The sequence below is a fragment of the Larus michahellis genome, chromosome 7 (assembly GCF_964199755.1).
Source record: "Larus michahellis chromosome 7, bLarMic1.1, whole genome shotgun sequence".
Classification (NCBI taxonomy): domain Eukaryota; kingdom Metazoa; phylum Chordata; class Aves; order Charadriiformes; family Laridae; genus Larus; species Larus michahellis.
The window spans coordinates 3,449,324-3,584,540 of record NC_133902.1 but is presented as its reverse complement, the minus strand read 5'-3'; the positions used below and the strand labels follow the sequence as shown (position 1 = coordinate 3,584,540).

Genomic DNA, 135,217 nt, shown 5'->3' with positions numbered 1-135,217 from the left:
AGGCAGGTGGAAGAGCAGTCAATTTCTCGACCCTTCTCTCCCCCGTGTCAAATTAGCGAAGGAGAAGCAGGGCGCTGTCAAAGAGGTGCTGTTTTCTAGCAAGGAGCGACTAAGATGATATTAGTGTTGTGCAAGGAAAATTTATGGGTTTGTTTTCTTCCAGCGGCTACGTTAGCAAATGTTATCTGCTGTCGTTTCTGGGATGCTCCAGGCAGCAAAGGGTGAAGGCTTGAAACGGTCCGGGGCTGTCCGGCTTTTCCCACCTCACCTGGGGCTCAGTCCCCAGCACCTGATGGACCTTGTGCTGCCAGAGCTTTGTCCCATTTCACGTCTTCCTGGGAAGAAGGACGAGGTCGACGCGTCATTTAGTGGTCTGGTAGGAGAAAGGTGCACCTCATTTTGTCAGTGCATGTAATCTAGTGTCTCAGTTTTATGCTGAAAATCAATTTTAGCCCAAATGTTACGAACCGATCCTAATACCGCTTAAAATTGTAAAAATTTAACAGGTGGAATTTGATTTAGGCCATGCAAGGAGGACATATGAAAAAAACCAGCACGCGTTTTGTGCTCCTGTATGCTAATTCAGGAGGAGGGAGAATAACTTCTCCCCGTTTTGCCACCTGGCACACGAGCCCACAAGACGGTGCAGTCACAGAATCACAGTTCAACTTCAGAGCGTTTATTATAAAGAGATCGTGCAACCTTGGAAGATGCTTGTTTGGGGAAATATGATGGTTTTCCTGCTGGTTCCTCCCCGGTTGTCTAATAAGATTTGCAACTTTCATTAACATGCAGAGAATCCCCTGCGCAGTGACAATATCACCCTTTAATTGGCTGTTAATAAGGTTTCTTAGTGTAGGACCAGCAAAGGCTGAGCCTCCCTTTTCTTTGACGCTGTGCAGTTAATGGTCCCAGCCCCAAAGCGTTTCTGGTCTAAGCAGGCAGCGGTGACCCGAGAGCGCATGAATAAACAGTGCCATGGGGAGCCAAAGGAGTTAAAATGTGGTTTTCTTGAGTAAAAATAAAAATATAAAATTACCTTTCGCTCAAATGCCTGCAGCCTCGGGACCCGGCCGCTGCCCGAAGCCCTGGGGTGGTGGCTCCTGGGGGGCGGGTGTTGAGCTCCAGCTCAGCTGAAGTCAATGAACACCTCGCAGCCCAGCACCTGCCTGGGGAACTGCCAAACCTGGGCAAGATGCGAATGAGAAAATCATTCGTACGATGGAGACTGACTTTGCAATCCCTGCTGTTTTAATCAACTTGAAATGTTAGAAAGTTTCATCTCCAATAATTAAGACCTTTCCTGTACATGTGGGTTTGTTTTGTTTTGTTTTGTTAGACTCCTGTTAGTTTTTTGCAAGTCAATACTTAGATTTTTTTTTTTTTTTTTTCCCATAACGGGGTTTTTATTTGTCATGGTTTGGGGTAAAATAATTGCACAGCACAGTTGCAACACGCACTCTCTAAACAAATGAAATAATGATCCACATTTCTAAAGCTGCCTGTGGCTTTCTGGTGGGCTGTCCCTGTTTTCTTTATCATTTTAATTGATTTTCTAGATTTTTTTTTTTTTAATTACCTCTTTGCTCGTGCTTTTCCAGATCCCATAGGAGGATAGTTTATTCAGGTTTGGTTGTGTTTGTGGGGTTTTTTTGTCTTCTGTACACATGCTGACGGCATTTGGTGAGTTGTGTTGGCTGTGAGTTTGTGTTGGGCGTCGTCGTTAACTGAGCGGTGGAATAGGCTTGAGGTTTGATAGCACATTCAGAGACAAAATTCCCAGCTAAGTCTAAGCTTATCACCCAGATAATAAATTTTCCCCAACAGCTTGGACTTTATTAATAAATACCTGGGTCAAGATACCAGTGGTATCAAATATTCCTATGGTCGTTCGGTTACCAGAGCCCTTACCTGACAGCAAATGCAGTGCGAGCTTTCAGGTCATCTAGGAATACGTCTGGTTAATGTGGCCCACGATAACAGCAGATGAAATGCCTGGTACGATGCGTTACATCGCTGGTGCCTCCATCAGATAATCTCGAAATGAAGCTGTATTACCTCCTCCTTACAGACGGAGAAACGGGAGGTCAGAGCCTCGCTGGGGTGAGCGAGTCAAGGGAAGGACAGTTTGGTCAGCTGTTGGATAAAACAATTTTATTTAACTGTGCCAAATCAGATATTTATTACCTTCGACCGTAGCAGTAAATAATAAAGTCTTTGTGGCGAGCGCTCCTCGGGATGCGAAACACACCGGCATCCCTGCCGTGAGGATGATGAGAATTGTTTCCGAGCACGGTGCCAACTGGGAGCTTTGAAACGCGCGCTGATTTCAGAAGGTAATGGGAAGACGCTGTACCAAGGTACGTGCGCTTTGGATTTGATTTAATATGTATCCAGCCCATCTCCCTGAGCCGGCCCCTGCGCTCCTTTATGGGGGGAGGAAGGTGCGGGAGGTGATAGAAAGCTTTTGTGTCAGCGCCAGGCCGTTTGGTAGCCCAAAACGGGCGACCACATCAAGGAGAAAGTATTTCAAAGCTACCGCTTTTTAAGCTTCAAAAAGGTCTTTGGAGATGACGGCAGCACTGTGTCGCTTGGCAGCGTATCAGAGGCCAAAGCCGAGGGGGGAAAAAAGGGTTTTGGGGAAGAGAGCAGGACCGGGGTAACAGCAGTGACGCCAAAATTGTTTGAAGAACTGATGTGATGCCCAGAGCACGTCGTGTGGGTGAAGGGACGGCCCTGGTCTGATGGCTCCCCTGCTCTGGGTGGCCGTTGGTGTAAAGTTCAGCCCATTTTTTGGGGTCGGTTTCTCTAGTGGTTGTGTGAAAACTCATTAGCTTGTGTCTTTGGAGAGAGTTTCTGGTACGGCGGGAGGTGGAGAAGGCAGCTCTCCCTCCAGGGGAAAGTCCTCTCATCCAGTGAGCAGCAGGTTAAGGTGCTGGGGTTTGCTGACGGGATGCTGCAAAAGACATGTAAAGGACCATGGAGGAAATTGTAGAAGTTAGAGGAAAGAGATAAAAAGAAAGTAGAAAGTGTCAGTAAAATAACACTGTACTTGGGGAAACTTTTTCCTTCCTTAGCATCTCTGCGGAGCACGTTCGGGAGCCCAGGCACTGTGGAAGCGGATTTTCGGTCGGTTCAGAGAGGACGTTTGTGCAGAACTGCAACTACAAAATCAGATTTAAACTGGCGGATGCAGCAGAGGCTTTTTCACCAGAGCCCGTAGGCTCATCCTTCACAGGCAGGCCTTATTCCTGATCCGAGGCATTAGAATGACATCCAGGCACTCTGGCAACTTCCCTCACCCCCCAACAGCCCCGAAAACCTCATCACCTGTTAAAGAGCGAGGTCTGCAGGTCCCCGCAAGAAGGGGCGGCCTGCTCTGTGTTGACCGACGTTAGAGCTTGAATAATCTCAATTAAAAGCCTGGAGGCTGCTCGCAGGGTGGCGCAGGGCTTGGCTTGAACGAGGTCGGGACGTTTGCTGACCTTATTGATTAAACACCTGGTGCTCGTTGGGGGCCCCAGGTGAAGCTGTTCACCTCCATTTCATTTTAAACATCCAACTCTATTTAACATTCCCCCCACCTGATAGCTCAGGCACGGGGCAAGGACTGTTGGGGCTTTTTTTGTTGTGTTTTTTGGTTGGTTTTTGTTTTTGTTTTTTTTTAAACTTCCTTTCTTCCCTCAGCAGAACCCAGTACTTCATAAAAATAATACTACGCTGATCTAATTCCTCGTGCTGTGCTCGCAGGGTGGTGGGGAGTCGAGCTCCAAGGATTGAAACAGCAAAGTTCTGGGCAGTGCTGGGTGGTTTTGGAGGAAAAGCCGCATTTTCTGATGGACGATTAAGCAAGAAGCCTTGGAAGTTAAAGCAGGTAGGAAAAACTATGATTTCCCAGAGAAGCTGGTGTCTAATCACACCCTTCAGGTTTTCCTAGAAATTAAAGAGAGATAAGGAAATAACTAGTGGTCCTGGGAAAATGCTGGTCCTGGTGCACAGAGGGATTTCGAGAGGAGGCTGTTGCCGTCTGTCACTCTGGAAGAAGTTTTGGTGGGCTGGGAGGGAAAGGGAAAAGAAACAGAGGATTTAGGGGAACACAGATTAAAATAACAAGATAATAGAGAGCTCTAGGCACTTAAATACATCAGAGTGGTATAGCACAGGCGATGTTTTGTTGTGAGAACATGGCATTGCTTCAGAAATGCCCTGGTCCGGAGCTTATTTCCTATCAAGTATTACCAAATCGCTTGACTTCTGCTTGGCCGTTACCGTCAGAGAATGCTGGTTTGACCCCTTTCATGTGAGCTGCGCCGAATTTGCCTGGGACCAGCTTTTAGGTGAGGCTCGCTTTGGCGCACGTGGAGCTGGAGCAGCCTTTGCCCGTCAGATGGGTAATTTTGCCGACCCGCAAACCTGAGCTGCTGAGATCAGTCCCCGAGATGTAGTTTATACGAAAAGCGCCACCTAAATTAAAGCTGCGGTTCGACTGCGCGCGTGTGCTGTGTTGCGTAGGTGTGGGGGGGGGAAAACAGCTGTTACCTTCTGCCGCTTCCTAATTAGCGTTATCGCTTAAAGAAGCAATATGCACTCAGGTTAATGAGCTAGAACGAGGACAGTTTCAGCAGCGAGAGATGTGGGGAAGACCAAGTTTAACCACCTCTGAGAGGGTAAGCTGCATTTTCTCCCGGCGACGCTGGGGACTCGCTTCGTTTAGCGCATCGCAATCATCCTCCCGTGCCGCCGACGTGCCCAACGGGCCTGACCTACCGCTGGTGGGAACCAAGCTTTGGACCTACGCTCCAGAAAGGAGCAGCAGTGAAATGCAGCTGGTATCTCCCAAGTATTGCAGTGCTTTAAGCCGTTCTGCCGCTTTGTGGGGTTTGGGTTTTTTTTTTTTTTTTGGGTGGCTGAACAATGGAGTGATTTTTACAGTAACTTTTGGCAGTTGTTGGGAAAACGCATATCATCCAGTTGGCTCTAAGCACGCTGGCAAAGCCGCTCTTCTTCAGCTGCGTGGAAGGCAGAAGTAGGTGCTTTGTTCGTTGGAGAATCTCCCCCTTCTAATTTGCCTGATTATCTTCTCCTTTCCATCTCGTGCACAGAACCCGAGCGTAGCTGGCAGGCTTTCCTGGCGCGCAGAGGCACGCGAAGGGCACAAAGAAAGGCCAAGTTTTGCATTTTAGCCTGCGGTGCCTGTGGTGGAGGGGAGCTCTGAGCTCGCAAGAGAGCGCAGCTTCCCCCCAGAGCGGCTGGAAAAATACTTAGCCTTTAAATTCATAATTTAACAAGCAGGTGTGTACAGCGAAGGAGAGGAAATAAAACCAAAAAGTAAAGGTGAAGTTCTCCTGTTGGAAGGGCAAGCGGTCTGAAGCAGATGCCTTTTATTTCGAGTGTCTGACAATCCGTGGACCTCCGAGATTTTCTGCCCGTGTCTCTACGTGCAGGACTCGGCAGGCGTTTGGTGAGGGCCAGGTTCGCGGGTGCCAGAGCGTGATGCGCACGGTGCTGGGAGAGCGATCCTTCACTGCCTCGTACTTCGTTTCTACGAGACGAGCTGCAATTGCGGGTCTTACCCCGAGGCAGTAGCCAAGAGGCAGCTGCAGAAGAGGAAAGGGGAGGCTCATTCCCCTGGTGATGCTGCTGGATTTCCCATATTTGTTACAGCCAGCGTCCCTTCCTTTATCTTGTACTTCTCCATATATATATATATGTGAGTCTCTGTATATCTACTCCAGGAGCTCACACCTGTGGGAGAGGGATGCCTCTAATAAGCGCTTTGAGGTCTAACCGTCTAGCTGTGACTTTCACGCTGTGTTTCAGCATGGTGGTCGCCGGCGGTCCTGCTGCTGGCGGGGGCCTTTTGGCTGCTGCTTGCGATGCAAAATCCTAATCCCAGGGCCCCCTCCCCGAAGGCTCGCGCGCACCCCAGGGGAGCTCCGCTTTTTCCCAGGAAAGGGCCCGGCAGGTCACGCAGGGAGTCGCAGGGAGAGCCAGAAATAGAGGAGCCTCACCTAGGACAAAACAGTGATAAATGCACGGGCCAAATCTTCAGTGAGTTATATATTGATTTTATTTATTTTTATTTTTTTCTCCCCTTCTTGGCACAGCACAAGGCAGTGGCCCTTTGCTTCTCTTTTGTAAACCTCGAATGCTATTTGTGCTTCTGCTAACAAGTCGAGGAGGGGTGTGCAGCGTGCATCAGGGTTACCGCCGAGCCGCGCTGGCAGCTGATTGCTCCGCCAAACCCGCCAGATGCAGCTACGCCAACCCTTCTTGAAGGATGCTCCACGGGTTTATTTTTCTCCTCGGGTTGAGTTAATAAAATAGCAAAGAAGAATGAAAGGCGGCACGGAAGCCACAGAATCAATAAGCTATTAGGAGGCAGAAAACTCAGGGAGCAAAGTTAGAAATCTGCACAAATAATTAAAGGTGGTGGCGAACAGGTTGCGTCTTCTCTGGCTCTATTAAATCAGGTATTTGGTTTTATGTAGAACCGTAAACTAAGCCAAAAGTAAAAGCAGCTGTCTTCTCTGCCTATCTACTGAGGAGAAGATAGGAAATGCAAGCCCAAAACTGCCAGAAGGGACTATAAACAAAGCATCTCCAGCCCCCCATCGATCATGAGTAATTGAGCCGTGGGTTTATGCGGTTTAGATGCAAAAAGCTGGCCCTGTTCCTAAATACCCGCCTGGCAGTGCCAGCCTGGGATCCAGGGCTCCTTCAGTCCTTTCCAGTTCGCAAAGCTCTTGCAGTTCGTCCTTGTGAACAGATTCTGCCGTTGACGTTTGTTAATGGCAATGCACAAGCAAAGCAGATCAAATACTTACTTTCCTGGCCAGTTTAGTGATTATGGCTGCTCGCAGAAATAAGCTAACATGCAAGTTTTGTCCTCAACAAGCCTTCAGCTCAATAGAAACCACATCTTTGGGATGCGCAGCTCTGTTTTGCCGTTATTTTACGATGTTGCTTGGAGACGTTGGTTATCGCAGCCTCTGAAAAAGGAGGCCGGTAAGTTTGGTTATAAGCTGGACCATCTCGGCAGGTAGCAGAAGAGCAGCAGCTGCTACCGCCTGGCCAGTTGCTACGGCCTTTCTCTGCAATAAAGCTTCCTGCGAGCGATCTGTTGTAAATTAACTGGTCGTCCATCACGCAGCAGCTTTCCACTGGGCAGGCAATTAATGGCGCAATCAATGCAATCCACTCCGTTTAGCTGTGACCTCTGAAGGCTGATCTGCCAACTTAATGCTCGGAGGCCGAGAGCCGCGAAACGAGCCCTGGCGGGCTTTCCCTCCCCGCTCTTACTGGCGCGGGGCACGCGGATTGCACGGCAAAATCTGCGAGATGCTTCCAAAGCCAACATTAATCCTGAGAATTTAGGAAAACCGGTCTTCAAGTCCATTTTATTTAAAGAAGTAAGTTGGGAGTCGCTTTTGCTGGCCGTTGGCTTTGAGTGGGGCGGTGAAAGGATGCTGCGCCGGGCAGGGGCCGTGATGTTCCTACAGCATCTGCTGCGAGAGAGCCCTGGCCAAGACCCGTAGCCTTGCCATAAGCATCAGAGCAATAGGACGCATCAGATTTTTTTTTTTTTTTTTTAATTATTATCGTGGTTGTAGTAAAAGGGAAATGTCACAACTGGGTGGAATATTTGCTCACTGAAATGCAGGAGGTAACTGAGGGGCTGGAAGGGGAAGGTGGCCTGATCTTTGCATCCCTGCTCATGGGAGCCCGGCCCTCCCCGGTGCTCAGGACTGGCCATCTGGCACTTTGTCCCTGGGGGCCCTGAACTATTTTGCCATTGTCCTTATCACTCCACCAAGGAAAATGACTCCAAGCAGCATCGCACGCACCTGAACTGCAATGCAATTCTGGTTCAGAGCTCCTTGATCAGCAAGAGCTAAAGCCCCTCTGGTTTCTAACTGTGCTGGCTCAGTGTTTTGTATGTAAAACGGGTAGTCCTTGAGGGATAATAGTTACTTTTCCGGATACCGCTATATACGTTTTCCCCTATCAGCTGAGCTCCAGCAGGCTGTTCCCTATCTCCAGGGCCAGTGTTAAACGCAGCAGCGTGAGCTGCCAATAAATAATGCAAAAGATTCCCCTAGACAGGACTTTTTCTTCTATTAGTAAGGGGAAAAAATACCAGGCTTCAGGTGGCATGGGAGCAGCTGGGAGTTTTAGCCTAAGCTCCTCCTGTTTTTTATTCCCAGATATGGCGGGTGAGGTTTGCCCAGGTCTCAGCCTTCTCCCTTTTCGTGTCCTTTGTTGTAACCCCCCCCCCTCCAAAGTCACCTTCTCCCTGGGAGAACCGCAGCCTGCAAACATCTCCCTTTGCTCCTGCTGGTTCCTTCTCTATTTAACCAGGTGCGGCTGAAGCACCCTCGCAAGAGTTGATTTTCCTCGCAATAACCAGCGTATTCCCGTAGGTTTTGTTATGTCCTGCCTCACGGCCTTCAAAAGCACTCCCCAGCTGTCGAGCTATATTTTAGGTGGAAAAGGCCTGGTTTTGTGTGTGGCCTGACTCATGGTTTTGGAAGGAGAGGCCTTGGGGTGTGTGGAGGGCTGGTGGCTCTTCTCTGGACCCGCCTGCTCAGCAAAACGGCAGCTCAGCATTCCTAAATTTCGGATATTGGGGTCTCCATTGAGATTTTGACATAGCTCTGCTCCGGCAGCTCGGCGCGCTCCTGCCTTCCGGGGCTGGGTGGCATCCGCACCCAGGAGCAGCGGCGTCCGCTCGGGAGGCCATCGCTGGGCACCGACCGTGACAAGCGTCGAAATCCTCCTCGCTCCCTGCGAAGTGCTCTTCCCGCTCCCCAGGCGCCGCGGTTTTTCCAATAAGTACTTGTAAGGACAGTAGAAGTCAGCCGTCCGGCCGCTCTCTGGGTTCTCAACCAGGGCAGCTGTTCCTTGTTTGAGAAACATGTTTTTTCGCCTTGAAAACCCACCTTCTTTTGCGGCGGGGGCAATTTATTTTTCGTTCGCCCGTTCCCCATGAACAGCTGTTTCCTACAAACCCGCTGCAAAATACAGATGTAAGAAAAAAAAAAAAACCAAAAAACCCCAAACCCCAGCCTATCCCTACCCCCCGTCTGGTTTAATTGCCGTTTCAGTTCTCCCCCGCAGTGCCGTGCGCTCCCGGGAAATCCTCCGCGCGCTGCAGCCCTGCCCCTGTGTATTTCTTTCTTAAAGCTTAGAAGGAAATGAAAATAAATACAACGCGAGCTGGGTTTCGCGAAGGCAGAGAGGAGGCCGCATCTGGGAAAGCCCCGTCCTTTAGCAACTGCCGGTAAAACCATTTGCCCGGACGCCCTCCTGCGTACCCGGTATTCAGTTTTTTCCTCTGAATAAAGAAAAGATGAGGAAGGGAGGAAAAAAAAAAAAAAAAAAAAAAGATGGTTTGTGCTAGAGGTGGGTGTGATGGGTGTATGTGAGAGCAAAGGCGGCGCTGGGCTGTGCGCGGCAGGGAGAGGGGCTGCGATCCCCCCCTGCCGGGGCTTGGTGCTGGTGGGGAAGGGGTGGCGCCTGCCTGGATTCGGAGGAGCTTTTTTGGTATGAGCGGAGCGGGGGTCGCGGTGGGGTGAAAGAAGCGGGCAGCCTGGCAGCCAGCCCCGCGCTACTCTTTCCCCATCGCTTCTGGCCAGGAGCCGTCCTGCCCCCGCGCAGCCAGCAGCTGCGGGCGTTCACGCGTATGACCAAGTCGGTGGCGTTTGTTGCTCCGCACGGCCGTGCCCAGGCTATTGCACGGGGCTCACAGCGGAGAGCGCGGCTGTAACCGGTGCAGAGAGATGGTATGTGCCCCTCTTTTTGCCTTCATGGACAAGCCGTCCCTGACCACGCGCGTGTAAACGCACCGTAGGACCCAAACCTATTGTATTTCTTATTTTTTGGCTAGCTTTGCGTGGCAACTAGCAGCCATGATGCGCTGTCTGCAAGCCCCTATCTTGAAAGCGTTCGACCAGCTGGTCGTGGGGTGCTGCAAGGGAAGGGAACGATCCCCATGGAGCCTTTAGCTCCACTTCATCATCATCTTAGGTGATCTCTATTGCCCCAAGGCGATGGAAGGAAAGGCTGAATCTCCAAAGCCCGGCAGGTTCTGGCACTGCTGCGTCGTCAGCTCTTTTGCTTACAGCCGTTGAGCACTTGAGAACATCTCTTGAAGATGGGGCCCGCTGACATGAAGCAGTGAGACGCGCATGGCTGGAGGCTGTTGAAGGACTGTGAGTGATGGATCTGGTTTCCCGCTCGTCCTTCAGAATTTAATGCTACAGACGTTTAATACAGCTGGAAAGAGCGTCTCCCCTCGCTGTGCGCAGTCTGCTGGCGGAATACAGCCCCCGGGGCAGATAAAAACCCAACTGCCCCTGGAGCGAAGGACGAGCAGGATCACTGCGTGGTGTTTCCAGGACGACATCTGCGTACCAAAGAGGTCAGGAAGAAATGATGTCTGTTGCTCCTGTAGGTACGGTGCATTGGCGAGGTGAGGTTAGTTGGTTTCTCCTGTCCTCGTGAGCATCAACAAATGAATACCGCTAATAAGGTCCATCAGTTTCCTTGGCAATAGCAGGTACCGGTGATGCGCTCCCAGTTAATGGAACAGGGGAGTCTTTGTGTTTCTGAGGACACGAGTGGTCCCTGCACGAGCTCAGGAGCTTCCTCTCCTCCCCTGCTGCTGAAGCGAGATGTGCGAACCACAGAAAAGCGCCGAAATGTTTGTGCTCGAGTGCAGAGCCAGTCGCGGTGCGATAGCCCAGCGGGGTTTCATCGCCTGGGGCAACCTCCTCCCCCAGCCAGTTGCCTCCCTGGTGTCCCGTTAGTCCCTGGAGCGACTTTTTTGCCTCTCTTCCACAGCAGTTTTGGGTAGGGATTTGGGCGGGTTTGGGTAGGCGTTCCCAATCTTCTGCTCCTCTCCAAAGGCCTGGTGAGCAGCAAGCACTGCGTTTGGCCACAGTGGTTTTGAGCTTCTCGACGTCCCCAGACAGCGCTTTCTGTGGCTTCCTCGCTCTCCGGCGCAGTCCCATGCTCGGGGGTGACCACCACCAGCCCCTCTTGCCTGCTCAAGTCTTCCAGCAGCCCCAACCCCCTCCAGGGAACCCCCCCTCCTCCTCATATTACATGAATAATCACCTTCAAAACCCAAACCGGGCTCATGCAGGCTCTTCTGAGATAATCCAGCTGGAACGAGCCCTCCGGAGCGCGTGGCATCAGCCCTTTGGTGCCCCTCTCATTCCTCGCCTCCTGTTTCGATTCCCCTCCGTGTGGGCTCTTCAATCTGTGCAGAGTGATTTCCAATTACATTTTTGTTGCTGAAGGCATAAATCTTCTCCCACAGACTCCTTTCTTTCCTGCACAGGCAGATCTGTGCATCACTGGGGGAGATAACTAACCGAACCAGGCTTGGATGTTGGATGGATTTTTTTTGTTTTGTTTTTTTTTAACATTCTGGTGGCCATTTCCTCCCCTCTTTGACAACAAATGACCTCCATCGACTTTAATATCCTAACAGCAGTGATTTTTCAGTACTTGAATCCTCCTTCTAGGGCCATTTAAAAGCTTCTGACCAGAACGAGCAGCCCCGGGTAGGGCGAGGAACATCGATTATACACGCAGTGAGCTCCAAGCTTGTTTTGCTGCTGATGGGCTGAGAGGGGAAGCAATCTCATCCTGCTTTCTTGGAAAAAAAAACCAAAAAAAAAACACCCAAACAACAAACCACTTTTTCCTGAGCCCACAGAATCATCGTCATCCTGAAGTGGAATAAATGGCTAATTGACCCAATTCACACTGCGAGGAAGAGACTGATGAGCTAAAGCCCTCTGGTTTTTACAGCTGAGTAACGGTCTCTTCTAGAGCTGGTTTTTATTTTTTTTCTTTTCTTATGGAAGTCGGTAATTTGGCGCGAGCTTCAGCCTGCACAAGTATATTGATAAAAGGTCCTTTCTAGTTATTTCCCGTTCTCAGAAGGGCTAAATCTGCACTGGGTGTGGAGACACCGTCTGTGCCGGAGGAGCAGAGCTGGCTCAAGCAGTGCGACGCCTGCACGGGGCGAAGGGCTGAGGGACGTGGGGTCTGTCTCTGCAGGCTCCTTCTTTGCAGCGTGGTCCTGGATGATCCCATGAATCATGGCCAGCAGGTCGAGGGGGAGGTGATTCTCCCCCTCTGCTCCGCTCCGGTGAGACCCCACCTGGAGCTCCGTGTCCAGCTCTGGAGCCCTCAGCACAAGCAGGGCATGGACCTGTTGGAGCGAGGCCAGAGGAGGCCACGAAGATGATCCAAGGGCTGGAGCCCCTCTGCTGTGAGGACAGGCTGAGAGAGCTGGGGGGGTTCAGCCTGGAGAAGGCTCCGGGGAGACCTTAGAGGCCCTTCCAGTCCTGCAGGAAAGCTGGGGAGGGACTCTTTATTAGGGAGTGTAGCAATAGGACATGGGATAACAGTTTCAAACTGAAGGAGGGTAGGTTTAGATTGGATATCAGGAAGAAATTCTTTGCTGCGAGGGTGGTGAGCCCCTGGCCCAGGTTGCCCAGAGAAGCTGTGGCTGCCCCATCCCTGGAGGGGTTCAAGGCCAGGTTGGACGGGGCTTGGAGCAGCCTGGGCTGGTGGGAGGTGTCCCTGCCCAGGGCAGGGGGTGGCACTGGGTGGCCTTCAAGGTCCCTTCCAACCCAAACCATTCTACGGTTCATATGATTCTATGAAGGATCATGATGGAAGGAACCTTCAATGAAGGTTCATATGATTCTATGAAGGACCAACCACAGTATTTCACAGCAGAGGGGGACGGCTGGGACGAAGTGCTCCTGATTTACAGCAAATCTGTGTCAGCGTTGGGCGCAGAGCCTTACGTTTAACCCTCTGCAGCAGAAAGCTGAGCTGGTGGCTGCTGGTAGCCCCTTGCAGAAAGCGCCTGATAAGTGCAAAATATTTCCCGGTTGATTGATGTGTTTCACAGCTGGTAGAAGCTCAGCTGGAGGGGAAACGTGGCAGGAGCAGCCTCCAGGGTGGTTTGTGTTGGTGAGGGGATTGAGCGTGGAAAGCATCAATAAATGACGCGGCGCTCTAAATGCAAAGTGCCTCTGGTTTATGAATTTGCACGGCTAAACTGGGGAGGTCCAGACGGATGCTGAGGCCCAGGATGGCTGGTTCCTGTGCAAACGCTTAGCAGAAAATAAAAAGCTTGCGGCAAGGAGCTTGCGATTTAAATAATTTAAACAGACAGAGGGGCCTGAGCTGTGCGTGAGAAGGAGGGGAGCCCAGTGCTGAGTACTGAGGTACTGAGCAAACCGGTGCCTGACCTCTTACAGAAGAAATCACTGGAGTTTGCTTTTTTGCAAGGAGAAATCTTGTTCTTGATTAAATTCCTGTACGCTGAGTTAACAAACGGCCATGAGGGGTGTACTCCTGGCACAGCAGCGCAATACGTGCACGTGGCGGAGGAAGGAGCGATGGTGGGTTCGCCGCCCCCATCTCAGTGCCTGCCCTGGGTTTAGGCACAGGCTGTACGTGCTGCGTATCCGCCTTTCCATGCGAACAAACCCTACGTGCCATAGGCTCCGAAGAGGCAAGGAGACCCCAGCCCGTGGCTCCTGGGGAGGGGGAGAAGCGCAGCCTCCTCCAGGGATGGGCTGATGGTTAGGGATGCAGCTGGGACCTGGCTAACCTGGTGCAGCGCATCTTGCTTAATTTATACCTTTACTAAAGGTACCTTATTAAAGCCGTAGCAGTGGTGGAACCAGTCCCCAGGTGCTGCGGGAGAGGTCTCCCGTGAGTTAGGACAAACCGGCTCCCACCAGCGTGACGTGTGAGCCCCTGCCATGGTTTGGGTGCTGGAACAAACATCATATAAAGAGTCCTTGCCGCAAATAAAAAGCCATTTCCTTCCGTGCGCTAAGACTGTAACACTGGAGTCCTCATTATTCCTTTCTCCCACGTTAGTTTTGCACGCTGGCCGCATTTAAAATTTAGCAGATGCTTTTATGATGCTTCTGTGTCCACCTTGTGCCCACCCTGCAGAATCCAGCCCATAAACTGGATTATTTTTTTTTTTTTATTTTTCCAGCCAGCTACAGCCACCTTTTTTTTTTTTTTTTTTCAAGCACCCCGGAGACCCCAGAACTACAGTGCTTTAGCACTGGTTTTTGCTGGGGTGCTCTGTGCTGCCAGCTGGGCGTTTCGACCTGTACAGAGGAAAAATTCAATGCCGGGTCGTTATTAAACATTGTCCTTTATTTTGATTACGGATAGCTCCTTTATTTCGGACAGAACAGTTTATTCGCTGCAAAGTTGTTTGGTTTTTTTCATGCCTGTTGGAAAGAGTTAGCATTAAAATTCAAAAAAAAAAAAAAAGAAAAAAGGAAAAAGGCTTGGATACATGCAAATCATACTGAACATTGCCAAATGTATTAAAACGAGTAGCAGAGTTTCTTCTAAGTTATCTACTTGCGTACGGAGGAGAAACAACAACCCACGGCGTGAAGCCCCTCTGGAAAAAGCTTCCCGGTGCGGTGATGTTAAATGAACAGAGCCAAAGAGACGACCAAAAAAGCCCGGCGGCGTTTGCGCCCAGAAGCAGCAAAACCGGAGTAAAGCTGCGAGCTGGGAAAACCGTGCTGTAAAGCCGGTCGGGGATGGGGCTTTGAACAGGTAGAAAGGGGCTCCCCCTTAGCAAAGGGAGTCGTGTTTGGTCCTTTGAATGTAAGGGAGAGGAGGTTTTTCACACTTTCTTGTTCTCCCCCCCCTCCCACATTTAGGATCAAAGGAAATTCTGGTTCAAAAGGGCCCATTCCAGCGCTGCTGCTCTGGGGTGAGCCATTTTCCATCAAAAAGAAGATAAAATCAAAACCATGTCTCTTAGGAAAAAAAAAAAACCAAAAAACAAACAAACAAACCAACAAAATGACATTTTTAGAAACAAAGCACTTCTGGTCCAGGGGGCAACGGACGCAGCCAAGAGACCCAACAGCCTTTCGGAGGCTTTAAGTCTCCAGCCGGCCGTGTCCACCCAGCCCTCGGTGGCGGTGACACAGGGATGAACCCCAGCGTTATTTTTTTCTTTTATAAATCTTCACTACTGTGGTCTCTTTTATCAGCAACAGGAACGAACCTGAGCTGAGCCCCGGCGCCGGATTTTGCGGGTTGCGCCCCAAAACGGATCAAATACTCTCAGCGCTGCTGGTGCAAGCTCCAGGTAGCGCGGTTTAAAGCGCCGGGGTTATGACAGCGGCAGGGCGGGTGGGAAACGGGATTTTACATCTGAATAAATACTGGGCAGGCACAAGTGCCAGCCCCGTTCCCGTAAGGCTGGAGGGCGAGAGCAGCACCCAGGCACGCAGCGGGCTGGGATTTAGCTCCGCGCCAGGAAAGCAAAGCTCTCCCTCGCGGCTGGCTCACAATATTAAGAGAAAACACCCCTGGTTAGCGCGTGGTGAGACTTTCGTTGTCTCTCAGCAGACACGCTATTCATCAGCCGCTCCTGAAGCCAGGGTTGGAAAGGATTTAAGGTTTATCTGGCCGGCAGCCCTCTTTGGGGTGACCGCTGTCTGTCCATCGCGCCTGGGAGAGCAGCTGGGGTCAGGCTGGATCCAGCGCTAAGGAAAGGGAGCCCTTCCCCGCAAAGCCTGGGCACCTTCCTTCTCCCCTTTTGTGCTCTTCTAAGGGCCCCATGTTACACCACCTTGGAGATGCTTTTTTGAGAGGTTAAAAAAGCATAGCACACCACTAACGTTTAAAAATACCCGGCCAGCTTTTATAAAATACACGTATTCAACACAATCACCTTTACGTGTTCTTTGAAAAGAAGCAAGTTGACATTCATCGCAGGGGAGGAAGGCAGCAGTCCAGACCCCCGAAGCATCCCACCGTGTGGACTGACCCTCCAGCACCTCCAACACTGAGGTCTCAATTTTAAGTCATCCTTGCTCAACGTGCCCACCCAAGATCCACGGAGCCGGACATCATGTCTGCGGTGCCGCAGCACCTTGCTCCGAGTTGGGGAGCTCCCCGGCCTCGACTGTTCTGTCCGTCTGCTGCAAGCCCATGTTGTCCGTCTTGCCTGGTCCAGCTCGCAGGTCCTCCTGGCTCTCGGCCAGGCCATCTTGGCTCTCCAAATCGCTTACCTGACCCTCGCCGAACTCCAGAATGGTTGGCAAGTTGCCTTGCTTTGGGCATCGTCTCTTCAGGCTGACCAAGAAGGGTTGTGGCAAGGAGAAGATGTCCACGTTGTTGCCAAGGTCGATCCAGGTGACGCTGGGGAACTTCTTGGGGTCCTTCAGGGTTTCGGTGAGGTCCCGTAGGATGGCTTTGGTGAGCCGGTTGCCGTTGAGGGAGAGGGTGGTGAGGTGGGGCAGCACGCAGAGCACCGGCAGCAGCTGCAGCAGCATGTCGTCCGTCAGCTCCGTGAAGCACAGCTCCACCGTGTCGATGTGCTCCGAGCTGTGCTGGAGGTAGGACGTGACACGGTCCAAGTCTTTCAGCGTCAGTGGGATGCCCGACAAGTCCACTGTGTTGTCCTGAGGCTTCCCCATCAGGACAGCTTTCAAGCTGCAGGGGGAGAAAAGGAGAGGGACGTTAATGTGGGGGGACGTCTCTGCTTGGTGGCTTCACTTTGGGCTCCCCAGCTGTTCTTGGAGGGGGAAAGGACATGAGTTATTTAGGTAGGATGTTCGACTGGGGCTAACCATCTCTTCTGTAGAGGCCAGGAGTGTGTCTGTGCAGCTGGGGGAGGGGGGGGGGAACGGGACGACAGAGAGACATTCAAGGCTGTTTATTGATAGAAGATGGCCAGAAACAAGGAGGCCATATTCAAAAAAACATAATTCAGAAGGAGCACAGACTTCTTTTATACAGCCACTGCAAAACCCTGGCATAAAGAGGCTATCCTGCTGCTTTTAAGGGTGGAAAAAAAGGGTGAGGAAGCCCTTCATTAGCTGGACAGGAATTGCTGGTGTAACTTCTCCCACTGCTGCTTATGAAGCTCTGTTTGAGCAGGAGGGCACGTGTTTGTCCTCTCGGCTGTACAGGTGGGACACCGAGACCCCAAACCAGAATGACTTTAGTCCAAGCCAGCAAATGTAGGATTAGACACCTGCAGGGCCGGGTAGTTTGATCTAGTATTTCCAGTGTTAGACCTATTATGTCTCTTCATTCCAGCTGCCGAGGAGATGAGGACTATGGAGAAATCCTCAGATAAATAAATTAATTCTCACAATGGCCCTACAGAGACTCATTAGCATGAGCGAGACTGGCGTTTCGCGGGTCAATTTATCTTCTAAAGCGAATCAAAGAACACATCTACAATGAGGACCTGTCGGCAGACTAGCACTGCTGAGGACTTTTTGCTAATGAATTATTCTGAGTTAATTAGGAGGTGGAAGGAGCCTCGTGCATGCTAATCGCTCATGTCAACTTGGTGAGCACACGTGTCTCACCTGCTGTGGTGGCACCGGCGTTAGCCTCACGCCCAACCAGCCAGCTGCAGAAATGCTTTTGCCTTCCACGACAGCCTGAGCCGGGGGAGGGTCCTGCCCAGCACCTGTCGGTTTTTCTAGCTAAAAAACCCAAACCAGCACTAACACTGCTCTTCTCAGCCGCTGAGCAATGCCCGCCGCCGATCAATGCCCACCACCTCTGCGGCACGGATGCTCAAGTGCGTCTGCTCCGCGGCCATCGCACCTTGTTTGAAATTCATCTTGCACAGCACAGGCAGATGTTTTTACGGCTGGTCCCGGCGCGTGTGCCCCAAGCTGTGAGCTGTTTGTGACCTGGGGGTGGGAGCAGGCAGCTGGGACACGTTGGGCTTTTCCCCTGAGGAGTTATAGAAGTAACTCAACTAGAGAGTTGTAAATTGCACTGAGCTTTGAGCTTTAATTCATAAATAATGCACGGGCAACCTTGCAAGGTGTTGTGAGCTCCCCACTGGACTTTGGGGCAGGAGGCCGCCGTGCTTGGTGGGGCAATGCAGCTGATGCAGTCAGCAAGGCCGCTAGCTTAACGGGACTTCTCTTGGTTTTAGCAGCAGATACAGGACAAGCTGTGGCAGGGCCGCTCTGATGTCCAGCCTGCCATCACACACACCCACCGGTTGACAAAGCAACTGCATTCGCACTTGGGGTTGACCTGTTGGCCAGATAATGTGACGCGGTGGAGGACTTGGGGCCAAGACGCTGCTCTGCTGCCTCCTCTGGGCATGTTTTTTCCAAGCTGCCCAGAGACTATTATTTCAAGCAAGGGGAAAAAAGAGAGCTTTTTTTTCCCCCCAGGTTGTGTCCCAGTTAACAAGAGAGTCTCCAAATGCAGAGCTACTCTTCTGTTCTCTTGAACGGCACAAAAGCCAGGTACTGGGTGCCCATGGCCAAAGGTTGGCTACGGAGACCTGGCTATGACCCAGCCAAGCTGGGGTGAGAGCAGGCAAACTCCTGGTGTACTGGTTTTAGACCAGAAACATCTCACAAAACCTGACCAGGTTGCGATGGGGGGGCTGGGAGGGGTGAAAGAGCTCTTTTAGAGCTCCCTTGGTGATGCTACATTACACTCCGTGGCCTGTTTAGCAGTACTTTGTTCTTGCTCCTCCTTTGAAGATCTTATTACAGGGAAGAAATGGACGCAGATAAGCGCTGGGATTAAAGTCAACTTCCATCTAGAGGCTTGGCTAAACACTAGGAAAACAAACTCTCTTCCCAGTTTCAATCTGCACTTAAGCCGTGGCTTTCTGATACGGCGCCGTGGCAGAAAGGGAGGTAATTCTGCAGATCCTCCTCGGCTTGAGCAGGTACCGAAATCACAGCTGGATGCAACAACTGTGCGAATGGCCTTGATCATCAGCTGGCTCTCGGATTGCAGTTGTTTCACAGGAACTATTTGTTTTCAGGGAACACGCCATAGGAAAGAACTAAATTTGTTTTGTTTTTTTTTCTTTGTGGTTGCCTGAGCCCTTGACGGGCTCACGTGGCCCAGCGCAACCCTCCTGCTCTAATAGAAAAGCACCCGCCTGGTGCGCTGCGAGCAAAATGACCGAATTTCGCCTAAACGAGGTTGTGCAATGTTCAGGTGTCCTTAAGGAAACCAATTCCCCCCTCTCTTCATGCCCCAGAAAGTGCTCAGCTGCTCTGTGTGTGTTATTCCGGGATTTGATGTTGGAAGAGAGGAGCTTGTCCCGGCTGCGGTGGCTGCTGCCAGGGGGGACATTGCCGTGGGCTGGAGCAGACTCGAGTCAGGCGGGAGGGGAGAGACCAGGAAGGGCGTTGCAGGATCTGGGGTAGGCAGCGAGTCTTCCCAAAAAAAAAACCAAAAACAAACCTGCTTGAATGGCACGAGACCATTTGGCAGCTGCGCGAATTAATTTCTCGTCCTTAAAAAACGTGGGTTTGTGCAGCAGCTCATCACTGCACAGCAAACCCGGGGGACCTCCATCGGAAGCCATGGGAGATGGGGAGACCGGCAAACACCTGGGATGTCTTGCAGAACTATCACCTGTTTCTTAACCTGACACGTAGCCCTACCTAGGCGGCTGTGCCAGCTCACGAGAAACGTCTCGTCCAGTGGTCGGGGGAAGAAAAAAAATCCATAATGCAGTCTCAAGAATAGAAATCAGCAGAAAAGGGACATATCCAGCATGGTTAGGTAAGATTCCGAGGAGGGGCAAGATCTACAGGAGCGAAACCAAACCAGCCGGAGGCAAAGCCACCTCCTTCTTCATACGGCACCAGGAGCAGGAAAACCAGAGCGCAGCGGCAGCACGCGGGGCTTTTATGGGTGTATTATCAATTTAATATGTGGTTTCGCTTCTCCAGCTCGGAAGAAATCCAAGAGGGTCGTTCCTCCGGCTTTTCAGGAACAGTTTTCGCTGATCCAAACTGAAGCCCCAGCGCAGAGCTCTGCCCTGCAGGGTCCTACGCCGCCGAGTGGGATTTTTTTTTTTCGGCGGTTAAACCCCAGCATCCCCACGCGGGCACAGGCAATCCAGTGGGAACCGTGAGCACGGCTGCGTGCTCCAAGTCTCTGCACTTGCTTCGAGCATCCTAGCAAGAGAGGTGGGGTCTGAAGGGAAGAAACCAAACCAGCCCGATGGATGAGCCGCCCGTCACTAAGGGGTTTTACTATGGGCTGAGGCTTTAGCGAGTAACAGGAGCCCAAGCCTATAATCATCCATGGCAGGCTCTGAACCCGTGATTTAGGCCGTTTCAAGGGCACACAAATTTGATGGGAAACCTTTTTTTTTTTTTTTTTTGGCTCATTAAGTGACTTATTGCACACATCAGCCGACGGGCGGGTTGGGGCGGGAGGACAGGCTAACGAGACCTGCTGCGACCGTTTATTATTTTTATGCACGTTTCAGTTGCTGGTTTGCCCTGGCAAAGATTATTCACGCAGGCTGCTTAGCCGGATAATTTCTATAATTTTAATCTTTCTTTTAATTTTGGTGCAATTAGCACTTTCCCATCTGGGCTCCTCTCAGCCGCAAGACGTGGTGAAGCCGGGATGCGTCTGCTACACCCCCTCTAATGTCACCTTAACGCTACATGTGTTACCAAACCTGCGCTGCAGAGCGGAGAGGAGCGTGATGGAGAATGCTACCGGTTATTGAATTTCTTCCCGGCTGGGAGCTGGGCCGTGCAAAGGGGCTGGGGGAAGAGTCAGAGCTTGGGCTTGGTCCCTCATCCCCTTCCCCTGCCATGGGCAGCAAGCTTGGGCTGCAAGAGGGCTCACTCTGGTAGCCCCAGGCTGCTCGGTCTAAGCCACGGCAATTAATAACTTGGTCTTTGTTTTTCAGACAGGTGCAGCCGCAGGCGACGAGCGACCCTGCCTCAAACCAGCCAGAGAGAAGTTATATGTCAATGAATTGATGCAAATCCCCTGCGGTAAGATGCTGAGCTGCTCTTCCCCAGGGATGTGGGTTTTTAAATCAAAATGGCCAGGGTGAATCTAAGCGTCGTTGAGCCCTCGCTTTAACAGTGTGAGGTTAGTCTTACAGCTAATTTAACGTAAGAAACTAGCTCAAAATTTCCAGAAGCAATCAGCTTTGGAAGCTCTGGTAGAAATAACTGACCTAGGTGGGGGGGCTCAGTCCTTGAGCACACCTCGGTAGCCGGAGCACAAGAGGGCTCTTAAAAAAGTTACAAAACTGCTGATGTTTTTTTTTCTTTGTTTAATATGATGGGGTTTTTTTGTTATTGTTGGTTTTGGTGGTTGTGTTGTTTTGTTTTTTTTTCTCGTACAGCAAGACGGATCATACGATGTAAAAACTATTATTAAATGATCGGCGCCGAGCTCCAGTGGGTCGGTGACTAATATCCTGGTGTTTAACACATCTGGACTCTCCCTAAACTCTCCTGTGCCTCGGGGACCCGTCTCACTGCTGCGGGGGCGCTTCTGGTAGCGACAGCTGGTGGTTTGCTGGGTTAGCTGGAACCTCACACCCCACAACCCCCCCGCAGTAATTTAGCAAGATCTATACTTATCCCTTCCCAAAGTCTCATTTAACCTGTACGTGGGCGGAAAGACAGCTGTTAACGTGACGCGGCTCTCTCTACCGGTGATTTTTTTTGGCAACGCTGGGCAAGAAACTGATGAAATAGTACGTTTATTCTTATAAAAAAAAAAAAAGGATGTTCTTATGTTGGCAGCTTCTTCTCTCCCATGTGTACCGCCGCATCATTTTTTGGAAGCAGCCCCGGCGAGCGAGGTGTAGCGAGGCTGGGCCAGGGCGATGCTTTGGGAACAAGCTCTTCCCACCTCAACTGAAAAAAAACAACCCCCCAAACCTAAATTACTCCTGGTTTGCTGTCTGGGAGCCCAAAGCTGGTTACTCACTGTCAAATAAAGCAGGTAGTATCCCTGCAAATAAGCGATAACCATCTAAAAGCATGACTAAAATAAGCATTCAGGGAGTGAGCTTTGTTTTATCCAGCACGGACACCCCCTGCATGGAGCGATGCTGCCCGCCTGCCTTCATGGAACGTCTCCTGGGACTTCTAGTGTGGCTTTAATTTAGCAAAACCAAGATAACAATGGGAGAATGGGGATAACTTCAGGGCAGCTCTTTTTGTTGTTGTTTTGAGCTGCTTTCAATATTGCTTCACGTTTGGTTTTTTTTTTTCCCTTGGAGCACCCATACGGTTTGTGCCAGCAAGCAAAAGAGAATTTCTCCCTAGGGCTCTATCCTTTTTCCCCTTGCCCCGGGATTTAGCTGATACCTACTGAAACGGATTGATTATCTTGTACAAATAGCCTTTTCACCCTGACGAGCTGCGGTCCGTATCAAAGGCAGAGGAAATCTCCCGAATCCCTGGGGCAGAGCATCCCCCGGTTCTGCTCTTCTGCAGCAGCCTACGCACAATCTGTCCCTCGGGAAACAAACCACCCACCCCAAACAGGGTTTAATAAAAATAGTTCTGTGGATATTCTCGACCATCTCGTGGAAATAAGGGGGGAATATTACGTTAACAAACAGCCGTAACAAACTTTTATCCCTGCCATGAAGTTTGCCACAGAAGGGCCCCAAATCTCTGCGGGAAGAGCTTACCATTGACCAAATCCCTGCGAGCTTCAGTGGAGGATCAGTTACGCCCACTTGGTTTCGTCCTCACATTTTATGAGGATATTCCATAGGGGAAGACACAGATTTTTTTTCTCCCAGCTGGAAAAAGTCTACGGGGTTTTGACCACTGTCATGATAGGATCGGGTGTACAGCCGTGCACTAAATCGTGCTTTGGCAGGACGCTGATTTATATACGCTCACGCTGAACTGAAAGCTGTTTTGCATCTAGCATTGAATCAGATCAGAAAAATGTTCCCGTGAACAAGAATATTGATGTTTAGATCAAAGAGAATTAAAAGAAAGGGATTTCCTCTTGGTTTAAACTCACGACATTTCTCTAAAGCGCCGCACAAACCGGGCCACGAGACAGTGATGTGCCATGCAATAAAGTATAAAACTGGGCTATTGAGCCACTTCCTTGGAGGACAAAGGGGTGGATCAAGAAAAACGGAGAAGGGACAGCCCCACGGAGCGACGAACTACAGTACGACATTTGCATATTGCTGCTCAGAAAACTATTTATGAAAATACCAGCAAAAAGAAAATTATTGAACATAACGAGTCATCAGAAAAAAAAAATAGTAAAGCCTTGAGACAAAAGACCCGGCCTGAACTACCGGCGGTATCAAAGGCAAGTATTAAATAGCTTTTTCCAAGTCCCTACTCCTGCTTCAAGTGATGACAGTCAGACGCTGGGATAGATAGTTTGGAAATGGAGGGAAGGAATACAGAGAAATGCGGGTACTCTGTTGGTAATAACGCTGACAAAAGCTTAAGTTGTGCAGCTCCCCCAGGCTCAAAGGAGGAACAGCACTAAGAAAAGATAATTGTTTAGCTTAAAGGAGGAATGTGACCGAGGTATATATAATTATATAGTATATCTAATGCAATATATATTATATATTATTATATATTACATATCGCATATAATATATATATTATATATTATATATTACACATTGCATATAATATATATTATATATTAAATGCATATATAACAATAAGGATGAGAAAAACAGGGAAGATGAGAACAGACTGCTCTTTCTTTGTCTCTCTCAGTGCGTGAGCCGAGGGCCGCCCGCGGACGCCGACAGACTCAACTCCCCGCGCGTAAAAGGGAGGAGGGCGTACACAGAGCCCAAATCAACCTCCGAGCTCCGGCCACGGGATGTCACCCGGATCAAGGGCTTTGCGGGAGGTCCGGAGCGGACAACGGCGCTGCTGTGGCTGATAACATCAAAAGCCATGTTAGGATTTAATATATAAATAAATAGGCTGTGGGTTTGGTTGGGTTTTTTTCCCCCTGGAGCGCAATGGTAGAAATTCCGTGATTCACCCAAACAGGCCCCTTTCGCTTCATGGCCAGGGCTGGTGGTTTGCCCCCCCGTGAGCAGCCTGTTGTCCCCCCCCCGAGAGGCACTGGCTGGTCCAAAGGCTGTGCCAGGAGGTTGTGGGGGGGGATTTAAAAATACACACGCAAGTGCCTCTGTGTGTGTGTGTGTGTTTTGCAGCTGCTCTTTATTTAAACTGGGGAGAGGCATTACAGTCCCAGAGCAAAAATGCTTCTACTTACGCCAGCGGCAAGGAAAGGAAACTCTATTTCCCAAGTTAAGTTAAAAAAAAAAAAATATATCTTTTTAACAGGTTTGTGATGCTGCCTGGTTGAATACTTTCCCTTTTTTTTTTTTTTCCTTTCTTTTGTTTCAAAAAAGCAACCAACCCAACGCATCAGACCATGAAAGATGAAATCCCCAAATAATGTAGACAGAGCCCAGCTCAGAACTGGAGTTGCCAAATTCTCCAGAATTCGGAGACACGCAATGCCTGTTTGGCCCACCACAGCCCATGTTCACCTTTCGCTTCGTTCGGCAGCTTCCTTCGTCAGCCCCCCGGCGCGTGTGTGTGCTGTGATTAGTCATTAGCTGGTTTAGCTCGTTGTTTATGGCCACAGAAAGGTTTAGCGGATTATTAACAGCGTAGTTTGAAGTCTGTTTTTCCCTGCCTTTACAAACGAATAGCTTGGAAAGATTTCACGCCTCTTCTTAAGAGAGATTCAGGGTAAAGAGGGTTTTTAAATATATAAATACAAAAATATGTGACTTTAAAGCCCCTTTAGAGCTTACCAATAAACACGTAAGAAACTCCTAAGTCTTTACTGCTAAGAGGGAAAGCACCAGTGTGGATTAGTTATTTTGGTCTCTTCTTGTTCCAAAAGCCTTCCCAGTTTTGCTAAGCTTTGCAGTTTTCACATCATAAAGTCCAGCCATCCCCATCGTGAACTCCCTTCCCCTGCTATCGAGACCCCAGCCCGCTCCTCCCGCGAGTGCCATCTGACTTAGGGGGGGGGGTAGGAAGGGCCTGGAGCTCATCATCGGGGGGCTTCTGCTCCTAATTTTGGCCCTGATGCGTGACATCAAAACTTTATTATGGCCATTTGAGCAACCTGGTCTAGTAGGAGGTGTCCCTGCCCATGGCAAGGCGGGGTAGAACCAGACATCTTTAAGGTCCCTTCCAAACCAAATCATTCCGTGATTCTACGATTTATAAAATAGTTGTGGCTGCCGGGAATGCTCTGTGGGAACCACATCACCTGACATCCCTGGGCAGGATCTCCTATCGCCGTTGCAAGACCAAACACTGGGCTATTTCTCACATCCAGCACAGCATTTTTTTAAGCGTCTTGTGAAGACCATACCTGGAGGGAAATGCTAAATTTTTCCTCTACGTTTTCCTCTTGCAGCAGGATCCCCAGCGCTGCACGCTGCTGGTCGCTGCCGGCGTGACGCTTGCAGCAGTATCTCCTCCGCGTGCCCGAGTGCACGGGCTGCTCCAGGAATAGCTCTTTGTTTACACGTCTTTCCTTTCCAAATCCCACTGAATTTTCTTTGGCTCCTCACCAAGCTACGCAGGCCTGTTCCTCCCCTGTTCCAGGCACAGAGCTTGGGAAGTGCATGGGATAGCTGATGGGAAGAGCAATTTCTGTGCACCCAAGAGCATCCCCCGCACCAGGAGACCCGACCCGGGTCTCGCAGCTTTGGCCACGGTGTGATACTGGAAGGACTGTTGGCATCAGCAAGATCTTGATCAATAAACCCTTCCCATCATGGCGAGATAAAGTCAAGCACCTTTGATTTATATTTCTTCACTAAATCACTCCATACCTGAGTAACGTCTCCACAGACACCTATTGAATTCTAAAAGCTTTTGACACAAATGACAAGAAAAAGTCAGTTTTATCCCTGGATGAGTGCCGAGACCCTTTCCACCAGCCTCAACTCCTTCATTCCAACCCGTCTGATGAAAAGCCATCCACTAGAGAGCAGCGTCACCCAGCCCTTGGTGCCTAAAAGCCAGCACATCACCCCAAACCCAGGTCAGGAGGGACACAGCCCTGGTGTGGTGAAGGGATGAGATGTCACCGTGCCATCGGATGTCCTACTCACAGCACAGCCCTCGGCTCCTCTGCTGGGTATGTCACACAGACTGAGTTATCTGAGAGCTGGTGGTGGCTTTGGGGAGATGTGCTCAGACTTTGAAGATCCATGTCCGGCTCTAAGCACACCTAAGCATCCTAATATTGAAATAATTCAAATATTCAAAATAATGCACATGTGAAGGAAGGAATCCACTATTTTGGGTACAGCATCTCTTTGGGGAGAAACAAAGTGCAGAAGAAGAGAACGGAGAACAGAAGAAACAGAGAAGAGTCTCTGGGTGGGGCTGGGTGGATTAATTTACTTTTAACATCTCCCAAAATACCCCTAATTCCACCCTAGAGCATTTTTCTCAGGAAAGGAAATAAAGGACATAAATTTTCTTTGCATTAAGCATTTTGGCAATGCGATGTCCTTTTAATTAGTCCCTTTCTAAGGCTGATGTGCCTCCAGCTCGCGCTGGCGCAGAGGAGACGGGAAACCACGGCGGGAGGAGGGTCGGGCAGCTCGGGTGAAAACTGCAGGCAGGGACTGGCTTCTGCCCGCTCTTTCATGGGCACAGGCGCTGCGGGAAGCGTGAAGGCTGCATTGGTTTTGGAAGCTGAGAAGAAAAATACCAGCATACGAAAAGGAACCAGGCACATTTAAATTCCTTTCAATAACTTGCTCAAAGGGGAAAAGAAATCTGCAGTGTTTTTTGGTTTCCAGTCCAAACCACATGAATTTGACCCGCTAACACTGGCCAAGGGGAAGGCACAGATCCATCACCCAGGAACTCAAGGGAAGTCCATCTGGGTCCAACTGCGGGTGCTCGCGCCCAGGCTGCTGGAGAAGCAGCTGCCCTTGGTGGATATTTGGTGATGGGGCCCTACGACGGCAACCCCTAGAGAAGGTCCAGCGGCAAGGTTAAACCAAACAAAAACTTTGGGATGGACCAAAAGTGCACCTACTCCTTCCCATGGCCGAGCTCCCTCAGGCAACCGCTCTTCCCTTGCAGCTTCCCACAGTCTACAGCTGCGCGATTCCTGCTGTGTCATAATTTCACGGCGTCTCTGTGGTATTCAGTAAAAGGACCCAATTAAAGCTTTACAAGCGACAAGCTTCTTGGAAAATGAAGTACTGTTATCTGAAGAAGCAACTTGACAAGTATCTCCAGTAGGGATAATTAAGCAGAAGAGCCGCTTTCATTTGCATGCCGCACAGCCAGCTCCTCGTCATGGTCCAGAGCCACGGATTCAAATACGCAGTGAAGCGACGGCCTTCTGCGCTGTATGAGAACCGCCGTTTATGTGTGGCAAGAGCAGGGATTTTTTCTTCCCCCAACTCGTTTTTAATTTCCTGCTAAACAAAATGCTAAAAATAAGCATTTGGGATCCATCAAAATGCTTTGCTATAATTATAACTCTATTTAACTTATTGCAAAAAAAAAAAAAAAAAAAAAAAAGTAAATATCCTGCTGTTGGAGTACTCTATTTTTCTATCCCCGTCCTCCCCAGAATGAAATGTATTTATATACTCCTTCCTACGATACATTTTGCTCTCAAAAAACCGACATTTTCTTATAGTGAAAACGTGCTGGAATATTTCCAACAAACTCTACTCCAGCGTAATAAGAAACTGCAGCTGACGCCCCATTAATAACATGCATTTGCAGAAAAGGCAATTTGCACAAGTGCCAACAGAAAAACAATCAAGAATTTAAAAGAAAACAACATGTTGGGCTCGTTGCTTCCGTAAATGACCTCCTGGAAGAGAATGGGACCGGAATAAGAAACTGCAAGTTTGCATGAAGAGAAACAACAGTTTGCAATAAAATAAACAACGTTTTCTTTAAATTCTAACACGGGGGGGAAAAAAGGCCAAAAAGACTCTTGGAAAGGGATTTTTATGATTGAGTATATTAAAAATACCCAAGTAACTATTGGATTTACTTGAACAACTCCCCACTAGAGAGAAAGGAGGCTGATGTGCTCTGGTTTGACTGGGAGAAGGACCTTTGAACTGCGTTGCAGTCCTCAGCCTCCAAGGGAAAGAGGCCATAGGAAGAGAAATCACTAGCAAACTGCTCATAAAAACAGACTCTTTGCTGCCAATATGTTTAAAACAGTTCCAAACGAGTGAGTTGAAAGGAAGAGGAGGAAAAAGGAAAGGGCCGGGGAGGTTGAGAGATGGGAGGCAAGAGGAAGGGGCTGTGAGGGACAGGAGACCCGTGGGGATGGAGGGAGCATGGGAAGGGGCTCCAGCTGGGAGCTGGCTGGTTGAAATCCTTCATTTGGTTGCTTGAAATCCTTCATTTCAGCCTCTGCCTTTGGTTTCGTTACCACTTTGTCTTGTCCTTGCAATGGATGACCCCGCAGACAGACTGGATGTGACCCCCAAGGTGGGGCGCGACAGCGTGGCTGCTGCCTCTCTGTCCCCCTCGTCACAAATTTTAGAGAAAAAGAAATTTGTTTTTAGACATTTTGCCTATTCACAGATGGAAGGGGCTGTTGTTAATTATCTCCATCCCTTTCCCTTCATCAGGAGGCAACTGGGGCCCGGGGAGCTTTGGCGTGGGGGAAACCACACACCGTTGGGCAGGGTGGATTGAGAAGCATCAGCTCCAGTTTACTTCTGCCCACCAAAATCCTGCTGCAGCCCTCCAACCTGCCCCTGGTGCTGCCAAACAGCAAAAAAAAAAAAAAAAAAAAAGCCCAGGAAAAGTTTGCAGAGAATGGGACGTATCAAACCAAACAGGCTTTCACTGACGGCTCGAGGTTCACACTTTGTAGAGGCTGTTTGTGTTTCCTGTTCCTTGAAATAAGTTAAATTCCATTAATACAAAGCAGAAGATAACAGGATTTTTGTCTGGGGGAGGGGGAGGGGAAAGAAGCTTCAACTCTCATCCTCCAGCCCAGTTTTCTCATCAGAAACCAACCCAAAGAAAAAAAAAAAAAAACAAAAAAAAAACCAAACAAAACAACTCTCCCAACTGCTCTTCCTGCAATTAGGGAGTGATCAGCTGCCAAAGTGTGTGCCTGGGGCTTCGCTTTCCCTAAACTGTTTATTTTATGGGAGCACAGATCACATTTGGAAGAGTTTAGGCAGGCGGAGGTCCCCCGTTGCCTGTGCTGCTCTGGTGAGAGCCGGAGCACGAGACGCGGCCGCCAGCCCGGCTCCCGGCGTCCCCGCTTGTCCCTCGCGCTGTTTGGGAAGAGGTTTTCTCCAGTGCCAGGAGCTGATATCACCCCCCTCCGTTCCGCCCCCCCCTCCAAATCCTTGGCACATCTTCCATTGCAAGCCAAGGCCCTGCCCTTCCCACCACCATCCCGACACCAAAGAATCATGACACGGGTCCTGACGCTCTCGTGGGTGGATGAAAGGGAAACCACCTGCTTCTGCTTCAGCCTGACAGCGGACACATTTCAGAAAGCTGGTTTTTGGGGGGACTTGTACCCTTCACCCAGGGCAGAGGGCGGACGAGCCTGCAGATGTCCCATAGCTATGGGGCTGGTGTCCTCCGAGCCAAGGCGAAGGCCTTTCACCCGTTGTTTGGCCTTGCTCTCAGCTTTTAATTGTAATTTGCACATCTATTGGTCCAAAAAAGTCCTGTTCTGTGTGGCTTTCAATAAACAGACATTATATTGGCCAAGAAAGCCCTGGTGCTGTCACCGCCCTGCTTCCTTGCAGGGGCGTACGATGCTCAGCGAGGGACGAGACCCTGGGCATTAGTGGGTGTTGAGCTAACGAGACTTGACCGGTGTGTGACTGCTTCCCCGAGCCCCCCCTGCCCCGGGAGACGCAATCTGCTTCTCATTAACCTGCCCAGAAAATAACGGGTCCTACCCAGCACAGCAGAGCAGAGCAGCCATTGTAACCTCAGCTTTCACCCGCCGAGCAATAACAGGATCCAACCTGATCCACTACTAATTCCCCTGCTCGTGTCTTCAAAAGAAAACGGGATGGGGCTTTTTTTTGTAGCTTTTTCACATTCTGTTCCAATGAGGAGGTTTGACAGTACTCCTGTCCTCCTCTCTTTATAAGTACAGCAGAAACTTGCTCACTGGAGCGGGGGTGTGTGAACCTGCTTTATTTGCATCCCACAGGTTCCTTTTCCTGCTGCTGGGCACGTTTTCTCGTGCAGCTTTGCCACCTGCTCGTAAAGTTATTCCATTTTAACAGACCCTTTTCATGAGCCCACGGTCAGCAGAAAGCAGCCGCTACCATTTCTGGGGCTGCAAAGCCAAACAAAGGACAAACGAGTGTCTTTAACCCCCCAAAGAACACCCACTCTTCCTTCATTGCTTTTGGCAGATTGTTTCCCCGCTAATGCTGGGGATTTCAGCATTCATCTTCCCTAAAAAGCTGAAAACCGAGCGAATATCGGCGGCGAAGCTGGGCCTAACAGAAAAGTCATTTCAGATGCTGCTCTTTACAGCCAGCCAGTAGCGCTGCCCAGTTCCCCCAGTCCCTACGGCACTGCAAATCCTTCCAGACAAGCAGGAAAATCAAAAAAACCTTCCCTGAATTGTCCCTGGCGGGCTGTGTAACCTACTCGCTTTTCCGATAAAAGACAGGCCCCGTTATCCGTTGTGTCAATAAAACTACAGGCCAATCACCCTCTCCCATTCAGCTTTCTGAACGCAAACAATTTGCCCTTTTTTCTGGTTTCTGTACCCATCAGTGATGAGGTTTTGTGCTGCCGTGCTCCGAGCTGGCTGTTGGAGGGGGATGAGCGATGCCGGAAAGATCAGCACAACAACAAATCTTCCCATGGTGAGGAATTTGTTCGTATTACTGGAACACACACATATATTTTTTTTTTCCAAGTCTCCAACTCATTATCTTCAGGACGATGAGCCACGTTTTAGCCCTCAGTGGCCAGCATGACCCGATAGCTGATTAAACCGGGGAATGCAGGAGAGGCCACGCTCCAGATGGGCACTTCTTTTAGCCAAGATGCTGCCAAGGAATACAGCGAGGTGAGAAGTGACCTTCACGAGAGAGTGCGCACACGAGGAGGGAGCACACGAGGACGGCTTCCTCCCCCAAAAACCCCCGGCTCCCAGTCCGGTGTTAACCCTAGACAAGGGGTGGGTGAAACACCTGGAAGAACATATTTGCCACCTTGGGCTACACGTTGCTAGACAAAAGAAATCAGTCTCGGGGCTGAATGCTCCGTTCCTCAGGGATTGGGATGTGTCAAAACACAGGCTGCCGTGTGTTGGCGAGATACGCCACAGCCAAAGCTGAGAACTGAACACGGGCAGGGTCTACACCCCTTTTCTTGGAGGTGCCAACCAGCTCCTTTTGAGATGCAAAAGATCATTCTGCACTTCCCTGAGCCCTGCTGGGACGCTCGGCCCATGGCCGAGGGGGGGCTTTTTTCTCTACCCCATCACCCATGAGCCAAGGGGAGTACATCACGTCTAGTCATAGAATAATTTGGGTGGGAAGGGACCTTTAAAGGCCATCTAGTCCAACTCCCCAGCAATAAGCAGGGACATCTTCAACTAGATTAGGTTGCTCAGAGCCCCATCCAACCTGACCTTGAGTGTTTCCAGAGACGGGGCACCTACCACCCCATCTACAGCCAGGAAAGCTCCAGCCGTGCCGGCCGCCGGTGCGCTCGCACTCCTCATCGCAGCCCTGCTGTGACCTGCACCCGGCTGCTCACATCTCCTCGTGTCCAGCTCACAGCCTTCCCCGGTCTGAGCCTCCCCGCCTGGGCTCTCCCACTCCTGCCAGCCCCACAGCAGTGCACCAGAAAGAAAGAAACAACCCAGATCCAGCCCAAATACACCTCGCTGCCCCTTCGAAATGCTCGATGCCCAGATGCCACCATTCCAAAACCTTCATGCTCAAAACCTGGGTCCAGCCCTTCGCCTCCCCACGGCAGCAAGGAGCAGCGGCGCTTCCAGGGCTCGTACCACCGTCCTCCTTCGAACCGCTATTTTAAAGCGTTATTTTCATTCAAAGAGAGCAGCAGCGGGCGCGAGAGGTGGAAACTCGCCCCGACAGCGAGTTCAGAGCCCCAAGTCAAAGCGATGGATGAGCCCACTAAACACCTTCATTTACCGCCGCTAACGATGCACCATGTGAAAGGGCTTGAAAAAAAAATTTTAAAGAGCCTCTATCAAAGCTTCATCATAAAGCTTGATTCTCCTAATTGGGAAATATAGCTGGGGGTGACAGCCACGCTGGGGCCAGCTGGTAATTAGATGGTTGTCGCTGCGCGGGGAAGCGATGTCTTTCTTGTGAGATGGCGGGGGACCAGCCCGGTGCGGGAGCAGCCGCCGGGCCCCGGGCGAGGGCGAGGGCGAGAATTGCCCCTCACCGGCTAAAAAGGAACTAAGGCAGCGGCTGTTTTGGACAAGACAAATAATCACAGGGTGTTTGGAGGTCTTCCAAGGTGGGGAGGAAGCACGCGTGCGCGGGGATTCGTTATTCCACCAGCTGATTCCCTCATTTAAGAACAATTTCTACTGGTTGATTCCCCGCGCCGCAGCCCAAGTTGTGTGGCTAGATTTAAATAACCACCGCCGTGTGTCAAAAGCAAAACTAATTTCCACTCCCCCCAGAAGCAGAGGAAGTGGAGGAGTAATCATTAAAAAAAAGAAATTAAGAAAGTCACACTTTTCGCCTTTTCTAATCAGGCACGGGACTAGAAAACGTATTCAGAGGACCACAAGCACCTAAGTGCGAGGAGGTGGGATGGATGTTCCCTCCAAGGGGAGGAAAAGAGGAAAACTACTGGGTTATTCCTTAATTCATTGCAGGAAGGGAGAGGAAGGAGGAGGAGGAGGGTGGCTAGAAAAGGAGGTCTGAAATCACAGGTAGTGCCTGTGACTACCTGAAGCTTTTAAGGCTGCAGCAGGAGTGTGACCAAGCTCAGGAAAGCACGGAGGCAGGAAGGGATGTCCCACTGCTCTAAGTCACCTCATCCCAGCCCCGCTGCCAGATTTTTTTTCTATTTTAGGATATTTTTTAGTACTTCTGGCTGTCAGTTCGTTTGCTCAAGAAGGGAACAGCAAAGGCAATTCAAGCAATTTGTTATATGAATATCCTTGATGGATATTCAGGGTCGATATCCATCAGTAGGGGGGAAAAAAATGGGACTCCACAGTTTGGTTTAATTGTTTTAAATTCCGGAGCAACCCAGGTGACTTGTGGAGGGCAAGGAAGAGGGTAAGGGCTCATTTTACAGAGTGAGTCAATGGAAAACCTTAGGCCCCTTCCAACGCGACAGCTTGCCCTGTAGCACTGACCCGGGTGGCATTTCAATCCGCGTGCATTATTTACAGGTTAGCTCCAAACAGCTTAAAAAGCAGGTCTTTGCTAACGCCAGCTCCTTCCGACGGAGCGAGGTGAGACGGGGCTGGCACCTGGGAAGGAACCGCAGCGTCCCCGTGATTTTGCAGCTCTAAGGGATGATCTCTCCGCCAGCAAAAACGACAGCCGTGAGATGCCATCCATCCCAGCTCGCCGGCAATGACCCTTCAGCTGCACAGAGGACAGGGACAGACCGACCAAACCGGGAGACGCTGATGCTGGATGATGTGGGTGAAGCCAGGGAGGCAGCTGCTAACACACCAAAAGGTTTGGTAGGTCGGACGTGTCACAGGAATAGAGACCAGAACCAACACAGGACAGAAAGCTGGATCGTAATTAGGAAGCCTTCTTTGCAACGTGTTTCATTTGAATGTGCTGAATAGCCGGAGGGATAATAACCACACGTTTGCGCTCTTTAACACTGTAAATGAGAGATCCTTAACGCTGCCCAGCAAAGCACCCAAACCCAGGAGACACCAACCCAAGGGCATCGAGCCCCACTGCGGGATGTGACTCTGGCCATCCCGAGTGATGCTTTACAGCTGGTGTGGGACATGTAAACCTGCATCCCAGCCAAAATCAGCGCTGCCTGATGGCTTCTTTCAAAACATCCCTGCCAGGAGTTGTTTCAGGCAGGAGAAAGAAGAGGTACTTGCTGTGCAAAGGGTCACTGCCTCCAGCAGCAAGCCCTCGGCGGTCAGGGCAAATTCCCTATTTCCAAGTCAAATTACACCAACCCCAGCCCCACGTGTCGGAGACAGATGCCAGAACCAGACGTTGCTGCTGAGCCACCTTCTCCCAAATAGCCAAACCTGACGGCTCCCCCCACCAGCGACCGGCAGCCCCAAACCTCCTGCTGACATTTCAGATTAGACGGACACTCATCCCACCTTGCGTGGCACAAAATCTCTCTTCCTTTGCAGCCTGCGTCTCTGGCTCTTGCGCTCCGAGCGCTGCATCATCGCGCTCGCCTACATCTTGTTTTCCCCAGGTTTGCTGAAAGCTTGCAAATTCACAGCCGGGCTCAGCCCCTACTAACTTGTTTGCACACCCATGTCACAAGGTCTTGAAAGAGCCCCAAGGCAGCCGCGGAACTTTCTGATAAAGTGAGGACACCGTGCTCCCTTCCCATGGCTATGAGCCCTCTGCAAGAAGAAGCACTCCCGGTGCCTCCTCAGCGGTTGCCAAAAAGGCTTTTCTGGATGCGCAGGGCTGGGATTTGGCCTGTTTAATCACTGAGTCATCTGCCCTAAATCTCATCGGTCCCACTATCATCAGAGCCAAAGCACCGAGCATCAGCTTTCCCCCACTCCCTTGCTTCAGCAGAGTGATGCTTGCTGTTAACACACCAGGGATTTTAGGGGAAACACAGCTGCCCACGGCCCTCTCAGCCCCACGCTGCTTCGGAAGCTGTGCCAGGTCGGCAGCAAAGCAACCCCGTACATCGAACCTCCTGGCTGCCCTCTTACCTCTCGGGGTTTATCAGCACCAGAGGCAGCGGCTGGAGCTCAAGGCTTTATGCTGCAAAGCGCCAACATGCTGTAAACACTCTCGGTAGAGGAGCTGGGATGCACCTTTCTTCCGACAACTCCATCAGAATCATAGAATTACCCAGGTTGGAAGGGACCTTTCAGATCATCTAGTCCAACCATCGACCTAACTCTGGCAGAAACCATCACTTATCTAAACTATATCTCTAAGCAGTGTGTCCACCCGTCTTTTAAATACCTCCAGGGATTTAGATGCCAATAGGATAGGATAGGATGGGACGGAATGGAATGGAGTAGGATAGAGTAGGATAGAATAAAATAGAATAGAATGGAACGGAATAGAATCTTTCAGTTGGAAGGGACCTACAAGGATCATCTAGTCCAACCATCAACCTAACTCTGAAAAAAACCATCACTAATCTAAACGATATCTCTAAGCAGTGTGTCCACCCGTCTTTTAAATACCTCCGGGGATTTAGATGCCGATGGGATGGGATGGGATGGGATGGGATGGGATGGGATGGGATGGGATGGGATGGGATGGGATGGGATGGGATAGAATGGAATGGGATGGAGTAGAATGGAATGGGATGGAGTAGAATGGAGTAGAGTAGAGTAGGATAGAATAGAATAGAGTAGAGTAGAGTAGAGGGGAACGGAACAGAACAGAACGGAATAGAACGGAATGGAACAGAACAGAATAGAACGGAACAGAATAGAATAGAATATTTCAGTTAGAAGGGACCTACAAGGATCATCTAGTCCGACTGCCTGACCACTTCAGGGCTGACCAAAAGTTAAATTAAGGGCATTGTCCACGTGCCTCTCAAACACTGCCAGGCTTACGGCATCGACCACCTCTCTGGGAAGCCTGTGCCAGGGTTTGAAGGCACTGCTCTGGTGTGCAAAGGGGCACAGCATCCCTCGCTCACGCACACAGCTCCGGGCGGCGGTGCCTTGTCCCAGCAAACCCCTCCTGGGCGGTCAGGTCTCAGCACGGTGCTCCCCGGAGCCGCGCCAGCCCATTTGTAACCCACTGGCCTGCAATAAACAGCCTGATGTATCATCTGATTTCAGCCAGATGATTTCAACTCGCTGAGCATCTGGGAAATTTACCCAGTACCTTCATCTTCGTTGCCAAACGGTGCCCCACGGCGAGCAGCCCTTGGCTGGGACAGCTTCAGGCAGTGCCCAGCAACGGTCCCACCTTCCAAATGCCACGGCAATATTCATCAAAAATAACTCATTGCTGTCCAAAACTGGACGATCTTCAGTAGAAATGAAGAACAAAACGGGCGATTTCACCACCTGCTTACCCTCTGTTTGGCAGGTTTTGGGGTGTGCAAAATACCCGCATTCCCCAGCAAACACGGGGAGCCGACCCGACAGCTCTCGCTCCGACAGGCGCCGCAGAAATCAAATTTCCCCTGAATATCAGCAACAAGCGAACAGGATGGCAGCTTCTTTAACTGCCGCAAACAGCACGTTGCAGAATTATTTCTTAATCACAGCCCAGCTAAATATTTGCTCCCCCGGATTTGCAGTGCTTCACCTTTCCCCCCACACCAGGCATTTAATTCGCTCGCTGTTCAGTCCTGTTTTCACGGCGCCAAAGGTCACCCCAGTGCCCCTGACTCTTAAATCAACAAACAAAACATCGCGGCACTTTCCTCTTGGCTTCCCCCGGGAAAGACAGGTCACCCTGTCATCTGGTGCAGACTGACGTGCGCTGGCATGTCAAGGGACCCTGGCAGGGGGACACCCCAGGCTCGGTCGGCACCGGAGAGCTTCTCCTCTCCGCAAGGCATCTCGATGGCTTTTTCTCCCAGGCTGGATCCCATCTCAGGTCAGTCTCCGCACAGATTCCCTCTGAGAACCACACTTTTAACTGTTGAGGGCTCTCCAAAGCACGGGATCAAGCCGAAATCGGTTTGCCCTGCTGGAGACGGAGGAAGCGGGCAGAAAAACCCCGTCGATGGAAGGGCGGGCTCGGGACCAAGCACTGGTTGTATCTAAGCTAAACACCGGCCTGTAAGCTAGGTGAAAAAGCAATTCCTTCCGTTTGTTCCCGGCCTGCTACTTGCTGATGCCGAAGCTTTGCTGTAACGATGGCACAATGGTTCGTCTGCTTGGCCGGGGGAAGCCGGGAGCCGGCTCAGAGCATCCTCGCTGCACCGTCAGGTTCATCCCTCCCTGCCTGACGCACAGACGCTGATTCAGGGATAAAGCACACACCAGGGACAACCTGGTATTTATACCCCACTAGCCTTAAAAGAGCATTATTTAAAGCAAAAGCTGCTTAGTGCTGTACATTATTGACTTTGAAATGACTTAGCTTTTTTTTTTTTATTCCTCTCTCACTCAGCAAACAGATATATCTTTCTCCAACCGGATGAAATCCTTCCCCTTTTTCCCACCGGGCTCAGCCTGCGCTGCTGACCTGCGGTGGACGATTGCCGGCCTGTTCGTCCCCTCCTCCCCTCCAACACCACACGCCGTTCCCACAACAAGAAGGACAAAACGTTTCACTAAGGTTTTCGCACGGTCGCACAACGCCGGACCCGCCAGATGGGATGTCTTCATGTTAAACAGCATTTTTTTTTTTTTTTTTTTGGAGAAAGCATTCATCAGATTTTCTACATAGCGGGGGGGGGCGGTGGTGGTGCTGCGATGCACGCCTGGCTGTAGATAGCTGCATCCCAGCGGGGTGTCCTCGAAGGGTGATTTCCCAGGGATAAGCCGGCTCCCGACAGCCAGGCTGGCGCCGGTGGGGACGGGGCAGCTGCCCAGCGCCGCTTGCCAGCGTCTTCCTCTTTTTTGGGAAGCGGCTTAGCCATATTTAACCCCAGGCTTGACCTGCCCACCCCACTCGCTCACACTTCGGGTGCCAGCGTGGAGCAAAACATTTTGCCCAGCCACCTTGGTGGATGCAAAGAACCAGCCCCAAAACCTTGCTCCGGAGCAGCTATCTTGGAAAATGGACCCTCCACAAACAAAGCAGCCCCGACCAGGCAGTTTTAAAGCCACATAGACCAGCAGAGAGCAAAAATATGGAAGGCGCTGTGCTTCCAGGCACGCGTGTGCCAAAGGGAATAAATTCAAGAGGCAGGAGCCCAGAAGCAGCATCAGGCGGAGCAGCACTGGGAACAGAACAACTGACAGCTCAAATCATGGTTGCTTCAATCCCAGCTGTAAAAGAGATATAAAGCCATCTCTTGAGGACCTTTAAAAAGTCCAAAGAGTCCCAGATTGGCAGATGTAGGAGATGCTCCATGGCCGCGAAGGAGACAGAAGTGAGAAGGAAAAAGGCAATGAAAAGTGCAAAAAGTGCCCTCCTGGGGTACGCGCTGTAAAATCACCCACACCCAAATATTTCTCCCAATTCCTTATTGTCTTCTGGTACCTCAAAAGGTTTCTACCCCCCCCCCCCTTTTTTGTTTTGCCAAGGTGTATGCCTTGAACCGCAGCAAACCTGCCCGGTCACTGTGCCGCGTGTGGCTAAGAGCCATATCAAACAGCCGGTCACAGCGCTGCTGGAAGACAGCCCCCCTCCCAAGTGTTGCAACAGCTTCCAAACATTTCTGCCAACCTATAGAAAACACCCTGGTTTTTATGTACGTTGGCCAAGTGCTGCGGGTGCCAGACCAAACCTAGGATGAGCATGTCCCGAAGGAGCCGCTGGAGGCCATGGCTTTGTGCCAGGCACCCTCAGCACCGCGCGACGCCGGGGGTGCCCAGGGGCGTACCGGGGATTTGCTCCGTCTGTCTGATAGAGGGGTTAACGCCACACCTCACCCCCCTGTGGCTCTCGTTGCCGCGGCAGTTCGTTAATAAGGCTGAGCAAAGTGCTTTCTCAATCGGAGATGGACACCTGAGCGGAAAGGCCAAGCGAAAAGACACCATGAGACAAGCAGGATGCCGAATGCCCCACGGGTGGGATGATGCTCGTGGCGGGGGGTACCACTGACCGCAGCCGCCCCGGGGCAGATCGGAGACAGCCTCGAGCTGCAAAATCACTCGGCACATCTCCGACAGCAGCCAAGGGAGAGGGTTGGGTTTTTTCGCCTTGCTCATCCTCCCCTTGTTTTCCGCACTCTCTCCCAAAATCTTAGCTCCCTTCTGACTTCTTCTGTGTCACTCCAGGTCTTCCCATCACATTAAGTCATCCTTCTGGTACCGGAGGATTACTTAATCCCCACGGTTAACCCTCGCCGTTCCCAGCGCTCACACAGGGACATCCCTTCCCATCGAGCAGATCTGCAGGACCTGCTGCCCGGGGACTCCCTCCTGCAGCACCAACAGCTGGCAGAGTGACGAGGGACGGGCAGGCATTAGACTCTTTCGGTGGTCATTTAATATTTCCAGAGGAAAGTCTGGTCTGCCTCAGCCAGGCTGGGATTTGAATGCTGAACCATAGCAATATGCAGAGATTAAATTCTAATTTCCAACCCTCTTGCTACAGACAAGCACAAAAGTAGGGTACGATAAGCTTGGAGATGGCCTCTCTTGTGCTCTTAGGGCAATTAAGAGAAAAAAAAACGTAGGAAATATCCGCAATATTTCTAATGCTGCAGGATAAACACAGGGAAATGCTCCCCTCCGCCCCAGTAGAGCTCTTATTAACAATTGCCACGCAGAGGCAGACAGCGGTTGGTATTTAGTGCCCACCCTGGGAAACGAATTGCTTTCCGCCTGCATCCAGACTGCAATCATCTCGGAGACAAACAGAGCTCTGTGCTACAGCCGCAGCCAACGCACGGACAGCCGGAGGTGGCTGGGAGCTCTGCAACAACACGCCTGGGCAAGGACAAGGACAAACATCATCCGCCTTCTGCTGCAGGGGGGTGACAGCCTGTCCCCCACCCCATCTTTTTTGAGCCATCACCAAACCGCAGCCATTGCGGCAGGCATTGAACTCCCGAGGTGGATGTCAGCACAAGGATTTATAGACTCAGTGACCACACAGGTGCCACCAGGCTGCAGACCTTGGTCACTGTGATCTGACCCAGCAAAGGTTCAGAAGATCCACCAGGGTCAGGAGCGCCCCTGTCCCTCACCCACCTCCTCCTGGGAGATGCAGGACCCTACCTGTAAGCCAGGCACCCCACTGACGAAGCCTGACGGCCTCAGTTCCCAGCCCCAGGCAGCCTGAAGAACCACCAAGACCCAGAATTTTGCTTTTCTCCATCCCAAACAACACGCACGAAGTCTCAGGCCACGCAGGGAGAAGCAGAGGTTTGGAAATCGCCTGCTTCCCACTGCAAAGGCCGAGCCATTTGCAACACGCCCCGAAATCACGGCACCAGGCGATACCCCAGGCTGGATTTTGTAGCATTTGCTCCATATGCCGGAAAACACTTTGCTGCTCTGTCCCTTTTGATCTCCGGGACAGCCAGGTAACACGGGGCAAAATCAAGTCCCATGGACACAGACAGATCGCCCACGCGCGGGTCCCAAAGGTCTCCGGCTCACGAATTCTCTGCTCTCCTGCAGCAGGCACCAGCACGGCAGCTGTGCACGCACACAGGCAGACAGAGATGGGATTTTAATGGAGAGGAGAGACTGCATAATTCTCCCTCCAGCCTCCTCCCACCCACAGCGGATTCGTGTTGGATGCTCTGAAGAGCCCGTTTGTTGCAGGAGCTACAACTTCTCCTATCGCTCGCCCACAAGCTCCCGGCAGCAGCGGAGGATTTTTCATCCACAAACATTCATTCTCTTTCTATTCTCAAAAGGAAAGGGACATTATTCATGCACCGGGTTTCCCCCCCCGCCATGAAAACTCCCCCCCGCCTTTTTTTTTTTTTTTTTTTGCTTCACAAGGGCTTTGTAGATAAATGCAAGCAGGAGCTGCAAGCAAGTACGAAAAATCAGCACCCAGCATTCCTCCAGGACAGAAGCGGTTTGTGCCCCGACGAAATTAGGAGTGGGATGTTAAAAGATCGTTCCTACCAACAAAATAAGGCCGCTTAGCCCCCGCGAGTTCATCGCTAAATCAAAACACGCTTTTGCTTGAACAGTTCTCTTCACCTGGCTGCCAAGCGAAATGGAGAACGTGGGTTAAAAACTGCCGCAGCTTCCAAAAGCTGCCCCAAACTATCCGTTTGCACTTTCAGCCGGGTATTTTCAAGGCGATTTCTAATGATTTAGCGAGGAACTTGTCACACTCTTCCACTCTGAAGAAAAGGGGGTTTAGCTTTCCCAGCAGACAGGGAGCAAGGCGGCCTCGTCCCAGGCACACAGCACCCTTCTGTGGGGAAAACGTACTGGGAGAAAACCAGTTCTCTGCATTTCCCCTTGTGAAGCCGGTTCCTGCCTCCGTAAAGCAGCAGACACGGCTCCATCCTCCTCTCCGGCACAGCTGCTCTGCCAATACCTATTTTCCCAGCCCAACGGATCCCGCGGATGCGCAAACCCGAGCTTAAACCCCAAACGTCCCCAACCCCAAATGCACCACGGACCTGAGTGTTGGGGACAAGGCAGGAGGTGGAGGAGGATGAACCAAGCAGGATTTTCGCCCTCAGCAGCAGTTATTTTACGCCACGCTGACGGAGCTGGCATACGACGGATATGGCACACCGGCCGCCGGACCAAACCCTGCGGATATGAGGGGCTAGAGGTACCAGGCCTTTAAACCAGCTCCAGGAGGGCTTACTTTCCACCCTGGGCTACCAAATGTCCTCCCTGACTCGTTGCTTTGTCAGCAGCTGCTGCAAAACAACGTCTTGCCGGGCTAAACTCGCCCTCGGTTCTTACCCAGGCGCTGCCGGAGGGGTGCAGGAAAGTGTTGCTGCACCTTCAGCCCTGCTTAGGCTGGGAAAAATCAAAGAAAACACGCGCAATATTCTGTCTTACTTTATCACGCATAGCCCTGTAATTTGCACATATTACAGGGAGAAGCACCTACCATGCAGGGGCTTTTACACCCCCCGGCGCGGTTCCCATTGAGGCAGGGCCACAGGCAGTAATTTCCCTGCCGAAATGTAGGGCAACAGAGAAAAAACACCCGTTTGCTGCTTTCACCCTGTTCATACCAACCCTCACAGAGAGACAGAAAGTGACAGCTACTGTCGGTCACTTTTACGATTAAATATATCCTCCATCTCAGAGAACTGCAACCCATTCGAGATACCTTTCCTAACCTGTCCCAAGAGGAAAATGATGGCTTTCGTGCTGCAAAAATGTTCAAGACGGAGAAGAATCAACGTTGCCCAAGTGGTGAGCCACAAGCCAAAACGCGTGAGGCTGCCAGGCCCCCTTCGCTGAGGAATCAGGAGCTCGCCCTTCGCCCTGGCAATGATGTACCAAGGTTATAGACGAGCGGGGCATCCTCCTGGGTGCTTGGTTCTTACCATGCCCTTAGGCAATACTTACTTTCCCAGCCCAACAGATCCTGTGGATGCCCTTAGGCATGTTAAGAAAACAACAACGCAGAAAATTAGGCTTAAAGTTTAAGAGAGTGAAGAAAAAAAGGTACCTAATATTGAGGTCCGAAATCCATATGCAAATCCCTGAGAAGAGACCTGACTTTTCATAGAATCATAGAATCGTAGGGTCGGAAGGGCCCTCTGGAAATCACCCAGTGCGACCCCCTGCCAGAGCAGGGTCACCCGGAGCAGGTGGCACAGGAACGCGTCCAGGCGGGGTTGGAATGTCTCCAGAGACGGAGACTCCCCCACCTCTCTGGGCAGCCTGTGCCAGGGCTCTGCCACCCTCAGGGTAAGGAAGTTCCTCCTCACGTTGAGATGGAACTTCCCATGGTCAAGTTTGTGCCCGTTACCCCTTGTCCTGTCCCCGGGCACCACTGAAAAGAGCCTGGCCCCGTCCTCCTGACACCCCCCCTTTCAGTATTTATAAGCATTGATAAGATCCCCCCTCAGCCGTCTTTTTTCCAGACTCAAGAGACCCAAATCCCTCAGTCTTTCTCCATCAGAGAGGTGTTCCAGTCCCCTCAGCACCTCGGTAGCCCTTTGCTGTCCCCTCTCCAGCAGTTCCCTGGCCTTCTTCAACCGGGGAGCCCAGAACTGGACCCAGCACTCCAGATGCGGCCTCCCCAGGGCAGAGCAGAGGGGGAGGATGACCTCCCTCCACCTGCTGGCCACACTCTTCTTGATGCCCCCCAGGATGCCATTGGCCTTTTTGGCCACAAGGGCACATTGCACACTTTTCCGAATGCAAAGACCTCAGTGGTTCCCGGTGTGCTCACGCCACCTTCTCCAAACCCTGCAGCTCCTTCTCTTCGCTGACCTTGTCCCTTTCTGCCGCAGTCATCTTAAGAACCCAGTGGCTATTGTGGTAAAACACAATAAATTAGCGTAAACAAGATTGTTCCTCGAGCGCCTTAGGAGCAATGTCATTTTTCTGCAGACTGACATGTTAGATTAATGCATAACGAAGCAGGAATGCGGTTTAGCACGGACTGCTGCTGCTTGTCGAGTGCAGATGAAAGAATACCCTGTTTAAACCGGAATTTAGATGAACAAGATCCAGTGCAACAAAGCAATAAAGGGGCTTTTGGACTGGAATGAAGGAGAGATGCAGCCCAGAAAGCCCGTAACCGAGGTGGCTGCTGCGAGTGGACGGGGGAAAGGCAGCGGGGAAAAGCACAGCAGCAGAGACGCAAGAAGCCACAAGAAGAGAAGCAAACGATGTGGCATCCCGTCGAATGATGGTGGCATTCCATTGAATAATGAGACATCCCATCGCAGGGAGGCAGCGACAGGTCCAACTCCGACACGCTTTGGAGCCCCAGGTTGGCAAAGGAAAGAGAGTTGGCTGGAGCTAAGTAAAGCCACCTGAAAAACCCGTGTGAATTGAGAAAAAAAAAAAAAAAATCAGATTCTTGCTCCTCACACGTCCCAGCGCTGGGAGGAGGGTTTGCATGAGCGAGTGCTGGGAGCTCTGAAACATAAAATGGGTTCAGAAAGTGAAGAAAGTGTCACATCGGCTCACCCTGGTGCGGAATCCCCCCATAAGCTCTGTGCCAGGCTCAGGGCAGGCATGGGCTTCCTTTTTGGGTGTTTCTCCGCTGCTGCAGAGCAACAACAGAGTGCAATGAAAGGGAGCGTTAAAAAAATCTACATATTTGGGTCCAGATCGACCCCTTTTAATTCCAGCGCTCAGGCTGAGCTGCTCCACCTGAAATTCTTCCATGCTTCACACTCATCAACAGGATCTGTGTGCAAAAAAGGGTTTTAACTGAGGTAAAACAGGGCTAGATCTGGAGTTACAATATGAATAATTGATATTCCTTCAGAGCTGCTCCCTGCTCATCCCGGCGGGGCAGGTACCACCGCTCCGTCCCCTCCCTGGTGCATCCCTGGCTCCTCTCCATCGCTCCTGTGCTCAGAGGCAACACAGAGCAGCAAGTAAAAGCTAACGCACTGGCCATGACTCTCTGGGGATTGGAAAGACACAGCAAAGCCATGGAGGCTGTTTCCCCCCCTGGGAAACACCTCCTCCCTCCCCACAAAGCACACAAGCCTGTTCTCCAAAGCAATTACGGACGCGCGGAGCTTTGATTAGCAGTTTTGCCTTCGTGATGCTGAAGGCAAGCGCTTGGCAGCAGGAGGAGCAGGGAGATTCCAGGATCTAATTCAACTCCTGCTAGTTAAACGCTGGCCTGTGATCGTGTCCCCAGGCAGAGCCAGAGCCGTACAAATTCCTTTAGCAGGCTGGTTTCATCCTCCTGCTATTGGCTGCCCTACCAGGCAAAAAAAAAAAAAAAAAATCAGGATTTTCATCCTGAACGTTTAATATAAATATATGTGATTGAGAGGGAGGCACGGAGAGGGAGACAGCGAGAGAGAGACAGACGGATTTATAATACGCCAAAAAAATAAGGTCGTTTGGCCCAGGTCTGGGCGCCGCGGTGCCAGGCAGAGCGGGGCGGCCAACGCTGGGAGCTTCTCCCTCAGTTTGGCTCTTTCCGTGCACACGCTGAACGTGGCCCCTGGGGTGAGATGGAAATGGGAAGCGCTAACCTCCCCCTCTGCCGGCACGGCAGGCTGCCTGGCCATCGCGTGGCCCACCAAAAAAATCAGCTCCAATCCTTTCTATCACCTGTCCCCATCCTCCTCCTCCTCCAGCTGCTCTGCTTCCCATTATCACCCGTAAGGAATACAGCAGTTGTGGAATACAGAAAAAGCAATTTTCCGTCATAATTATTCCACCACATTTCTGGGGAGACTAATCACAGTTATTTGGCTTTGCACCGCGCTGGGTCGAGCTGTGCTGGCCGGAGAGCTCGGCAGAGGTACCAGGGGGTCCCAGGAGGGGCCGAGCCACCCCGCTGCTCGTGGCTACGTCCCTCACTGCCCAATGGAAATGCCAACAGGCTTTTAGTGAAGAAAGGATGCCATCCCACTAAAAACTTGCCTGTGGGCATCTGAGGAGGTGGGAATACAATGACATCCACCACCCCTTCACGAGGCCTGAGCCCTGAGAAACATCCCACTAGTGTCTGAGACCCCCTTGATCCCACAACTGGGGAAAACCTTTTAATCAAAGAGAGGGATCAGCATCACACTAATGCATCCATCTCCTACAAATGCACTCCCCACCGCTCCCGATTGTAGGGATAATTAAACTCCAATTCCTTCCCAGGCCCTTCCAACCCGTCTAACCCAGCTGCAGGGGACAGGGGACTATGGAGCATCAGGAGACGGGCACAGACGTGAGCCCAGAGAAATGATGCCTCTTAACGAAGCCAGGGCTCAGATTACGATGTGTGTGTTTCTGCTTGTTACGAGTCAGCGCGCTAATGAGTGTGTCTCCGGCAGACAGGACCCAGGAGCACAATGCATCACAAAGATACAGATTTCTAATTAACAAAGTATTTTTGAGTAACTCCACAGCTCCAGACCGGGAGTTCTCCACAATAGGCTCCACCAATCCCTGCCGTTGTGCTGCAATCCCTAATTATCGCAGGGAACCAGGGAGGGAGCCAAAACACTCAATACAAGGTCAAGAATCACTGTGCAGGAGACAAGAGACCAGGTTTCCACAACCAAAGCACGTGGCTACATGCTTCCCACGGGTGGACCCTCCAGGGAGGCTGCAACACAGGACAGGGGATGACTCCAAATTGTCCCTTTCTGACCGCAAAGTTGTCTTGCAGGAGAGTGAGGAGACTTCTCCAACAAGAAAGAAAGAAAATGAAAAGACAGAGCAAGGAAAGAAAGAATCACAGAATGTGCTGGGTTGGAAGGGACTTTTAAAGGCCACCTAGTCCAACCCCCCTGCCATGAGCAGGGACATCTTCAACTAGATCAGGTTGCTCAGAGCCTCATCCAACCTGGCCTTGAATGTCTCCAGGGATGGGGCATCTCCCACCCCTCTGGGCAACCTGGGTCTGTGTCTCACCTCCCTCACTTTAAAGAATGCCTTCCTTATATCTAGTCTAAATCTTCCCTCTTTTAGTTTAAAGCCGTTACCCCTTGTCCTATCGTAACAGGCCCTGCTAAAATGTTTGTAAAAGTTGTAGCATGATAAAACCAGCTACAGAAAGAGCTGGGAAACCATTTCCACAGGCTTTGTTTTTATTTCTGATAAAATGGGCCTATCCTCTCCTTCTCCACCAACCAAAGTCTCTCTGCTATCACCGCATCAAGCCGAAGCTCTTTTCCTTGCGAAGAGATGGATGCGAAGAGAGGCTCTATAGCTCCCTGGTCATTAGAGCCAGCTACTAATTACACCCCAGAGCAGAGCGCCGATGGGTTGCAGACTGCCATCAGACACATAAAAACAGTGTGGAAACCTAATATTTGAAAGTTTCTGCAACATCTGACAGGAGGGCTGGGTCAAACCAACGCTGACACCCAGGAACAAGAGCCCATTGCTCCCTTGGAGGCATCGCAGGGCCCTTGCAAACCCCAACCCAGATCAGGGGGCGCTGGGGAAACACCCGCTGGTTGTCGGCTGCAGAAGGAATTACCCACCAACACACACATCAGATCAGGAGCATCCCTGACGGGGTAACTGCTGGCGCACAGATAAAGCAGTGGGTGCTCAAGCACAGGGAACACGAGAGAGACGCACTCTCTATTCTCTGTATGTTCCCTACATTACGGCATTTAGACCTTGTTGACTTCAACGTCTAACAAAGGGTTGGCCTCAACTCACAGCCACTTCCTAAACAAGCATCTAAACCAGAAACCCAGGCAAACCCCGTCCTACAAACCCTCACCATGGCAGCCAGCACCACGTGTTCGCAGCCCCGGGGTCTCTGCCGTGCGGTCAGGGCTCATTTACAGCCGAAACCTCACCCCTGCTATTAAAACCATGAAAAACCTCAGCTATTTCCCGGCTCAACCAAGGAAAGGGAAGCGTTACGGCAGGCTTGTAAGATAAAGCCTCACAGATCTCTGGCACGTGGACACACTCGCACAACTGCTCCAAGCTGATAATTAAGGACAGGGATTTGTAATTAAAGACAGAGTGGCACAAAGCGCTGCTTTAAATTTTTTCATTTTCAAGAATTTCTTGTCTTTTGGGCTGTAAAGAGCTCCCCACTGCCACATCAGTGTAACTTTAATAACGCCCCGATGGGATGACAAGGGGTGTGCATTTCCTATCCTAATTAAGAAAAAACCCACCAGGGTAACTGAGCCGCGGGGTCGTTACCCGGCTCCGTGTGTCGAGCCCAGCTCGCGGGGTACAGCCTTGCAGCCCCAGCATACCACCTCCATTTCTGACGCCTTATGGGAAAGAGCAAATTTTAGTCATCAATACATCTTAAAAACGCTCCTCGACACACAAGAGTACAGTCACGGCCGCTAACGGAACGGAGGCGTTCCTGCACGTTTGGGTCTCCAAGCACAAGAGGGTGCGAGGATGCTGAGCCAGATCTCCGGGAGACGTGGTCCTAATCCCGTTTGGCCACACAATCCTTTATTGCCTTGTGTCTCTTTTCCTCTTGTGTTATTTTCCTCCCCTCCTCTTCTCTTTTCAGACCAAGTTTTTTCAGGGGATTAGTCTCCGCTATGGCTACAAATAGCATCTGCTACAACAGGAACCAGAACTCTCTGGGGACCACGAGCCAGCACCTAGATACAAATCCTGACTCTGCCGGATTGCGGCTTCTTTTGTATTTCTTATTTCCTTAAACAAAAATAATAAATATATAATGCATAACGTTACAGAAAACAAGGAGCCCTTTGCATCCCCATCAGCCTCATCCACAGGTTTTTCAGCTCCGTGCATCCGGGACATCGGCAGTCGGGATGCTTTGCTGAGGATTCGGGGTCATTTTCTCTCTATTTTTAATCAAACAGTTCCCTTCGGGCAAACACGCTGCAAGGCACCGTGTGCATGGCGACACATGCCTGTACGCTAATTACCAGCTAATTAGGATTTTTTTGGCCACCAAACTGTTTTGGAGCAGTTTGTCTCCCGCTCTCCGATGCCCAGCACTGGGATGTTTGGGGGATGGATGGTTCAGGTTTCCCAGCCCGTTCCCCCTCCCCGTGCTGCTCTCCCCTGCAACCGGGATGCAATGGGGCAAGGAAAATGGAAAAGGAGGAAAACACCTCTGGGTGAGCACGAAGCAACCTGATAACACAACCACGCACGGGGGGAAACGCTGGTGAGACAGGAGACGACTGAGGGGTTTGGAGGCTGTGGCAGGCTGAGAAGGTTTTGACCTCCCAGCCCTGGCTAACGCTTTTAAGCCCTTTCCTTCATCGCGGTGGATTTGTTCCTCCTGTCGCTGCAGGTCTGCAACAGGCAGCTCCCACCAGCACCCACATTTGCACACCACGGCCCAAAGCATCGTGGAGAAACCCCTTCCAGCTCTCCTGAGCCTGGGGGTGGCCTGAGGACGCAAGGACTAGGAGGGGACAGTGACCCCCCAGGGTGACAGTGGCTTCCGAGAGGTGACTCACCAGGACTGCGGCTTCCTCTTCATGATGCCCTGGCGTCTCCACTGCGAGTGGGGGCTGAGGTGGTAGGTGAGCTGCCGGCAAAGCTTCTCCATGGCCCCGAGGGAGTCCCCCTCCTGCAAAGACAAGGGAGGGACGCCAGGTAAGGTGTCTGCAGCGTTACCGTGATGCCCCCGGGATGCTCCGACCCCGGAGCGGCTCCCTACCAGGAGCTGGCAAGTCGTAAAGGACCACGCTAAAAATTGTAGAGGAATTGGGAAAAAGAAACCCCGCGGATCGCTACAACGCTGCAAGGATGGAGCGTCTCGCCAAGGGCCACCCCGTTCTGCACAGCCATGGACGTTGCTGCTGGAATGTGAACGCACAAGCCCTGCCTGGTTAAGGGTGACAAGGTCCCTTCTTGGGACCGTTATCGTTTGACACCACGTAATAGCTTTCTGCACTAAAGTTTTACAGAGATCGATTAAATAAACCAAGCAACCCATACGTTACCATCCAAACTGGTTTCCAAAAGAGCAAACACTACGAGGCTTTGTAGGCTGGTGGAGATCTCGGGAACAGCACGCATCAGAAACTCTCACAGCATATATTTATTAGGAAAAAAAAAAAAAAAAAGCTTCAGGAAAATTGGGGATTTTGGCGAAGTCTTCTCAATTCTGATGAAAATTTCACGCAAAAGGATAGCGGCTTGGAAAACTTCAACTCTGAAAGATTCTAAGAATCTGGTTCTAGAAATTTTCGTTCCCAAAAATAAAATAAAATACAAATACTGGTATCTTGACGATTCAATCGTGTTTCATTTCAAGATCTTTACATAGCAATGCACGGTGTGACATCCAGTAACGCAAACCACTCATCTTGCCCTGCCTGGCTTGCCCTCTGAAAGGTCCCAAGCAGTGATTAACTCCACCTAAAAAATAATAACGATTAAAAAAAACCATCGAGATGTGACAATTTGTGGCATCTGCCCGGTTTTATGAAATTGCTGCATCACGGAACGTCTTCGAGAAGACGCAGGAACTGAATAGGAAGCCCTAAAATAAGCGCTCAGCCTGGGCTCAGCTCGCCGCTGCGTGCTCAGGGTTTTGCTGTGTGCTGGGAGGAGCTGGGCAGGGGATGCTGAGGAAGACGCTCCATCTTCTCTGCCCGGACATCCAATTCCTGCTGCCTTCACGTCCTCCCTTGGAGCCCGAGCGCCCCGGCAGAGCTGGGAGCTGCGCGTTTCGTGCAGCCTAATTCACGCGACATATTCTCCTCCCTCGCCTCCAAGTCGGCAGAGCGGGACCGGCCTTATAAAGACGTTATAAATATTGAATTAACCAAGGAGCGATAGGGATTTTGACAAATCACCTCTGGCTGTGCAGGGAAAACAATTACAGCAGGTTTTTCTCAGGGGAAAAAAAAAAAAAAACCACACAAAACCAGGACAGAAAGAGCATATCTGCAGATGGCTGGAGCAGAAATACCAGCGTAGGACTCGTGGTCTTCAGCTTCTCCATTCAATCCAGCCTGCAAGACACTAAGGCTTGAGAGAAATGGGGGTAGTTTACTCCCAGACATGTCCAGGTGCCTACAGGGCGACTACCGTTAACCAAAAGCTGATTTAATTCGGGGGCGATGCTTGCCCGGCTCCAGCCGCGCAAACCAGCAGCCGAACGACGGCACCAGCCCTCACTCCCTCCATCAGGCGCGCGGCGGCAGGTGATTTCGGCAGCTCAGATGGAAACTCCAGACCCAGAGACACCAGCAGGACACGGTGTACGGAAAACGCCGCGTCAGCACGAGCTGGAGCTGAGCTGGAGCACATCTGAGCTCCGCAAGCTTTTGACAGCCGTACCCCCTGCTTCCCAGTTTGCGGAGGAGGAAATATGGGTTTAAGAGCACATTTAAACCCGTACTTCTCAACACCTCATTTATCACTGCGCTTAACTTGAAATAAGGGTTTTAATCCCACAAATTTCCTTTCCATTCCATTCCATCCATCAGCCTACGCTAAACCTCAGGCATGCCGAGATCTCCCCTCCCGCTGGCGACCTTGCGGCAAGAAACATCTACTGCCCTAGGCTTGGGGATGGATGAACCCTAGGAGGCTCAGCCTGTCAAATTAACACAGAAAAAATAATGAGAGGGAAGGTTTTATTTCATGTTTTGCGCTGGAAGGCCTGGAAACACATTGCAGCCATTCTTTAATTAAAGCCTCAAAACATTTTAGGAAGGCAACAGCATACACTGCTCCCTGGAACGGCTCTCCATTCGCTCCCTGCCAGCAACACCTTCCTCGCTGCGTAACCAGCATCCCAATGCGAGAAGAAAACCCCACGAGTTTTGACACCTACCCTATTTTTTTTTTTTACCTTTGCATAATACCCCCACCAAGCTGCCTGGTGCCATCAGTTTGCGTTTAACCATTTTTTTTTCCCAGCTCCTCCTTGCAAACCATTGCAACAGCCCCGGACATGACAGCGTCCACCCTCAGCACCGCGCGGGGCTTTCCATCTCCAAGCCCTCACCGTATCGCGCGGAAAAACTCTTGTTGGAAAAGAAAAAAGGGGCAAAACTGCTGCGGAGCCAGTAGCCACTGCGTAGCAATTCAGCGCTGCACGTTGCCTCCAATATAATCCTGAAAGAGACAATTAAAATTGTCTCCAGTATTACCCTGACAACTCAACAGTGGGGGAAGTGAAACCATTCCCAAGAGGAATGCGGCAAAATAGCAGAGAAAGTAAAAGAAACAAGTTTTTGCTGGTACAAATGTGGCAGGACCGCCTTCCCTCTCCAGCAAGGGATCTTCCCCCCGGGCAGCGTGCTCGCGCCAGCCCTCGGTGCGTAGCTGCCAGACCTCCAGCGCCGTGTGTCCAGATGGCGGGTGGAAGCTCAGACCTTGAACTTCACATCAAGCTGATTTCTGAGAAATTCAGCTCAAAGAACGCAGCAAATCATCCATCAACACCGATACAGCGCATCGAGGGCTCCAAGGAAAGACGCTAGAGCAGGGCAAAGCATATTTTAATCCTTATCTCTCTACATCAGCGGCCGCAGTCAGCTCATCCTTCACAAGGTCATCCCCACCAGACCACTCGTCCAGCCCTTTGATCTTCACCGGCAAGCTCAACTCACAAGCCCTGCAGCTATCGGGCTACTTCTATTTTGGGGTTTTAAAACTTAATTTAGAGAACACAATTTCAGCACACGGCAACTCATGCATCTCCTTCTGGTCTTGGTACCATGCGAGGGTATAAGCCAGCAACAGAAGCATAGTCTTTTCCGCACTGGTCTGTAGATAAGTGCCCCAGTTTAGCACTGGGATAAATAAACAGGCCATTTCAGAGCCTTCATAAGAATCACAATTTTGGGGTTGGGCTCCTTGCTTCTGCACATCTCATTCCCATCACCGCGCATCACCTGCCCACGGGTGAGACGCAAACCTCTCTGCTTCGAGAACCCACTTTTTTTTTTTTTTTTTTAGGTACCTTCCTAAACCTCTGCAATTCCTCGCCAGAGCTTTGCGGGATGCTCCAGAGCAGCCCCAGCCCTGACCCCGGCGTACGAGAGCTGCCCTGGGGTGCACAAAACACGCGCGCAGAAGGAGGGATTTAGCTGACGCGGTGCCAAAGGCAGAGCTGGACGCTTGTCTGATGGTTTAAACAAAGGCTTTTTCACTGTTTGTGATCCAAGCCTATCAGGAAATAATTGAAGCTGACGCACACCCTGGTGGGACCGAGCCCAAGAGCTTGTTTGCAAATTGAGTCAGCTTAAAACTCAGCCCAGCTCGCTCGTGTTGACAAAGTTTTAACCTCGCTGCCCGGCGGACGGGGAGAGCGACCGCACGCGGGGCTGCCCGGAGAGCGCGGGGTTAGTGCTTTACACCGGCAGGAGCGATGATGCTGAGTGCTATCCCCGTAGGCTTCCCGACGCCGTGCCAGCATTACACCCTGACGCCGACCTTCCCTCCGATGCAAGGTACCACCCCTGCTCTCCAGCACGATCCTCTCTGCTGGGTACCATCAGCATCCCCGGGCGTGATGCACGAGAAGACATAAACCCCATTGGATGCAGACGGATGCTGCTGCTCCCCTCTCTGCTTCCAGTCGCTAATCACTTCCCGCAAAATCAAAAGCAATGGCCAAAAAGTCCTTCTGCCCCGCTTACATCAGTCTATATCGCAGCACTTACGCGAGGTCAACATAAGACTGGGGTGGGTTTTTTTGCGGTCAGAGGGCAAACGAGTGGCAAGGCAGACTGCCCTCAACCTGCAGAAATTCAAACCAAAGCAAACACTGTGTGCCCTTTCCGTAGAAGGGACGATAATCAAGCACAAGACATACACAACGAGAGCCGCCATTTTCACTAAGCACATTGTCTCCCCACCGGAACCGAATTGCAGCAGTGATCATTCCCGAAACAACACGCAGGGATGAATCTCCAGCAAAGGCATCGCCAGCGATAGCATGGAAGACCTGGCTCCTTCTACCATCAGGCATGCGCAGTGCGCGTGCGTGGGAACGTGCGCTTGTTACTCTGGTTTCCAGGCTCCGGGAGGAGAACTGCAGAGCATCGCAGGGTTGGAGAGATGGGACAGACCACACAGGGAGTTCAGCTTTCCCAGCTGACGACACTGCCAGGAAAAATATGCCCTTTCTCTTAGCACCACGCTCGCAGGCCAGCTGATAAATGCTGGTAACGATGCTGGTGATGAGCCCTCAGCTGAGCTAACTCCCTACAGATCCATCAGCCACACATCTGGAAACATCTGCGAGTTTGCAAAAGCTCTCGGTGCCGGGATCTTGCACGCGCCTGTACAGCTCCTACATCAACAGGGAGAGAAACCTGTGCCGCACACGCAAAAAGACTGCTTTGAGCAGCAGCCGAACTGCGGGCAAAAGCCTCTGTACAAGGAGCAAGAAAGCCGTATGGCACCCGCTTCCCTTCTCCGTTGTCTTGGCTGCTCAGCTGGAAAGTTTTCAGGAGAAGACGAGTCTCGCAGGGCGCGTTTATGCAGCACCCCGGCTCTCCGCAAGACTCATGGAGCCCACAAAGAGCAAACGCTGGTGCAAGCATCAGCTCAGAGAAGCAGTTTTTGGGCAATGTCGTGGCTCCTACTCGACCACGTCCTCTCCAAGCTGGCAGAGACCCAGCGCAGTTCCCGGCCATCAGACGGGATGCTGAGCGCGGGACGGAGCAGGGATGAGGGGAAAGCTGAGAGCAGAGGCTCTTCCCTGCAAAGGGCCCCTTTCCCCGTCATTCCTCCTCTGTCTTCGCCTGCCTCCAGCCCTCTGGAGAAGGAGAGGGCTGCTCGCTGCCAGGAGGCGCCCGGAGATTCATGAGATTTTAATCCTTTAACAGATTTCAGCTGGGAGAGGGATTCATGGCACATGCCCCATCTGCGATCCACAACCAGCCCCGCGCCAACGGCATCTCGTTCGACTGGAAAACGAGGGAGAGCAGCACGAGTCGAGCCCCGTCTGTCCCCACGGTAGATGGGGTGACCAGGCATGTGCCGGCGACCACCAGGCTCCTGACCGCAGCTCCAGCCCCGAGAGGAGAGCTCCGGATGAAGGGATGGAGCAGCAGCGCTTGAAATGGGACTCAGTCGAACCCCAGGGACAAATTGGAGCAGGTAAAGGCGAGGAGCCAGGCTCATCCCCCTCGTGTCCTGCTAAACCCACCCTGGTTTCTTCACGGGGACCTGTTTTATCCTCACCGATGGTCTCACCTGTGGCGTAGGAGAGAAACTGTTCAGCCCCTCTCAGCGCCGTGCACCGAGAGGGCCCGCGGGTGAGGTTATCACCCAGCATCTGCACGCCACGTTCAACCACAAACGAGCGATCCTTGGACGCCTTCCTCGCTGCTCGGCCAAGGGAGGGAGGAGGGGGTAATTGGAAGCAGAGGGATGACACCACGGGAAAGCAAACATGGGATGAGGAGGACGGTGTTTTCGCTGGGGATAAATAACCGCGGTGTCACCGCCTGCCCTCCTCGCATCACCGTGCGGCGACGGCACCGGGGCGATGCAATTTGGTTAAGAGTTGTATTCACAAACCGGATTTCTCCTCCAAAAGAAGCAGCCAGAGAACTCGGAGGAGGACACAAAGCATAGGAAAGCCTTGTGATAAAGATGTTATCGCAAATTAATTTGTTTTCATTGAGAAATGAATCACCAGCTCCGCCCCCAGCAGCAGAATCCCTGGTGGTGCGCGGAGCCCTGGGGGGGGTTGCAGCGGGGCCAAACATCGTGTAAAATAGGCCAACATTAATGATTAAAGGGCCCTGGTAAAGAATTCCTGCTGCAGCACAGCAAGGGATTGACCTAAATTAGAACAATTAGCCATTGTCTCGGGTCGGAAGAAGCGACAGGTTTTTGCTCGCATTATTACATAGCCCCATGTTTCTGTCACTTGCAATCAGCCTCTGGGGGGGGGGGAAAAAAAAAAAAAAAAAAAAAAAAAAAGGTGCCGTACTGCAAATCTTAACATGCAAAAAGTCCCAAATTGTCCCTCCAAACCCATGATTTTGACTTAATTAAAGTTTAAATTTTTTTTTCCGCCTTTTCTGTTTCTTTAAAAAAAAAACAAAACCCAAAAACTTTCAAACTTGCATCATTCCTGTCGGGATGCTGCAGGATTTGCAGCTGCCACTTTAGTGCACAAAAAGCTCTGTCCGCGCACAAACCGTTGCAGCCACAGGGAAACCGCGCTCACCCTGGGAGCACCATTCCCCGCATACGAAGTGTTCGGTGTGGAGACCCCTCAAGCCACGATATTTGCTTTCCACAAAAGTTCAGTGGATGCTGACCCCTAAAACACGACCTATTTCACACCCAGACAATACAGAGAATGATAGATTTCCTTCCAAATCCTCCTCCTTGTTTCATTTGTCTTGGGTGATTAGCTGGGACAATAGGATAATCGTTTGGACTATTGAGTAAAAAAACAATTGAGAGGGAAAAAAAAAAAACCAACTACGCTCACAATGGTAAGCTGAATTATTACGCAGTAAAACAAAGACATAAAATAGTGAGAGAGGCTCTAGGAAGCTCTAGGACAGATCAACCCCAACGGCTCTGACACACCTCAAATCAGTTATCACAAATGAGCGTGGAGCAAAGGAGAGCCAATCCCCAGGAACCTGTGCGGAGGTAGGGAGAGACTTTGGGGGTTGGGAGGGACGACAACAAAATGAAGAGGAAATTTTCTCTCAGCACTGTCACGCGTCCCCATGTGCAAAGCTTTCACAACACCAGGAGGTCCCTAACACGTGCCAAAGCTGATGGGCCACCGGGATCTCCAAATACCTAACTGGGAAGGCGACAAGAGAAGACACAGGGACACAGGCGATTAGTAAGCGAAAGCCACGTCCACCATCCACCGGCACGGAACAGCTGAACCCCCCACTCCAACCCAGGTCAATGCAGCAGCCAGGAAAAAGCTCTGCCCACCCAAAACCTGCAGCCGCTCCTGTGGCCCCGAAATGGCTTTCCTGGGACGCTGCCACCAGAACGGCATCCTGCTCCCCAGAGCCGCGGCCCCGGGCTTTAATAGAAACCGAATTTACGATGCCTTCCCTTTTGATGTAGTCACGAGGAGCTGAAGTCATCTAATGGCTTTCTGGTTTTCTTTCTTTTTTTTTTTTTTTTTTCTTTCTTCTTTTTTTTCCCTCCCCCCCACCTCTTGCTTTCAAAGCGTGGGGCTAAATTGCAGCCTATTGTTGCATGCAGACATCTGCACTGCAGCCAGCCCCGGTCCCAGCAAGCCACCGCCAGACTTCCCTTTTGAAACCCTAATGGAGGTTTTCTCCGGCAAACCATCCTCCTCCTGCGAGACCAGGAGCCGAGGAGGTAGGAAAGGCTTTAAATCCACCGTTCCCCTCTCACCGAAGGCCAAAACATGCCGACAACCAGCCGGCAGCGAGCGTTCAAGGTTGGTGTGAGATCGTCCCACCACCGCAGGAGGCTCCGTGGTTGCTCCTACCTACAATCCCATCCAGGTGTGCAGAGGAGGATCCATGCCAGCAACAAGCCCCTCTTGCTGCATGGCTGGTCGGTCATTGAGTTCCTCGGGCAAGGCATGAAAACGCACATGGAAAAATCCCCTTTGTGCTGTAGGAAAGAGCTCTCCAGGGAAACATCCTTAAAATATCACTGTAAGGATATTGCAGTTCCCTCTCCATCATTCCAGACTCCTCTGGGAAAAGACCCCAGCACGTGGGGAACGAGCGAGGAGGCAGATGATACCCAAAGGCAAGCAGATATGGGCACGGTGGACATAAGTGATATATCTTGACCACACAGAGGAAAACTAAATCCAAATAAAGTGACAATATAGCTTTAAACGGGTCCATTCAACCACCCCATATGACCATGCAGAAATTATTTTTAAAATAAATCAAGGCCATTTTAATTCAAATTAGAGGAGAAACTGAACAAGTTTAATAAAGGCCATTTTAATGAGGTTGTTCCCAGCAGGGATCATGGCAACTGAGCTAATCCACTTGATCTGTCCTGAGGTTCCCCAGGCACGCAGCCACGGGGCCAAACACCACCCGCGCCTCCCCCTGCCCAAGGTTAGGGCCAAGCTCTCACTGGCAGCAGAGACACGCCGATGGCTTTTGTAAGGGAAGGATGTGCCCCATGATAAATTCACATTATGAAACAGCCAAGAAAAGAACAGCTGGTCCTGGAAGAGAATGAAGGTCTCTTATATGAGAAAAGGCATTTGCGTTCTTACAGGAAAAATGCGTTTTTGTTGGCATGGGAAATTCAGATTTGGGCTTGGTGACCCCTCTTCTCAGCATGGCTCCAGCAGCGAGCTTGCTGCAGAGTCCTTCCCAGCCATCCACACAGCAGCAGGAGGTTTGAAAAGACAACAGAACCAAACCAGCTCCTGATTTCCCACCGCGGAAGGGCACTGGGTGGTGGAGCTGGGTCCATGGGGTGCCGGATTTGGGTCACGGACCTGGGAACAGCCAGCGAGGCCCTCGCAGACCTGTCAAATTACCATGTACAGCCAGGTCCCTTTCTTGGAGGCTCTCTGCCAGGAGATGAGTGTCGCCACCCTGGACAAATCTCTCATTTCTGTTCTGCAATGTCGTATTTTACAGCGGCCACTGCGGGTCCACAGGAACCCAACAGGGCTTACAGAGGGCCAAAGCCTAGCATCAAATAAGGTACTATATCTTATTTCGAATCACCTAATATGGGGGTATTTTCATATAAAACTCTCTCATACATTAGGAAGTGGTTTGTGGGAAATTCTACGGAGAGTATGTTAAAAGATACACAGAAATAGAAATGCATAGACAGAGAAGTTGCACAGAAACAACGCAAACCCACCAAACAGCTCCAGATGCTCTTTGGATACGGAATGTTGCTCGCACTGGAAACCTTACTCCCTTCCTTCTGGTTTGCTAGGGCATAGGCTTTACCATCAAAAATTCCCTCTTAAGAATGGGCAGAGGTAACAGCAGCTGTCTAAAGTAGCATAAATAAAAGGCAAAGAAAAAGACGGCTTATTTTTTGAGGAGGAGAAGGACCAAGCAATAAACTATACTTTGATAAAAGCTTATCAGAAAGTAAAGCTTCCCGTCCAGCAGCAACCCTTGGAACGTTTTGGAGATCTTGCAAGAACAGAGAAGAGGAACCACTTCTCATCAGCATTCCTGATCAGAAAACTCATTCCATTACCTGGCAAAACCCAAACCCAGCAACCAAACCACCCAGTACAATCTCAAACCCCATGCCCAGGCCTGCGGCGCTCAGGCCAGGCAGGCTGAGACAGGAACGGCAGCCCCAGCTACTGCACAACATGACCCAAAGCTGAAAATGCTTTTGCATAAGACTCGTTGAAGGTTTGGGCCATGATTAGCTGCAAGCTCTGGGCTGAGAGCATGTAGCACTTCTGGTCTTCACCACCTTACTGGAGAAGCCTGACACACTGGCAGGAGCAGTAGCTGAAGGTGTCCCTTAGCAGATGGCAGGCAGTCCTTGCCAGGGCAGACAGCATCAGCTCTGGCAGCAAGCTCGGCAAAATTAACATTTTGTGGAGTCTTGCCTGACAGCAGCATAAAACTCAACAAGGGAGAAAGTCAACAACTGGTGCAAAACATAAGGGGCCCAACCTGGGGACTTCTGGGCAGGAGGTGCCTGCAGGGACAACCAGGCTCTCGACTGAGGGTAACTGCCTGACCCATCGCTCCTCGTCACGCTCATTGCAGCCGGTCTTCAGAAGGTCCTGTTAACTCCTTGGTCCAAAAGGAGCAACTGGCTTTGGTCAAATTAACCAAATGCTCAGCCATCGAGCGTGGCGCATGCGTCAACTTCATGGTTCAAAATAACCCAAATGCTCTTCTTCCAGGCAGATCTATCAACAGTGCAAACCCTCTCCCCAGCTCAGCCCAAACCACAAAGGCACAAGACTGCCACGTCTTGCCATCACATGCCCGTTGCAGAGATGGGAGTGGACATGAACCTCCTTAAGATGACCAGCACGAGACTGAGCACCAGCAAGGTTAATTCTTTTGTTCTCAGTAACGGATTTGCTCCTGTTCAACTCTTGCAAAAACCAGCCAGACCAGTCCAGCTCTGGGCTGGCCTGACACCACAAAGCCACTGCCAAACACGGGAAACCCATGGCTGAGGACATCTGCACTGGACATCCCGACACAGTACTGACGACCTAAGACGACCACAGAGTACCAAGGACACCAGCAATTAAACCCAGCCTTGAACTGCCCCAAAGTAGGAGCCGGTGAAGCTGCAGCAGCAGCAGAACATTGAAAGCGGAAATTTGTAGAAACAAAGAAATGAAATGAAAGCCAATTTTGCAACTCAGATACTGCTATAAGAAGCGCTCATCATCCGCTTTGACGAAAGGCCAAAGTGCGATGCGTTAGATCCGGTGTTGACACACCAAAATGAAAAGCAATGTACAATAGGGCTTATCAAGAGAGCCAGAAGTACAAGATGAATGGCATCGCAGCAACTCAGGAAGTTATTCAAAAGGATCCTGGAGTAATATTGCACTTGGACTTCAGAGAAGCAATTAAAGAAGGCAATAAAATTCGAGGTGATAGATGGCCCTGAGGGGAGCATGTAAGATAAAGGGAAATTGCAAAATAGAATATAAAAATCTTTTGTGAGAGCTACTGGAGGGTACCCAGCTTAGCTTCCGCAGCAGAGGATAAATAAGCAGCAGTCACAAAACGACGCGGGGAATGGCAGGGGATCCGTGTGCTGCTTTGCACCCAACAGTGGCATTACCTGATGCCACCGACTCCACCCTCAGCTGAGACGCACACAGCAAAGCTGTGACTGCAGGGGAGGCTTTTGAGCATCACCACTCCAACATGTGCTCCTGATCCGCACGGTAAGGTCCTCAACCAAATAAATTGGACCCACTTCAGCGCTATAAACAAAGTCACTAATGGGAAGGCCATCTAGATGCCAGTGTTTGTTCCTGGAAGGGTCACTGGGCCATGCTTTTAATGACAAATGCATCTGTATCCTTCTGATAGACGCAGGGCGCTATCATAAAACAAAGCAAGCAGCTAAAAATCCAGAAGAGCCATTCATTACCCTGGAAATATCTCTGCAAACAACCAACTCGCGCGTTAATCATCGTAGCTGGTGTAGAACAGCAAAGGCAGAAAAACACCCGAGGTGCTGGGCTGGCCAGACTGCAAACGAGAAGAGGGGTCGGAGGTGCCAACCTCTAATGTCTGCTGAAGTCAGCGTATTCGGTGGACGATGGCACTCGCCATCCTCCTGCATGCACAGACAGGGAGGACTGACGCGGGAGCCTTGGGGGACGCAGAGCCCCCGGGCAGCTCCTCCCCAGTGGGGTTCAGCCGCTCCCCATCACTCCCTGCCACCGTCCAGGAGCGGTCTGCGGGCAAAGCTCCCCCGCGTGTTTTGGCAAACAGCATCATCCCTCACCTACAGACCTGCTGTCTCTACTCACCCGCGTGGCCCCAGGCCGCAGCAACCACCGCGTCTCCACGGCGACTCCTCTATTTGCTTTTCAGGTTCTCAGAAACCTGGGTTGGTTGTTGTTTTTTTTTGCTGGGGAGCGATGTGCACGGGATGGAGATGGATGCTGGGTGCACGAAGCTTGGCACGGTGTCCATGATACCTCCCACCATCCTGCCTTGAGCAAACGCAGCTCTTCAGCCAGACCCTGCCCTCGCCACTTTCTGCAGAAGCTGACATTTCTCGGGGGGGGAAAATCCTGTTGGGAAATGCAGGTTGGAGCCCAGCACCCGCTTTTGCTGCTAAATGCAGGAACCGCTCGCTGTTCTTTGTACCCCTCTCACCCCGGGGTTAAACCAGAAGTAGATTATTTGGTTATTTATGTCCCAGATGCAGGGCAGCACGTAGAGATTTTCCCAGCCCAACAAATCTCCTACGGAGCCTGTGTCTCAGCTGCACCGCACCGGATCCCACGGGAAGCAAACCCCCGTCCAGCCCGTTATTGCTGTTGGAGGAGCGCAGGAGTGTCCCCAGGATACCACTGCAAATATTTATGTCATTCCGTGGGGGCTCTCAGCCCCTCGCCACAACCCCTGGGAGTCTCCTGACGCGCACGAGAGCCTGGGAAGGGGCGGCAGCGACCCCCCCTTGCATCAGTCCCCGCTGCTCCCCGCTGCAGGCGGGCACAGAAACGTGGATCCCAGGGCAAGGGCATAACCCTCAGAGCAACACTCGCCTTCAGCTCATTAACCACCGTGGGGCCTTCGTAGGCACAAGAGAACTGGGAATTTTCTTTGTTTTTTTTTTCTTTAAAAAAAGGAAAAAAAAAAAAAAGATAAGATGACAGTAGTGAAGCAGCAGCTAATAGCAGTGGCTGCGCTCCAGCCAACCTCTCCCAGCAACAGCTCCGGGATGCAGCAGGGCTTGAGGGAGCGGGGTCGCTTCCATCAGGCGCTCCAAGCGGATGCGAAACTACCGACGCAGACACAAAGAGCTGTGCTGGGGATTTCCTGGAAAGCTGGGACGGAATGGAGGAAAGGGAAAGAGACAGAGAAAGCGGGAGGATTAGCAAATTACCTAATGATCGCAAAACTCTTTGAAGATGGAGAGGGTGGGATAAAGCTCTTACCCAAATCCCCAAATATCCCAAACTGTGAGATAATCGTTTGCTGGACTTTGGCCAGAAATCACAGTCCCTGTCATCTATGAAGGGCAACTGCTGAAAATCCCGCTGGCAACTTCCCTACCTGCCAGACCTTGGCTCTTTGCAGTTCTTTACTGCTTTTTGCCCAACAGAGACAGCGCAGCTGCATCCCCTCTGGAAGGAGCGATCACCTGGTGATCCCCAGGAGGAGGAGGACACCTCGTACTCGTGGGTTGAACCAGAGAGAGGGGCTCCTCTTGCCTCATCAGCACCCCACGGGGTCCTGACCCACCCCAGATCTGCAACGCTGCTCACCGACACATCTCCTCCGTTTGGCTGGGTGAAAGCATCTCCAAGACCCCAAGACAGCCAGACCCCCGAGGAGCTGCCCCGACGAGGTGTCTCTGTCCTGGGGGCTGCAAAGGCAAGAGCTTGGAGATCGGTAGCAAAAGGCAAAACTTCTCCTTGCTCCAAGAAATAGCCTGAAGCGTACATCAAGACAGCTGTGACGCTGCAGAGGGGCTAAACGCGAGTAACTCTTCAAATTCTAGGATCAGCGCTGGAAACGCGAGCGCTTCCGAGAGCCAGAGGAGTTTTGGTTCAGCCAGTGGTGTGCACAGCCCGTCCCAACGCCAGGCATCGCTTTCCCCTACTGTGAAATGCTGATAACGCTCTTTCCCTTCTTCGCACAGGGCTTGAGGACCCAGCCTGGAAAGGGCATGGAGAGCTGCCTGGCAGCAACAGTGCTTTATCCTCAGGCGCTTTCAGCTCACCCTGAATTGCCACAGCACCTCCGACCCCCCCTGCAAAGGCTGACCACGCTACCCAGCAAAGAAGCTGAAATTTGGCAAAACAATGGATTTTTTTCTTCCAGTCCACAGCACAGGGCAGGATTTGGGGCAGGCAATTACACCATCCTGTAGGACCCTGTACCTGCATCACCCCCTACTCCTGAGCCCTTGCTAGCTAAGCTCCACGTGCTCCTCAGCAGGGCTCGCTTCTCTGCCCTTCCAGAGACTCTGGACGTGTCACTACCTCCATCTCTTTCCCCAGACACTGAGGAACTGCCCCTGCCTTGCCAGGAGAGCAGCACGGGTGCAACAGGGCTAACCAAAATATGTCCTGGGCACCGACAGCCTTCGGTGGTCAGGGTTGAAAAACGGGTGTACCAGCAGCTCGCAGCCCCAGAACAGCTGAGATCGGGTCATAATATCTTTCACCCAGCTTGACAAACGGCGAGCAGGACTTTTCTGCCGGACCCAACTCGGGTGTGGCCATAACCCGTGGCTGGACAATTCCTCAGCCATCAGCAGTGGTCTCTCAATAGAGAGGACACCCCTCCTTATTAAAACCCTCAAACTCTCCTTGCTAAACCATTCATTTCTGCAAATCCACACTGCCGGCAGACTGTTTGCTTGCTTAGTGTTCACACACCTGTGGGTTAGGCTGGAAACAGAAATTAAAACAATCATCCCAGTGCCCAAGTCACCCGGCTCTGCCCTCCAGCCGCACCGCGGGAGAGGTCCCCACCACTCTTCAGTGCTCCAGGTAAATAAATACGAATGCTCCCGCGAGGAGGCGGGGAATCAATATGCTTCCTTCCTTTGTGGTAAATTATGTTCTGATTAAAAGCTAAATGAGCTGAACTCAAATGTCAATTACCATCGGAAAACATCAATAAAGTACGTTGTTACTGTTTAATGAGGTACCCATTTCTTCAATCCGTCGTTTCCCTCGGGGACACTTACTCGGCGTTATCGGAGAGGCTGCAGGTGAAGCGTGTGGCAGCACGGACAGTCCTGGATGCTCAGCTCGGGATGGGAACCCGCCTTTGCACCGGTATTTCTGTGCAATGACACACAACTCTTGGCTGCCAGGGCTGTGCCAGAAGGGGCCTTAGAAAAGACTTAAATTTAATCAGGGCAAGTAGAGCCCTTGCCAGCTCTAGTGAAAGAAGCTCAGCTTCAGTGGTTCACCCTCCTTCATCACAGTTCTTCCTAGCAATATTCCCCATCTTGTGATTCTCTGGGAGCAAGGGACAGGATCAAACAATGCCTGCTTGATCCAAATTCGTTTTGTGGCATGGATTGTGTACCAGCGGCTCTTCGATGTCCTTCTTAGGAGACGTTTTCTGGAGGGGAGCGATGCGTTGAGTAAGAGACCAGGGACTCAATTCAGATGCTCTCCCCATTCGTGTGCTCTCAGTCTCTATCACATCGACAGGGCTGAGCAGCAAACCCGTCCCCTGTACTAATAGGCTGAGTTTTCTGAAATTTCAGAGCATTTCCATCCGGAAACCAAAAACTGCTGTCTCTGACAATCCTTTGGGAAAGCTAGGATCAGTCTGCAGGCAGAGGAGCAGAGCACGCAGGAGACAACTGTATCTTGTACGGACTTGAGGGTCCACTACGGAAGAGGCAGGTAAGATCTGGCTTCACCACAGAAGATGGCATAGATGGAAAGAATATCTTCCAGAAGACAATCTGAACCCCCAAGCACCGCATCTAAACATGTAGTTTCTTCTTTTCTGTCAAGGCAGAACTGCTGAGCCCCAGGTGCTGCCACAAGACAAACGGTAGACCCTTCTCCAAGAGACGTCACCGACGCTAGAAGTGAATCTTGCTTGTCACAACCCACAGCAGAGCATCTCTTATGGCTCTTTTTCTTGCCCATCATGAAGGGGAGGCCACCAAGAAGCAAGGCGAGAGAAGCCTCTTCTCTGTCCAGCCACGGAGCATCACTGGGAGAGTCAAGAGCAGAATCAGGGGGGATCTGTGTCATCTCCTATGGGTTTTTTTTCTTCTAGAGGAGAAGAAATTGGGAAGAGAAATAACGAGGCAGGAAAGAAACAACTGACCCAAGGAACTGGTAGATCCTTCCAAAATGCAGCCACGGACCTTTCCCTTCTCTTTTTGGCATTAAAATACTTGTGCTGACCTGCCCCCTTCCGCCTTCTCTTCTGCTTTGGATTCAGCTCTGAAGTTTATCTTGGGTGCTTGCCCTTTTCATGAAAGATGGGGCCACCATGAAACGTCTTTTCCTGCTCCTGGCTCTTTTTTTAATCTTCTGCTCCAGCTCTGACCTGTGTGATGTCGCCCATCACCGACAACTGCTGTCACCCAAGACGCCCTCGACTGCTTGGCAGAAGAGGGGAAGCTGCGCACGCAGTGCTTCGCACATCACTCGCCGGCTCGTGTGGCACCTGACATTTCGGAGGCCTTGCAAAATCCATCTCCGAGCCGACGAAATCCACCCTGCGGCATTTAGGAGGGTTTGCAGATGGTTACGCAGTGGTTAGGAAAGGTCATCTTATTATTATGGGAACTGAGTGAGGAGCCCGGCAATTCTGCCAGCCGGCATTGAGATTTTGGGTTTAAGCAACCCAAAAGAGATAAAAACATTAAAGTTTGATAAAAGTCACCCTGGCCACGCTGGACTTTTTTTTTTTTTTCTTTTTTTTTTGAAAAGCCTCAGTCAGCTCATTCAATAACCATTTGTGTTTACACAACCTCTTTCATCCCAAATTGTGCTGCAGCATTTCAGAGACTTTCAAATCACAGCTTCTCTATTCATTGACCCCCACATGGTATCAGTTAGGTAGCTGGGAACGTGAGAAAGACTTCTTTGTCTCTCCAAACTGCAGTGAGAGTCGCACACGCTGCTGGGCCTTAGCCCAAACCATAAAAAACTCAAGACTTTTTAATCCGAGGGCAATTTTTATGGCACTGATAACGGGGTGTGCTGGGTGGGCTTCCCCAGGCTGCCCCCCCACGCCTGCCTCTTCTGCGCTTAACAGGCTCAACAGCCTGAATTTCCCTCGGAGACACAACTGGTATATAAAAGTGGCCATAATATGGCCAAAACGGGCTGTAATTGTCATAAATCAGCCCCGGCACCCAAGGGAGATACCCAGCTAGCCAGAAAGGGGGGTCACCCCATCACACATGGCCTCAGAGAAGGGAAAACAAAGCAGCCCGGGGGTTAAGGGCAGGCAAACCCTACACACAAAACACATTATAGTGCCTTGCACAAATAGAAGCCACTTCATCCCGCAGCCGTGACGCTGGCGCTGCGGGAGAACACAGATTTGGCACCTTTTATAAGGTGCTATTGCTTGAAATATAGTTAACATACCTGACAATTTAACGTGGTGGTGGGTTCCCCCCCCCCCCCCCCATGAAGCGTGCTTAAATAAAGGGTGGCACCCTGCCGCTTCCCCGCTGGTGCAGGCAAGGCGTATGGTTTTAAAAAGTAAAAAAACAGGCGCCAGCAGAACAGTGCCACGGATCAGACTGCGACTGATGGCTCGACATCCCCACGCGCGAAGGGGCTGAGTGCTGGGGAGCAAGTTCATCGGGGGGGGGGTGGGGGGGGAGACGAGGACAGCAGGGGCTTCCTCGCATCACACGGGGTTTGGACAAGGAGGCTGAGGCAGGGCTCATCCCCTCGCCCTCCGCAGTCCCATTTCACAGCTGAAACGGCAAATTTGCCAGCGGCGCTGCCATCACAGCCCATCTAGGCCTCACCATTATTCCCTTTTAGCCTTAATATTAAAAAAACGTCCAAAGTGCAATTTTCCCCCCGTTTCCAAGGCGCTCTGCTCAGCTTTAGCTCACACGCGGGGGCTGTAAAGAACACCTATCTCTTTCTTTAGAGAACATCATCTCTCCTTTTGCAAAGGAAAGGTGAGCAGAGGGCATGACACTTCGGAAAGAACCGGAGTTGTCGTTAATGGGGTCTGAGCTTCGCAGCCTGTTTCATACTGCAGAATATTTTAATGTATTGCAGATGTCCTCGATACCCGTGAAGAGTGATCTTCACACTTGGAGCAAGACCAGCAAAAAAAAAAAAAAAAAAAAAGAAAAAAAAAAAGAGCCATTAATACAGAATACAACTGACTTAGTTGAACTCCATCATCCCCTTCGTTTTTATACCAGCTATTTGGGGTTTTACAGAGTTTTCTTCATAAATCAGCTTCCTTTTACGATGTTTCTTACAGCAAAGAACAAATAATACTTAGTGTTGTCATCGCACTTTGCATCTGGAATCCCAGAGCTTTGTAAGAAGATGCATTTTTCTTGCACGTCTAATAGCAAAAGGGAAAGGTAAGAAACTCGTCGGGGCTGAGAAACTCACCCAACAGACTGTGCCTGAGCGTCCTTCGATGTGTCATCCCCTCGCACCTGTAATTTCAGCTCGTACTGCCATAAAAAATGAGCGTGACGTCAGAAACTTGGAATGATAATTTGAATTCAAGATCAAATAATAACACGTGTTGGAGGAGCCGGATTAGGTGCTTCGTTTGGGGATAAAGGCACTGAGCAGACAGTCACGGTACCCTGATTATATTCACCCTGTATAAATTGAGTTTATTAATACTGTTTCAGCAAAATAAGAGCAAAAAATGCTCCTTTTAGCTTCAACACAGCTCCATCAGAAATAACACATTTCAAAGAAGCAGGGCATAAAAAAGCCAACGTCATCTGTAAGTTAAATCCATATACCAGGGGGCTGAAGAAGGGTTAGAAATATATTATTTCGTCCAGGTCAAAATAACCACTTTTTCTTTCTATACTTTCTTGTTTTCACGGGTGACAATTCATGTAATCAAGCCCACACTGCAAACCTGATCGATTTAGAGCTCCTGCAGGAAGAGACACCTGAGCCCGGGACGCGGCTAAGCACGTATTTCTCGAATGACGCAGAGGCGAACAAGAAAATAGATCTTCGCTCTATCCAGAGCTACGCGGGCAAAATCCATTTTGCTTCCAGTCCCAGCACGTCACCTCTCCAGCTACACCAATCTATTAGAAGAGTCTTTAAATGCCCTCCCAAACACATTGCTGTCGCCATATATGTTGAAAGACCGTGAATTTTGGTGGGGAAGCTGAGGGCCACGTTATCTGCTGTAGGCAGCTTCCACGCCGAGATGTTTGCCCGCACCTAGCGCCCTACGTGCAACTGAGATTGCGCCTTTCACCCGTCCTCTTCGCGGAGCTGCAGCCTAAGAGGCGCGGGCGCCAGGAGAAGAATGGACAGGCAAAGCGGGACTTTGATCCCGGGTTTTGCTAAGCTGCTCCGCCAGTCCCTGCCCAGCCGCCCACCGGCAGAAAAGCCTTCCTCCACGGAAAGCGGCAGGATGGGGATCAGCAAAGCCAAAATCTCACTTTGGATCTACTCCGGGCAGCCTTCAGGGGGCTGGAGGAGCTTCCACACCCCCCGGCTGTTCCCCGGTACCTGGGCACATGCCCAGGACCGTACGAGTTGGTGCAATCAAACACCCCGAGGTCGCAAGGGAAAAAAGCTGCCTTTGCCCAAGGCTTCACTGTGTCCTCTCCCCAGCTCCGCTCAGCGCTTACCCCACGTTCAACAAGTCCTCAAACCAGAGGAAAACCTGACTCACTCCCTATCATGGTCATCAGTCATCCATACATGTGGCTTTGGTCTGTGGAAAAAGAAACCGGTTTAATTTTCCAACGGTTTATGGCCAGATATTCCTGTTGGCAAAAAGAGCTGTGAATTTTTTACGGGGGCCCTTTGCTCCTTACGCGTTTGTGTTCTCAGCTCCTTCGCCTGGAACAACTCCCGCTGGAAACCCGAGCGGCTGCAGGAAAGATTCGGGGCATCGAGGCAGCTCCGTCCCACACCATGCGGCTTCGCCAAAGCATTTTGTCCCCTTTCCCCGTTTCACAGGGACAGGCAGACATCGTCTCGGGGGCCAAGAGCACCAGCAGCACCCACTGCCTCCTGGTTCAGCGAGGGGCGGCTGCGGGCTGTGCCTGGGGCCGAGCCGCTTTCCGAGGAACCCGCCTGGCACCTTTCCACAGGGCTGGAGAGAGGCAGGAAGATAAAAGACTGCCCCAGGCAAGGTCACGGCCATGGGGAAGAAAACACTTGTTCAAATGTCTTTGATCCTACGCAAACAGCCCCCTCGAACTCGCGCTGGAAAACTTGCTGCACAACATGAGAGTTTCCAGAAGAGCAAAACTGCCTCTTCTAAGGCGTAATAAACCCCCAAAGGTTTAAAATAGCTGCACAAGGCGATAAATACGGAGTGCAACATCTACGGGCATCGCTCAACACAACGTTCACGTGCAATGGCAGCATTTATTTGATACGAAACCTTCCCCGGCAGCAAAGCCCCAGCCGGAGCGGGGCAGTTGCTCTCGCCCAGCTCCATCGGCGTTTCCGGAGGCACCGCGCGGTCGTGCTGCAGGCACGTCCCGGCCCCTCCAGGAAGGGGTGCTCAAGACACCCCGTTTTGGTTGAATCACCATATACATTTGTGAGCAGGGATGGGACCGAATCCAAACCCCGACTTCCAAGTGATACGGAAAAGAGTTTTCACTTGGCTCCTTAAGCAAAAGTCACCCGAACACAAACGCCTCAGGGAAGGCTGGGATCTCGGCAGGGTCCAGAGGGACACCATCCGGCCTTTACACACTGTATCCTGACATCCATATGAAAGCTCACCCAAATGATTTCCGCACTCAGGCTCATTCAAAGCACTCCAGGCTCCTCCAGCGCAAGTTAAACTTCTTGCCTTGCTGCTGGTTTGAATTTACTCGCTGGAACAAGCATCCACTGAACTGCGCTGAGCCACAGCCACGTTGGAGAGCCCAGGCCAACTTTTTTTCTGGCCATACAGACCAGGACGTGTTTACCCAGAGCTCGGAAAAATGATTCAACTTTTATTTTAGCTCAGAGGAGAGACCAAGGGGTCACCTTTAAGCTAAGGGTGGTATAAATAGAGGCTGAGTGGAAAGAGCAACGTACAGGGAAGTGCTCTCGCCAGGAGGGAGGAGGAAAGCGAGACCCCAGAACTCCAAGCAGACACGTATTTAATAGAGCAGGTCAATAGGGACCAGGGTCCAGGTCAGCCCCATCTGTCCCTCCTTATGGACGTGGGCAAGTTCACAGCTGCCTCAACCTACATACTCACGTATATTCGTGCCACGGGATGGAACGGCATGCTTTTGGCCGGCAGAGCAAAAGCCAAAACTTCTGCAACAGTCCTGGCCCTGAGCTTTCTCCTGCTCTCGTAGGCGGCTGCCAAGTCTCTGTCAAAGAAACTGCGGGGAGGGAAAGAAGTCTGGGGGAAAGGAGGACCGGATGCTGGAAAATAACCCAGGTGACTAAGGCTTGCTGGTTTGGGGGGACATAAAGAAAATCAGTGTCTCGGAATATCACAACCAAACACCAGGATGAAATTACTTTTCACCCAGTGCACAGAGCTGCCAAAAAAAAAAGGGGGTTTAAAGCAGGGGTGGTGGCACCTAAAGCCCAAACAAGGCTGGACCAGGAGCTGAAGCACAATCCTGCTGTTGCTGGGCTTGTCACCCGCCTGGTCCCTACTTTCCTCTCCAAGGCAACACCTGTATTAACCTCCCAAGGATGCTCCAGGACTTAGCAACTGCCTGTCAGCCCCTGAGGATGCCTGACGGAGCGCCTCACCGCGCAGCAGAGTATGGCGATATTTTCTTTGCTGTATGAATACAGCTGTTGCCGCTCTCATGCGAACACTTGCCACCTGCCGGCATTTGCCGCAGCAGCCTTGTAAGGGACCGCCAGCCCGGAGAAGCCATCGCTTGCTCCAGCACCAAAGCAACCGCATGGCCTGGTGCAAGCCCTGAGCCGTGCAAAGGAGGGGGAGAAGAACAAATGCATCCAACGAGCAGCATCTCATGCAGAAGAGCCTCAGTGCTACACAGGCTGGATTTATTCGGGTTTGCTATTGCACGTTTTACCACCACGGTTTGCCAGAAGCCCATGATTCAGCATTAGGAGTCTGCATCTCTGTGCTTACACTGGCACTAACTTCTTCGCAGCATTTAATGCCAAAGGAAACATGCAGGGAGACATGCGAAAGCAGGTATTCGGCAGCGGAGCAGTTCGCCATTGCATCAGCGGCCTCGGGTTATTTTTACGAGGAGCACAGAGCGCACACTTGGCCGCGGCTCGTTAGTCTCCCAGGGCAAAACGTGGAGGAGAAACCAGCTTAGTCACGACGCTTTGGAAAAGGGTAACCTCAGCGGGGGAACGGGGCCTCTCTGCCTGGAAACAGGCCCGTCAAAATAGGTTTCTTCAGTTTCCCATCTCATTGCCCCACGGGGGAGGAGAGAGGAAAAGATCTTTTTCTCCATAAGAAAAGGGAAAGGGATATATTGGTATCCCAGCATGGGTTTACCTACTCAGCACAGGGATGTGTCTACATCTTGAGCTCACACCGTAGGACATGGGACATCCATCCTCAGTCTGGAGGTGGAGATTTGGGTCCCTGACGTCCCCGAGCCATGTCTGCACGCTGCTGCACTCGCTCCACCCTTCCCAACGCGGCTTATTGAGTGTAGGGAGTTTTATGAAGCACTTCCAGAGCCAGTTTCACACCGTAGCCCAGGCAGACACACCCCGAGCATCACAGCGGTTTTTCTTCAGCAAAATTAAAGGAATCTTTAAATATTCCCAAAAAGCAACTTCCCCCATTTTTAAACCGTGGTGGAGGTTATTATTAAGTAAAACATCCACAAGAAACAGCAGTGAATGACTCTATCCCTTCATACACTCTTACAGGAAATTAAAGACGCATTTTTAGCAGTAAGTACAGGAGAGCGATGCCTGCAGGTCCCAGCTCGGACCCCAGCCCTGTCGCACCAGGCACATCACGCCCATGGACGGTCCCTTCCCAAGAAGAGCTTAAAAATTCCACGTGCAAATCAAAAGGAGGCAGGAGATGGGTAAAAGCCATACAGTTCAGCAGCAGAGATGAGAGCGGATGAGCTAGCTCGGAGTTCGCTGTCTCCAGGAGGAAAAAACAAACAAACCACCCCCCTCCCCAACAAAATCCAAGGATACAGAGCGCAACAAGTGTGCTTTTGGCAGAAATTCAGAGGCCTGATGAGCTCACAGGGACCTGCTGGGAGATACAAACATTCCCTCCAGGAACACCCGAAAAATATCTGGGGTTCACTGTGTGACCCCCAACAGGAGCTGGGTCTCGCTCTTATGGCCCCCCTGAGATGTGGCTGGGACACTGGTGGTGCTGGCCTCCAGGAGGACCGCGGGGAGGGCTGCACCCCTCCATGTCACAGGGGGTGGACCCACAGACATCAGACACCCACCCCACCTGCGGCATTTGCACCTCTCCTCCCGGCTCCAGGTGACGTCAGTGTATCAAGTCTTACGTGCAGTAATGAACCTGGATGATTGATCCCCTGGCGCTGCTCCAGGCAGCATTTTCCCAAGGGCAAAAAAGGCATGGGAAGAGTTTGGAGGACAAGGCAGGAGAGTGTTGGGAATAACGTGGCCTGGGAGGTGGTTCCTGGTGGCCCTCAAACAGAGCTCCATCACATCTGCAACATGACCAGAGCCAAACGCAGGTTACGGGGGTGGAAGGGCTTCCTTTTTGCTCAAAGTGAACTTTTTGGTAGCTTATTGGTTCCAGACAGCAAGTTCAGGGAAGCCACGTAGCTCCCACATTCCCAGAGAAGGTCTTAAGATGAAGACATCCCACCAGGAAGCTCTGCAAACCCTCCTTTGGGCTTACCAGCAAACATCACTCAGCCTCTTCCTACAATTCCCATCATTTGTTTTAAATGTAACTTTAATTCCTGACAGGCACTGTGCAGGGGAGAAAAAAAACCCACGACCATGATAGATGAGCCTTCAGCTCCCCCACCACACTCTGACCTCTATCAGACAACACGAAACACAGACAGAAATGTGTCTTTAGGAGGAAGCCCATTAACGGGAGTTTCAAGAGGAGTTGAGGGAGCATCAGCAACTACAGCTCCCGCTCACCCTACAGCCTGCACCGTGCTTTGCAGAAGAAAGCCATTTCCTCTGAAAGGCGCGTATCTTACATATTTGCAACCTGTTCATCTTTGGTGCATGACACGTCACCGTGACTGTAGTGCCAGGACACATCACACCGATTCAGTGGAGCTCCCAAAAATTACAGGTAGGGAACTGCAGCACAGGACTAAGCGATTAAAAATCCCCAGAGATCTGATGCCGCCTACATCTCCTGTGATCAATGTCTAGTAGCTTTTGGTCTTCTCTCCTATCCCTCTTCCTCCTCACCCAGCGTGTTTTGAGAGATCAGATGTTTCATACCTTTCTAAGCCTACGCTGCTCTGCGAATCAGACACAGATGATATTGCTTATTTAAAAGAAAGCCTGGGGAAAGAAACCTTAATTATCCAAACAGCCAGTGGCCACCACACAAAGTCACACTTACCATGGAGGAGAAGGGAGGGAGCCAGCCTGGGATTTTCAAAAGCCCTTATGCTGCTATAGCTGCCAGTGAGCAAACGGGGCCGAGCGTTTTAAAAGCCCAAATCTGCCTGGGGCTGCGCTCACAGAGAAACCTGCCCATGTCCGAGCCCAAACAGCAGCCCACGGAGGCTGCGCTTTGTTGGGAACCTGGCCTTGAAGGCACAAGCCAAGGACTCTCTCGTCATTTGGGGTCATGATAAATATTGCTCAAGGGCGGGGAACGGCCTGTTACCCTCGCGAGGCAGAAAGTGCTCCTGATGGGGTAAGGTCTTTAACACAGAAACACAAAGTGGCAGAAAGTAGAAATGCAAATTTTGCACAGGCAAAACAAACCGCTAACACACAAAATACAAACATCATGAGGCGAACGTCACTTGGTCAGCTAGAAAGCCCAATACTGTGCAATCAAATGACAATCTCCGAGCAGGTCCTCTTCATCCAAAGACACCCAAGCACAGCAGTAACCAGGAGGCTTTTTCCCTGGCACTCAGGGAGAAGCTCCATGCTCCCAGTAGAGCGGTTTCCCAACCTACCACAGTTTTGGAGGTGCGACGAGACTGTGGTACCTACCGGTTTGGGGCAGTGGATGTATCTAGCAAGGCTGATGATCAAGTCGTGAGTGATTGGATCCACCAGGTTTCGAAAGCTGGCGTATCGATAGAGGACATCATCCAGAGAGGTCGATTCCATTCCTAAATCCTGCAGAAAACAGGTAAATGAGCAACATTAGATGTGCTACAAAAGCCAGTGCTAGCATGGATCTTAAAATTAGCCCACATTGGTGGTCCCCATGAAGAAGCCAAGAAGAAAGTGATCCCCACCACCATCCAACACAAGGAAGGGACAGATGAGCACGTCAGCCTGGGGAAAGCTGCACTCCTGCGCTTGATCTGCTCTGCAAAGAGGCGTTAGGGCTGCAGGATGAACACGCCGGTGCCTCTCGCAAGCCATAAATCCACCGAGCCAACAGTATGCTTGCAACAAGGTAAAATCAAAGATGACTTCAGAGAACAGGACAGCTTGATCGCCATGAAACTGGAATTGGAGAATAAATATAGCATAGATGTGCTGTATTTATTCTCCAATAATATAATAATAATATTGGTCAGCTGGCACACGGATGAAGGAATGAGACTAAAACTGCAGCAAGGGAAAGAGGAGGATAAATTGGGGGGGTGTGAGGAGCAAAGTGCTGGACTAGATTGCCTGGGGAAGGGGTGGAGGCTCTGCCGTTGGAGACCGCACATGGATGTGTCAGGAACAGTTCAGATGGAGCTGATCCTGCCCTGGGGATGGATCAGACCTCCTGAGGTCCCCTCCGAGACTATTTTCTCTGATTTTCAATGCTTAGACATAATAATTTGAGGAATTTTGGCAGAGAACTCATCATCATACGAAATACGTTAGTGCACAGGGACAAGGAGGAGTAGGGTTATATATAGTTTACTCTTTTTACATTGAATATTTTATCTCCACTATGTTTTGTTCCCCAGCAGCAGCCGATTAGGGGACAGGACAGCACTCCTCTCAGATGAATGCACATTGAGGCGAGGTCCATCAGCCACCCCACAGGATGGCCAGAGGCAGTCCATCGAGGCGATGTGCCTCACAGGTCCCATCCAACACCAGAGGTCCAGGAGAGCTGGCTCATTTCTCCAGTCCTGCCTTACTGGGTGAGCTTGAGCAAGCCACTGCCCTTTCGCCTTTTATTTTTGACATGAATGAGATGTTTTGTATTTCTCTCCAAAAGCCTGCTTTCACTTTTAAAGAGTGAAGCCCAGAAGCAGCCTCCTCTGGTTGGTATGGATAGGATTTAGGAAAATGAAGACCTACAGGTTCTACTGCATTTCAGGAAATTCATCTCTCCTTCGGGTGTCGCATCCACCTTCCCATAGCAGAGACACCACCACACCTACCCCAAGGCATTTACTTTCCAGATGACCTCTGCAAGACTCAGTGAGCAGGGACATACCCAGGCTGAGACCTGTTTGCCACCCCGCCATGCGTTTTGGCAAGACAGAGCCCCTACACTACTAAACCAACGTGGAAACGGTTGTTTGACAGCCACCACTGAACACTGGAGATGTAACTTGGTAAGGAAGAACCGACCACCAGCATCGTTCCAGTGCAAACACCTGTGTAGGAAGCCACAACATCTGGTCCTTCAAGCCCTCAACTGGCAATGGGAGCTGGGTTTGTTAGCTGCAGGACTGGTCCAGCTCTGAGTGTCTATTCCCACTTCCTGAACCACATCACTGCGCGAATGAGGAATAATTTCAACTATCCACTAAAAAGCAGGCAATGGTGAAATCCTCATATCTGTATCTCCAAGACCCCCAAGAACAGCCACGCTGGAGACAGAGACTTGTCCACAACTACATCAAATGCCAAGTCCTCCTCCCACGTAGCTGGTGGCATCTGGCATGAAGAGTTTCATGACGTTTGAAAACACACGTGTCTCTGCAGGTGAAAAGCAATGGCAGCGCCCCCAGGGGTTAATCGCGTTGCCATCAAACCAAACTGGCCCAGTTCTACGCAGAAGCTGAGGCTGAAAAGAGCTGAGCTGCAAAAATGAGATAGAAGTTTCTGGTGACGAAGGAATGAGCAATGCAAGAAACACGCATAAAAGGGAAAGCATTTGGCGCTCTGGTCCTCTTCTTAGGGAAAACCAACCAGCTACAGAGATGAATTGCAGGAGGGGACGCCAAGGGCAGGGGGTGCCGTCATGTGGAGCTGGGAAAAGCAAAACATAAAAGTTATTTATAAGGTGCCAGTAACAGGAAGGTGCCATGTGGGAGTCTCAGCCTGGCTAAGTGACTCAATTAAAAAAAAAAAATAATAATGAAAAGTGTCAGACACACAGCACAGGGCTGGGACAATCTTATCCACCATCATCCTGCAAAAAGCAGCCTTCCTGACCCTCTTTTTATTTATAGTTTCGACTATATAACTTGTTATGCATTGAACATCTTGAACTTCTGCAGAACTTGCCATGGGAGGACATTAGAGCATCTCACAAGCGCAAATTGCACTTATCACCCACAACCACAGGTACTTAGGATGCATTTAAAAGGAAGGCATCGCACAGAGGCATCATCTCCCTCAGGGAGCTGGGCAGAGCAGCTCAGTGAGATGTTACGCCCCGCGGATGTGAGGAAGGAATCCATCTCAAATACGCGCCCCAGCCAAAGCACCGCAGCTCCCAGTCCTCCCAGTACAAACGCAGCTTTTGCCCCACCACGTAGAAGTGCAGCAGGGCTGCATAGAGCTCCTGTTGCGAGAAATCAAAAAATCAACACGGCAGTAAGAAAGTAGCTTTATGCGGTCTAAAAACTATTAAAAAAAAGGAAAAAGAAGTTAATCACAGACCTGACGACCTGAGTAACCTCCCTTTGTACATATCCACATGGATAAACACCAGGCAGAAAAACAGAAATACAATTCAGAAGCTTCAGCTATCAGAAATCCACAATCCCCATCAGTCCCACGGCACAGATGGGGACAGGAACGTGCGGCCGAGGGTGGGGACTGTCCCCAGGTGCTGGCACCACTCTGCAATTTAATCAGTTTAGGTGTGTGTTAAAAGCCCCCTGAGAGCGCCTTCCTCCAGCCGATGTCCCCGAGCTCAGCTGCTCCAGGGTCACAGTCTGCAGCTCATTGTTGACAGCCACACACGCAATTTGTTAATAATTTACATGAAAAAGTTCCCTTTCTCCTGCCCCCAGTGTTTTAATACCGCAAATCCAAGCCAATGACAACTTGGCGCCCTGGAGTAAACTGGAGCCTGGCCTGAGCTCAGAGATGCTCCGGCCCCAACGAACCGCGTGGGAAGGCACATTAGTTGTAGGTGCTGATGCTCTGTGACTTCAGACAGGCTGAAAACGATCATCTTCACTTAAAAAGTCATCTATTCCATCTCAAGACACTGGCTGTAGCAGCCAGAGGGATCTCGCGTTGTGTGCAATTACAACTCGCGCCACAACCGAAGTGACAAGTCTTCATCGTCCTGGTTTCCTTGTTATTTTTAGGGGCATCGCTGCAGCACTGACTGAGATAACACTTTGCTGACTCTTTGACAAGCCATTTGGTAAAAAAAAGCCGAGGCGGTTAAACCCACACGAGCGGGGCTGTTCTCCCTTGCCGGGAGCACCAAAAAAAACCCCTCAAACCAACAAATCCAACCGGCCACTAAGCCCAACCACCCAACGCGCCCACTGATTGCAAACACGCCTAGTTTGAAATACAAAGCGGACAAACCGACTTACGATCTATCTCACGGCTTCTGCCAAGTTTGCACTTAAAATAAAAATAAAAAAAAGGATTAATCTCAGCGTTGCGATGCGGAGCCGAGATGCGGGCGTGCGCTGCGCTCCCCAGCAGCGGCACTGGGACGGCCAGCGCAGCCCACCAAGGCTGCTCCGGCGCCGTTGGGTTTAATTAGGCTGGAAAAAGTAACTCCTTCGTTCAAGACCATCTTCATCCTCGTGTATTTTGGCACCGCACAGCTCCGCAGGTGACTGTACGGAACTGGGTGGGTTCAGGAGCTCAGGCTCCTTTGCAAGAGGGGGGAAAAAAAAAAAAAAGGGGGAGAAATAGAAATTGTGCAGATAACGTGCAGGGAGATCCCCAAAGGAAACTCCCACTCGTTCAGGGAGAGAAACACCAGCGTGGATGTTGCCTTCCCAGTTTGGTCGAGCTCAACATTAGGATTAAGCAAACATCAAGCAGAGCTGGATTTGGCCCACGGTCATACGGCATCGCTGGAACCACCACGCGCTGCCGAAGGAGGCAGTTTGGGGGCTTGGTAGAAGTAATCCCGCACACGCCGCTCTCAACACACCGGGATCTTTGAGGATCAAACCAAGCTTAGCATCTTGCCACTTCCCTTTAAGCATCTCAAAACTCTGACAATTTTCTCTTAAGCTAAAATTAAAACGTAGAACCAATAAATCAGAGAATTTTCTCCTCCTCTCTCCTGGGAGAGCTTACATTTTTCACATGAAGTATTCCCTCCTCCCTCCTGGTACACATTTTTTATGCACAGATGTCTTTCTCAGCTGCTCCCTAAATCTCTCTGCCACACCAGCATTGTCTCTTTTCCACCACATGTAATATTTTAAAGCCACTCAAGGCTGAAACTTGTTCGAGGCCAAGTGATGAGCTCATCTGCAATTTAATAACTTAACACCAGTTCACGCTGTCAGCAGCAAATCACGAATCGCTGGCTTTGGAGAAAACGCCCAGCATCTGGCTCCAGTCACTTGGGTGTTTTTTCAGCACGTTCCCTTTTCCTCGGGATATCTACCTGGATAGCAAGTGCAACTCTCAAGTAGGAAGGGTGTAAGCGTTTTAAACGACGGTATTTACGAGTCAGGCAGGACCATGGCTTTCTTGGTGTAGGCTGGAGGGGGGCTTTTCTAGCGTACACCCAAACCCCCGCACCCTGCTGAGATGGCTTGGGAAGGTTTGCTCACGTGTGGCAGGAGAAAGGGAACATCTCTAGAACATCTCTGCATCCCTGAACCACCTTGAGTCCTGACATCCCCACGGGCACTGGCAGGAGGGGGCCAAGAGGACATTTCCAGAGCAGCACATTCAACAGCACATCCGCCCGCGCGAGGCAGCCGGAGCCGACTCGAGCAGGATTTGGAATTAATGACACAAAACAAGCAGAGAAAGTCAGGAACGCAGAAATGACTGAAAGCAACCCAAAGGCTGCGAGCGGATCAAAAAAGCACCGGGGAAGGAGCCGCCGACGCTGAGCACATCAGCTCAAGTCTTGCTTTGCCAGGCAAGGCTAAGGAGCAGGGAGAGGAGATCACTTTGGGACTAAGTAGAAAAGCAAAAGTCTTGCTCAATCCATTTCGCTGCGCATCCTCCCTGCCGTCACTCGTGACCTTCCTGCAATTTGTTTGATTTGTTTCCAGCTTTGGGAGGCCAAGAGAGAGTCAAACCACTCATCGGTCCTTGGGGATGGCTCACCCACTGGAAGGAAACCTTCCTGCCACCAACTAGTTGCATTCAGCCTCCACAGGAGGAGTCTTCTGCAAATGTAGCAATGCAAAGCTATTAGAATTTTTTAAAAAAAACAAAAAACAAATCAAACCGCACCACAAAAAAAAGTGAAGGAATTTGAAATTTAAATCAAAGAAGTCCAGCAGAAAAATGTAATGCCTCCCTCCACAACAGCCAGCGACGGAAACTTCCCAGCCACAGCCATGAAAGGCATAAGAGAACCCAATTATTTGGGAAAAACACCAAGCCAGGTGAGAGCCCAGGCACGGTCAGGTCTGCTGCTCCACAGAGCTAATGCTGTGCTCGATGCTCTCTTCAACCTGGGTCCCTTTCGCAAGCCCCAACCACAGAAACAGCCTTTCTACCCAAAAACCAGCCCAAACTAAGAGCTTGCCATTGACTCCCCCAGGCCAACACTACCCAAGCAATGCTGTTTTCCCAGTGAAAAAAGAAAAATAAATGCAAGGCATTTAGGAGCTGTACTCCCGGTTTATCTTTCCCTAGTGCCAGGTAAAACGACTTGTCATTCTCCTCCTGCCGCCTGTCAAAAAACGCAGCACGACAACAGCTACCAGTTGAGCAACAGGCTTTTGAAGCTCCAGATTGTGCTTCACGCAGTATCATGTAATACTCCCCTAAGCCACAAGGAGCCATAAACAACGGAAGTCAAGCCCGTTTTCGCTTCTTAAACTATTTATCACTGCAAATTGAATTGCAATTAGAGGAAGATTCAGCAGGTCCACGTAAGAAGCCATACAACAAAGCAGGTCATGCTGTCGCTGCTTTCATTAACACGGAAGCAAATGCAGTTACCAGCTGCCCAAATGAGGTTACTGTGTAAAATACCACCCCGAGCTTCTGCAGTCACGGCTGCTCATAAACATCCCGATAGCTGCTACTTTGGGCAGCACCTCTTCCAAAACTGTTTCTTATCTCCACTAATAGCCAGGGCAGCATAATGAATTTCCAAGCGGAGAGACTGGTATTATAAACAAGGCTCGGGCATGAAGGAAGAGAAGGATTAACATTGCGGGCAATCAATCATCTGCCGCAACTTATCTGGGAAAAAATGATTTCACGAGGTGAGCATTAGGAACGTGGTGAGTAAGGTCAGCTCAGAGAGAGAGGCATGTGAGATGTGACTCAACAGTGCGCACAGCGTGGGTTGCTCAAAGGCTACGGGGTTGGTTTTCTTGGAGGACGTATTTTGCTGCTCTACCCCCCCGCCTTGTGAAGCACCCCTTTGAAAACAAGCGAAAAAATTATTTCTTGCCTTAACTCCTTAGGATGTTTGGAGTCCATCGCAAGTCCTCCAACGTCTGGTTGACTTATGAGGTTAGCAAGCCACTGTAAAACTTGGTGTTTGTGGATTTGCCAGCTGCAACCGGCCACGGCTGGCCACAGTGTCCAGGATGAGCCTCCACCTCTTTTGCATGTGATGAGCCCTCCAGTATTTGCTTCACGGCTGGTAGGTTTGGTGCTGCTTTGCTTTCGAAGACGAAGCAACGTCGAAGTGCATGGCAGGAAAGTTTATCTGCCTGGCGGATTTATCGCAGCCCAACAGCCCTGGTCATCCGCATACACTCCCTATAAACCATCCCTTTATACATTGCAATAAGGTGTTTTACACATGCTATAAACAGCTTAATTCTTAACTAGGTATCCTAAGGAAACAAGGCTGAACTGGTCACGCTGTCCATCCACCTCCTTCTCCTCTCCCCCAAACAGGTCTTTAACACATCAACCAATTTCATGGGTTGAGAGAAGAGTAAAGCAGCTGAAAGGTAACGACTTTCCAACAGGTTTTGGGAGAAAACAGACCTCAGCAACGCAAAGATGCCCAACTTTGCACCTTTGAAGAGGGCAGGCAGCAGTATCAGCCACACAGGGGTCTGGCTGTCACCAGGCAGCCGGTGGTCGGACCAGTACGTCTGGATGGAGCATTGCAGAAGGCACCTTGGGAACCTCCAAAAAAACCCAGCAATTACTACTGCAAATTTCTATGTCTAATCCACCAGAAGGGTGCAAAAATGGAGTTTAAACATGTTAAACATTTTCTGTTTAAGAGAGGAAACACCAGTTTGTAACCAACAATTGCTCATTCAAGCCTGAAGTGAGGGTGCAGTTAGAGAAGAGTCAATGTTTCAGGGAAGAAGTAAACATTTCCCTGGCAGATTGACTCAAATAATAAATGGTGGCAGCTTGAACCCCCTCCAGGAGGCTGGAATTATTGAAACTCGGAGAGACGGATTAATGGGCAGAGATACGATGCTGCCATCCATCCAATAAACAACTGCGAGTAAGAGATGTGCAGAAGAACGCGCTGCGTTTATTTTAAACTGTGAGGCAAATGCAATTACCCCAATTGGAGTTTGGCCAGACCACAGCTAACAGACTTCTTCAGGAGAGCGCCTGTGGATATTTAATGAGAACAGATAGCTTCGGCTACCCACCCCGTTTTGATTTACAGTGGGATCCCAGTATAGAAAAAGCTTGGAAACACCATTTGCAGAAGGTGACTCCAGGTCTTCCTTTGAACAAAGATTTAGATCCATCGCTGCCTTTAACACCAGCGTTCATCTTAAGCTCACAAAATATTATTCGCTCATCCCTTCTAAACCAGTGGGAGCTGCCCCCATCCTGGTTTCCCATCCAACCCGGTGCATCGATCTGGGGCCGTTGCTCCAGCTGGGGCTCCAGCCCCAAGCCAGGATCCTGCTGGCCAAGCAGAGCCTGCACCAGACGCCTTCTGGTGGGACTTGCCACCTTTTCCTCCTGCTCCCCGGATGGATGGGTGACAACAGCAACCTCCCAGAAGTCTCAGCCCTAAGGCACCAGAACTTCTTTTGCTCTGCACCGAAACGCTCCCAGGGAGAGCAATTCCCCCACGGTTTTCCTCCTGCAAAGGAAAGATGAGAGCAGAAAAAGCCGCAGGTCTGAGGGCAAGATGTGGAGGAGGCTGTGAGCAAACACGCCGGTCTCTCCAGTTTGCCGACGGCCGAGTGCAAACACCGAAGGGCCGCTCTCACGGCCTCCTCGCCTCCCGCTAGCCAACTCCACCCAGAGCCCACCACATTACCTGGCTAAAATCCAAAGAAAAAGGTTAATGCATCAACCCAGCAAGACGCCCACCCTATTCACTCTGCTCTTGCTGCTGGAACTCCCATTAACAACTCCGCGGTGAAGCATTAAAAGGAAATATGATAAATTTAATCAAGCATTTGCCATTTCTTCCTTCGTGTGTCTGCTCAAAGAGCTTGCTGGAGCAAGCCGGATGCCGACTGGAGCATCCAAAGCGCAGGTCAGAAGCAGAACTTCAATTTATCATTCTCTTTGCTCTGTGACTAGTGCCTTTGACTATTAAAAGCAGCAGGGGTTGCACGGGACTCCTGCCCCAGCACGGGTCAGTGGCTGATCCCCAGGACGAAGGCTACACACCTCTCCCCCCTGCCACCCCACGTGCAAAAAAATACTTATTTTCCCTTGCAAAAGTCCCTGAGATCTCTGTCGGAGAATGGAGGTACAGGACAGGGTGCATCTCATCTCCCGTCAGGTAACGATCCAGGTTTGTCACCTAAGCTCAGGCTGCTGTCAGTTCACATGAAGACGGTGATTCATCCTCTTCTAAGGCAGCTGGGCTGAGTCAGTCTCTGGATGTGGCTGTCTCGATCAGTTACCCGCCAAGAAAAGCCCCTCTAATTAGCTTATCCTAGACATTTAATGTTTAGGCAACTGGAGCAGGAAAATCCCACTCGTACTGTTCTGACCTTTGTTTTCCAACACAGCAAGCGCGGAGCTCTGCATGGCTTTCGTACCCGCTCTTCCAGCCACAGAACAGCCCCAGCTGTTTTGCAGCTGATCATCCATCAACACTAGTTACGTTTTTAAGTCTTGCTTTAGGCCCTCACTGTTTTGTTGGGGGTAACTGGGAGCTCAAACAACTCTTATCCTTGGAAGGTGACAGCAGAGGCCTTATGGGCCCTGAAGAATTTTTTGTGCATGCAGATATCCTACTACGCTGTGTTCACACGCACTGAATACACACAGGCATACCTTTATAATAAATATTTACAGAAACAACAACAAAAAAGGCAGAGCTGAAATCCCTGCAGGAAAGGGGAAGAGGTTTCCAAATAGAAGACGACACTGTCAGGTGGGGAGGAATCACGCGTCTTCGTAATTTCCACTGCCTGTTAGGGACCGCCCCGGCGTCTGGGCATACAAGTGAACGGCTCCTGACACAAGAGCAGCATTTACAATCCCACGTCTTTCCCTGTTTGAAATTACAGACCACTCTTCTTGCACACACTACAACCGATGAGAGTTCCTGGAGCAACACCGAGCCTACAAGCGCTTCGAGCAATCTGCTCCTTATCCCCCACCTGCACATACTGCATTTCATCAACAGGAACGAGCCAAACACATCCCTCAAATATCTCTGCTAAGGGATATGCTAAGAAGAAAGTCCAAAAATCTTGACTCAGATGGCTCAACCTTAATAATGAATCAAACATTCAACAAGGCTTGAGCGACTGTGCTGCCTGTCCGTCCTTCCACCTCTCTGTCCTTCCCCAGGTAACTGGGCGTCCGCCAGTCTCATTAAACTATGGGAAAGGGGCAAAAGTCTCAAAGGTAATTAAGGTCCTCTAAGTTTTGGGGAATCGGTGTCAGTGGAAGGAAGAGACTCCAGTAAGGGAACGGGCAGGACTTGGGTGCGCTGCACGCGGCATGGCAGCAGATGGACGGACAGGAGGACAGATGGTCTGCAGCTGGGCCAGATGGTCCACAGCTGCGGTCAGGGTTGCCCGGCTGGGATCTCAAGGAGGACACTGGGAGCAGCTGGGTTTTCCCAGAGCTGAGGTTTGGCTGATGTGATGGACAAGCCAGCAGAAAAGCCAGCCTCGCCTGGTCCTGCACTGTAGATCACCCTCTTTTCTAAACAGAAAAGATGAGAGAACAGGAGCCCTCACCTCTCACTGCTCCCTGCTCTAATCCAGCCACTTTCTCCAAGTTGCCCTCACTTCACAGATTAACACGACACGGCATGAGCTGCCTGGCTCTGACATTAATTCTGTCGAACCAGCCTCTGGTTAGCGGGAAAGCAGGATTTATTGCCTTGGCCCACTTGAGCCCTGTCTCCTGTTTCCAGCAGCTGCCACCGTGAGAGATTTCAGGAGGAGGTCAGCGCGGGTCTCCTGGTGTACACCAGCGCAATGCTGCCTGCCGGGTGAAAAGCCCTCTCCGAGCACAGCGTAACCAGCTGCTCCTGAGTGAAGCAGATGCCAATACAGCCAAGTACAGAAGGAACTGCACGGCTGAAAGGCCACATTTGCTTTTCTACCCATCCGAAATGCTGCGTTCTGAAGATCTCCCCTCCTCTCCTCAGCCAGGAGAGCTGTTGCAATCCAACGATGGAAAAAGAAACCCGAGAATTTCAGGGGATCAGTCAGGTCTGTGTTGGCAGTGCTGCAGCGGGGATTACCCACACCTAGCTGATTTGGGGGGGGTTGGTTTGACGTACAGCTCTGCCAAGCAGCGAGCACACGGACGCAGCCACGCGAGCCACCGGGAAACACTCCCACATCATCCCCACGTACTGAAATTCCCAGGCACATCACGCTGAACCTGCGGCGTCGATAATGATGTTACCGTATCACCGGGAAGCCTCCTGGACCCCCCACCACCTGCACCCCAAAGAAATCAATCCGTTACTGCACATACAATAAGAGCTTGCAATCCAATAACTGCGATCTAAAACCTGGTTTCACTTCCAAGCCCTGGGTTGATTATTATTGCATTAGCTATGGAGGGATGTATTGTTACTGCTCAATGGATGCTAAGCTCTACTTCAAAGGGACTGAATTTCAGTGGTGGAAGACTATACAAATGCTTCGACAATTGCTTTGGGATCCTTCAAAGCAGATAGGTGCTAGAATAAAACCTGAGATCTTACTGATACAGGGGTTAGTAAAAATAAGCGTCAATGATTCCTCAACACAGCTCTTCTCCAGAGTAGGTTATTCAAGGGAAGTAATTTAAGACATCTTTGAGAGAGAGAGAAATATTCAATTAACTCCTTAAAGCGGCTGCTGCGGAACAATATGAACATTACAAAAAGATCATTTAAATGAACAAATTGCAGCTGACTCCAATAAGAACAGGTCAAGCCTTTTTTTTTTTGTGCCATTTATCCCACTGCAAGAAGCCTGGGTGAGAGGACAGCAGGGACAGAAATGGGTTTGGGTAGACAGAGGCAAGGGAAGAGCCAGACACTGCAACGCGCACCACTGGCGCTACCCTAAACACACCAAACATCTCCAAAGCCCTGCCACGCTCTTGGGCTGCCATCAGCACCTCTGGAAAGCAAACCCACGGCTGAATCAGTAGGTGAAATGTTTTGCCATAGCCAAAACCATGCCCTGGTAGGCAAGGCAATGGGTACGATCCCCTCCTGTCTCAGCCTGAGCACCCCCTCCTCTACGTGTCGCTGCAAGACGACATGTATTAGAGATTTGGCACTGTAAAACCTTAGAGGGAACAAGATCCAGGTAGATTTTAGCTCAAAGCAAGAGATGAGAAAGTAGGGTTGAACTTGACATTGAAATAAAACCTCCCTGCCCCTTTTCTGCATTGAGACTTACCCTGAGTTAACAACAGCCTATTCCACGCCAAGGATGAAGCCTCTTTCCATGCTTGATACCTTCTCCACAGTTAAAAGAGACAAAGGAGCAGAACAAACAACTCCCACAGCACCAAACTCATTTTCTTACTTAAGACAGAGCAACGGGAATGGAATAAAAATAAAGGTTTCCACAGCTTCTATCAGCTTGCCAAGAAGGCCAGCATCGCACAAGTAATTAATATGGACAACATGAATTTCAATTCTTTCATTTGCAAATCCAGCATCCCAGTTATTCTCAAGCAGGGGCAAAGTCCATTAATAAAGCAGCTTCATGTAATGGGATTCAAAGCGATGGCAAATCAATACATAACACACTTGTATGCTAGAATAATCTATGCTTCGCATAATAATTACGGTAACTGTAATGCTGCGCATTTATATGGAGACATATTCAAGACCAGCCCAGGCCACCTAACGAGCTCGGCGGGGTCTGTTTCTCCTGCAGTGGGATGCAACCGGCACCGGGAATGAACGGCCGCCGAAGAACTGCCCAGCAAGAAAACCAGATAAACCTGTGCCTGAAGCGCTTGCAGCAGGGAGAAGAAATCAGGGAGGATGCTATTTAACACAGAGGGCTGGCACTCCTAACTTCACTCAGAAAAAGGGAAAAGGACATATTATGTGCCATCATGTTCTTGTGATTATGATGAAAAAAGGCTTCCATGACTGAATGGAGATGCACACCCACGTTTACCACCCAGCGTGTTCCCAAAAGCCACGCGAGGGGCAGGGGTTGCTCGAGCAGCGCAGGGAAGGGACAAACTCCTCGGCAATCCCATCTCTTCATGAACTAGACTTGGAGCTGGCAGCCCGTTTCTCTCCAGACACCGAGAGCAGACGGCTCAGAAGCAGTTTCATTAAACACCCACCACACGCACTTTTACACAAAGATACCCACCGCGCCGAGCCGGTGAGCTATCCCCCTAATTACGGGATGAGAACAGACACGCTCTGAAACCAGCCACATCCACGCAGCTCCAGCCTAGGGAGAAGCAGGGGTATCACCCACTTCTCGGATTAACTCCTAATCAAGCCTGTGAAACGCCTTTTTTGCAGGAGCTGTGCCTAAAAGCACGTGATGCCAAGGTGATGGGCAGCACGAGAGCAAAGCACGGCATGGCTGTACAGCTGAACCCCAAAGGACGCCTGGCACCAACACCCACAGGCAGCGAGGGTTTCCCACCGGCACTGCTTTGCCTGCCATGCTCCGATCACCACCGAGCTCCACATCTGCATAAAAAGATACTGCAAAGGCGTCAGAGCTGACTCCAAATAGAGAAGTACAGCAGAGGCCATGGAGAGCTGCTACCTGCTCTGTCCCCATCTCTTCCTTCTGCTTTCAGGCAGGTTACTAAATCACTTTCCCAGTTTTTCAGAGAGGAAGATGATGATCAAAGACTCCGTAAGTCTCACAAACGATGGAGTTATTCTGGTTTTAGGGAGGTACTCCCAGCCCCGTCTGTTATCGGCAGCAGGAGTCAGGGCTCTCCATGTTAGCTGCTGAATTGCTGCACCATCTTGAGCAAATAATTTCTCTATTCGTCAGCTTCTGCAGCAGCAAGATGGAGGAGAAAACAACGGAAAGCTGAGCAGATCTACAGCGGTGCAAAGGTGCCTGAAGATGCAGGCAGCATCCTCCGCATCTTGAAAAGCCCGGTCCCCAGCCCTGGGGCAGTGTGAGCTTATTGGGTTACTCCCCATCACCGCGCTGCTTAATCCCCCCAGGGTGAAGGGAGGATGCAGAGAGTCTTGCCCTGAACGAACCAGAGAAGCTGAGTCTGAGCAAGTTAAACCCCCGTCCCCAGACTCACACTCTGCTGCCTTCTGCCTTTAACATCCACATTTGCAAACACCTTCAGCTGGGAGACCACGGTTCTGCCCTCCTCCTCCTCCTTGGGGATATCTTATCTCATGCTTGCCAAGTCAGAAAACCACTTAAATACCTGATTAACTATAAGCACATGTTTAAGTCCCACTGAAGCCAAGAGGCTTTGATTAGCAGAGCACTTAGTACAGGTTTTTCCTAAGCAAAACTTCCCTTCTCCGCTGCCCAGGCCCTTCACAGCAGCACAGGGTACAATTTGAGAAGCAACGGCCAGGACACACTGCGGCCACCAGCTCGCCAGAGCGAAATGCAGCTTAAGAGATCAGCAGCAGAGCATTTAGCACTAAAGCAGGCAACGAGAGCCCAGGGGACACAGGCAATTTGCAGGCTGGGCTGGTCCGAGAAGCGCTCTGCCCTGCGAGAGCCAGCGCACCAACTCGCCAGCAAACGCTTCCAGTAAGCGCTATTAAGATCCTCCTCTTCATTTCACCACACACCGCTGCAGAAGGGCTCGAGGGCGGTGGCTGCGAGGGATGTGACACATTAACCTACGCGTGGCCAGAGACCCCCGCGCTTGGCCAAGAAGAGAAATTCTGCCCAGGTTTCATCTCTGGTGGTGAACGGACACAGAAAATAAACAGCCTCTCTGCTTTGCTCCATGCCTCTTGCCCTCTTTGCAGGCTCTGGGTCCTCTCCCGAGGGGGAAGAGGTGCTCTCTGCACCCCCAAACCCACAGCAGCACCCCCAGGCCAGGCAGGGTGAAGCAAGGACATCCCCTCCTGCCCGCCCGGGAGCTGCCTCCCGCTCGGAAAGGCAGCAGTACATCCTGTTCAGCAATAAGATGTGTCAAAGTCCCCCCCGATTAAAAATTAGAATATTTCTGCTTTGTTTGACAGTCAGAGCCATTAAGCTGCTCATGTTGATATTTCATTTCCCAGCGAAGATGTCGGCAGCGTGCGCCAAATGAACTCGGGATGACCTAGACAGAAAACATACCTTTGCCCAGGAAGCTCCTACGAAGGAAATTCAGCACGTGATGGATTTGTGGCGGTGCAACGCCCGGTAGACGATAGCACGCGATTAGCCGACGCTCGTGCGTGATAACAGCCGCGCCTCAAGCTCACTTTGCAGGAGACAGCTTCATCCAAAACCTGCTGCTTCCCACTGCTGAGTCACGCCAGAGCCCCTGCACTTCCAGCTGATGCAATGCAGATTTCAGTACCGGCTTTTACTTCTCATAACCACCGATTAGGAGTGTCCTTCCACCAGTGGCTTCTACCCAACCTCTACTGCTGGGGTCTGAGACAAGGACCAAGAGGACCACCAGTCAGTCCCAGTAACAAGGCAGGAGGCAGCTCGAGAAGAGGTTTACATTGGAGATCACGATTCCTGTGTCAGGTCTTATTCTGTTTTAACACCCACAGGAGCACGGCTGAACTCCATGCCCTGGCACTGAGGATAAAAACCCGGATTCACACAGTTGGTTCTCACAAGTTTAGCATGGTCAGAGAGGCCAAGACACAAGAAGGAAGCGGTGCCGACAGTGAGCTGTGGCTCACAGTGCTCCACTGACCTGCACACCACCGTGCCTCCTCCTCTTCCTCCGCCCGAAGCTGCTCTGCATCTCCCAAACACCTGGCTCCACACAAATGGGTTCCCTCATGAGGAAGGTAGAGCCTCTGCACCAGCAAAGAGTCGCGGTTTGCAAGGAACAGGCACCACGGACTCAACCATTAGATATCCCATTTGGAACCAGCCAAAGCAGGAGTTTCCACTGAGGGATGGAGGTGCCCGACAGGCCGCAGGGGTTTCCTTCTTGGCAAGCAACAGTGAGGGCCAAAAGGATGAAAGGACAGCTGGTGGGTGACTCTGTGATTTTTGGCACTGGTTTTCATTCAGATAGAAGAGCCTGCGCTCTCAATGAAGATGCTGACATAAACCTCCATGGGGTGGTTTTGGGATGAAGGCTTGTAGCATCCAACATATCAGCTGGTCCGGGCAACCCTCAGGTCCTTCATCTTAACACTCTGCAGCCTTCATCCGCAGAGAAGCAAAGCAGTTTTCCATTTAACAAGTTGCCTACAGAACCTTCCCCCTACGTTATCCCAACCTGGTAAAACCCCCAAAACCAGACTGAACTGGACTCGAGTGTTGAGGTCTCCTTGAAGTGGATGGGCACTAAACAGAAGTATTATTTCAAGCCCACCTTTCCAGGCTTTCTCTTCAACTGGTCCCTAGATAAACCCTTCAGCTGCATCTCCTGAACTAGAGTAACCATCCCAGCTCCACATGGCTGATTAGTTGCCCAAGACCCGTAGCCTGCACATCCAGCACCAAGGCACAGGCCACCTGATGGGCCGACTCTTGTCACCTCCAGCCCCGCAAGGTCCAGGCTGTCAGCTGCAAAACAGCATCTTCAGGCACCATGTTGGAGAAACCACATCGTCCACCACGGTGATCCAGCACAAGCATGGGCTGATCTCTTCCTTCAGCACACAGCTGGCAAGTCAGATCAGCCCCTCTGCCCCATCCCTAACGGCTTTAGGCTGTTCTCAGTACGTGCTGTTGGCTTTTCCTTTGTTTACCCTACCGCAGATCCTTCCTGCTCCATCAGTTCCCAGCATCCTTTTGAATTTCACCCCCCAAACGTGGCTGTTGACCCCCAACACTGCTGCCCACACCAGTGGGGTCCAACACACACCACCTCCGGGGCATGTATCCCCATGGCTCATGCTGGGTTTTGCTTGTTCACTACAAGGAGACAACTTCTGGAATGCTTTTTGCACGTGAGAAACTTGCCTATGAGTTCTCCTCATGTAGCCTGCGAGGACAGACAAAACCTTCCCTTACACAAACCTTGGAGGAACATCAGCAAAGCACCCAGCAAGAAAAGCCTCTCTCTCCATGCCCTGGGCTATTTCCCTGTTTCCTTACAATGTGACACCACCCTAGGAAGTGTCCCCAGACAGCAGCAGAGGCCTGAAATGCCGGCGGTAACAGAGTACCCTGCTAATCCCTCGTCCTTCTCTGTGGGTGGTTGAGCCTTCCTGGGAAAACTAAACTAGACCCCATGAAACACTATGGACAAAGAATATTTCCACAGGTGCTAGAACAAAGCCTTTGGCCCAAAACTCTCACCACAGCTCCGGCACTACAAGCCAGGAACATTTATTTTCCAACTTCAAAATAGCCAACACTAATATTTTTGACCACCAGTTTCTCCCGAAGCTAACAGCAGAGACCAAAGAACCCTAGAAGCCTTCAGGATGCAGGACCAACTTCTTAATATTGTTTTCCTGATACAACGGCAGGGCTGAATAATTGATGAAACTTGATGCAAGACGATGAGCTGAGCAAGAGCAAAGCCAAGAGGAGCTCATTGCGCAGCCCCGTCTGCCGGCAAGCCGAGCTTTCCCTCCCCTGCTCCAGTCTCACTGAGACATCCACAACCCTGAGCTGAAATTCCTCAATTGGCCATGAAACAGCTGATTTCAATATCAAGACAGCACTGAGACGTGACTAATACAGTCATTGGGCTGGTTTCCAAGTGTAGAAGCCACTGGCCCGTGGCGAACCAGACACCTACAACCTCACACACAAGGGATGTGGGTAAACCACGGCATTCGCCATGGGCTGGGCTGGCATTTAACACGCAATAACACCAAACGAGTCATGGGACCTTCTTCCCCCCCAAGAAACGCCAGAGAACCATGCTTGAAGGAAAGACTCCTTTTGCAAGACATTAAACAAGAAGAAAGAAAACGTTGTTTCTCTCTGAAGATGCCACAGGCTGATGCAAAACCACCGCTGACAAGTAAATAGGTTGGAAAAAGCTACTTCTGAGGGCCGGCAGGCTGACAAGCAGACTTAATGTGTGTTATCACTTTCCTTTTTTACTTTATCGTCCCTGACATGCCTGCTCAGAAAGAGATAAGGAGCAGCTGCCCCAAGCCTTCCTCGTGGCTCTGCCACCTCCGGACACCACCGTCCCTATTCTTGGGGCTTTCCCCGCTCCAGCGGACGCTCTCCTTCCCCTTTACCGGGGGGATGCTCAGCCTTCCTGTCCCTCCATTCCCTCTGCGAAGTAAGTAGGACAGATGCTTCCCCCCTTCCCTGGGTTTTGGAGGGGGGATGAAGGCAAAGCACAGGGAGGTGCCCAGCTGCTGCAAGAGGGGAGCCACAAGACCCCATGTGCCCGCTTCCCAGGGGCCATACACCTTTGCTCTTCACCCGTTAGCCCTGGCAAACCCTTTTGGCCAAGCTGATCAAACCAGCCCCTTTATGGTTTGCCCGGGGCTTTCTCCCGACCTCTGCTCAGGGCTGAGCACAGCCCACCAGCGCCAGGCAGCGAAGCCACGTCTCTCCCCACGCGCCACAGTCCTGCAACCTGCTGCTCGCTCCCCCCATGTCACCACCTCTATGCCGCATTTAGCTGCCGTAACGGTAAAACCTGGGTCAGGCCAAGAAAATCCTGCCTAATGCAAAAGCATCGCACTAACACACACGGCAGAAGCTCGTAACCCCCAGGTCCTACTGCAGAACCCGACCACAAAACCAGCTTTTCTTTCTCACCACTCTTTCTTTCGCTTTGTGCAACTCCCTCTGGAGAGAGTTTCGTTCCATTGAATTAGCAGCAGAGCCCGGAGCACCCGAGCTGCAAATCAGCCCTGTGGCATCCTGCCGGCTCGTGGAGATGAAGTATCCGGAGACGGAGCTTGGTCAGCGCCGGGTCCCACCAAGGCTTTGCACATGGTGCTCAGCAGCAAGATGTTATTCTCATCCTTCTGCGATCAACAGAAGCAAACTGTGAAATGACCTAAACCTGCAGGAATGGCACTTTATCCCTGCCTTTGGGCAAACCAGGACAGGGATTATTTCAGGCTCTTCCACATTTTTGCTCCGGCATTGTCTCCTCTGAAGGGAGAGCACAGAAGCAAACATGAGTCCTTGTGGAAAATACAGCTGATTTACAGGATGTGGCAACACTAAAAGAGAATTTTTTAAAAAATGGCTTGCAGGAGAGGAGTTCAGTTTATTTTCTTTGTGTTGGTGGAGAATAGCAGCTGATGGGCAAGAGATGAAAGCACCCCACGCAGAGACTCCTCACCACGTTTCAGGGAGTTAATCTCATCAGAGAACTGCTTTACATCTGTTTGAACAGGGATGGAGCAGTCGACCGGAGCCAAACCTTGAGCTGGTGCCGATGGGCTGACCCTGTCACCTGCCCCCGTCACCTGCACCCTGCCAACTCCTCCACCCTCCTCCTCTGGACAGTAACAGGGTGGGAAGGAAACCAGAGGGAAGACTGACCAGACCCATTCGTGCATGGAGAGCATGCAGGAGATCAGAAAGAGCACTGATGCTGTTTCTTTTTTGCAGTTCAGCCTATCCGTTTAACGACCAGTGCCGTGCACTGGAAAGTCAACCAGTGGTACGGTTACAGCAGCCAGTCCCCATGTGGGAGCAGGGACCCACTGTGCTGGATGCTGCACACACACAGAGTCCCATGTTGCTTATGATGCACCCGGGAGGTTTATAGAGATTCACGTGTCCTAAAAGCCAGGACAACCCGGAGTCCTAGCAGCTCTCGGAGCTCCCGACACCCTCATCCTAACGCAGCAAGGCCAGAGAGAAGAAATGCATCTTCTGGCATTCACCCGTGTAAAGGAGTGGATTTTTTTATACTCAAAAAGGAGATGTCAGAAAGCAGATGTTGGGCATGTATAGTTCAACGACACCTTTTCCCCCTGCTTAAGTCAAATCAGTGAAATAACGCAGCTGAACACTTCAGACCTGCTTGCACTTGCAAGTCCCAGGGAGGAGGAGCTCTCCCGAACGCAGGTCCCCGCGCATCCCGATGGATGTGGGTCCAGAGCACGCTCCTACTTCATACATGGGGAAACCGAGACACAAAGGAGAGTCCCCAGCAGCATCGGCTGGGGCTACACCACCCTGCTATGAACAGCATCGGCCACAGCGCCATTCGACACGCCGCCATCTCTCATTTGGGGCAGAAATAGGGCTTTCACCTACACCCATCAAGCGCTCACTTGGGTCAGGGTCTTTCCTGAGCCCGTTGTAACACGGGCATCGTGGCCCCGCTGCAAGTAACACCACACAGACGCGGAAGGAGCCAGTTTGCATCACCCACGCTGGTGATGCTCAGTGGTTTTAAGGGCACTTGGAAATATGGTTAAGAGCCACGCTTCTAGACTGAAGAGAGGATGAAAAGCACAGCCTCACGCTCGGTGACGGCAAGGACAGGAGGCACAGCTCCATACCTGCAATAAAGAGGGCCACGCTGAATGCTCTTAATTCCCCTCCAAAGCTATCAAGCTCTTAATTCCCCTCCAAATCCGTCACGCGCAGCCCGCTGTTCAGACCGGCTGTATAAATCGCAGCCCTCCGCCCCGCTCGCTGGGCAGGCAGTCTGTAATTCCCACTCTACAGCCTGACAGGTTGGGAACAGCACACACAATAATATATTGATTTCGTCGGCTGTATGAGAGGCTGCCAGGCAGCCTGAGGAAGGGAACTGCCGAGATGAGGGTTTCCTCTCAAAACACCCGCAGAAAAATAGGATGCTGATTGGGAAGGTAATGGATGAGCCCATCAGCTGGGGAAAATTAACTCCGCTTTTCGCAGGGTGTTTCAAAAGCCTCCCATCTTCCCACCCCAAGACTCAATCAGCGCTGTGATTTACACCACGGGGAACTGGGAACCTTGCCCCTCGCTTACAGGAACATATAATCAAAGGAAAGTCAGTAGGTTTTGGGGGTTAAGGGAAGAAATTAAGTATTTTCACATGTTTTTGTCCCATGCTTGTGTGTTTTTATTTCCAGCATAAGATTTTTAACTATTAGGGAGAGCAGAGGCTATTCTGGGCTGGGATCTGGTATTTCGTACTTGGCTCAGAGGGAAGAAGCTTGGAAAGTAAACTCTTTCTTGAAGACTTTCATAGTAACTTCCCCCTCTGGCACCAGGGAATTTGGATGCTCCTCAGAGGATCCACCTTGGCAGGTGCCTCCAAACTAGGGCTAAGTGAGGCTTGGCAGCTACAGGGGTGGGATCCTCCCAGATCACTCAGTCTCTTCCCAGAAACCCAATGGTAAAGGCGCATGGCTCAGTAAAGAACGCAGTAAATGCCCCACCTTGCTGAGGAAGAATTAAGGGTTGCACAAGGATTCAATTCAATGACATTGAAATTCAATTAATACTGCTATTTAAAACAGCTTTAAATATTAAATACATTTACTTTGAAACGCTCATTTCAAACAAGCAATTTAAGGTGATGCCAACCTATGGTCGTGCTTTAATATTAAACAGCTCACGTTAGCCTAGGCAAGCAGGACGTGCCGGCTGCCGAAGTTTTAAGGAAAGCCGCTGATGAAAACACAACCAGAAAAGACTGAAGTACCAACACAGCTTTGGGGAGAGCCTGGCTCTCTCACAAGGACAAAGAAAACATCTTCATTTCAGTTAATTCACCTGGTCCAGCTCAACACCTGACTTCAACAAGCCAACGAACAAATCAGGGGTACGACGGAGCAACGTATGTTTTCCAATCTGCAAGTAAACCAGCAACCCGAGAGGCCAAGATCGCTAATTACGGTGACCAGAAGCGTAATTCATTATGCAAAATTAATACTAGAGTTAATGAATCGACTAGCTTTAAATGTAAAATGTGGTTTGAGATGTTTACTTTGTCTGCCCTACATATCCAGCATATTTTGAGTTTAACTGATCAAATAACATTAAAATACTAGTTTTCTGCATTTTAAACTCTTGTTTTCATCTCCATGTAACTTGAGTCAGAAATACAAAAGAATAAATCAATCATGTAAACCCCAAATTCACCATTTCCCACCAGAATAAAAACATACAAAATTAATCACCCGGCCAAACAGCTGCCTAAATAAACGCCCCCAGATACACCAGGCTCCTTGCTCGGAAAAGGAAGTATCCGATTACACCAAGTAGAAGCAGCTCTTTACAACCAAACAGGAAAACGTCCTCTTTCTTACAGAATGACAAAAAAAAAAAAAAAATCCTACCCACAAAAAAAAAAAGCTTCTTAAAACAAGATTCCCTCCTTGCTGATTTTGGCTGCGGTCACCGCCATGGATGTAGGTCATTCACACTCGCATCCCAAATTGCTTGACACTTTCTGCCTTTGCCCAGGAAGCCCACAGCAGCCATCGGGCATGAGATTTTCCTCAAATACCCTCTTCTTCCAAGCAGGGATAGCTGTGTCCAAGTAGATGGGATACATGGAAACATACAAAGGAACATCAGAACAACGGCAAACTTTGTTAGCCCTGCTTATGGGCCACCATGGATCAACAGGGACCTTCAGAGAGGGGACCATCAAGGATGGGCTGTTTGGACAGGTCCAAGTCCTGCTTCTGCAGAGACTTGTGCTTCACTACCCTGAATTTGGTGAGCTCAGGCTGGACGTGGGCCTGGGGCATAGTCAACACAAGCAAAACCCATGGTAGACGCTGCAGTGGGTACAACGCATCCCTCACGCACGGGAGTTGGGGGTCTGCCTCAAGGTGCTCTTTTACCTTTTGGGGTTTGCATCCTTCAGAGTCCTTCAGCTCTCACCTCCACACTTGCCATTTCGTGGGACGCCCAACCTCCTGCTTTCCACTTCTCGCTGCAGCTGGGGGTCTCCCAAACCGCGGTCAGAGAGATGGTACAAGTCCCCACCACACGCACTGTGCTCCATGGGACCGGCTCTGCAGGCAGAGAGGTGTCCCGGCAAAACCCCTCAGCACATCTCCAGCTAAAATAACCGTTTCCCACCATCGACTGCAAAAGGCTAAGGGCACGTCTGCTCTCCTTCCTCAGCAGATTTTGCTTTCCCCTGCTGGGATTTAATTGTTGAGCCAAAAAGATCCGCCTGGCCCTGGGGAGGGTGGGGGCGAAGGAACAGCCCTGCAGAACGAGACAGCAATTAATTGCTCGCCAGCTCGCAGCCATCCCCCGAGTGGGCTCAGTTTAAGCATCCCCAGAGGCAGAGGAAGAGTCAGCTCCGGGAGGGATTCCCAGGGTGGTACCCGGACACAGGACACGGGGCTCCCAGGCACAGATTCCCTTAGAGCCCCTTCGGTCTCGCAAACACAAGGAATCTTTATGCAAAGAAGATTGCTCCCTGCGAGACATAAAGATATGAGAACCATTAAAGGCACTATTTTTATTTTTTTTAAGATCATGTTTTCCAAGCTCATAGCGCTTCAGAGAGGGGAAGGCAGGGGCCAGCGCTTGCCCAGTGCCCCCCAGCTTGACTGAGCTGCTCTGCACCCTACAAGCCCACACTGATGGCTCACCTTTTCTAACCTGGCCGACGTTCGTTTTCCCACCTACCACTCATTTTCTCATTTTCTCATTTTCTGTGGCTAAACGTAAAGCAAGGAGCTGAGAAACCCAGCACAGGCTTCCCCATCCTCCAAAGAAACACACAAACCCATCCCCTGCAGGTGAGGGTCCTGCTCAGAGCACAGGCTGGTTGGTTGGGCTCTCCTTTAATTCATTAACGTTCATTTCAATCCAACTACTATTAGAAGTTTAGGGATAGTGCCTCGGAAGTCATCTCTTGTGCAACACATGAATGCAATCCCCTGCCCGCCCTGATCACACCCACAGTCGTTGCGAAACCTGGCCGGGACGGGCAGGCGGAGCAGCGCCAGCGGGAAGCAGGAGCAGGTCTGCAGCGGAGCAGCCCTGGAAATGCTGCTGCTGTTTCTTGGAAACCAACCTCAAAGGCAAAAGGGGACATTAAGGGATGAAAGCAGCAGCTCGATCCACTGCCTGTGGACAGCGGACCTCAAGGAAACCCTCCATGGGCCAACAAGGATGCGCAGGCTGTTGGAACCCGCGCAAAACCCAGAAACATCTCGTAAAGAACTTCCTCCACTGATAACAAACCTGCTCCGTGATGGAAAGAGAGCCAGACCTCTAGGGAGATACAACATAAAGAGGCCCTGAGGAATGAGATATCCATTGAGATACCCAAAGGCATGAGGAAGGAGACATCTCCCGTCAGCTCCGGTGCGTGTCTGAGGCTCTCCCTTGAGCTGGCGATGCTCAAACCCTCCCACAAAGAAAGCGTCGCTGACTTTGAAAGACATGAAGTCTGAAAGGCAGAGTGTCTTGAAAAGATCTGAGAAAACCAGAAAGCTCGAAGCAGCTCCTGTTCACAAAGCAGCAAGGTCAGAGCCAGGAGTAATTGGAGCTAAAACCCTCAGCTTGGGGAGGAATGGAAAGGACGATTTGCTTTTGCTTTTAGAGGCACGATTAAATTTACCATTAGCTGGTCTTTTCTCCAAAATTTGGAGAAGAAAGAGGCTGAGATATACAAAAGAAAGAAAGGGAATTATGCATTAAATCACATCAGGCTTTTGTCTGGGACCTGCAGAAGAAGTTAAATGCTAAAAAAAATCCTGTATCTCTTTGTACAAGAATTAAATTAATATTAATATATAACCATCTCCCTTACCTAAGAGGAGGCCGTGGTCTCCACACACACACCCCCACACCCCCAATATTATGGAATATTATTATTGATCTAAAACTATGAAGAAGCTACAATATACTGAATTTCACGTGCATCCCCCTGTATCCTTGTCCCCCGAGACCTCCAGCACACCATCACAGCGCAGGTCGCAGCGCCGGGGCCCGCAGGGAGGTCTCTCCCCACACAACCGTCACTCCCACGCGCTGGCAAGAGACAGAAGACATCCACAGACACAGGCGTTTTACAGTTTGAAGCAAGATAAAAAGGAAAAGGAAAAAAAAAAAAAAAAAAAAAGAAGACAGACCTGCATGCCAGCCTGTCTGAGGGCTGGAGCCCCGAGCGGCTGCGTTTTACATCAGATGCGAAAGCAGCAGCAGCAGCCTGGGGGAGGAAAAAAAGACACATTCCTGCTATTCTATAAACAGATAAAGTGTTGAATAGGGGCTGACTTGCCAACTGCAACCATCAACCTCTCCTAGCTTGGAGATTTCTGGCTCTGGAGGGGCACAGGCAGGACCTTCTCCTCCGTCTGGGAGCAGCCGGGTGCCCACCGCCCCTGGCCGGCGGCAGACAGCCCAGCCTGGTCCAGCCCAGCCCGACTCTGCGGGTCCAGAGGAAGGAACCCAGGGTCAGATCCAGCCGTTTCATCTCTGACCCTTTCAGACGAGGCATCCCCGTGCGGTATCACCTCCCGAGCTCCCGCACACGTGGGAGCCACCACCTCCCCAGGCACACAGCCCTCAGAGCCAGCAGCGCTTCCAGCAGCTGGGATGGGGGAAAGGCTGAGCCGGGAACCCTCGGAAAACCGGCCATGGAGGGAGCTAGTCCAGGACACGCTTCTCAGATGCAAGATATGTGAACATAGATCTCACCCCTGCTCAGGCCTTCTCACTGCCACCCCTGTAGCAAGCAGGACTTGCCCAGGTGTGTTGAGCATGTTGCATTAATGCACCCACTGGCAACACCGATTTCTTATGCGTGTGATTCCCCAGTTCCAGCAGGGACGTCCCTGCTAGAAGAGAAAACCCGCTCTGCTCCGTGCCAGCGGCAGGGTGAGCATCACTGCTGCACAGGGGTGCTCCAGGGACTGAGCCCACGCTGCCAAACACGCACCACGTCTGCCCACCCTGGCACTGCCTGACCTTCCCCCCCTCCCTGCATCTCAGCATCCCCAAAGGACACATTTAGGAGGAGTAGCAGCAGCCACTTTCCAGGGGGTTAATTAAACCCAGGCTGCTCAGATGCCAAGCAGACACTGGGATGGATCCACCTGTGAATCCCACAGGGAAAGGAAAAAGAGCAGAAGGAGCCAGGACGGGAAGCAAGTGGAGAAAGGAGGCTGCAGAAGAGCAGCTGGCAGCGGGGCAGGGTTAAGTCGAGAAGCGCAGAGACACCGTTTGGGGCAGAAAACGCCCCACCGCTGCCAGGCATGGCCATTTGCTGTCAACGCCACCAGCAGCCTAAGGGTTAAAAACAACTGTGGGGAGCGCTGGTGGTTTCGTCAGCCACCCAAAGCAAAGGAAACGAATGCTGATCCCAACGCCGCCCCATGGGGTTACCCAACTTCCACCGTGCGGTGACGGGTGCTGTAGGCAGAGCGGGCACCCGGCCTGGGCCCTGCTCCCCGTCCCTGGGGGCTCCCGATCGCGACAATACAAGCCCAATGCTGCAAACCCCGTCATCACTGCCCCGCTGAGCTGAGAAAGCCCAGCCCCAGTCAACTCGGATGCATTGGCTGGTCTTAGCCCTCAGGAGGAGGAACTAGGCATTTGCTCGCATGGTAGAAATGATGCTGAAGGTCCTCCAGCATCCCAGGGGTCACAGGATGCTCTCCACGGGGATGATGCCCCACGGCTGGTGTGGGCAGGGCCAAGAGCAAGCACAGTCCAGCCACCAGGCACCCGCGGGCTGTGGCTAAGCTGCATCGGATCAACCAGACCACAGCGCTCCCCAAGGTCTGCTCTAGATGTCAATTAGCCCGTCAAACCGCATGGCTGAGGAGGAACGTTGAAGCAGTTTTGGCATCGGCAGGGCTGAAGCACGTGCTTTGAGGCCAGTGCAAACCCCAGGGGCCAGCATCCTTCAAGGGGAAAGTCTGAATCTGAGACAAGGCGGCACCAAAAAACATCCCCTTCATCCTGATGAGCTGCCAGAGACGCCGCAGTCATCTCAAACTCGCCTGACAACATATCCACCTCCATCGGGATCTACTACGCAACAGCACCTCTGTCTTTTAAGAGTAGTTTGGGTAAATAAATAACCCTGAAAGCACTCCTGACCCACAGCATGTACCGCGAAGGTGCACATTGTGTAGCACAAAGTGTAACACGCAGACCAGGCTGACATCGCGCCATGAAATGCTTCAGGAGCTTTTACTGAGCACACGAAGTTACACCAAGGGGCCAAACGGGTGCCTGCTTTTCCAGCCCTCCTGGGTATAGCGCTGCCCAGCTGGTCTGAACTCAAATAAACCTTCCCCTCCCCACCTCAGCATCTCTGAGCACTCACGAGATGCCGGAGCCGGCTTCCCAGGAAGATTTGGAAACATCCGTGTTTCTCTGAGAGCTCCAGAGGCGGTGATTGCCCTCCCCAGGAAGGTTACACCGGCCTTTTGCCATCTCATTGCTGCCCCACGGGCTGCCCCAGCCGTCAGCCGTGGCTCGTCGCCGTCACAGCCCTGTGCCAAACTCTCCCCAACAGCTCCTGCCTCCCCAGAAAGTGCAAAATCCCGAGCACCGGGGGAAACGGGGTAGAAAATAGGGACAGGTGCGATACACATCACAGGGACAACTGGGATAAATAGCCCTCTGTCTACATCAGCTGCCATTTAATGCACTTACCGATGTTAATTAAGCAGAAGAATTGCCCCCAGTAATTGCTTTTTAATTTTATCACGCAGCCCTTTGCTCTGGTGTAGTGGGGGGAAAGCCACGGGACCCCAAAGTGAACTATCTCTACATTAGCCATTTTAAAAATTTTTTTTGAAACTATTCCCCCTGGCCAAGCCCCCTCTTACGATGAAGATATTAATCCTTTAATTAACAAAGCATCCCTGTGCCATGCAGTCCCCATGGCACCAAGCAGCTGCTCAGGAGTAGCAGGCATTTAATCACCGACCCAGCGGGACAGACATCAGGACACGTCGTGCCTCGCTCCCCCCGGGGCTGCAAAACTCAGGGGTCAGCTTTGGATGAGGCAGGGGGACATCTGCCCCCACGGCTGGGATGTATTTGGGGGACAGACCATGGGGGTCGCACGCTGTCCATGGCAAAGGGAGGTGTGGAGTCTGCATGGCTTGGTGGGCATCAGAGCACGTTTGCCCACAGTCTCTTCTTACAAATCGCAGTTACGGTGTCACAGAATCACAGAGTGGTGGGGGTGGGAAAGGACCTCTGGAGATCACCCAGCCCAACCCCCTGCCAGAGCAGGGTCACCCAGAGCAGGTGGCACAGGAACGCGTCCAGGCGGGGTTGGAATGTCTCCAGAGACGGAGACTCCACCACCTCTCGGGGCAGCCTGTGCCAGGGCTCTGCCACCCTCAGGGTAAAGAAGTTCCTCCTCATGTTTAGGTGGAACTTCCTATGGTAAAGTTTGTGCCTGTTACCCCTTGTCCTGTCCCCGGGCACCACTGAGAAGAGCCTGGCCCCATCCTCCTGACACCCCCCCTTTCAGTATTTATAAGCATTGATAAGATACCCCCTCAGCCATCTTTTTTCCAGACTGAAGAGACCCAAACCCCTCAGCCTTTCTCCATCAGAGAGGTGTTCCAGTCCCCTCAGCACCTCGGTAGCCCTTTGCTGTCCCCTCTCCAGCAGTTCCCTGGCCTTCTTCAACCGGGGAGCCCAGAACTGGACACGGCACTCCAGATGCAGCCTCACCAAGGGGGAGGATGACCTCCCTCCACCTGCTGGCCACACTCTTCTTGATGCCCCCCAGGATGCCATTGGCCTTCTTGGCCACGAGGGCACATTGCTGGCTCACGGTCACCCTGTTGTCCACCAGGACTCCCAGGTCCCTTTGCCCATTTTGGGGCTCTGACCCCTCTCCCCTGCCCTTCACCCCCCGCCACTGCCCAGGCGAGTCTGGCTTGAGCAGAGAAGCCAGCGTACAAGTCCTGAAGCTTTGCCGCACCTTGGACCTTGCCATTTGGCTTCTGGCCATCTTCAGCGCCTGGAGGTTTTATTACAATACTTTGCCCTCTTTTTCCCTTTTCTGTTTGTTTCTTTTTTTCTTTGAATTCCTGGAACTGCTGTACACCTCCTGCCCCGGGCAGGTGATGCATAGAGCCCACAGATGCTGCCTCCTCTTCTTCTTCTTCCTCCTCCTCCTCCCCTCTCCCACCAGCCCAACTCCGCCGGAGCAGCAGCGACAGCAGCAAAAGCCCAGCAAAAACTCCACGTCGAGCCATAACCAATGGCAAATTCTTTGAGTGAAACGTAATGTGCTGGGAAGCGCCTCACCATTTCACTTGGGAAAACGATCCGTTTGGCAGCGGAGAGGAGGAAAACATGCTTTGTTTTACAAATCCTCTCCCCAGCAGGAGAGACACTCCCAGAATTTAATATACTGACAGCACTTGGCTGCTTTAACCACTGAAACTCAAGAGTGCTTTAAAAAAAATTAAAAAAAAACCCAAAAGTGATGCGCTATATAATATTAAAGCCTATCCTATCCTGCAGCTGGTGGCATCAGGCACAGCAATTCATTGGCACAGAGGAGCCACGATTCTCCCACTGGTGACAGCAGCAAGGTTGGGATGCAGGGTCCCAGGTTTCTCTAAGGGCTGGACACCCTCAAATTAATTCAGTTTTCTCTGAAAAGGGTGAGGCCCCAGAGCAGCTCCTTGCGGGAAAGCAGAGAAGATGCCAACAGGTAAATCCAGGAAGTCATTTTACAGCAGAGAAACTGTATTCAAAGTTGTTCAGCACAAGAATTACTCCCGTGACAGTCAACCGGCTCCATCCAGGTGACTACCAAGCTTCTCGCAATCCCGAACGCCATAAAAGGCCTCAAAAAATGTTACGTATTTCAGTGTATTTCCTTCTCCTCCAAAGTGTTTAACTGCCAAAAGCATCCTACGTGCAGCATCGGCGAGGATGGCTTACGGGAAAACACTCCTCATCCAAAGAGGGCAGCGGATGGCACTTTTTTGGGAGGGGATTTCAATTTTGCAATGTGGGGTTTGGGCTCCAGGCGGTCGACAGCGTTACCGGAGCAGATGGAAAGAGCAACCGGTATCTCTAGCTAAAGAACCTGTCGTTAAATTGGGCTGGCTGTGCCAAAGGAGCACATACCCTTTGGAACGGCCGCTGCCAGCTCCAGCACGCAGCAATAACACAAGTGTTATTTTGAGGGCAGGCAGTGGGATCGAATTGCCTCCGCACCGCAGACCGCTTCTGACCTCTCTGAGGAGCAGCCTCAAAGCAAATAAGTCCGTCTGCTGTTCACATTTTTTACCTTTTTAAATGAAAAGAAGTCTGCTTCGTATCTTGCAACCACCAAGCGTTCTTGGAAACGCTAATTAATCCTTACGAGAGCCTATAAAGAAAACAGCATCGCTCCCATTTCAGGGGAGGGGAGCAGGATGGATCAAGTTGGTGAAATGCAAGAAGCCATACTAGAAGCTGGTGCCCGAGCGGACCCGTCCTTGCTTCGGCACAATGTTTAAAATAGAAGTTTTGCTGCCCTGCCCTGTTACAGTTGTGTTATCAAACACAATTTTTGTGGGGGCCCTGGCAGGAGAGAGGAGAAAACCCCAAACCTCGTCTCGCAGAGGGTGGGTTGCGCAGGACGTTACGTCAAGGAAAGCTGGTCCGCCTCAGGTCTGGCAACACGCTCGCCCTGCTCAAAAAAAAAAAAAAAAGGATGGAGCACCTCCAAACCGCGGGGATGCTGTCACCTACCCCCTTCGCTAGACGCTGGGCTGGCTTCACAACTTGGTGAAGTCAGTGGAAAGGCGCCCAGTGACCTAAATAGCCGGGATTTTCAACAGATAAAAAGACTAAACACAACCGAGAGCTGGGCACCAGGTCACTAGGTTTGCTCGAAAACCGCAGTTTTGCAGCATCAGCATCATCCCACGTTTACGTTAGTGACTACCCCGGACCAACCAACACCACAAGTCCCTCTGCGGTGGGTGCCGTACTTACAGCCCATGAGGAGCGGTCCCTGCCCCACCACGCTCACCCGTCCATCCCTCTCTCAGGGGAAGCTCGTCCTTCCCCCCAAATCCGCATTTTCAGGCCGGGACGTGGCTCATGGGAGCTCAGCCCTCCAAGACTCCCATTGCCTCGGGAGTGAACCAAACATCCCTTGCAGCCACCGATCACCCCTAAAACGCCGCCTCCCAAAAATCAGCCCATGGAAGACCACAGCAATTGGGATTTGTTCACTGGGGCATCCCACACTCGCTACCCAGAGGCAAGGAATAATACCGCCTCATTAAAAACGTGCTCTGAGTCTATTATAGTATCTAGGACAAAGTGTTCCCTATTTTGACACTCTAAGATATATTTTATCAGAGCAAGCTCTTCAGAAACACTCACTCACAAAGACTTATCTGACTGTAACAGGTTCCTCGCTTCCCCCAGCATTTTAAAATTAATTTCTAGCTTCCCCCCCCCCCCCCCCTTAGTCAGATGACGGGATGCCCGCACGGTCAGATTTGTCACTGGGGCAGCCGCTGTGACACATCCCAGCTCCCTCACACCCTGCACGGCCCATGGGGAAGGAGAGGACAGTCCGGAGCACCGCTGAGAAAAAACAGCATCTGAAACCAGAGAGAAGTTGGGAGCGACTCACGGTACTTCACAGGCACCAAGATTTTTTTTTTTTTTTTTGGGGGGGCGGTGGTGGTGGTGTTTGTTATAAACACCTTCTAAAATTAGCACCCGCCTTTCTGCCAGCTCCAATGGGCTGCTGGGGCAACGGTAAAACTTTGGCGGGGCTGAGAAGGTACAACATTTTGGCACGGATCTGCTGCCCAACTCACGGCCGCTTCTGCCCCACGAGGTTTTCCCGGCCACGTGTTTGACCCGCTGCGGCCACACAGATCCTGCACGGAGAGGTCACCGTCCCAAAGAATCGAACCCCCGGCTCCCGGAGAGGGGACACATTTATGTCCGAAAAATCACCTTATCTCCAGGTTGAGAGTAAGTCACAAGAGCTTTCTATAAAGCAACACAACCACATATGAAACTGCTCAGATTTCTCAGCTGGACGGGTCCAAAGGTAGTCCTGAGTCACGTAAACCATCCGGAAGAGGGTTTCTTAGCCCATCGACCCTGGCCGATGGGGTAAATGGAAGTGTGCCACTCTGGGGGGGGGAAGAGGGGGGGGTGAAGGGGTCAGGGACATGCCCAGAGCAACACATCCACTTGCTAAAAAGTTAACAGGACCAGAAAATGGAGGGGAAAAAAAAACACAAAACAAAATCAAGAAGAAAACCACAAGACTCTGGACCAGCTGTTTTCACATGGACAGACTGACACAGGGCAGATCCACGGGGCAAGAAAGCAGCTGCCAATGCCCAGATGCCCAGCAAAGATCTGAGCAACTTTTCCCCAGGTGGTAGAACTGGTTACGCCAAACAGCTGGGTGCCTGGCAGGCTCCTTTGGGAGAAAAGTCAAGCTTGAAGCCAGGTCTGTTTTCAGTTTGCCTGGAAAAACTAGCCGTTTTTCAAAGCCCTGTGTACCCCAGAGCCTTGAAAATACCCAGCGCTTCGGTCTTTTTATCACCGTCTATCAGTAGAAAAGGTTAAATGCTAATTTGCTGGATGCAGAGCTCCTCAGCTGCCTTTCTGTTTGCTCACAGCAACTTTCCGTGGTGTTGCTTCTCAGCTAATGCCCAGCTCAAACAGACTTTCAAGGGGAAAGGTCTCGCGCTCCGTACAATTAATTCCTCGCTCTTGCACAGTGTCTCGTGCGCTCGTTTCTACCAGCCCCAGCCAACGCTACCAAAACTCCACCGAGGGATTGTGTGTCACAAAGAACAAGATAAAAAGCAAAGCTGCCAACTGTTGGTATTCCTGAGCTGGGAAGAGCTGATTCTCCAAAGCTGCAAGCTCAAATTGCCGCAGCGCTTTTACAGACCTGCTTTAAACACCAAACTTTTTGAAAGTTGAGTAGGAACCTCCTTGAGTGGGCTGTGCATACTGCAAACCCCAGAGCTACCAGCGCAAGCAATGAAGGGAAGGAGAAAAATGCACCCGGCAGGGTTCCTCGCTGCAGACAATGCAAACCACCTCCCCGGGGTTATTTTCCCATCTCCCACACCGTGACCACCCTGCAGCTCCCCGGCCGCTTCCCCAAAATTACGCCATGAAAAGTTAGACCCGCAAAAAACGGAGCGTGCCCCCTCTTTGCTAGCAGGCTTTCGAACCTGGGACGCGTTCCGCTCCTAAGACTGCCTTTTCCCCACCGCAAAGCAGGCAGCCCCCCCACCCCCAGGAGAAACCTGCCCATCCTCACCTGCCGCAGGTGCCTCAGCAGCTCGGTGGCCTCCTCCTGCTTCCCCTGCTTCACCAGCACCAGCATGTCCTGGATCATGCAGATCCGCCGGTGGTAAGGGGGCAAGCTGCTGCCACCGCCCTTCCCAAACTTCTCGCCGGACTTGACCACGAGGGAGGCAAGGAAGTCCCCCCTTTCCCTGGGGGGTACCTTCTTGCGGTGGTGGGCCGGGGGGCTCTCCCCAGCGCTGCCCGGCTGGCAGCCCTTGGTCTGCTTGGTGCCCATGGTGTGTGGCCCCGGCTCCCGCAGCCCTGGGGCTGCATGCAAGGGCGGGGGGGCTTGCGACCACGGAGATGGGGCACAAGGGGGTGCAGAAGGGAATGGAGGGGATGCACAAGGGGGTGGGGGGTGCACAGGGGGGGTTGGGTGGGATGCACAAGGGGTTAGGGGAGACACACAAAGGGATGCACAGGGGGTTGGGGGGGATGCAGGAAGGGTTCAGGGGGTGGACGAGGGGTCCAGGAGGTGCGGGATGGGGCTCGGCGCCCCCCGGCAGCCTAGCACGGGGGCCGGTGCCCGGCGGCGGGGCAGCTCCGCTCCGGCAGCCGGAGGAGGGGGCGGCTGCGCCCGGCGGAGAGGAGCCGCGCCGCGGCCCCGCCACCCCGCTCCATCCCTGCGGGGAGGCGAGAAGCCGGGATCCGAGGAGCTCCTTCTCCCGGCCCCGGGCGGCGGCAGCGAAGCGATGAAAGCGGCAGTGCTCAGCCCTGCAAAGCGGCAGCGGCTCCGAGCCCCCCGCCCAGGGCAGCCCTCGCCTCCTCCTCCTCCTCCTCCCGGCGCCGAGGGGGCTCCCCCGGGGAAGGGAGGCGGGGGGCGGCCGCGACTTGGGGGCAACTGTTGCGCGGCGAGGGCTGGCCGGGAAGGCGGCTCGGCTGGGCTCGGAGCGGCTCGCCCGGCTGTGGGGTGCATGCAACCGGGGAGAGCCGGGGGAGGGCCGGGGGCGGGCACCGTGCACCGAGGCAGGGCTTGCGGAGGAAGCTGGAGCCGGACGGGGCTCTTCCTTCCTCCTCCTCCTCCGCCGCCGCCGCCTCCTCCTCTCGCCCCGCAGCGCTGGGGATTGCGGGATGCATCTTGGGGGGGGGGGCTGGTACCGGAGGGGTTGCACTGGGCTTGTATGGGGGGGTTGCAGGGGGGGAAAGGAGGCACCGGGGCTCGGCTGCTGGCAGCCCCCAGGAGGCAGCGTGGGGCATCCCCGCTGGTTCCCGGGGAGGAGCACGGAGGGGTTTCCCGCTGTATTCTCCCCCCAGGGGACCTCCAGGGACTTGGGCCGTGCCCGTCCCCTGCAGGGCTGTGCTCTGAGGTGGGGAGGTCCCCGCACGCAGCCCTGCCTGTCCCCTCGGGTCCTGCGCTCACCCCGTCCCCGGGGTAAGGCACCGGGCAGGGACCGCTGCGGGCAGAGCATCCTGCGGGACTCCCAGCTCCCACGCCAAGCCATGGCTGCTCCTGCCCCTCCTGGCCTCCTCCCTCACCGTCATCCCTGTCAGCAGCTCGCTCCTGTGCCCATCTGGAAGTCACCGCTTGTGCCCTGCCACCCCCTGCCCAAGCCAAAGCCCCACCACCACCCTCATCCAGCGCTTGCAACTGCCCCTCGCACACGCTGCTCCTTCCAGCAGCTCCCCATCCAACATTCAGTCACTCCTTATCATCCAGGCACTCCGCTGGCAGGGCTTAGGGCACGGATTAAAGCTCTCAGATAAAGATCATGATGAGCAGCTCTTCCAGACAGGCACCACTCACCTGCTGCAGGAGACAGATTGCTGGAGAAATGCCTGGCAGGAATAAGCTTTGGACTGAGGAGGCCCCAGTGGTGGCCTCAGCCCCTCTCCCAATGCGAGGGGCTGTTTTCCAACCTAGACGCACAGCAAACTCTGTGCATCCACCTCCATGCCTCTGCTGGGCCAGAGCAGGAGAAGACCCAGTGCCACCCTCGTGGAGTTAGAAATAACTCCGAAGCAACACATGGGAGCTTTTTGCCTCCTTTGCATCCTGCGCACATCCACAAACACACAATTATCATGTTCCCTCAATGAATAAAAGGCAGCTCTCCTCAACAGCCAAATGGCTGGAGGCCCACGTAGTTGTTTCTAAAACTCCAAAGGCCAACTGCTGTAACGCATTTTTATACATGGACTGCGAGAACGGTGCAGAGCCCCACTGATTTCAGCAGAGTTTCGTTCTGTTTTACACCGCTGTTCTGCACAGGATCCAAAACCAGACCAAACACTGGTGTCTCCCCCCCAAGGTGTATCTTACACTGCTGTCATGAGCTAAAACCTACATTTCACTGGTTCAGCCCTATCAAGTTAAGCCACATGAGAAAACACGCAGCAGCGTGGTTTGCAGAAACCACGAAGTGGTGTGAACCAGAGGCCTCACCTGGCAGTAAAGCTCCCCAGAGAAGTCAGGGAGAGGCAGCCGACTTGCCCATGTCAACAGGAGGCAGTGGGAAGCGATGCCTGACACCCCCCCAGCAGCACTTGCCCCTGCAGATTCCATCCTAGGTACAGCCTCCTCCCTTTAAAAGGCTCAGTCCTCTTTGTGCTATTAGCAGGGTGATAACGCATAACGACATTAAACAATCAAACGCTGTTGTGACCCTGCAAGGTGCTGCGTGGGGCCTGTGTCGGAAAAAACAGTTGAAGGAGTATAATTTCAGACCTAGAGCCTGACACTGTGCCCCAAATTTGATGGGAACGGGACTGGTCACCTCACACATACATTCTGCATAAGGCGGTTTTCCCACCTGAATCAACTGAGCATCCTCAGCACTTTCCTGAGCAGCAACTGCCCGCTCAGTCCTGCCGATAACGTGCAACCTCGCTGCCTAACAGCAGCTGGGAGACAAGGTGCTCCCAGCCCTAAAATCCTCTGGCCTGTCCCCGAGTTTCGTTTCGGAGCCCATTCTTTACCTACATCTGTAAGTCTGTTGTCCAGCAAGAAGCCAGCAAGATTGGGTTGGGTCACCTCTCCAACAAAAATATTAAATAATGGAAAAGAAGCAGGAAGAGGAACCCCTGGCAGGGCTGGGATCCCCTGCTGTCCCCTACTTCATCCAGGATGAAGTGAAAAGTGTGCACCTCCATTATGCCAAGAGCCACCAGCCCGAGAGCCCAGTTACCTGCAGCCTGTCCAGTCAACGGCCGAGCCCCCAAAAGTCTCATGAAGCCTCGTCTCTGCCGGGAGCAGGCAGCGTGGGTCCTGTGCCCATTGCAATCTTTGTGCTGGTCCATACCGGCTCTGGTAGCGGTTTGCAATGCAGATGCTTGTCCTGCAGGGAAAAAGATGTGGACATGACCATCCCGGCTGAGCTGGGAGGAGGATGCTCTCACCGGGTTGGGTGAGTGAACCCACCCGACACCGTGCTCCTGAGCTCGCGCAAGACCTAGCGGCCACAGGGACAACACAAGGCCGGTTTGCAGCATCCTCACTCACACCAAGAAGCACCAGTGGGAGCTGCTCATCCCTGCAAAAATCGAGATGTACAACCTGCTCTGAAGAGAGAAACCATTGAGGGGCACGGGGAGAAAACTCTTGATAGTTCAGGATTTGATCTTCTAAGACCATATCAGGCTAAACACACCTTGTTTCTAGGGGCACGTGGAGCGCCACATTCAGCTTGTCGCTAATTTCCCCTTGCTTAAACACAGGCTGTTTGTGCCAGGACACATATCTCTGCACCAATTCAGGCCCATCCAGTGGGCCATTTCACATTCGCGGGGGACCACCATCCCCATCCCCTGGGGATCCCAATGGAATGGGAGCTACAAACCCCCTCCCTTCACCTCCTGCTGCCCTGGGGAGAGGGGAGCCGGGCAGAGCCGCATCCCGGCCCCGGAGGCAGTTTTGCACAGCAACCACGGCCCCGAGTAAATAAAGAAAACCCAACCTTTGCACTTGTGACACTTCTGTCAGCAGGGCAGAGAGTTTAGCGGCTGCTCCTGATCAGGTTTATTTATTGCAGACAGGACAAAGGAAGAAAGGAGTGAGGTGCATATTCTTGTTACACCAACGCAAAGCAAGCACCAAGCGCTGCGGATAGGATTTACGCTGCGCGTGAGCGGATGCAAAGGCACCGTGACCATTCATGACCACCCATGAGTAACCTCCAGGCTCAGCACTGGTGGTTCGGTGGTACAAGACATGCAGATCCCTCAGTAATGCTCCATCCCGGAGCGTTACTCACTTCTAGACCCTCGAAAGGGTCTCATCCGGCTACAGACTCAACCTCATGGCGACACTCAGCTTTCACACACAACTTTCCACACACGCTCAAAACACCCCTGTACAAACCAATTCCACCCAGTTGCCGAAAAACCCGCCCCTGGCACTTGTTTGCTGGGAACCCGGCCTGCCCTGCAGCTCTGCGCCGGCTGGAGCTCGCTCTGACCGATGAAATATCCTGCTAAACTCATTACCCGATCCCCAGCCAACATGCATTTTTTCCTTAGTGCAGATGCGTGCAAACTGCAAATTAGTAGATGTTTGTCTAAGGGAGCTTGCTTTTTTTTGTTTTACTCGAATTCATACTCCTTATGATAGCTAATATTAAGGGTCTGTTAGAATAGTCCATTGCTTTAAAAGGAAATAATTTCAGATCACACGACCGTGGAAGAAAACCTTTTCTCCTCTCCCACAAAACTCTGATTTAAGAACGTTCTCACTTCTACATCAAAAAGAAACTAAAGCTTTTCGATGCATTATGCAGAAGCCAGGGACTATCCACACCGCATGGGTCAATAACCTGATGGAATAAGCTGGCGTGCAGGAGATCCAACATCAAATGCCTGAAAACAGAGACACTTGGCCTCAAGTTCCCTGACAACACACGTGCGGATACCCACCGCCAAACTGCTTTGCACGCGTGTACGCATATACCTTTGGTTTCAGATTAGTCACGCGTAAAACTAACTTCCCGCTTCCAGGAAGGACTGACTGGTTTTAGTGGAAGATCACAATCTCGTTACACTTCTCTCTTGCCAGCCCACTTGTGTTGTCCTTTGCAATGTTCTTTTTAAGGTGCTGCAACTAACCCCGGTATCCACGTGCCTACAGGCTTAGATGGGGGAGATTAATTTTGCAGCGTACCTAAGGTAGAAACCCCCTTTCTGATCTCAGGTTTTGACCAGGATTCCCATCCTAAACTGGAGAATCTGCTCTGGACAAGTACGGACCAACGTGGGATATTCAAAAGAGGAATATTGCTCAAAATGCTCGTAGACCTCAATAAATGGGTGTTTTGCAAGACACCCCCACCATCACTTCTGTGTTTGAGAGCTCTAATATTCCACCTGAGACGCCCAGCCACACGAAACCTTGGAGTTCATGAGTTCTCCTTCACCTGACAGGTCTTGGGGCGGGTTCTTGGCAGCTCAGCTCTTGGTCTAAACCTCACAGTTACTGTTTCTGTAGGAAACAGAGAAGAAACACACCCAAACTCAAGGGCGGTTGTTCATTTTGCTGTTCACACCCCCAGCATTTAACCATTTCATCACCCCCAAAATCTTTTCCACAACCCAGATCTTGGGCAGGACCAAACAAAGCCACGGCAATCGCAAGCGCTTGGAACACCAACCACCTCATCGACGCCTCTCCCTTCCCCAAACGTTCAAGGCGTTCAAACCAGAGACTGAGGTGGGACCGAGCTCTGCTTCTCATCAAACTCTCTTGCTTTGGAGGCAGCGCAGGCCTTGCTGATTTTTCTTGATAGGGATGGAATGATTAGGATTAATTTTAAATGTCAGCGTCAGATTCAGGTTAGCGCTACTCAGTATGTGGAAGGGACTAAGCTGACTATAAGAAATGTTACTTTCAAGATGGCATTTAAAGGAATCTCAGAGTTAATGTGATTTTTGCCTCTTAAAAAAATAAACAAAATGGCCTTACTATAAGACACCACCAAACCCAGCAGGAGGAGAGCGGTCAGTCTCAACAGACAATCTCTGGGGAAGAAGGCCAAATTGAAAAATACGATTTTAAAAGAACAAAAGGCTATCCATATCCTAAGCTTGATTCAATTCAGCTTTGACAAGGCACAGCACTGAGACAGGGTTGAAGGGCCTCACGAAATGCTGCAAGATGTAATTGCAGATGAACTAAACTCCAGGATAAATGGGACAGTATAATGATGAGAAACATTACATGTACTGAGAGATGTTTTTAAGGAGAAATGAAAGAATCTCACGTAGGAGCACTTATGTTTCCTCCAGGCAATGGATGAAGTCTTCCCATATTCACCTTTGAATTAATTCTCCACGTTTGGCCTAAGCTAGAAAAGGCAAGTGAAAAGGAATACAAAAAGATATCCCTGTCTTCATTCCCCAAAGCGAAGGAGAACACAACCTGAGCAGCCAGAGAAATATCGGCACAAAGTAGAGAAGTGCCTTCCTCCTCCTCTTTCTTGCTGCTTGAAATCTGTCCTGACGCTCTGGTGTCTGTTTTCAGCATCACCCAGGGCAGACGGTCAGAGACAAGGAAAGGAGAGACGTGGGGATGAAGGCTGGTACCAGGGTGAAAGAAGGACTACAGGCCAGAGCACGCAACTGCCAAAATCCCCAAACCACGCTGCGGAAAGCTTTCTTCTTCGCTATTAATGTACGATGCCTTATTACATTTATTAAGCTGGACTAACTGTACCCACACAAGCTATTTTAGTGGAAAAGAACTCACATTTAAATCAAACTTTAACCCCCTTCCAAGCAGTTCTGCCTGGCACAAGAGAAGGTCCCTCCAGTGCTCGTTCACGGGGCTTTTAACATTAAAAAAAATAAAAAAATAAAAAATAATCCCACAAAGGCCACACTCATCACCCAGAGAATGCACGGGGTGGCGGTTGTTGAGGTTTTTGTTGGTTTAGGGTTTTGGGAGGGTTTTGGGTGTTTGGGGGTTTTTTGCCACTGATGAGTGTTTAATCAATTAGCTCAATCAGTAAGAGTAAAAAAAATATTTATTAGATGACAGAAGCATTTCCTCAGTAAAAAGGGAGGGCCTGTAGAGGTTGTAACCTGCGTTACGCCCGCGGGTGTGGGGAGGGTGGATCCCTCTGCATCAAAACTGATCCCAGAGGGGAGCAGGGACCAACCCGCCTCCCCCCCGCGCTCAGGTACCGAATGTGCACAGGCATCACTGTCAACAGACGCTTCTAAAAATCTCATCTTTTTCCAGATTCAGGTGCTTCCCCCCTTCCAGTGCCACCTCTCCCTCCTCCCACATTTCCCATGCAAAATATGTCCAAACACAAACCCTTAACCCTGAGAGAATATAAAAATACTTAAGCTGCCGGAAGCAATGCATCTTCCCTTCACGTGATGGCTTCAGCTTTTTTTCCACTCAACAATCTGGATGCCGTGTTTATAAAACTAAAAGACTGTTTACACACTGTCCAAAAGTTGTTTAGCAAGAGGTTAAAGCTGCCAAATATTTTCCTGGAGTCATCTTGAAAACTACCCTCTGCTTTCCCTCCAGCAGGACTGAAAAGGCTTGGACAGTTTTCTGCACTTTGGTCTGCAGGGAAAAATTATTGCCTTGAGATGTTTAGCAGTGGAGGGGGAAAAAAAAAAAAAATAAAAAAATCAATGAGCATTTTTATGGAGAATTATCCTTTTGTGCTGTTAGGGAAACGGACAATTCAAATATGGGATTGGGAGTCAAATCTCTGGGAGTGTGTTCTTGAATTTTTCCTGAAGGCAGCTTTGTGCCCTGGAGTCGCATCCCTTTCCAGACTCTGGTACCCGACCCGTGATGGGATGCGAACACCCAGCAGTGCCAGCGGGGTCAATCCATCACCAGCAGAGCATGGCGCTGAGGTCGGTGCATTAGCAGCGACGGAGGGCACCACGGGCTGTCACACCCAGCCTAAACCGAAGGGCTGGTTTATCACCGGGAAGTGGGAACCCCCCGCCCAGGACCAGCCCCATACCCGGGAAGCGCTTTGCCAGGATGGCAGCCAGCCCTCCTGCGGGAGCCGGCTGCTCCGCGCCATTTCTGCGGCCAGGGAGAAGCCAGCGCGGCGCCCCGTCGGAGCCAAGAGCCATGAGTCGGTTTGACTCACGCTCCTGATGCTTTCCAAATGTTTCCCAGCATCCAGATGAATGTTTTGGAGGGGCCGACCCCGTCCGTCCCTGCAACAGCCCGACTCCGACCATGTTTGGCCTTGGGAAGAGGGGTCATCTGTCATTATGGGAGCTTATCGAGTCCGTTTTGCACGTGCCGGTGTGTCTGGATTCAGCACTCTGGTTATTTGCTCTCTAATTTCTGATCGGGATTAACGCCCCTTTGGTGGAGGTGGCTGGGGGTGATGGATGTGCTGCTGAGGTGGCTTCTGGGGACAACGTGGGGCCACAAGGACACAAACCAAGCTCGCTGGCCCATTTCACAGGGTGGGCACTGCCTTTCCAGCCATTACTGCAGATTCCCCATTCGAATCGTTGGCTTCAAAAGGTTTCACATACCATGAGCACTGACGTCCCCAGCCATGCCTGCCCCTGGGCTCTTCCATCCTGACCCTCCTGCTCCTTCCCTGCATCATCTGCTGCTCCAGGACCCGAGATCAAGTTGCTGCTAATTTGGCAGCCTCAGACCCATCAAATCTCAGCGCCAGACGCGGGGGAATAGCGATGCCAGCCCCGTTACCTTCATAAATGTGCACAATAAACTGCCAACTGAGCTCTATGGAGCCTTTTGTTTAGGGGAGGAACAAAATAACCTCCATCCACCCGAGCTCTTCGGGTTGAGTAGGTGGAGCTGAACTCGGGGGTTGTTGATCAGAAACAAACTGGTGCAAATCCTATTTGTGCAAAGCTGCTTAAACCCTCTGGTTCGGAGCCTTTTCGGTTTGCCTGGTGCAGGGGATGGGCATATTTGCTGATAAGGGTCAGGGAAAAAGCAAGTTCAGAGCCTGGGTTTGCCGTCAGCCTCCGCACCTGAGGGTTGCATTTCAGGGAGGCTAGAAATCTGCAGCTCTGCAGGATTAAAATAATAAATGAATGAAAAAAAAAAAAAAATCTAGGCTCAGTTACCTGCTGCTCGACAGAGCCTGAAAGGAAAATAAGTGCAGATGGGAGGGGGAGGGCAACAAATAAATCCCCATCATTTCATCTGCCTTTTGGCTTGCGTACGTTCATTGACCGGACGCGTCCTGGGTGAGCCGTGCTGTCAGCGCGTGCTCTGTCTGGGATGAAGGAACTGTTTTCGGGGCATTCGAAAGAGCAGAAAACTTAGGCTTAAACTCCATTATGAGAAGCAAACTCCGTCCCATGCAGCACAACAGCCAAGTCTTAGTTTAATTGCAAAATTAAGTTTTACCCTCCTCATTTTAACTTTGCTAAAACTGAAAGGAATTATATTCTATTTAGAGGAAAGAATGGCATGGCGCGTTTTTCCAAGCAGGAGTAAGAAACCCAGCACTGGCCTGCATGAGGATTTGGACCTTCCCAAAGCCCAAAGTGACGCTGTGATCCATCTCAGGCACCTTCTCTATTCACAACACTGAAAAGACCCTTCTTTTGAGAAGGAATAAGTAAAGTCTTTTGTGTTTAAATCTCTCAAGCGTGGGGTAAAACTGACCTAAATCCAAGACTTCCTGGCCACAGAGAGGCTTAAACAACGGGTTTCTTTCCAACCTGGAGTAAAAAGTTGATATTTCAAAAATAATCATTATAAATCAAAGTTTTCCCTCACCAGTGCAAGGAAAACTTTCTGATTTTGGAAACACTAATTTCCTTATTCGTTTACTGTGATGAAGTGACTGGAAGTAAGGCAGCTGCCATCAACGTTACACCGTGTTTCTCTTCAATTATGCATCTCCTCCTGCCTTCGTCCTCCCTCTCCGGGAGGGTCCCTGGCCTGGCTGGGCTCCGGGAATGGACCTGGGATGATGCTTCTCTCCAAGCTGACCCAACATAGGGTAGACCTTGCTGGGAAGCCTTGTCCATGGGATAAAATAGGCAATAATAAATAACTTGCACCATACAATGCACCAGCAGCAAGACTCAATTTTGTTTCATTGAAATAATGAAATGTTTTGGGGTCGTTTCAGCAAAACACGGTAATGCGAGTCAGGCTGACCTGATCCAGCACGATACACTTGCTCGGCGCTCCCCTGGCAGAAAACACAGCCGTGTTTAATAGGGAATTTGCCGAGAAATCCTGAGTGCTTGTGGGGTCACGGCTCTCCATCCCCTCCCGCTGCAGCAGAGCGGCCCAGGGCTTTGCAAAACCAAGCCTGATTTTAGATTATATCAAAAGGATTTATCCAGGCATTAAAATCCCAACGCTTGCTCCGGTCCCCGAGCACGTCCCCAGGTAAGCAGCGCTAATTCCCAGCCAAGTTACCCAAGACCCCCATCAGCCGGTACGGCTCAGATTTTAACCCTGCTGGCAAACGCTCCCTTTTGTCCTCTGGTCACCCCCAAAGGGTCCAAAGAGTTGGTGGAACTGAGGATTTTTCCCTTTTCCCACCCAGCAGAGAAGCCCAGACGCCGGTGCTGAGCCACTGGAGCTCACTCAGCGCCAGCTCCTGGGCTTGTCCCTATCCGACAGCCCCGTTCACCATGAGGCAATTAATTAACCAGCGCTATACGAGGGGGCTGGTGAGGTCTTCTGCATAAAAAAATTTGTTTCCCGGGAAGAGGGGGAGGGGAGATGCAGCTTAAAACATTCCTTGGGATGCCTAAATAATCCAGCCCAGATGGAAAATGTGTTCATAAAAGGAAGACGTTAAATACAAAACAACTGTGGGGGAGCGCAGAAGGGCAGGAATGGAAGGGAAATGGCCGGGGAAGCGCAATTCACAGCCTTCACGCTGCAGGTGATACCCACTCCTGTGACATCCAAAATCTGCTCCTATTCTATTTTTTTTTTTTTTTTTTCAATGGCACAAACAGAATTATTTTTCTCATCACGACAAGTGGAGGTAGGACAAGAAAATAACAGCACAAACGGCTTGATGAAGGTAAACGGAAGGAAAGAAACCGCAGCTCTCTTAAGGAGAAAGAAAAACGGGGCTAGAGGAGGAGGATGCAGGCGGACAGCCCTCTCCCCTTCGCAGATGGGAGCATCAAAAGTTTAGGGCACTTCAGAAAGAAAGACAAGCTGTGCAGATGAGCCACGAGCCAAAATTCAGACCTAAAACCTAGGGAAAATTTAGAAACAGTGCTGAGAAGTGCGAATGTATTCTCCCTTTACTGTAGGGCTCCTTTCCTGGCATTGCTCAGCACCTCAGCGATAGCGCGTGCAGGAGGAAAGCAGACACGGAGATTAGAAGAACAATGTTTTTAAATGCAGCCACCGGACCTAATCTCAGGGCAAGTAAAAGCAATAGCCACCATCATTTAGTAAAATTAACATTAAAAACTGTCACAGGAATCAACGGCCAAAGGATCAGACCTTCATCACGCCTCTGCGGAGGCTCAACGCAGAGGCCACCCTCCAAACCCCATCGAGTGCAGGAGTCCCCAGCTCCTCAGCAGAGCCAACACGCTGCCGTGCCCACAGCGGCATTTTTAGGGCTATCATCAGCGCAGCGATAACAGCGATCACTCCACAGCTCTTCAACGACCCGGAGCCTCTGCTATTACCAGCCGGGTACGCTGAGAAGCTCTCGCCCTGGGACAACCTGTTCAGACACTCGGTGATTTATTTTTTTTTTTTCCAGCATAACAAGCACAAATTAACCCAAAGCCACAAAAAGACTCAGCAAGGAATAGACAAAGCTCATCCACGTGCCAGATGGTAGCAGTTCAGACCAAACTCAAAGGCCTCTTCCCTGCTTAGTCTTCTCAGCCCTAATCTAGAGAAAAGCCCTCGCTTCTTGAGCAAAGAGCTTATTTTATGCAGTAAGAAGATGAGGGTGTTAAATCTTGGAAAGCCAGGGGAGTGTTGCTATTTAGAGGAGGGGATGAGACATCCCAAGACCCAACTGTCTCAGATCTTGCACTAAAATGTTCCCAGTCTCACCCTTCTTTGTAAGTGGGGGCAAATCAGTAGATGACCTGGGATAACCTCTACCCCCATCAGGAAAGAAAAGCCAAAGCTCTTCAAAGTAACTTCAGTTGGTTGTGATCATGGCTCACACCCCTGAGATAACCATTTTGCCAATGTGTGTTCACATTTTCAGACATTTTAGACGCAGGTTTTTAAGGCTACGCAGACTCCCAAATGCTAGAGTAAGCCCACTCATAAGCAAATCCCCGGGGAGAAGGCAAGCACAGTCTCTGGATCACACCGAAGGCTATTTGCAGGTGATGGAGTCTGGATTTCCATCTGACACCTTCAGAAGAAAACCCGTGCTGGGACATGTTATCCCAGTGGCACGTGTGGCATCAGAAGGTCAACCCATGGACGGACAACGGACACACCAGGTTTCCCTGTGCTGTCCTGTGGGAATGCCCTGGCCACAAATAGGAGGAAAAACTCACGAAAGCACAGGGAGATCTCCACTCTCAGGCACCTTCTAGTCCTCACTCATGCTATCAAGACGGCTGTCAACATAACCAGCAGCATTTCTGCTGCCAAAGACAGGAGTGAAGCCGGCTGCCTGGCAGCCGCAGGTAAGGGATGAGCAGATGGACATGGGGTGTGTCCCGGGGGGTAGGAGGGAAAGTTACGGGCCTGAAAGTCTTAAAAGGCAGAAGAAGAAAGAGAAATCAAATCAAAGTTAAATGCTGCAGCTCTCCCTCTCGCTACAACCTTCAGCATTGAAATAACCCAGGAGTGCTTTGAATTCCTGCAGAGAGGGCTCTGAACACCTGATTTTGGATTCAAGCCGCAGCGCAGAGCAGCGAGCACCAGCAGCGTTAACCCCGAGCCCGGGGGGAAGCACCGAGCCCTGTCTTTCTTCCAGACCATCCCAGGGAGGCTCACAGACCTCACCACCCCCACAATATCCTTCCGAAACACCACCTCTCATTTAACAAACGTGGATACAGAGATGCCAGACTGCCACCTACGACGACAGCAGCCTCACACCGACGCTCTTCCCTGCTGGGAGGATCCATCCTGTCCCCGTCCAGGGCTTTTTTCCATCTTCTCAACCATCAGGACAAAGAGGTTTTATCCCTGCTTTGCAGGCAAGGACATGAAGCAAGAGGCAGACTGGAGCAGGAGCATGAGGTGGTCTCCAAAAACCAGGGTCAGAGTCTCTCTCAGATTCACCAGAGGTCGTATCTTTGCCACAACAGGAGAGTTGATTCTTTTTTTTTATTATTATTTAAAACCCGAAGCTGCAGAGGTACAGCTCTGCTTCTTATTCAAGCCTGCTTTCTCTTAAGGCAGCCCTAGCTCTGTAAAGTATTTCCCGACCAGAAACAGCAGTCTTAAATTCTCCATGAACAGCGGTTAGTCTCGCCACAATTTTTATTGTGCATCATGAATTTTAATAGAAATCCACACAAACCCAATCCCTCAGCACCAAGGCATCAAGACAGGCGAGGTCTGTACAAGGTGAGAGGTGCTACTGGTTTTTTTAAACATAGTCACAGCAAATAGTTGTGGTGGGTGAGGGAGAGCCCAACGGAGCTACTTCCATCCACGGAGAGTGTGGAGCTGCCTGAAACTTAGACATCATTTTGTGCAGTCCCTGCATCAGAGCAGGGTTTCCTGACTTGGGTGCTCCATATCGGCATTTATCAAAGCTACGGCAGCCCCAAAAAACACCCCAAAACCCCAAAACGTAACCGGTGAACCTGCTCACTCCCATCTGAGACACAGCATTTCCCATCCCATCCCGCCACCCATCCACGCGCTGGAGGTGACCCCATGCACCAGCAGTGCCCCCACTGTTACCACCACCCCTGGATAATCAAGGCAAGAAGCCCCAGACACAGACCCCAAACCAGCCCAGAGACATCAAAGAGATTCCTGGCTTAAATGATCTTTCTGGCACTGCCGAGGGGGTTCTTCTCCGTTGTGGCTTTGGGAGCAAATAAATCCATCGCTTTGCTTTCTCTTTACGTCCATCTTGAAAATGCCCGTGCCCCAATTTACAGACATCCACGCTGACACGACGCAGATCCCTGCCTGCCCACACGGAACGGGTTAGTGATTCACCCTCTGGTTTCAGCACCTCTGGGAGCCCAAGAAATTAAATTAAACTCCTCGAACACATCCTTGGCATCTTCTCCTGGAAGGTTAAGACAAACAAGTAACAACCAAAACCAAACACTTCCATTTACCAGAAGGAAAAGCAACTAACGCGTGGCACGGAGAAGCTGGGGTGATGTGATGGATGGACAGTCAGTTCAGCGGAGGGTTTCCCACTTCCAGGAATGGGCTCGCTCACAGGCTGCCGAAGGTTGCAGCCTTACTGGCAGCTTTCTGCAAGAGCAAAAAAACAGACACTGATAGTTGGAAGTGACCTGTTTTGGGGAAATGAGCAGAATGATGCCCAGAGCACCCTCTCCCCCTGAAAAGGGCAGCAGGGAGGGATGTTTCCCAAAAATCTTTCGGCAGCAAGGTACCATCTGCCTTTGCAATCAATGGCACGCTTATGGGCAAAGCTGTGTGTCACGTGAAATTAGGCTGGAAGAGGAGGCAGCAGCACTACCAGCATTACTAAAAAGTCCCAGAAGAGACAGACCCCACTGGAGAGACCTCTCCAGCAGGAAGCTGATGGCTCTCCTGGGCTGTCCCATACAGATACAGCAGCTCCTGGAGACATCGTGCTTCCAATGTGAACATTTGCAATCTGCTCTCGGGAAACTTGGCCAAGAACAGGAGAGACACATTGTGCTATCTGCAAGAGTCACAAGCCTTTGGCCCTCTTGAGGTCACACCATGGGACTCACACGGAGAGGACCTACTCTCCATAGCAGCTCCTACCCCACGTACCAGCCTCCTCCGTCACACCACAGCAGAGCTGTCTCAGTGCTAAAAGCTCCTACAGGCACTCTTTGCTTTTGAAGATCCTCCAAGAGATGCTCTCGGTGGAAAGCAGGCTACCATCTTGCCCTAAGTGTGGCAGCAAACAAAAACGCGGAGGCGTGAGGGCAAAGTCTCACCAGGAGCAGCAGCTCTCAAGTGACCGAGGTTTCTGACGTGCAGGACAACGCACATCGCTCACCTGCCACTCCAAGTAGGTTTTAAGCCACACATGGAAGGATTCAACACTACCAAAAACGTTGGTTTCAGCAAGTTTCTGTTGCCCATGACCTTAAACACCAACCCTGTTCATACACAGCAGCTCATGCCCTTAAGCAAACCTTTGCCAGGCCCGTTCCCATCCCCAAAGGCTAATGCTGCCCACGGCTGGGTAAAGACCACTCCGCTCTAATATGATGGTTAAAGATATTCATGTGGCAGCCAGCTCAGTGCAGCACCAGACGGCTTCAAGGGACTTAGGGCTTGTGAGAGTTCAGCAGAGATGCCAGCAGCAAATGGCAGGTAATGGGAGAAGCCCCTCACCCTCGGCAGCAGGGCTGCGAGCACCCTCCATGCACAGTGTGCTCCTTCTCCTGGGGAGCCCTGCCACGTCCTTCCCATCCCATCCAGCAATGGCAGCCTGGACTTCATTAGTGGGCAGCTGTGAACTTTAGCTCAAATTTAGCTCTATCTGCTGCTGTGATGCCACGAGTGACTCAAGGGGTGATCTCGATGCTGCAGTAGCTGGCACATGGACCTGAGGCTGTATTATTCAGTGCATGCTCACACTTAGCCCTCCAGTTTTCAGCAGCGAATCTGCTCAGATCCCAGTTCCTGAGATCCCCCAATGATGGGGAAGTGCTTCTTGAAGTATTTTGACTTTGTCAAGGCGACCCTTCCAGGGGGCCATTATCTGCTCCAGTGTATCCAACTACCCTAGCTGAGCAAGTCCCGGCGGCGCTGGGCTCCAACAAGCTCTGGATGCCAGGGGACTCCTTCCTCCAGCCAGTCAGCTCAAACACAGCAGCTTTCAAGCTGCTTTAATTGACACTGGAGTCTATGCCAGCCTCCAGCTGTGCCCGGGCTTTGAGAAGATGACGGCCACCTTGTGTGCCCGGGTACGGGCTTCCCCCGCCCTACAGTCACTTGTTTGTTTTACGCATGTACGGTCATGCCCAAGCAACCAGTTGGTGGAGGGAGCTTTTCTCCTGAAAAGCTGCTTTGTTTTGGTCTACATCCCTTCTGCACGCAAGCCGCTGGGGAGACAGGAACCCCCGCAGAAGGGGTGCCTCGACACGGGGCCGACCGTGGTGCTCCGGCGATGGCAGAGCATCCTCGTGGGATCGGCGCGCCCGGTGCAGGCGCTGCTGGGAGATCTCCCGCGATGAAGGCTTCCTGTATTCCTACAAACCATTTTATTCATGCACAATGGAGTGTCATAAGTAATTACGAGCAGGCTGTGCTCCCGGAGCACCGGGTGCTGCACGTTTTGCCGGAATTTGGCCTCGCTTGCTAACAGCCGGCAGGAACTGTGCAGGCAGCATCTTCACTCAAGCAAGATCCAAGGCAAGGGGAGAAAGGAGAAGAGTTCCCTCATCCACCACGGCCAGGAAACACGGGGAACGCGGCTTTCTTTAAAACAGAAGATGGGGGAAGGTCAAATCCTCCAATTAGGTACCTAATTCCCATTCCCTTCAGAGCAAAGCGAGCCACGGGATGCGGGTCCTGGTCAAGAGAGAATGTTTTGCTGCCAGCAGGTTTTGAGCCATCTTCCTGGAAACATCGCTTCCCTCCTCCTTTGGTAATAATTCCGTTGATATTAATTCTGAATTAAGACAGACCCTGTGCTTGTTAGCCAGCACCAGCGTCAGACCCGAGGGGCTGAAGTTTACGACTGTCACAACAGAGAAAGGCAAATCCTCCACAATGCTGCCTTTAATCGATAGCAGGAACAGGCTTGTCTAATTGCTTTGACCTTTGGTCGGTGAGCCTTCCACCCACCAGGCTGGACTTCAGCGGGGGAGATCCACAAGCCCAATTAATTCCTTACTGATTTCCTGCTGTTCCCTTTCCCTGCCTGGGAGCAAGACCCAGGAAAAACAAATTCCCCAGACTTTCCCCAAGCAACCTCAGAGGTGGAAGGACCCGCAGGAACAGAACCGAGCCCAGGTATCGGGCTGTCGCACCGAACGGATTGAGGAGCTACTCTCCAACGCTCACCTGGAGCGAGTCCCAGTTTGTAGCTTTGAGCCAGTCTAAAAGCCCTACTAAGAAGCTCTGGGAATGCTACAGGGCTGTTGTATGAAAGATTTATTTCTAATCAAAAGAGTGCGTCTGTGGCCTGGGATGCTGCTCAGGGGGTACCACGCACCTACAGCTGAGTGAGCGCTAATGCTGGGTGGGCTGTTCACTGAAAATACAGGTGGAGACAAAGAGGCATTTTGTCAGGTAGGAGGTGTTTGGGCACAGCGCGGTCTCTCGCTGTGCTCCGTGGCAGCAGGGGGACGTGGCGGTGAGCCGGGCTGCAGGGGGGGAGCAGCACAGGCACGCTCCTGGCTGGCACCCAGAGCCCCCCCGAACCCAGCAGGTCTCTGTGCGCTGGCTGGGACACCTCTCCCACGGGAGATCTCACAGCTTTCCCTTTGCCCATCGGCACCTCGGCTGGGGCGGGTGCAAGAGGAGACGCCAAGGGGCACGGCCTCAACTAGAAGCTATAGATAAAGTCAACCTCGCTGGAAAATCCCTGTCTTCTCTCCTACAGCTGACCCCGCTGCACAAAACCTGGGCACTGACCGAGTCCAAAGGAGCACTTGGACTAAGAGACCAGGTGGGAGCGTCGGGGAAAGGGCTGGAGAACTGCTGCTTTTCAATTTTCCATCCCTTCCTAAATGAATCCTCTCTATTTCAAGGGGTCCACAACATCTGACAAGGAAATATTTATCAGAGGAAGCAGGGAAGCAGCCTATGTTTGCACCACTGTTCCTCATGCTCGTTCAGGAGATGCAGACCCTGACTCCCACCAAGGGCTGCTCCCACTTCCCTTTGGGATCGCAGGAGGGCTACGAGGTCCCCGTGATGGAACTTTTCACTACAAAAAAGACCCTTGTAGCTCCAGGCAGAGCCACAAGCCCTTGCTGCTGACTGAGTCCCCGCACGGCCCTGGCTGAGCTCTGCTCTGAGCAGGCAGGGTGGCAGCACAGACGGACAGACAGACAGACAGCACGCCCTGGACAGCCCTCAGGACACCTCACACCCTCGCTCTACTGCTGATTCCTCATGTAGCTTTGCCAGAGGTGATTTCACCCCCGCCCGCCATAGAATCACCTAGGCTGGAAGGGACCTTTCAGATCATCGAGTCCAACCATTGACCTAACTCTGACAAAAACCATCACTAAACCGTATCTCTAAGCACCACGTCTGCCCGGCTTTTAAATCCCTCCAGGGATGGTGCCTCAACCCCTTCCCTGGGCAGCCTGTTCCAATGCTTGACAACCCTTTCAGTGTAGAAATATCCAGTCCAAACCTCCCGTGGTGCAACTTGAGGCCGTTTCCTCTTGTCCCATCGCCTGTACCCTGGGAGAAGAGCCTGACCCCCCCCCCCGGCTACCCCCTCCTTTCAGGGAGCTGTAGAGAGCGAGAAGGTCTCCCCTCAGCCTCCTCTTCTCCAGGCTGAACACCCCCAGCTCCCTCAGCCGCCCCTCACCAGACTCCTGCTCCAGACCCCTCACCAGCTCCGTTGCCCTTCTCTGGCCCCGCTCCAGCCCCTCAGTGTCTCTCGTGTCGTGAGGGGCCCAAAACTGGGCACAGCCCTCGAGGTGGGGCCTCGCTGTTGCCGAGCTCAGGGGGCAATAAGTGCCCTAGTCCTGCTGGCCACACTATTCCTGATACAGGCCAGGATGCTGTTGGCCACCTGGGCACTCTGCTGGCTCATATTCAGCTGTCTGTTGACCAATACCCCCAGGCCCTTTTCCACCAGGCACCTCTCCAGCCGCTCTGCCCCATGCCCGTAGCGTTCACGGGGTTGTTGTGACCCAGGTGCGGGACCCGGCCCTTGCCCTTGTTGAACCTCCCACCGTTGGCCTCGGCCCATCGATCCCGCCTCTCCAGACGCCTCCCGGCCCTTTCCCCGCAGGATGAGGCGTGGTGGGGGGGGGTGTCCCAAACCCCCCACCCGCGGCAGGAGGCTCCTCCGCAAGGGGCCGCGGCCCCGCTACCGGCCCGGCCCGGCGGGCCCAAGGCTGAGCCGCTGCCGCCATCTAGCGGCGCTCCGGGGGAGAGCCGGGCCGGCCCCAGCAGCGTCCCCCAGGCCGGGCCCAGCCCTGCTCCCCCCGCAGAGCCCCCTGGGGTGGGCAGCTCCCCCCGGCGGGGCAGTTCTGTGTCTCTCGGCGCTTCGGATGATTTGCTTACGGCGGTTTCAGACTCACTCTCCTGACCCAGACCAGCTCTTGGTTTCGCCTCGTTCCTCGGCTCTCTCAGGTCACCTGCGCGAGCTCTGGTATCGCTGAGGATTTCAGGGATCCATGGAATCGTCAAGGTCGGGAGGGAGCTTTCAGATTGAGTCCAACCATCGACCTGACTCTGACAAAACCCATCGCTACCCCGTGTCCCTCAGCACCACGTCTGCCCGGCTTTTAAATCCCTCCAGGGATGGCGACTCCACCACTGCCCTGGGCAGCCTCTTCCAATGCTTGACAACCCTTTCTGTGAAGAAATTTTTCCTGATAGCCATCCTAAACCTCCCCTGGTGCAACTTGAGGCCGTTTCCTCTTGTCCCATCGCCTGTACCCTGGGAGAAGAGACCGACAGCCCCAGCTACCCCCTCCTTTCAGGGAGCTGTAGAGAGCGAGAAGGTCTCCCCTCAGTCCCCTTTTCTCCAGGCTGAACACCCCCAGCTCCCTCAGCCGCTCCTCACCAGGCTCCTGCTCCAGACCCCTCACCAGCTCCGTTGCCCTTCTCTGGACGCATTTTCCTTAGAAATTTTCATTTTCAAGCTGTTTGGTCCCTCCTTGAGCCTTAATGAACACAGCCAGGCTTTCAGGAGGATGAGGCTCAAAGGTTAGAGCCAAGTTCAGCCACCCCCATTGCTGAGGCCTGCAGCGAGCCCTCAGCCCACTGACCGTGGTCTCCTAAACCCCTTCGAGCTCACTCTGAAGCCCAGTTTTGCCCCACAACAGCAAAAGCACCACTGGAGACACCCCTGCAGCCCCCCAGCCCACAACCCTCCCCACAGGCAGGGACTCACCAGGGCTGGAGGAATCCAGTAGCTCCAGCGCAGCCTGTTCCCATCCAAGCAGTTACTCATACCACACTGAGCCATCGCACCCAAACCATCAATTTACTGCCTGAAATACCTCTCCAGTGTCCCCTGAGGACACAAGTCACCTCGCTGGCCGGGGAGCAGTGCTGGAGAGTGACCACCCTGGCTCAACCGCAGCCTCCACCACCCAGCCGAGGAGCAATCAGGGCTGAGGAGCAATCAGGGCTGATGGGCAACTCCTGTGGGCAATAGCCAGGCTCCAGCTCACAGCCTCCCCAGCTCTAGCTAAATACCCGAGAAAAACCCACCTGGCATGTGATTGCTCGTAAAAATGGTGAATCCACCCACCTGGGCCCCTCCAAAACAGAGCAGGCAGGAACCCGGCCCCAGCTGCTCAGCAAACACTGCTGCCAAAAGAAGGAGAGAGCAGGAGTCCAGGGGAAAGAGACTTAAACTCCAGGGTGGAAATCCTGCCTCGGGTGCTGAGCTGCAGGAAGCAGCTTCATCTACAGGTCACAAAATCACATTTCTTACCCACTTGTGCCTGCTAGAAGACATCAATTTTGTTCATACAGGGCTCTGGGGGGAAATGGGTGCAAGGACATCATGGGTTTACCCGCATTTTTCAGTCCCTCACCTTGCTCTTGCTCCTGGGCTCTCGCCCTTTTCCCCAGACACAACTCCGTGGCCTGATGTATACCCAGAGCACAGAGAGGACATTGCCACCCCCCTCGTTGCAAAGTCCCCAAGACAGATTCCAAGATGGTGGAATAGCCATCCCTGGAGGTATTTAAAGCCCCCAAGATTCTTACCAGATGCGATCTTTGCAAAGGATAAATGATAACGTAGTGTACTGTGAAATGTTTCATCCACAAACACCAATAAGATCTATGAAAAAGCTGGTCCATGGATTGCCCTGTTCTTCTCTGTTTTTTTTTCTTTTTTTTTTGGCTACAGATTACATCTTATTCATTTCATCAAAGTGCAAGAATCACATTGCGAGGAGCTAACAACAGAGACAGCACACGGAAATAAATCAATGCTTAGGTCCCCAACTGTTTGTTTAACTGCCTGTAAAGAAAACACCTTCAAGAGGTAAATGGGGTATACTGGTTCTGCCAGGAAGCCTTGCAGGTTGGGGCACAGCCCCCCCTTCCCTGGAGCAGCACAGTCGATCGGATGCATTTTCTAGCCAAGGATAAGTTATTTCTACCAGAAAAGGTCATAGCACTTAGCAGAGCTGTAAAAGCCCTTTATAAAGGAGAAACCGAGACCTACAAACACAAAGCAGCTGCCCGAGTCACCCAGCGAGGTGCCAGATCTCCCGAGAGCCGGTGCGGTGACCGAGGGACGGGGACACAGCTTGGCATCAGTGCTGAAGGAAGGTCCAAACCCAGGCAGCTTCCACCTCGCTTCTCAGCGGTGCTGCCCTTTGTTTCGCTGTTTTCAGCCCGGGGTTAACAGACCCCCCGAGGTCGGTGCCCAGGCTACAGCCGAGGAGTTGGCAGGAGCTCGCAGGAAGGACACCCGGTCAAGGGAGACCACAAAGGGACCTTTGTGCGTGCAACTGCTCGGGGATCTTCCCGGAGGGCACTTGTGGGGCTCAGAAATCAGAAGTTTGAAAGCCACCGAGTTAGCTGGTTACCAGCGGGCAAATGACTCGCAAGAGTTTAACAGAAGCGTGGGCTGCTACCTTTAGCCACAGCTTTATTTTCTCACTCTGCCAGGCAATTCCGCCCCAGCGAAGTTTTGACTAGAGCTGGAGGGAAGAGATCCTTGGATTTACAATCCAAATTGCAGCAGCTGCCAGCGTACTCATTCACGTGAGCTTTTGAGAAGAACATTTCTTTGAAACTCTCTCTTTTAAAAAGAAGGCTAAAGCAATTTGCTTGCAGAAAGCAGGCGCTGCTGCGAGAAGACAGATGCCGTTCCTCATTTCCAGCAATACTTTCACATAAGACCAAAATACTTGGCACAAAGCACCCGATTAAAGAAATGCCATCGCTGATGGCAGATGGTACTTCTCATCCCAATCCGCAGCCGCCTGCTAACGTTAGATGTAATCTGCTTGCAAACACAGTGCGTGCGTTTTTTCCAGATGAGCAAGCTTTACATAAGTTTTCATTGCCCTTATTTTAGTTTGTTAACAAACATCCATTCGTTATGAGCAAACAGCCTGATTACAGTGTTATCAAATGAATCCCTGCTGCTCACCCCACCCTTCCAGCACCTGGAAATAGCAGCAAAACAGCCTTTTTTCCTACCCCACATTGTACCACCTGCTTAAAACACCTAGTTTTAAGCTGTCCATGCTATCAGGAACAGGGGGGAACCTTGAAAGAACTCGATTTAAGGCTATGGCGCTAAATTACAGCAAGATTTTCCCTATGTAAGAGGCTTGGGAAATATTCCAGGCAGCAGCCTGCTCACCTTTACTTTAGAACAGAATGAATTCAATCACGTATCGATTTGCCGAGTACCTTTGCCCCAGTGGGAACTCACTGCGGATCCTCCTGTAAGTTCACTCAAGTGTGACTCTACGCGGCAAGAGCGATGAAAAACAGGATTTTCTTCAAGGAAGTTGCACTTCTCTCAAATTCATTGAACAAAGCTGTGCCCTTGCCAAATAGCGGCTGCTCGAGTTATGAAAGAGAGTTTGTTTAACAGAAAACAAGTGAATACGTGTCCGACTGCCTTTCTCTTCCTCTTCGCTGGCTGAAGGACAGGATCGTCGAGGCTGGAGGCGGCTGCTTTGCTAAGTACCCACGGATGCAGAGCTGAGCCCATGCGAACGCAGGGCGTTAATGCTCATTTGGGGCAGACGTTTCAGAACCAGCCAGGTTTCCCAGAGCCGTAGCAAAGGGGATTTGTAAAAAGATATTCTATTAAAATAACTTTTTTCCCCCACTAATTCTCAGAGTCCCTCTCCCCAGTAAAAAATGATAAACCAACGTCGCAGATTTGCTTGTAAACAATGCTCCCATTCGCCACCAGATCTGAAAGGGCACCATTTGGATGCTTTGAACTCTGCTCTCCAGAGAAGCGCGACGGGCTGGCTGCCTGGCGCCTGTCAAATACCCGGTGCCCAGCTTTTAACAAGCTACCAAGAGCTAAACGAAGTCTGTTTTTCCTACACTCTCAAGCGCTGAAAACGCGCAGGTGCAACTTGTTCCCGCTGCAGTAACTAGAGCTAGAATTTAACAAATTCTATTCTCTTGGTTTCAACAGCCATCCGTATCCTCCTCCAGCCACCCGCAGACATTCTGAAACACTCAGCAGCTGGTCTTCGTTCCGCGGAGCAAGTCGCACAGCAAGGAGGCAGCGGAGATCATCCTTCATCATCATCATCAAGGAACAGCAGCAGGAGAGATGGGTCTGGGTCACAAATTCTGCCTTTCTCATGAGCACCAGCTCCATTCCCTACCCCAGGACACCTGGTGGACTTGGCAGCGCTTGGTCAGACTCAATGATCTGAAAGATCTTTTCAAACCTAAACATTTCTACGATTCTATACATAAAAGTCCACGTAAGGTGCTCACTGCACCACTGGTACACAAAGGGTTTGAAATTCCAACCTATTGCGGACTTTCGGTACTAATTTCCGCCGATGGTCCATATAACACAGGTGATTTATAAAATCTCCACAGGAACTGGGCAGCAGAAATAAAGACAACAGAATAAACTTCCTCGTTTTTATTCTGCAAAGCAATATGCACATCTTACAAACACAAAATTAACCTAGGAGAGAAATGTCATTTCCAAATCGGCTACTAACCTTCATGCAACAAGACAAGTGAAATGTAAGAACAAAACAAACAAACAAACAAACAAAGCCATCTTAACCCCACAATCACCTGCAGAGGGTTGAAAACCAAGGCTCAGATTTTCTATGTAATGCCAAAGAAAAACGCAAAAGAAAATGGCAGCTTTCTAAGAACAAGAAAACACGTACAAATAGAATCAAAACTGATTCAAGTCATAGTTAAAAAGAAAAAGAAAACAAAAAAGGAAAGATCAATATGATCTGAACTTCAATATTAAGTTTTTACTCTTCTGTTTGGCTGCATTTAACTTTTGTACATTGCGCCTAGGAACAATCCGATATTCCTCAGTATTACAGCATTTCAACCCGATGGACACCCTCACCTCCCCGCTGCAATACAGGGGTGCAAAGGGATAAACTAAGGCCAAAAATTACAACTCTCTGACATTTCCCCCTTTGTGGGTTGCAATCTTAGTATTTCTGGGTACTGCAGTACAGCAGGTGATAAATTGCAAAGCAGGCTCCTCTAATTACCAAATAGCAAAACCAGATTTAAACAAATTTCTGTTTTCCCCAATGCCAAATTCCAGTTAGAAAATTTGGAGTTTGATTTTTAATTTGCTGAAACGGAAAGGACCTAGCTTTGCCTTTTCCGCCCCCCCCCCAAAGGACTCGCGTTACGCTGGGTGTTTTCTAGGTATTTCCAGAATTTGCAACATCACCCCGGATCTGTTTCCTATTCCTGCCTTTGGTCCCCAGACCAAGCCACCCCGGCGGGCAGCTCTAGAAGTCAGTATTCATGCAGGAGGCTGGGCACGCGTGAATTAGGAACAGCTCGGACACTTTTCATGAGAAGCCGTCTACCTGGTTTGACTTCACCCATTCGTCTCAGCGAAGCCATTATCAGCCCATAGCAGCACCAGGAGAAAACTGGAAGCTTCATTTTATCCCTCGACTTCAAACTAGGCCGTCTCTAAAGCTCTGCCTTAACATCCCTGGAGAAAAACGCTTGTTAGTTAACACCATTTAAGTAACTGAAATTCTCTAAAGGAAACATGTTTTGAAGAAAAGTGTGACTATTTTGCTTCAAACGCTCTGAAGACTCATGAACTTACTGAAGTCCCATACGTACAGACCAGCAGGGTACCACTCAATAGCGTCTAAAGGTAATAAACTAAGAATCTTATGCCAGCATAACTGAGACTCTGAGATTTTTGACTTGGGTTTCTTCTTTTGCGTAGTTTAGAGCAAGAGGAGGAGGAAAAAAAGCTTATGTGTATGTATGCAGACCTACAGTTATACTACCTGACGAGAAAGCCGAAAGACAAGATGAAAGGTCAATTAAGGCAACCAGTGAGATTTTAAAAGCAGCGGTGGAAATGTCTGCAGGAAAACCCCGACTCCTAAAAATTAAGGAGGCTACTGAATAAGAAGCCAGAAAGAAACAGCAAAAGCTGGAATGAGAAAGGGAGAAGTGCACAGAAGAAAACATCTGATTTAAGAATGGACACAGAGAAGAGTGTGTGTTTTACTGTGTGGTTTCTTTGACCTTAATCACAACAGCCCCAGTTCTCTCCCCGTCATCTTCCCCCGAGTGGACAGCATTAAATGGAAATCGGACAAAGCTAATAAAAGTGTCATTTTCAGCTGCCCTTCGGAGATGGATGGAGAGTCCCAAAGTGAAGCTCGGTAACAGACTATGGGATTTCTTTTCCTTTCATTATTTGCACTTGCCCAAGGCTGTGCAGAGCCCCAACAGACTGTTAATACAATACATCTTTTTACTAACTTTCACTTTCTAGGAAAAAAAAAAGAAAAAGTTTACAGAAAGCTGCTCTGCAGCAAAGATGCACAATCCTGGTTTGAGGGCTGCGGATGGGAGGCCAAGTGGAAAGCTTTCCAGATAGTCTCTATGCTGACCGATTCTCTGGCATTCAGCAAGCCAAATGGAAAAAAAAATAAAAACCAAACTTAGCACTTTTCAATAAGAAACATTTTAAAATGGGACTTCACTTCTTTTTTTTTTTTTTTTTACTATGAATAAAAGCACAAGTTTGTCCTAAATACAGCACTATTAAAATGTGACTATGTATTTCTTTTTCAAAAAAAAAAAAATCTAAAACGTTGATATCTTTTTCTTGCAAGCAAGGAGCAAATGGAAGAAAGTATTAGGCCACACAAATACACATTTAATTCATGTAGTAGATTGGTGGCTTTGGAAATGCAGTATTATATCAAAGGTGCATACTGTTTCAAACACACTGTACATATCATTGGGCAAAAAACCAAAGATCTGTTGGGTTTGTGTGAGACACTTGCAAAGGCATCTTAACCTGCCCAGATGCAGCTAGACAAAAATATCTTGCTCTGACTATATGTAGCCATATCACTAAACATATCTACACAAACATTCGGCTATGTCCACAGGTAAAGACTGAAAAGTTTCCCGCCGCACTACAATGCGGAAGAAGTGCATCATCTGACCTATTCGGAATATACTTTTATAAATATGTACAAATCAATTACAGGCACTTGAAATGTCTTTGGTTGGAATAAACCAACATTGCAAGATAATGTATTCACAGAGTGTTAAGACCCATTCTGGGTTCAGCAGGCAATGATCACGGTTCTCAGTCATTCTCAGTAAAAGGAGAGGATGGATTATGCTTCTGACAAAGCAACCTAAGCAAAAGAAAAAGAAAATATTTAATTAAAGTCAAATTCTTAATCCCGTAACAGTGATATTACTTATCTCCATGCAGCTGGGCATATCTGTCCTTGCTTTTTCAAAGAGCCTTGAAAAGTCTAACTTGGAAAGGAAATCAAAGTAAGTCTGAGGGTGTTCTGTACCGAGCCTAATGAATTAAAAAAAAAAACAAAACAAAACAAAATGCTCAAACGAGCTCATACTACAAAATATCATTAAGATCAAAAGGTGCCAACATTAACTTCCTACTTCACAATTAAATATACTGATATTTAATCCTTCAAGCAAAGCGCAGGTCTCCAATGCAGTATTCAATACTGACTGTTTCAACGGCTTTGTCATTTTTTCAAATTTAATTCTGATTAACAACCATTAGAATCATGTATCGTGTTTTATTCAAAGGTTTCAGTCTGTTGTGATAAAAGATAAATAAAACTATTCACTGCTTCATACAAAACGGTGCAAGTAACATCAGAATTACAGCAGAAGAATTGCATGGCAGCACTTACTGAACTGCAATAATCCACGTCTGCAGGAGAGAAATCTAACTCTGAGGATCTACAACGCACGTATCTGTATTTTGCAGCTCCCATCCGTACTGTCCACAATGAAACACCCCCGTCTCTTTGAAAGGGAATTAAATCTACATCTCCAGAGATAAGAAAAACCACCACTCTGCGCCGTGCAGGAAAGGAGGTTTCCTGTGTTTTCTGATCAGAGTCAGTATTTTGCTATTACACAGACTCACCTTTTCAGAGCAGAATTCTGTATTGCTTTGCCTCAGTTTGCTTGGTCTGCCTTTAATAACTGCATAGCAGAACATCGTAATCACCATCACAAAAAGAAAGTAACTGGTGTGCATGAGATGCAGGTTTATTAGAGAGCGATCATCCTGCACAGAGAATTAAAACCATTTACTGACAATGCACCAAGAGTTGGCATTTTATATTAAAGCAATAATTATCAGATCAGCACAGAAATTACTTCATGAATCAACCTTCTTCCCCCTGCGCAGCTGGCGTCCTAATGAAAGAGATTCCTAATCGTGGCGCATAAAGAGCCAAAATCTCCTCATGTTAAAAATCTGTACCGGAGATCTCTTCCCATGCACTGTCAGCGTCTTTTCTCAAACGATTTGAAAATATAAATGTTAGTTATCAAAAGCTGTGAGGCACATGGAGATTACATGGAGACCATCACGCCCACCAGGGGTAAAGCAAACCCAGCTCTGTCTCAACCCTTGCGCTACACAATAAACCACCACCGAATATGACTATTCTAGGACACGAAAAGAATCATATTCCATTAAACCAGAGCAAAGCACTTATTCAACATAACGTATAAAAACACCGTGGCACTTACATCTGGAACTATAACAGTTAGTTTGGGATTTAAAGCATGATACACTTTTCCGATTGCTCCTTTGTAACACCAGAAAGGGTTATAATCTTGTGCATATTTTGTATTCGAGTCCCTGGCTGTGGTAAAGATCTTGTACCAAAGCGTAGCATTGCTGTACGTCTCAGGAACACAATGTGGCGGCTGACTGCAGAAAAACAGAAATAATTAGCACCCCACTTGCCATCCTCCACGTTCAGTAAGGGTAACTTTTAGAACTGAGTCAAGCCCAGTCTCCTCAACAGCAGCACGGTTTTATTTTGGACCTTCCGAAACAACAAGAAAAAGCAAAGCTTAACCAAAAGGCTGTATAAAAAACCATGTGACTCCTATACTAAGATTAGAATTTAACTGCACGTTGTTCCAGTAAGTCAACAGCCCACAGCTGAACTAAAAAAACGCTGGTTTTCATAAGGCGTCACACAGCCGCGTGAGTCTATCCAGTGGTTTTCCAGGGTACATTGAATAGTGTCAGAGAGTCTAGAGAAGACAAAGGGAAACTACTTTGATGAAAGGTCTGTACCTGCTGGGGTATGGCAGCAAAGCAGCATTCGGCTCACGCTGAGCTCTCAGCAGCGAAGAGGATAAGAACCTTAGTGTCAAAGCCTTAGCTCTCACACGAGGCAGTGAAACTAAATTGTAGGGTATCTTTCTTAAATATTCACAGATTCTTTT

At 51.1% G+C, this 135,217-nt stretch overlaps 2 protein-coding genes across 2 annotated transcripts in view; both read right to left on the bottom strand.

Moving 5' to 3' along the window:
• Positions 1-15,711: 15,711 nt before the first annotated feature.
• LRRC75A (leucine rich repeat containing 75A) lies at positions 15,712-107,458 on the bottom strand. Its single transcript, XM_074596341.1, has 4 exons — positions 106,529-107,458; positions 73,589-73,717; positions 48,642-48,754; positions 15,712-16,527 (listed from the first exon to the last, which is right to left on the bottom strand). The coding sequence occupies exons 1-4, from the start codon at positions 106,790-106,792 to the stop codon at positions 15,942-15,944; spliced, it is 1,092 nt and encodes a 363-aa protein (XP_074452442.1). The 5' UTR covers positions 106,793-107,458; the 3' UTR covers positions 15,712-15,941.
• A 22,894-nt stretch (positions 107,459-130,352) lies between these two features.
• TMEM248 (transmembrane protein 248) overlaps positions 130,353-135,217 on the bottom strand; it is a 17,179-nt gene continuing 12,314 nt past the window's right edge. The window contains exons 5-7 of the mRNA XM_074595383.1: positions 134,507-134,690; positions 133,893-134,036; positions 130,353-133,119 (exon numbers count right to left, since the gene is read on the bottom strand). Of these exons, the coding sequence (XP_074451484.1) occupies positions 133,099-133,119; positions 133,893-134,036; positions 134,507-134,690 (349 nt within the window). The 3' untranslated portion in view covers positions 130,353-133,098. The remainder of the gene's footprint in view (positions 133,120-133,892; positions 134,037-134,506; positions 134,691-135,217) is intronic.

Excerpts from the sequence above, each read along its gene's own strand:
- LRRC75A (XM_074596341.1), bottom strand. The coding sequence starts at position 106,792 with ATGGGCACCAAGCAGACCAAGGGCTGCCAGCCGGGCAGCGCTGGGGAG. Across the intron at positions 73,718-106,528 it reads TGCTGAGGCACCTGCGGCAG|GATTTAGGAATGGAATCGAC; the intron begins GTGAGGATGGGC and ends TGTTTTCTGCAG. Across the intron at positions 48,755-73,588 it reads ACATCCACTGCCCCAAACCG|GAGGGGGACTCCCTCGGGGC; the intron begins GTAGGTACCACA and ends TTGTCTTTGCAG.